The sequence below is a fragment of the Hippoglossus stenolepis genome, chromosome 15, assembly GCF_022539355.2.
Source record: "Hippoglossus stenolepis isolate QCI-W04-F060 chromosome 15, HSTE1.2, whole genome shotgun sequence".
In the NCBI taxonomy this organism is placed as follows: Eukaryota; Metazoa; Chordata; class Actinopteri; order Pleuronectiformes; family Pleuronectidae; genus Hippoglossus; species Hippoglossus stenolepis.
In genome coordinates, this window is record NC_061497.1 from 7,938,233 (window position 1) to 8,082,411 (window position 144,179).

The 144,179-nt window shown below is 41.5% G+C and overlaps 1 protein-coding gene across 1 annotated transcript; it reads left to right on the forward strand.

Annotated features, from left to right (window-relative positions):
- The first annotated feature begins 12,491 nt into the window (after positions 1–12,491).
- On the forward strand, positions 12,492–99,582 carry pcdh1a (protocadherin 1a). Its single transcript, XM_035177801.2, has 5 exons — positions 12,492–13,075; positions 20,606–21,420; positions 22,299–24,485; positions 76,112–76,331; positions 96,515–99,582. Exons 2-5 carry the CDS (start codon positions 20,626–20,628, stop codon positions 96,886–96,888), a joined length of 3,576 nt encoding a protein of 1,191 aa, XP_035033692.2. The 5' UTR covers positions 12,492–13,075; positions 20,606–20,625; the 3' UTR covers positions 96,889–99,582.
- The last annotated feature ends 44,597 nt before the right edge of the window (positions 99,583–144,179 follow it).

Consider the following 144,179-nt stretch of genomic DNA (forward strand, 5'->3'; position numbering starts at 1 on the left):
GTTCGGCTCATTTCAGAATTAGCAAACCAATGCCGTTTGAACTCATGGGTGAGTATTTTCCAAGCAACAGTTTTAGGCCACAATCTGTTACCTGTGGTTGGCCTGGCTGTGTGTCTTTCAGAAAACGCACAATAAGAGAAGAGGTACAGATACTCACACAAAGTACAAAGTGTTCTTGTTAAAGTTCTTGAGAGAACTGATAGAGGATACTGAGAAGTACATAGAGATGGTGTTCATCTATTTTCTTTTGAATATCAAAACTTAGAATAATAACGCCGAGAAAGTGTAAAATAAGAGACCTTGAGGCACACTCATATAACCAGTTCCTAAAGTTTTAAGTCTTTCAGCACCCGCAGGGAACAGAGAAAATAAGATGTTTGTTACCGTGTGTCAAAGCTCAAGTCAGCAGAAAAATAGCTCACAGGACTTTGCATTACAGAGCTGCATATCAAGCCCGAATAATGGAAAAGGCTTATCAAATACTCCCCCTTTCAATAAATAAAGGTATGAGCTACTCGAGCTTATGCAAAGGCACGGATGACCAGTCCTGAAATACAAAGTCAAATTGTGACTGCTCAAACAATGCTTGAGGAAAGATTAATGCCCCAAACTTTGCACCCGTTTAGAGCAGCGAGGCGGCAGTTTCCCCCTCCCTGTGTGACGTAAACTCTCTCCAGGGTACTTTCAATAGATAAGAGAGCATTTTCTGCTTCAGTGCCGGTTGCACATCAATTGAACCAGTCTAATTTGAGCATATAAAACCTCAAATCAAACAAACAAACTGACAAAATAACTTTGCTTGTTTACAGTGTAGCTTCAGACACTGCGATCATGCCCTAAATCCAAGTCGTAGTCTGTGGTTCTGGTACAAAGACGCACTCAAGTCCTCGCAGCATCATTTATTATAGCATGCTGAGATCTTTGGAATTGCTATTTTAGGCTCTTCTGACAGTCAAATTATAAATGAATATGAATTCCCAAAATAAATGGCACTCCACTTTAAGCGGCTATCTTATATATACATATTTAATTATTTATTTTTCCGCATCATGTTGTCAACAATTCCTCAAGGAAATGAAAAGAAAAAAAAAACCCAGTATGTAAAATGAAAGAAATCCCAATGGTAAATCTAATTAGAAATTTGAGGCCAGATGTTCTGCTTTCTCTCTTTCCCCAAAGTATTCTATTGGCAGCCTCCAGCCTCTGTATTTTTCAAGAAGCTATTTGGATGCACAATAAAGCAAGAAAAAAAATCTTTCATTTTCAGCCAGTGGCTATTCCTTTATAGATGTCATTTGCTGAATGCTTTTCATCCAAAACGCCTTGTAAGACCACGAGGGTGTGCGCCGTTAAAGGCCTGCTCTCGTGTTACTTTCCTTCTGACCAATATGGTCAACTCCAGTGGAAACACTTGATTTGTGCCTCCTCCTTTGGATAACTGCCATATTGGCTTCTACTGAGAAGAGGAAAACAATCATTTCTTTGGTATATGACTATTACTGACACCAGGCAGCACACCAAGGCTTTTGTTCGCTGAGCAGTGAGATTTAGTAGACGGAGCTATTATTTATGACTTTTTTCGCTTTTATAAACCCATGATAATGCTCATCACATTAAGTTTGAGCAGGAAAACCACCCACAGTATACTTACCAGCCTCTTACCGGTCTCTCTAGCTTTAGTTGTTGATGAAATAGTTCCCTCTTCAGACTCTAAACATCCACCTAAATGATGCAAGAGTGAATATACCTTTATTTACAGTTGTTTTTCCATGAAAATAATAGATTTTGCCAGAGGCAAAATGTAAACCCATTGCTTCTACCACAGGTTTTTCTTACCACCCTCAAAACACTTTATGTACAGGTTATGGACAGAATAATAGAAATGCCTTATAAAACATAAAAATTATATACTACATTACTACAAACAACAGCCCCACAGTATAAGCTCAAGCAAAATAGGTTTTTTTTGCGAGGCAATTTTTAAGAGAACGTCCACAACTACCTTGTTTGTTCTAGACTTTTGGACTTTGGACAAAATACCAGATTTTTAGGAAGCTGCTCTTCAGGATTGCTTGTGTTCATTTGGCAAATTCATTGTCAGGTACAGCGCCGAAAGTTGGTGATGCTGGTGGTAATATCATAATAATTACAGTAGCAAGGAAATGAACCGGTTTATTAAGTTTTACCATTAAAAAACGAAAGACTACTACCCGCCCCCCCCAAAAAAAACAACACAGCATTTACAAACCAATCCCTGTAAAGTAAAGTTAGATTCAGCCCATGTAGGTGATGATGAAGCGACGCGCTTATGTTGTACAAAAGTCTTTAGGCTGCTCGTAAATTGCAACGTAAAATCCAATCTAACAAGATCAAATGTATAAACCTTGCAAAGACATGAACCTTGGGTAAGACTTTGCACTTTCAGGTTTGAAAATGCCTTAAATCACGTAGCTGTTTGGAAGTTTGTGCTGTGACTCAGCCCCTCACAGTTTGCACCAGGTTGTAACACGGAACAAGCAGAGCTACAGAATTGCAGCGCAGATTAACTTAATACACCAAATTAGACCACAGTGGTGTTTTTCCTCTGCAAGGAGTTCCATTCAAATTTAATTTGAATTGCACAGAAAAAATGTAATAAAAGAAAATCAACTCATTGGAATGTACCACAGGACTTTGAAGCTTGAATAACATTGCAAATTGCTGAGGACTTAACCCAAATGGCCTCAGAATACTTTATTCAGTAGTCTCACCAGGACTGACACATGAAAAACTGTAGGGCATGCACCTCTTGAACTCGTGTCTGTATATTCACAATAAGGTGCAGATAATGATTACTTGCGCGTTGCTTTGTCTGGAACCAACCCAAGCAGCACGGGTATTGAATGGGAGAAATAAGTCGTAAATATAACTGAATTGGTATTATCAAAGGCATGGATTTTCAACTTAGAACAGATTGATGTAGAACAGGTCGGAAGGTGAGTCGTTCCTCTGGGACCTTGGTGCTACATGGATGAGACAAACAAAGACAAAAGGGTATTAAAGGTGGAGATAGTGAAAATGGGCAACAATAATAATAATAACATTCAATATATTATTTCTATAAAATAATAATACCATGAACCGCTCCACCAGCGGTGTGAGTGGCTGGCTGCTGTCTGCTCTGAGAACCTTGCATGCTGCTGTGTTGTCGCGGCAGCACGGAGCCAACTCCTGGTGGTCTCTCCACCAGTGAGACAGCTCACTGTTCATGCGGGTCTTTACCTTTAAATATTTTCTTATTTTAATTAGGTTAGCTGTATCCTGTGGTGCTTCAGCTCCAAACAGTTGGACCGCTCCTTTGAAAATGATTGTCGGTATAACATCCTGTGAGATAGCAGCGTTAGCCTTTCCAGCTGCTAACAGTAGTTGTTCTGAAAACAGTAGTGGTGGTGTGCGTTATCTGAGGCCCTCATTAGCAGATGGCAGAGGAATGATTGCATTATCTCGGTTTAAAGTCACAGGTGATGGATCAGTGTACCTTTAGGATGTACTGTTTATGACTGTATCTCTTGTGCACGAATACCCTTGTTGCTGATTGGCTGGAGCAGTCTTGTGGTGTTCAGGTAATCTAGCAATCATTCTTTCCCAAATACAGAGCCAGGGCTGTGTAATTAAAATATAATTTGACATACACACAAAACACACAGCCAGCGGACCACTAGGAGATATTAGCACAATTTGACAAAAAGTGTACTGAATTAAAATGGCTCACTCTCCATTTAAGGGTAAGAGCGGTAAAATAAACAGGGTCCAACCCTGACATATTGGCAGCATTTTGGTTGTGTGTGCATGACTGAAATCACCAGCAGAGATGGGAAATATGCAGAGGTGTGTTGCTGTTTGGTTCTCAGGGGTCTGCCTCGACTATAACCACAGAACTCTCCCTCATTTCCTTATAGATATGAACACAGTCCAATGGCACACCAGACAGTGACGATTCCCTGGCATCTCGGTAGCGAGTAAGCGCATCCAACTCGACGGCCCTGCCTGGACTGTCGCTGTGTAGGCACATTTCATTGAAAACAAAGATGCTGCAGTTCTTCATTTTATGCCGGGTAGTCCATCGAACTCCCTCTGCCAATCTCCACAAGATCTTGGCAGCTGTAGCTGAGTTGTGCCGCGTTAAAAAGGTGCTCTTGAGAGTTGAAGACCTGTAAAATGACAAAGCCACTGAAATATGTGGTCCGTGAGAGGCTGCCACGTCTACACACACTGACACACTGCCTTGGCAAGCAGCCTTTTAGATGCTAATGCAACTCTAAAATTGCGGGTAAAAGAATTAGGAGGAAATGAAATATTTTACATTGTGTGTAGGCATGCTGTCTGTGGGAATGATGTACTCCGATTGCACTGCTCTTTGTATGGTTAATTAGCTACAGGCTGTTTGAATGTGTCGGATGTCATATGAGTGACTAACTGTTCTCATCTCTACAATAGACTTAGTTGGAGATTTCAAGTAAGTCTAAAAGAGATGTAGATCTAAACTAAACCAAATGATGGTTTAGTGCTGTGGCAGTTCATATAGTGTGTGCTACTAAAGATAAGGGCACTCAAAGAGTCCATACCTCCACCAAGGCCCCCTAGTCCCATAATGAAACCACATTTAAACCCCACCGGATCTGCACCAAATTGTACACACTCACACACATCAGCTCCATACAAGATTGGTGAATTATCTTTTGCGAAATCAACAAAAATGGTTAAAAACGAACCCATTTCGCAATGTTGAATAAAGCAAAAAAATGTATTAAAAAAAGATCCACTGCCTGATCCGGATTCCACTGAATTTTGCAGTAATCTGTCCAGTAGTTTTTGGTTAATCCTGCTATCTAACGGACAAACACAGACGAAAACGTAACCTCTTTAGCAGAGGTAACTAGATGGTCGCTCTGAGAGTGCATACCTCCAAGACTAAGACTATCCCACCATATTAATAAAACTGGATTGAATCGGCCCATTTATCAGGATCAGATCCAAGATGTAATAGAAATGGGTTTAGTGAGTTTTGAGTCACCCTGCTGAAAAACAAACTCCTTTTTGAAGGTAGTAATATCAACCATCAGACATGTATTCTCATTTCAGTCAATATCATATCAAAGCCTGATTTTATTTGTGTCCTTATTGCTGTTATCACAATGCTAAATGCTAGTTTGGAGTCGGAGCCTGTGAATGTTAAACTACTTTTACTGAAATGACGGCAACGTAGAAAAGCGAGGAGGTGTGAGAGGAGATGATGTGTATGACCACTGAACTGGTGGAGGTAGACAGAGAGTGGATTGTTCCCGAGCTGACCAATCACAGTTGGCCGACAGTGGTCTACGTCACCAGGCTGTGACGTATATTCTGCACCTATGCCTTACCTACATATTTAATTCAACTTGATTCAATATAAATTGTAATGTAAAATAAACTCTATTACTGCTTCATAGCATGCGACGGGACTTGTGTGTCAGACTGACTGAAAAGGCACAAACAGACATACACTGCCATCTTGTTATTGTTATGCATCCACAAACATTGTTTTTTTTATTTTTATTATTTCATGTGCATTATAATTTGAAAATAATAAACAAAAGTGATATCCTGCTTTAGCCCTCGCCTTGATTTCTTCAGAGGCCTGAATCTGATTCTGAACATTATTAAAGTCATGAGATCTCATTTTGCTAACATCTAATAATGAAAATAACAATGCGGTTAATACAGAGGCAGCTATATCTGTCCGAAGTCATTCCCCTGGCAAACCCATGTATTTCCTCAAACACATCTTAAGTCTTATATTGGATTTGGTGCCGGGTCAAAATGAAAGCTTTAATATTAAAACCACATCAGTCATGATAATGCATTTAAAATGAAAATACTTTTGTATCTGAACATGTGGTGAAAAGGGGGCTTTTAGTTTAGTGTGCTCAGTTGCTTCAAACTTTGGAGCTGTTCAGAACCTGATCTGCAACCAAACTTGTCACAGGCGTCATAGAAAATAACAAGCAGGTCTTTTTATTAACTCTGTAGCTCAGCTTGGACTAAACACGTGTCATCTCGTGCATCACTATCAAGTTTTTACAATATTTAGTCCAAAATGTATCATTAAATCAATGAAAATGTTAAAATGCTTGATCCCAGCCAGTTATCTATTATGTTAATATTTCATTAGCTACTTTGCTAATTTGGGTTTGGACATGAGTATGAGCAAACAAAAAGCAGATGGCCATCTCCATGCTTTTTGTTTTCCATTCCAGATGTAACCCAGTGAGAGTTTAGCCAAGTGGATGATACCGTGCCCATATTAAAGCTCGTGGCTAAGAGCTTACAGAACTGTGCTATTTTCCTGCAATTACTTCAACTCGAGCATAACAATCCTAAAACCCTCCCAGCCCCATTAGAGCGAGAGTGTAATCAGCTGAATTGTTTGGCACAATACACAGTAAATAATAATAACAAATTAAAATTAAAAAAGAGAAGTTTGGAAAATAAAGCAAAAATAATTCCATCCACCACCCAATTAGTTGATCCCCTAATTCAGCCTGCTAAACTAGATGAATGCTATTGGCTAACCTATTCCAATCTGCATTATTTATGCATGAATTTGTACATAAATTAATCTTTTTTCAAAAGCATAAGACCAAAACAGTATGCATCTTAATTTGCTCCCTCCCTCCTTCTCTCACCCCCTCTCTCTCCCTCTCTTTCTTTAGGGTTAGGAGTCGAGCCCGTGCGGCAAATGAGTGCAGGAGTGCTTAAAGCCCTCTGTTCGACTATCTGAAATGTTATTGTTGCTGCCATTGCATGCCTGACTGTCAGAATCATGGGGTTATAATCCCAGCCCAGTGGCAAACATAAACAATGAGCGAGGGGAAGCAAATGCAAAGTAGTGTGGCTCCTGGCGTGGTTAGACACACTGCCGCAGCAGCACCCCCAATCCCCCTCAGCCCCCTATAAGAGACACAAACTGACATCCAACCCTGCTACATGGAACCTGGAATATACGCACGGAACAAGATAACGGGAGGCTAAGACAGAGACGTATTTACATGACAGTAACAGGATTACTCATCCCTACAGTGCACAGTAAACTCATTGCGCACACTGTTGTAGGAAAATTAATTTGAACTCATTCTCATAGGTTTCTAGTTTGGAAGTCCGTGCTTTGTGAACAATGGAGAGAGCTGTTTCCAGAAAGCCCCTTCGTTTTTCTCAAATTCACACATTGCCTTTTTTTCCTACAGGAGAGAGGGGAGTGATGCAGATCCTTCCCCCTCTTAATACTCTCCGCTTGATAGAGAGCCCATTCTGTTAATTAACCAAACCACACGGGGCCAAACATAAGTCCAAATGCTCTCGCTTGTTTTGATTTAAGTTCACGGTATATTCTCCCAGTAAATAATAGCTACGAGAGACAGAGGCTGCGCGTGGAATTTCTGTGAACCTCCACCGGCGTGTTTGATGCTATGAGGGAAGCCGAGGGTCAGATCTCACTCAGGAAGAAGAAAGGGACTGGGTGTTAGTACGGTGTTAACCCATGACCATCACCAGCCTTATCTCTCTACTCATACAAGGTTTAGCACAACCCCTAACCCTAACCCTTTATCTTTATTTATTCTATCTGAACAAAAGTACCTGCCTTGTGCCTCCTTACACACACACACACACACACACACACACAGTGAAGGCTAAATCCTGACAGGACAGACAGTGAGTTGTTAATGTGGTGCTGACAGCTTTGTAAACACCTCTTTTAAATCTCCTTAAAAATGCCAGTGTGGCATTAAGAAATCAGTTGTCAACACGTTTCAGTTGAAAGATTACACCTGCCCTCAGAAAAATATTCTTCCTCTCTTTCTTTCTCTTGACAAGAGATTTGTGATATAATCTACAAAATTCAACTGGGGTGTACAGGGGGCTGACACATCCCGCACGAGAATCAATGGAAAACATGAAAGGGCCACAACAACACAAATGCAATAGTGACAACGTGACTCCAAAAGCCACAAAAGCAATACAACAATGTTGACAATGAGCGGAGTTACTTACTGCTGTCAAGTATTTTTCTTTTTCTTTTTCTTTTTTCTGCGATCATGTGCGCTGCAGTTCTGGAAACCCTGGACAAGTCAGTCCAATTTGATGCGTGTCTATTTAAGGGGATACAGGTGCTTGGAGCACCCACAAAGGAAGAACACATTTGTACCGTATATAAATATACAAGCATCCCATTTTAAGCGTTGACTGGCTTGTCCAGGTTTTCACAAACCAGGGCTAGACCACAGCAAGGAACTCTACCCGTTTCCATTGTGTAGCTTTTTCATTTGTGTTTTCCATAATACACTTGTGTGAGATGTCTCTGCCACCGTATACGTGAGAACAAAAACATGGGTGTATTTTCAAGTTTCGTCTCGCCCTGTTTAAGACTGAATGGCACTGTATTGTATCTTTACAGAGGTGTTAAGATTTCTACAGTGATATATCAACATGTTCAGCACAAACTGAAACTCCATTCATACTGTTAATAATCCTCACTTCATATTCCTTTCATAAATTTTCAGGTGCAAAGTTGCATAATGAATTGGAGATACAAAAAAAATTCCGTCCTATTGTAATATTACAAAAAAAACATTTCCTCAGCTTATTGGACCATGCACGATTATGTTATTACATCATTTGAGCGGCAGAATATCAAACCAAAGCAGAAATTAGTCATGTAGGAAATTTTTACTGGAATTGGGCCGGCTACAGAAGAGACTTGCTTTTATGATCAAACTGTTACAGCTGAAGAAGTACTAATTAAACAAGGAATTAAAAGTGAAGAAGATGAATGGATGTGCATACCCCATTACGGAATGAAAGGCCTAGGTTTGGAGATATTCCATAATTATATATATATATATATAAATATTATTTTGTATGTATTAATTCACAAATAACTGTAAAACTTACTTCAGTTAGGATGAACACATTTTGTAAATCAGATTTACGGCACTTTATTGATCCCCCCCCCGCTAAAATGATGACTCTGTATTGCCGGGCTTTCAGTCTCTGCTGAACTGTTCAAGAATCATAAAGTTCCTTTTCGCATCGCTGCTCCTTCAATCCCTCGGTCAACCCATCTGTGACTGCTCCCGCTCCACAAGTGGATGTGCTACAAATCCGAATCCAACACGTCCTTTTACCCGCTGTCTGCCTGAGTAGAGAAAAGAAAATGTGAGGCAGGTAAAGGATGTTTCTCTCCATAGCTGAGGATGAAATATCCCCCCTGACTGGATTCTTTCTCTTTTTCTTTTTTTTTGTGGTGACATTTAAAGAGTAAATCCACACCGAATCACATTATGGTGGAAAACTGCTGCTGTGCCGGTGCCTGTGGGCTTAAAACGTCTAGCCTCGCTTCCCCATGATGTTTTCAATCACCTGTCAGAGGCACAACATCTGCATCGGGCATCGCTGACTGATGTGACCAGAGGGTACAGCATCCTTGACTATTTGTATCTATAGAGAGCAGATCAGCAGTGGCAGATATTTGCCCATTCTCATTCAGCGTGGATTTAGCCTTCACATTCTGCTGCAGCTTTTATTTTACCTATTTTTGTCTCTGTTTACATATATATTTGCATTATATACTTGGATTTGCATCAGTCTGTTGTAAAGTCTATTTGTCTTTTCTCCGTATACACCTCCTGCAAAAATGTGTGTATGTTTGTGGGTTGATAGGTGTGTGCGTGAATGTAGGGTGGTGTGTGTTATGTGTGCACGCAAGGGGTGGGGTGGGGGGGCTCCTCCTCCAGGTGTGGTATGTGATAAGAGAAAAGATGTAAATGTATACAGATCACATTCACACACTGTGTTACTGCGCACCGCAATGGCATTCAAACCCTGATCCTGGAATCCTGCCATTCTGTCTGCCTCTTTTCGAGAGCACTGAGCTTCAAAGTTTCCGGCATCGCTCGACGGAAATGCAGATGTGTCTCAAAAAAACACTTAAGGGATGATTATATTTGTTTGTATGACTAAGTCAGATTTGTAAAACAAAAAAAAGGCAGAGCTTGGTGTGGACGATGTGCTGGCCAGCGTCTTGCATGGTGGGCAGACTCTTCCGGGGATTCAGGGAGAGTTTGGAGGCATTCTCTCTCTCTCTCTCCTTTTGTCCCTGATGCACAGATTCCCCTCGCCTTGTCCTTGGTTTACCTCTCTCATACTCAAATATGGCCACCGGGAAGCAGGTGAGAGGGAAACAAACAGACGTTCTTTAAGGTGACAAATAAAGGCATCACGTGACGTAGGATCTCCAGACACTCTTATATACCTGAAATGGACAAAGCTATTGTGTGGTTGAAGAAATGCGATCACTTAAATAAATACCACATACAGATTAAAGGTCTTTGCAAACCAAGTCTGTATTTTTTCATCCTCACGCTGTGTTTATCGATTTTCACACAGATTATGAAACTTGTGTTTGTCATTTAAGGTTTCGTACAAGTTTCGATTTGCTGTGATTGTTGCATCTGTCAGCGGAGTTTCAGGGAGTTGTCTGAGCTGTTCGGGATCAATTGGATCACAGAAATGTTTTTTTTTTCTTTCTTGGAGCCTCAGTTCCGGTTAGCGAATCAAACTGGACTACTGACATCCTGAAATAGACTTGGAAGTGGAATTTTGCAGCTCCTGATCAGAAGATGAAATTCTTCTTGTTCCTCCTGACGGCTTCTCTAGATCGAATAGTGTCCCAGTGTTTCTTCTTCTTTTTTCAAGAAGGCAGAGGATCAAAAAAACCATCCTCCTTCCTCATTTTATCTCCTTCCGTGACTTTTTGGAACAAATGGAATAATGATGCTCCTCTGACTCAGTGTGAAAGGTTTATTGGATGACGGATTGTAAAACACATACGGGAAGTATAGGGATTTGGTTTGCAAAGGCCTGAAGTGTGATTATATTAAACCATTGCCTTGGATTCTCATTTTCTTTAATGTGATTAGTTGCCAAAAACGCACGGCTGAACAGTTTGAGAGAGAATATTCAATTAAGCAGCCGAAGATCGCCAAACTCAATTTCTGCTAACTGAAAAGATGATGAATTTAAATTGTTTGCAATCACATAACCGACTATTTCTAAATGAGGCTTTTGAACATGTTGATGTGAAATGTAATTATTTGACGGCTGGTCACTCAGCACTGGAACGCCCTGTTTGTTTTACTCCTCTAAACGGTAACGTCTGTTGATGTGTTTCCTCACCACCACCACCTCTCTATCTGCCCTCTTCTTCCTAGACTTATGGGCCACCTGTGAAAATACTGAAACGTTATTAGTACGGCGGGTGAAGAGCAGCATAGCATAGCAGTGCGTGGGCGGGAGCTCTCACATGATTGGCTCAGGGACACCGGGAGCCTGAGTGGCAGCTCTTAATGGGAGCCCTGGAGAGGTAACCCAACAGCTGTGTGTTTGCAGCTAATGAGAGATGGGGGAGGAGTAAAGGATCACAGACTGGAAACACTCTGATAAACTCCTTGCCGGGGAATGGCTGGGGAAGATAGGAAATCAAGTTTTCTCCAGAGGACATTGCTTAAGGCTTTCCTTTGTGACAAAACCCGTGTTTGACTCATTGTTGCCGGCTCGGTGCTTAAAGCAGTTATGCTCACATGGCATCAGTGTTTGGGGAGAAAGGGGAGAGAGCAACCGTGGCGTGGGATGGATTTCACCCCTTGCTGAGCCACACTGATTCATAACCCTGAGCAAGTGCATTTTTTTTAATTTTTTTTTTTAAGTTGGTAATTACCCTGCTGCAGTTTTAATAGATGATGCCAGACATAACGAGTTTATTCCACACACCGAGAGCAATGCCTCTTTCTTTTCCTGTGCAATTGATATGGGGGCTGTCTCCACTTAACATTTACCATGCGCATCACTCCAACACCAAGCAGTGTTAAGATCCCATTCCCCTAAATCCCCAGCTAATGCAAAAGGCTGTGATACTTCCCCTCTCTTTATTATAACCGCCTGAGGGTGGCGCCAAATGAATAAATAGTGGCCGGGGCTGCTTCCATTTTAGGCCCTCTCGTGTGGCTACATGGAATGCATATCAACAAGTAAACTGTCAGTGGCGGCTACCTGTTACATCACATTTGGACAAGTTTAACATTTTTGACATAAACGCGATGGTTATTCGGAGCAGGCGTAAAAGTCAAGGATGCGCACTGTGATTACACGAGACGCTCATTTGAAGGAGAAAAAATAAAAATAAAAAAAAAGAAGAAGCATCGTCCTCCCCTCGTGTTTATGCTGACCCAGTTTGATGAGATCTCCGTAAAGCTGTAGGAATCGCAGCGTTTCCCTGGTAAGCAGCGGTGTTGGAGGGTGAAGTTAGTGTGTGCTGCGGTGGATGGGAGCCCCACCTCCTCCCACGCTCTGATGAGTACAGAGGGAGAGAGAGAGAGAGAGGGGGAGGGAGGGAGAGAGCTAGAGAGAGAGAGGGGGAGAGTAACTAACAGCATCTCACCACTTGCTCTCTGGAAAAAGCCTCAGATGGGCTTCTTCTTTAGGACCGCTCAGCTCTTTGCAAAATAAAACAAAAATGCCATTTGCGTTGCCATCGCTCAGACACCCGGTGCGTCCGAGGAGTGCGCTCTGAGGCATCTGGGAGGGGGGGGTGAAAGCGCTTGGAGAAACTTGGGACCAAAGGGATGCGCCAACGCGTGCGTTATTATTATCTTGGCGGGGATCAACTGGAGGACTGAATGAAGGATGACACACGGTGGGCTCTCCTTATGGAATGAGACTGCTCGTTTCCCAGCCCTGTCTTAAAGAGAACCACGCAAACCCCCGCTCAGAACTTACGGACAGACCGATACCGACGTTTCCACAGGACGACTAAAACACGGGGAATCCTTACATTTTTTTCCCGACGCGTAAAGTTCATGGATTTTTGGAAGTGATTTTTCGCTGCCAGCGCTGTGATGGAGGTTTGAGGGTTATAGACACCTGCCTCTGGGAGCACCGGCGGCGGACGCGTCAGCTGCGGACGGTTACGCGACAAGCGCACAACGAGAACTCTCTGGATCAGGTACTGAAACGATAAAACGCCGAATGCCCGGAGAAAGTTGGTCCCATTCTGTGGGGAGAATGTGTGTCGCGATGTGAATGAAGTTTCTTTCGAAAACGCCTCTGACTTGTGAATGGAGTGATTGCGCAGACCGTGCATGGTCCTGAGGGACTGTTATTACAACAAGTTGTCCGCGGTGCACTTTGCGAGGAGAGACGCCGACACATGCAGCAGCTGCTCGGTGTTACAGGTTGATGCGGGAGGCAACAGTCCAGATGTGTCACACGCGATAATGACTCGCCTTTCGATTGTTAAAAAAAAACACACACACACACACACACAAAAAAACGATCCGGCGCAATTAAAACGCATCCGACTGGACCGGAGGTCGAGCCACCGTGCGTAATGGCATTAAGTCTGCGTACCGTTGCACTTCAGCTACAGTATGAATGCACGCTCTGCAATGTGATCCGGACCGGCGTCCAGACGCATTTTGTTTTTTATATTTTTACCTCTGTGATTCTGTGGAGCAGATAATCTGATCCATTCGTATCCAACCCCCTCCACCTCGCCCCCATCTCCTTTTTTATACTTACTGCAAACATCATCATACTAATTGCCTGCATCAGTGGATCTTTATTTGGAGCCCTGTTTACTCACGAGTAACGATTTCTGCGCAAATAGCCCTAATTTTGAAGTATAGTCTGCCGGCGTTAATATCCAATCGACAGCTTTCCTATGGAGGGGATTGGTGCATATAATTGGAGAAGGAATAGAATAGGAAAAAAAGAAGAAGAAATCTTTGATCAGCGCATCCGCACGGGTAATCTCCTCTCTCCTTCCAGTGAGGGTCTGGGGTGTTGTTTCTTGCCACTCCACCGACCACCAGGCACATTATAATGGTGTGCTCTACATAGAGATGTCGGAAGTTCCCCCACACACTGTAGACCGTCACAACAGAGCGGATCAAAACAGGCCTGTGACCCACTAGTAGCCCATATATGACAAACTGTCTGCGAGACATGGAGCCGATGAATGGGATGACCTGAGCTCTATCAATCTATCTGTCTGTCTAACTGTCTGTCTGTCTGTGTGTCTGTCTGTCTGTCTGTCTGTCTGTCTGTCTGTCTGTCTATCCATCCATCTTTCTATTCATCCAGCTATCTATCCATCTAGTGTCATGTAATGGGCTAACTGTTTGCCATTTGGTAAAGATCCTATCACAGAAAGGGCTTGAATGGTTTTTTTTCCTGACACCACTGCCCTGACAGCTACTTGAGAGCACCGGCCTTTACAGACTAACACCAAAGCAGCCAAATAACCCCGTGAGGAAATCTAACCAAACCTCTGCTTTTTAGTAACATGCACAAAGCAACAAAAAAAAAATCCAAAGTGTATGACCTGTCGGTGAGTTCATATCTCCCTTTTTAAACACGCCGGGCAATGCAGCCTTTTTGATAGCGGTGCATTCAATGGGTGTTTTTATGTGGTACTAGTGACCCTCCATCAGCGGTTCTGTGTGTGGAGAAACCTACACGAATAGCTAAATCAACTACCCATACCCATAACAAGTGTTTCCAACCAAAGGCCATTACTTTCTCATTACCAATAGCCGGGGTTTACAGCCACTCGAAGTGTGCAGGGTAACATTTTGCAGTAAATTCTATTGGTAGATTAGCTGCAAGAAGACCCAGAGCTGTGATACCTCCCGTCATAAATCAAGCTAGTGGGAGGGAAATGGATTTCACCTGTTATACTAGCTAAAGGCGCAGAGTCAGCCAATACATCAAATCACATCAGTTGAGAAAATCATTAAATTATCCGTTATCTTTCCACACTGTGGCGGAGCCGACGAGAGCACATCCCTCAGCAGAAATTCTCGGGCTTGATTTGTACCAGGTAACAGGTGAAAGCTCTGGTCCTGCAGAGGAGGCAGCCGACTGCTCGTGCTCCTGAGTCACAGGCTCCCCTGCAGTCACTGCCAAACAAAAACAAGCAATTTGCAAGAAACAAGCCATTTATTTCATTTACCTGAAATTGTTTCTCTTGGAGCTACAACCCACATTGACACATCGGTAATTTCACAATTATGCCTCGGTTAATTCTATGCTTGCGTCATTTCTTCTGGACCCGTGCAGCGGCCAACTTAAAGAGCAAATGTCACCCAGTCGGTCCCTGAGTTGACTCAGTAGATAGTCTGTCTCTATGGTAACCAGGACAGGGGCTCATGCTCAGCAACACAATTATATTGTTCATGTTCTAAATACCTGACTTTTTGAAACACGTGACAGTTTTCTTAATTATGTGTTATAACGGCACATACGCAGCCACAAACCTCCACATGTTTTTCTACTTCCTCTACTTAAAGCCAAAAACTGACATTTTACATCTAAAAAAGCATCAACAAATCTCCTTCAATACCTTCTAAGGAAATACTGATGATAGATTGATTGCTGCTTTTATAGATGTCATATTTTTTCATATAAATCTCCTATTCAGATTTACGCTTTATTTTCCTCAATAATAATTAACATTAGCACATTGTATACTATCCAAACTGGTCCGAGCTACCAATTTATGTGTATTTTTTGATAAGCACTGAAACTGCAGTAAGAGTCAATTAATACAGATGCCTTGTGCCCAACATTAACATTACAATGCACCAATTAACCTTATACTTCCCATTCCTCCAGTCTATTAAATGTCAACATTGCTGCAGACAGTTTGACAACTGCCTGCGGTGGAAAGGAAACACACCAAAGCACTGGTAGTTGCCGTTTTAGAAGACCGGCTGAATGAACAGGGTCTTAGCATGGGGTTGAGGACCCCTGCCATCATTAAAGCAGGGGATTGTATCCCTCTCGGGAACGAGGCCAACTGCGCACAGTTTGACACAGGAAGGGATGCTAATTGTAGACTTGTATAAGTTTAAATGTTCTCTTGAACAATGGGGTCAGCTGGGTGATGCAGTATGTGAGGGCTCCGGGCAAGTCTCAATCAGACCTTGCAGTTTGACTGATGCTTAGCTGCCACTGGAGTGTTTCACCTTCAGCACTGGCACTGGGTTTGGAGCCTTTAGGGGAGATGGGAGGCTAAAGGATTTTCAGCAGTTGCTAGGAAGAATTTGGGTGTCCACTGTCATTCAAAATGGCACTGGAGGAAATTGGCAGTCTCGTGAGATAAGGAAGAGATCAGAAGGAGCAGGAAAGTAGGCTTAATGTGAGGAGACATCCGCCTACCCGTTATTACAATTCAGGTCTTCTACCTTTTCTTTTTGAGGTTTTTGCATATCTTTATTTTGATTTCTAAAAAAATCGAATGCACTTTTTCAGTTTTTATAGTGTATGATAATATCTATCTATCTATCTATCTATCTATCTATCTATTATCTATCTATCTATCTATGTATATGCTGTTTATTTGCAAGTCTATATTTAACAGTAGAGAGTAGAACATCCATGCGGTCCTTCATCAATCAAATCCCTCCTGCATTTGACTGAATCGCCGACCCTCAGTGACGAGACACTCTGAGGTGACAGGGTGGGCAGGAGTGAGACTCACTGTCTCTTAGGGACACTCTTATCTGAAGAGGTCATTGGCAGGTGAAGAGGTATGCTTGGGTGAGCTTCTCCTGCCGCTTGCGAGTGTGTGGACTGACGGCCACGCTGAGCATGAGTCATTAAACACCGACTCTCCAGTCCAGTGCTGTTGCACTTGCACTTGGCGCCCCTCATGGTCTTAATCAGCTGGGTTTCGGTCCCGCAGTGGCAGGCGGACTTCTGTGATGTTTTTTTAAAAGCCTCAATTTCCACTGCTGAACAATTTTGCCTTGACTGCATTCCTTCGCTTGCAAAGTCAAACATTTCTTTGCATGAGATGTAGATAACACAGGACCCAGTTTTAGTCTTTGAAGGTCCACTACCATACTGTGGTACAGGCTGCCTTCACTTTTTTTTCTCTGTGCTGGAACCATCTGGACTATTGCACGATCACAGCGTGAGCCTATGTGCTGCATGCTTTTTCACTGGTGGAATTTATGTCCTCTCTTCACTCAGACAGTGAAACGCTTTGATTCTATTTGGAAAGATATTTCTTCGGAATATTATTTGTTGCTCCAGAGCACCTCCGTAAGTGTCTGACTGAGTGTGCTCGTCTGTTTAAGCAGGATGTTTCTTGCAGCATACAGTGCATACGGAAATTACACCAGGAGCTCTGTAAGGTCTGTAGAACTAAAATAGCTCTGCATGAAGGAGGTAGAGTGTAGGCTACCCTCATAAAACCTGTAGTACAGTTGGGGTCACCCAAGAATTAGTCCGGTCCAAGTTGTCCTGAGGTGAAGTGACCACAGAGCACTGTACTGTAGCTTGCAATTTTCTAGTTATAATCTGTAATCACTGCTTAAAGTGAGCTACAGTGTTCGGGAGTTATCAGGGCGACTTTTCATAGCCAAAAGGATTTCAATTTCTCAGCCTCACACGTCCCGAAGATTTGTGTTGCAATGCCGTATCCAGTTTGTAATATATGCCTCACTTGTTGGCACTCTTATTGTACAATTCAGTCCTAACAGACGCCAAAACCTTAATCCTGGACACAACATAAAAAAAAAAAAAGTTTTATTAAGAGTGGTTGGCCAGGACTCTAATATGACACATACTAATATAGTGGAAAACTAACCTCTTGTTCCTCCCTTGGTTTTTATGCTGAGTTATGTATCACAATCTCCCTGCATCAGCGTGAAGTCTTGTGGGTCTACCACACCATCTGGGATGGCAGATGATAACCAAGTTTTTCAGAGAAAAAGCGCTGAGTTGCAGGAAACGTCACTCCTAGTTGTGTTCAGCAGTTTTAATTCACCCATTTTTTGCTGCTCAGGTAGTGAACTTTGGTGAAATGCGTAGCTGCTTAAGGAGACTCACATCCTCCAGTGGCGAAATAATCCCCTTTGTCAGAGATGAGAAAGAAAACTAAAACCATCCTGACAAGCTTTTGATGGAAAAAAATTGTGAGATAACTGAGAAATGTGAGATAAAAAAACCTATAGGCATGGTGTCAATAATATTTAGGCGATAAGAGATCTGCACTGAGTGATGGCAAAACCCATATTTTATGAACAACATGAATTTTAATGTAAACGCAAACAAAGAAAAAAGGAACACCAATTCGCTGTGGCTGCCAGGCACAGTGCCATCTGGAAGACAGGCATTAGGCCAACTGGAAGACATTAAGTCATGAGTGTCACCAACCATAACAATCATGTCACTATCAAAGGATGCCTATTCATTCTAGAGGCGGCTGTAATAGCGGAGGAATACTTATATCTAAACTAATTAATTACAGTCCGACTGCCGGATCGTCTCTTTACTTGTAACCTAAAATACACAGTGAATATTGAGGGGGGGGGGATGCAAAGTGATGCAGGTGTTAAATATGATTACGTACATGTGACCATATCATACAATAAATTGTTTTTTAAATTTTTTATTAGATTCTTCAGATCTCAATACGACGCATGTCAATTTGAGTGACTCCGAATCTAAATGTCTGTATTTAATAGACATGTCTGCATGCTGATCTTTAAGCCGGGATAGCAGTGTTGAAGATTTTACAGTTTCATGTAGAACTCCCTCCTCGCACTTCTTAACTGACATCACGACTGATGATGTTTGGCTGTGAAGCGTCAGTTAGGTATAAGAAACGTTTCTTCACGTGAACCCTCTGATCTCGTTTTTTGCTCCCGTTTGCCTTTTCCCCCTCCGTTTGCAACACATGTACCAAGAGAAAACACACCGGCTGTTCACGCCACATCGACTAGATGGCTCCCCTGAAAATGCAAAGAGGGACACAATCGATATCTGCGCAATTAGTACATCAATAACCTGCACTTCCAATTTTAATGTATTCAAAGGGAATTGGATTTCTCATCGGATTTCTGTATGTTTGTGTTTTGCTGTCTGGCTTAATACACATTTACTTTGCCCCTCTCTGGATTATCTTTTCACGTAAGGACATGCAGAATGCAAAATTCAGATTTGAACTCTGAATAACACTAGCTGCTCATACTCATGTATATTTCTATCTCTCTCAAACCCACACAAAGTAAGGATACACTGATCCCACTGCTTACTCTCCAATCCCTACACTTACGGTTTTGGCCAGTACTAGACCCAGTGCCTGTGCATTATTTTATTTTTCAGTTTTCTGTGTTAAAGTGAGTCGATCATTTGCTACTTGCTAAAATAAAAGCCAAGACGTTAGTACCCCAATGTTCTTTGAAGGCTTATGGAAATCTTATCATTCAAGAAAGTTGAGTAAATTGTATTGTTGCAATTTTGTTAAGACTGCGACAAAGGAACATTATTTAATAGGGACTGCTCTGGGCAGCAGTGGACACACGCACAGGAGTGAACTCTACATGATTAGTGAGCAGGCACTCACAGATGCGGCACACACACTAAACTGGTAAAATGCTGCCACCACTAAGTTTTGCAGAGCACTGGACCTTGATACTTAACCTCATGACTGCTCCCATTTCAATTACCAAATAGAACACCACACACACACACACACACACACACACACACATACATTGGAAATAATTATAGTCTAAAATCACTGCAGCATGAAAAAAAGCCAGAATTCTTTAGCTGGAGGGAATACAGATCAAAGAAGACACTAAAATAATGGGTCGTAATTACATAGTTGAAAAGTTCAAAATCAAACAATGATTGCAGTGTTTGAGCTCGCCAGTAGCAAAGGAGCATTGGGGGGATTTCTTGCATTGTGCATTGTTGCAAGCCACATGTGAAGCTAATGGCCAAGTTGCATAATCTGCATGAGGAGAATTGATCTCCCTGCCTCTGTGACCCTTAGTGTGCAAAACCATGTTGTTAGAGGCCTGACTGGTAATGAACTAGATGGAGCAGTTTAGCTTTGTCAATAGACAACATCGCATTGCAAGTTCATGAGGACTTATTTCTGAGGGTGGTTTATACTGTTTGAGCTACATTGCTTCAACTCTAATTATCATGAAGTGTTATACTGAAATAATTATCATCTTAGGCTGTGTTGAATCTCTGAGAGTTTGCATTTTTTTTTTTTATTTGATTACAAATCTGAAATAATCCGCCCTGGCCCTCAAGTTTGTTTTGCGTGTAGCTCACCAAATAAATATCTTCTTTTTTCCCCTACATTAGCTTCTTCATGAAATACATAAAGTTGAGTACTTTTTTGAAGCAATTGAAGGAAACATGTTTGAATATAGTTATGATTGCATTCGAAAAATCCTTATTCTCTCTTTGTTGCGGTCTGATGATTATATTGTGCTTGCAGGCGTGTTGTTGTTTCAGTTCAACATGTTGACAATATAATAGAAAGAACAATACAATGATGTTTGTTTTGTTTCTGTTCTGTTTTGTTGATGTGGCTTCTGTTCAAATTACAGTTAAGTTACTAGCCTATAGAGCTTTTTTTACAGGTCGCATATGTTGGTCTAAATGTATGAATGTGTCTTCCAGATAACATTTTGACACCTGCTCTCTTTGTCGTTTACAGGCCCTTCTTCTGATGACCTAATGGAACTGAATTCACACGTAGTGCTTTTTTGGGTCCTGGTGCTGTGCTGTGGCTCTGCTAACGGCAGTATCCTGTACCGCGTCCAGGAGGAGCAGCCTCCCAACACCCTTATTGGTAGCCTGGCAGCCGACCAGGGACTGCCTGACTCGGGTCACCTCTACAAGCTAGAGGTGGGTGCCCCTTACCTCCGTGTCGATGGAAAGACGGGGGACATTTTCACCACAGAGATCCCCATAGACAGAGAGACCCTGAGGGACTGTCGCACGCTGACGAAGGGTAAACCCTGCTACCTGGAATTTGAAGTATCAGTCACAGATCTGATACAAAATCAAAGCCCACGACTTATTGAAGGACGTATCGAGGTACAGGACATCAATGACAATACCCCACAGTTCCCCTCTTCTGTGCTCACCATCTCTGTCCCCGAGAACACGATCATGGGGGCGCTGTTCTCCATACCCTTGGCCACAGACAGGGACTCAGACAGGAATGGGGTAGCCGACTACGCGCTGACTGCCGGGCCAGATGCAGCAACCCTGTTTGGTTTGCAAGTGGCTGACGACAGGGGAGGGAAGCTCCCACAGCTGATTGTCCTGGGCAACCTCGATCGTGAGTTAAAGGATGCCTATGATCTCACCATCAAGGCAGTGGACGGAGGAAACCCTCAGCGCTACAGCAGTGCTTTGCTTAGAGTCGTGGTCACTGATGCCAATGACAACGCCCCCAAGTTTGAAAAGTCCACGTATGAGGCCGAGGTTTCTGAAAATAGCCCAGTGGGGCACTCTGTATTGCAGGTAAGATCTGTTAAATAACAAATTTTGAGTCATAATTTCCATCTGAAGTGCACAGTTGAGCTGCAACCAAAATTATTCAAAGAACCTTGACGTACTGCTGTGAATTTTATGTTCAGCTGCTCAGAGACAAAGCAAATGTCTTCCAATTTATCAAGATGATGTAGAAAAAAATCATTTTGCACTGTGTTTATTCCCTCGATATAGCTTTAATGTATGAAAACAAACCAAATACATTTTACTCTTGTGTTGTTTTAAAAAGAAGTCTCTATTCAAAATATAACCACTAATGCAGGATTCTTGGAAAACAAGGCCCTGGTTAGTTATTGTTGAATCACATGTCTTCTTATGTGTAAATTGTATCCCCTCCAATTGCTCTAATGTGCATTTTGAATATGAGCATTAGGACATTATGCCTGTACAGGTAATTAAGCCGCGTATTGCATTTATTTTGCTACTCTACTTGCAGATATAGAGCTAGAGATAGACAATGCCAGAGTGTGGGAGTAAGATGCTCTTTGTAGGATTTGCTCTGCCTGCTGCTGTGACATTGCACTGACTGTCATGAAAGAAAAAGCAGCCCTAATATTTCATCATGTTTCCATTTGCACATTTTCTCTGGGCCATAAAAGAAACAAGAACAGGAGAAAAAAGCTCAGTGACATAACCATCTGAAGCAGATGGGAAGAGAAATAATGAAATATACCTAAATAAAGATGTGAACATGCAATGCAATTAAAGGATCAAGGTTCATTGATTAATGTATTTATTCACTGGTCAATCATTAGTAGAGAAACTCTTTCTCTGGCTTCCCTTTAATTATAACACTAAATTGTTGCACATTATTCATGCCTTTAACCATGGAATTCCTTTAATTGCAGGTCAGAGCAAATGACTCGGACATGGGCCCTAATGGAGAAATTGAGTACACCCTTCATCAGGCGGTAGACCCAGTGCCGAAACTCCTGCGAATTGATCGGTCCACTGGCGTTATCTATGTCAAAGGGCCACTGGACAGGGAGGAAATCAGCAGCCTGTCCTTCTATGTGATGGCAAAGGATAAGGGTCCTCAACCTAAAAGCTCAAAGACATTTGTGACCATTGAGGTGACAGACCAAAATGACAACGCACCAGCCGTGGAGATCCGTGGCATTGGTCTCGTGACACACAGCGAGGGAGTGGCGAACATTTCCGAAGACATGCCAGTGGGAACAGCCGTGGCTTTGGTGCAAGTGTCTGACAGGGATGAGGGAGAGAATGCCGTGGTAACTTGTGTGGTTGCGGGAGATGTGCCCTTCCAGCTTCGCCCTGCCAGTGACTCATCCAGTGACAACAAGAGGAAGTATTTTCTACAGACCACCACTCCTCTTGACTACGAAAGGGTTAGGGATTACCGAGTCGAGATTGTGGCCGTGGACTCTGGGAATCCAGCACTCTCAAGTACAAATTCATTGAAGGTGCAGGTGACTGACGTGAACGACAACTCTCCAATATTCTCCCCAACCTTGTTTGAGGTGGATTTTGCGGAAGAAAACCAACCAGGGGAAAAGGTACTGGATGTTACAGCGTCGGATGCTGACAGCGGCACGAATGCTGAACTCCTCTATAATATAGTGGCAGACTCATCCATCAAAGGTCTCTTTGAGATTGACCCAAATACAGGTGAAGTCAGAGCCCGAAGCCCACTTGATCGTGAACATAAAGAAAGATATGAGTTCCGTGTCACAGCAGCAGATAAAGGTTCACCTGTTCATAAAGGATCAGCGACTGTTGTGATAAACGTCCTTGACCGCAACGACAATGACCCCAAGTTCATGCTCAGCGGCTACAGCTTTTCAGTTTTGGAAAACATGCCTCCCCTCAGTCCAGTTGGTATGGTAACAGTCTTGGATGTGGATAAAGGTGAGAATGCTCATGTTAAACTCTCTGTAGAGCCTGATGGAGGGAAGTTTGTCGTTCAAAATGGAACAGGCACCATTCTCTCAAGCATCTCATTCGACAGGGAGAAAGAGAGCAGCTACACCTTCCGTCTAAAAGCAGTGGACAGAGGAGAGCCACCCAGGTCTTCATATGTGGCTGTTAATATCAATGTACTGGATGAAAATGACAATGACCCTGTGGTTACTAAGCCCTCCAATTCCTCCTTCAGGCGTTTGTCTCCTCTAGCTTCCCCGGACAGCCATGTGGAGATAGTGGAAGCTGAAGATCTGGACAGTGGGCCTAACGCAGAACTGGTCTTCAGTATCTCTGGTGGAAACCCTTACCAGCTATTTCGCATCTCCCCTTCCAGTGGGGAGATCACTCTCGCAAAGGAGATGACCAGCAAACACGGTGGACTGCATCGCCTAGTGGTGCGAGTGAGCGATAGGGGTAAGCCTGCTCGTCACGCAACTGCCCTGGTCCACATCTATGTCAATGAAACCATTTCAAACGTCAGCTTAGTGGAGGCCCTAGTAGGACACAGTCTTTACACTCCACTGGACAGGGACATTGCTGGGGATCCTGACAGTGGCTTTGCAGCACAGCGTAGTAACATTTTATTTGGAAGCCTTGCCGGTGTGGCAGGTGTCGTCATGTTGATCTTGGTGGTGGTGTTCATTCGACACCGCATCCAGAGAGAAACTAAAAGTGGGTATCAGGCTGGCAAAAAAGAAACAAAGGACTTATACGCACCCAAACAGGCACCAAAGAATACCAAAGGCAAACGAGGGAGGAAAGGAAAACCCCAAAAGTCCCCGAAACCACTTGGAGAAGACGAGGAAGTCAGCCTCCAAAAGAGTCTCAAGTTCAACCTCGATGGAGTCAATGATAGCCCCAGGATACACCTGCCCTTGACCTATTCACCAGGAAGCCCAGATATAGGCAGGCACTACCGCTCCAACTCCCCCTTACCTTCCATCCAGCTGCAGGCCCAATCGCCCTCTGCCTCACAGAAGCATCAGGCTGTCCAGGACCTTCCCGCTGCCAACACCTTTGTAGGAACGGGAGGAGACGACAACTCGACCGGATCAGACCAGTACTCAGATTACAGCTACAAGACCAGCCAACCGAAGTACAACAACAAACAGGTAAAGTCATGCCTTCCATAATCTAACTGCTGCCTGAATGGTCTGTCAGAGGAGTGGATGGTTGATTTGTCACGTTGTTTCAGGGCATTGAAGAAGGACAGTTTAATTTTAGATCCCCTAATAGGTGGTATTCTTATTGAGCTCTCATGTAGGACTGTGTTTTCAGCTCCAGTAGTAGTGTCATAACATACCTAAAAGACAGTAGTTTAATACCAAATTAAAAGAAAACGTGAATGGCTTGAGTTATTATTGTGCCTTCAGTCCAGATTGTAAAAACACGAAAGGATACTTAAACATTTAATGTGATGAGATGATGCAATAAGAAGAGACAAGATGTCTTTCATCTCCCAAGTTATTTTAACTTTAGAAAAATTGCATTCCCTTCCTTTTTTATTGCTATCGTCACATTGACAACACAAATGTGCTCTGGGAATAATGTAAGGACTCATAGATATATTACAGTATCAATTAATCACTTTAACGCAGTGACTTGCTGTCTTAGTATTTGATTAGCTTCCACTCTGGAGGGTGAAATTGGATACACAAAAATGTTCCTCCAGGTATGTAATTCAAACCCAGATGGCCCTTTTTTTTTGTGAGATTGGTAGTGGAGTTGAGCAAAGTCCATTTCTCAGTGACTTATTTCAGCTCTTCTGCCTGACCTCTGGTGCTCTGATCTCTGCGGGTCACTTGGTCTTATCTCCCCACTCCTTATGCTCTTATCTCCTGTTATCTTAAGAACATTTGGCAAGGGTTTGAATCGCCATGGAAACAGAAACATTAATAGACACACAGGGGATTACGAGCAGAAAAATTGTCCAGGGACAGGAAAGTAGTGTGTCTCTAGGTTTCTGTGTCATCTGCAAGTGTGTGAATGTGCGTCTTGGACTAAACAAATGTACATGTGTATTTTTGTGTGAGCAGGAGGATCAAGCAGACTACGATAATCCTTAAATAGTGTAACATTCCGTATAGTATTACGATCCCATCAATTTATCAAGACAGATATACACAGTCTATTTCGATGCATCTCTTTTTTCAAAGTGATGACTCGACTTATTCAATGTGAAAGAAAAAAAGGCCTAGTATCCGTAGGAAGCAAAAACAATACAACTCAATTTCTAAGTACCCCCAAATCCAAAGACTGCCTCCTACAGGGAAATACCCTCTCAAACAAACACAGTACATCAATGATCAGCAGCATAACTTAACTGAACAGTGACCATAACTACGACACATATTTGTAAATCACACAAATAAGAACCAGCTCTATAAATGCAATATTCATGATGCTACACTTGTATTCAAACAATATATCATAGATAGTCTGTACTGAAAATATGACATTGATGCATACAATTTATTTTAATGCACGACAGGTTGACATGGGCTTTCCAGATGCTCCCATAACTTGCATTGCAGTGCCATCCAAACAAAAGAGTTTGACAGTTTCTCTGCAGATGCATTGTGCCACACAAAAATTAGCCAAAGTAAACGTGGAAAAAAAAAAGACGCCGCCGAGTTCTGAACGAGAGCAGGTGACACATTTTCTGTGGAGACAACTTCAGAGCCAGTCACACAGTTGGCTGGTTGGTAGTTTCAACAGATGCTCGCTGACAGCTGAGGTGATCACGAGCCTTTGTGGGTGGAGTCAGTTTGGAGAACAGTCACCACTGTCTCCTTGATGGACAACATAAGGGACAGAAATGACTACAAGCCACAGGGTGTGTCTGGGTATTTGTGTGTGTGTGTCGTGCCAATCTCTGTATATGAGCGTAGATTTGCAGCTTATTGTGAGAGTGTTAATTGTAACTGCGGCACAGATGTAGGCTCTCAGCGCTTGACATTGTTGTCGGCTCCTCAATATGAAAACATAAATGTGTATGAGACATGACTCGAATGATTGACAGGCCTTGTAAAAACATGGACAGATGCCGAAGCTCATGTGACATACCTCAGCAGATGTTGTCTCATGTATGGCATCCCCTCTCACATCAGGAAGAACAGATTGACCAAAATATATAATTAAAGTAACTGCCAAGTGATGTGACAGATGTAGAGTGGTGCCCTTGCTTTAATTAACTGTGCTACTCACAACAATGGCTTTTCAGTGGGAATGTGGTCAGGTGTCTGGATTTGTGCGAAACTTCTGTATATTACGTCTGAAATTCAATTCTGCTCCGAAACAGATTGTGAGCCTATGAATGGTAATGAGCTTCATTTAGTTAAACTGATATTACAACACTGTTTCGAAAGGATTTGAAGAGTCGCTCCACAAACAGAATTTAGCTCTGTAACGATATGCAGTATTATCAGCCTTCTTCTCCAGAGCCCTTTGGGCTTTAATTAAACACAGTTCACTTATGAACACCAATCTACTGTTGGGTGAAGTCTGTGTCACTGTTCGATAAACTAAAGCAAGCTGATCTAGAAACTGTAACGGGACCACTTTGAGTTTTAGATATATTTCAGGTGAGGGCATGTCTAAAACATGATGATATTTTTTACAGTTTTACAGAGTTTTTACATCTTTCTTTTGCATCTTTTACACCAAAATTAGCGGGTATATACCAGTAAAAGACAACTTCTTTCCCATTGCCACGAGAGGAGTTTGCTCTTCTCTCGTTTCCCCCGGTGCGTCATGTTCTCCGTCACAAATGCAACGAAAACTGAGGCGCTCTCTCACCTCGCTGTCTTGCCAAAGTCACACGTTCACCCGGGTGTCTGATTTCCATCATCATGCCAATTGGAGCTGGAGCTGATAAAAAAAACGGTGTCTATCTCAGAGTCATTTGACCCAGGAGGGAAGACCGATTGAATCCATTCCCATTGCAGACAAAAGACCAATGTCGGTGGATGTTGGTAAGTTTTTTGACCAGTGGAAAAGGAACTTAAAGGCTCAGTGTGTGAGATTTAGGTGAAAGGAATCTACAGGCAGATACTGAGTATAAAATAATACTAGTGTTCTAATCAATGCTGCAAATACCCTTATCTTGATGATGTTCTCCTTTACACATGGCATCTATTGCACTTGTGTCCGTCCTGGGAGAGGGATCCCTCACATGTGGCTCTCTCTGAGGTTTCTACGTTCTTTTTACCCTATTAAAAGGTTTTTTTGAGTAGTTTTTCCTTACTCCTGTTGAGGGTTAAGGGCAGAGGATGTCACCTTGTTAAAGCCCTATGAGACAAATTGTGATTTGTGAATATGGGCTATAAATAAAAATCAAATAAAATTTGATTGATTGATTGATAGTGATGTTTTCACGAGTGTGTTTCATCTAAATTGTACAAATTGTTGTTTTCTTTACCCTTGAATGGGCCCTTTATATTTAAATACTTTATATTTGGGATATTCAGGAGCGGGTCCTCTCTACAGAGGCCGCCATGTTTTTTACAGTAGCCCAAACTGAAACTACCACAGGTTCTCCTTCATGTTTGGAAGGGGTGGGTGAGGTATTCAGCTTCAACATGCAACTTCACCACTGGATTTCACTACATTCTGAACACTGAAACTTTAAGGGTTAAGGTTGCAAGTAGTTTTAGATTATGGTTGGAGTTTGATGTCTCGTCATGAGGGCTCAGTTAGCGCCTCAGGACTAGTGAAAGCATCATTCCAGGGCTCACAAAATCCATAAGGAGGCCATACATGATGACATGTTTGCAGTAGATTGGGTAATCAGTCAGGGGTGTATAAAGAATATATTTCAACATAAACAAGAGAGCAGTCTTACACATGCATCATTATGGGTGGGGCACAGAGCTCTAATATTTATTTGGATTTAGCCCTGTTTGCTGCACCACCTTGACTCTGGACTTACTTTACAGACATCGGTTGATTTGTCTGTTAGAATTTTATGTTTGATTCAAAGTATACATTTACATTTTATAGAAAAGTCTACATTTATTAATGTTAGCCTTGAGAACAGCTCGGGGGTGGATAGTGGAAGGTTTAAATGCTCTTTACTGAAGAGTGGCTTGTTGAGGATGCCAAACCCCGACAGATGTTTTAGATGTCCTAATTAGATCGCAGTGTTATCTAAGCACTTGCCAGCTATATGTGTGAAGCCATATTTGTTTTGTTTTCTACACAAGGAGATAGCGCTGTTATCAATTCAGAGACGTTTTCATCTTCTCCCAAGACTCAGAAGAGAAATTTGCAGCCCTCTAATTGCTTTAGATTAACCCACTTTGGCACAGAATTCCTGAAATGCAGTTTCTGGGATATTGCATATTATGGAGTCTAAACACAGTTGGGCAAAAAATATCCATTGCTTCACATCAAATTCTAAATAATACTATAATGTTTGTTTTTTTTGCAATATAAAATAGAAATAATGCCAGAAACAGACTTGGACATCCAAATCCTGAACCACAGTTGTAACCAAGGCTTGTCATATACAGTGTGTGTCTTGAACCAATGAAATTCAGAACCATGGACAGAGCTTTTTTGCTGCCAACTGTTCCACAGCCTCTGTGCAGATGGAGAAAGATGATAGGCCCGAGCGAGGCTGATATAAACGGACTCCTTTTCATTCTGGTCCTTTGTTAACACCCTTTAAATGATACCACAAACACAATTTAAACGTGTCAAATGCGTTTAAAATTAAATTCAATTAAATTCAATTAGATTTATAAAGAGCCATATTAACTGGTAGTTTGTCACTTGTGTTCTTCTATTTCCGATAAGATAAACATTTTTGGCAAGAAATAATAAGCCTTAGCAAGTGCAAATGTATTATCGAACAAAGCCAAAAATATTTCTATAATAGATTTAAACAAACCCGATGAGCCCGCTGGTGATAAGAGGGCTTTAGCATCCATGTGCTGAATTGAAGTCCTTACAATTGCTTTCACACTGCTTGCACCTGTTTGGGTAGTATTGTAATTAAAGTGGGGACATTGGGAATTGTCCTCAGGGTCTTGGCAAGTGACACTATCCTCTGGTGTATGTCACAATTTTGTTGTTGAGCCTGGGTAGGCAATTACAAGCAGCAAAATGTGCATATTTCAAAGGAATTATTGTCAATGTGGCAATAGCCTGCACAGTTAAAATGCATGATGCACAGCATGTCATGTGCAGTGTGGAGAATCTGAGTTGACATTGCAGATGTTGTTCCTGAATTATGATTGAAAAATAACTCTATATTATAATATATTTATATAAACTAAAAACACACACACACACATTTACTCATTCAAAATTTGTGTGATGGAGTCATTGTAGAAATAAATGAGTGATTTGTTCATTTAAACTTGTATGTTGTTTAGTTAAATCATAGATACAGTCCTAATCCTCATTGAAGATTCATGTCTTACCACATTGTCAAGCTGCTGCTGCTGCACAGTTGTGTCTAGAAATGATATAGTGAGCTTTACTTATCTCAAACCAGAAAGGTGGAGGTCTGTGTACCCTTCCAACATTATCCTCCTAGTTTTTTTCCTTGTTTTACTTCCCCTCCCTTGTCACCTTTGAATGTGTGATATTTTCATGATGGTTGCTGGAGAAACCAGTGACTTACATAAGCCATTAGAGCTGTTAATTAGCCCTTTTGGGTTTAAGAGCTGGCACCTTTCTTTCACACCTCACTTCCTCAGAATCTTACATTTGATGGAAACAAAGAGCGAGGCGGCGAGGACCACTCCTGTGTTACACAGAAATTACGACTTGAAAGACTTGTGCATCCACACTTGTAAAATCCATTTTTTAATCCAAAATGTTTTCCCCCGTGGGCTGTTTGTTTATCGCCCTTCCTGTGCGCGGTTACCTAAAAGCAGTCCGGTGGATTCTCCGAGCAGGAAAGTGGGAATCGTGAGTCAGTGCTAGACTTAATTAACCTGCTTCTTTGTTAAGCAAGGCCCACACTTTGTGAACTTTAGGCATCCCTTTGAGCTGGGATTAACCCAATTTAGCCCAATACTGCTGTTTGAACTCAGTAGAGGTGCATTACAGACGAGGCCGGAGGCATAATTTGCATTTGTTCTACAAGACTGTGACACATTATTCTCTGTTATTTGTACTCACGACCGGCAAATCCTCAAAAAAATAATCAAAAATATGTCATCTGCATTTCAGCGGATAGTTCAGAGAGTAAGGAGTGCAGTCGACTTATTCCCCCTATCTTTTCCCATCTCAGTTTCCAATCTGCCTTCTAGTATTTTTTACAAACAGGCGCGACACACACAGACATGCACAACTCTTTGTGCACCACCTATTTGCCCTGGTTGATTACCCAGAAAGAGAAGGCTGGGGAGGAGAGTGAGGTGAAAGGATTTGTTGATGCAGGAATAATGTGTTTTTACTTGTACCACATGTTTTTCGCACTATTTTATGGAAGAAAAACATGATTTAATCATGACTTATTTTCATCATATGGTAAAACTAGTACTCAATTTGTTTGTATAAATAAAACATCATGTTTATTTGTGAGCTCCAAATTATCATCTTATTTAAGCTACAGTACATAACATCTTTTTTTATTTTTTTGGGGTGGAAATACACATAGGCTCACGGCTGTCAATGCTTATGTGAACATGGTTCTGTTTTTCCTTGTTCTCGCACAAAGGCTTCAGGCTATCTGCTGGAGGAGACCACTCCGGCTGGGTCAGGGGCTAGCAACATCCAGATTGCTGCATTAGTCCAGACCAAAAGGATGGACGCAAAGGGCTAGTCAGAGTGGAACAGAGGAGAAGGAGGGTGGGGTTGGAGGAGTGGATTGGTTAGCATTCAAGTCTCTTTTTAGTTTATCGAGTATATTTTAAGAGTTCATGTATCAAATCCTCCCAGACAAAATGCAGTTTTATGACAAAATAGTTTGAAGATTCATTGCACGAGTCACGTAATTTAGTTTTTGATCACGTTGGAGGAAAAGGATAATATTTTGGCTTTGATGAGGTGACCATTCTGACCCAGAAACAAGCACTGAAAGGCTGCTGAAGCCTGAAAGAGCACAAGCCAGGGATGAATGTATGGTACTTTGATCCAGACCTGATTGAACCAAGCCATGGCCGGATCAAACAAAGCCATAAAGATGACAAGAGTAGATTCTCGGCAGGAAAAGCTCTCGTAGGTTTGAGTAAATATTCATTTGAATTCATGCACTATAGCAGAAAGCACAGCGGGTGTAAAATAATGTGCACAGAGGACATTATAGCGCTCCATACTTCATCTCCCTTTTTTTACCCTCTTTCAAGGTAAATTCTGGGTCGGCTATAGGAGTGTAGTGAGGCCAGATCACGCTGTCACGTTCAGGTAATCGAAAGTTGGACTCAAATACAGACAACAATGAGTAAAGTAATTTCATTACCTGCAACAGCAAGAGCGGGTCAGTCAAACAAGAGCAGAACTGGCAGACAGGCAGGATATCAATAACTGGTAGTCGGGCAAGTTGCACGAGTAAAGGGCAGATCATGGAGATTTTAGGAAGGTACCGCGTCAGACAGATGTATAACAAGAGGAGCGGCTGGAATGCAGAAGCAGAAGAGGAACCTGGCAGTGAGCAGTCCTACAAATACTCGGACTAATAGCTGATGAGCTCAGTCGACAGGTGACAGGATGAGGTGAGGCAAACAGCGGACAGAGGAGAAAGGAGAGAGGCAGTAATATTCCTGAAAACATGAGACAAGACGAAGCTGAGGCTGTGTCTGGGATATGACTGTGTGACGCTGCAGGGAAAAGGGAAAAAGGCTGCGAGGAAGGCGCTGGGACGCTTGCTACTCTCCCGCCTTTAAATACTGAGTGCTTCTAATTTAATTTTGTTTAGGATGGCTGAACAGCAATAGCGAACTGGCAATTTCCCCTTCTCTTCCTCGGGACAATAAATGAATTACAGCATAATGAAGTATTCGTTCACATCCTGAAATGATTCTTTACATAGAAGTATGATCAGGAAGTTTCACACAAGACAGATGCAAAAAGAATCTGAAAAGGTTGAACAATCTATCAAAAGACGAGACACTAAAAGCAGCTGCTCTCCTCTGACAAGCGACTCCCTCTTGTTGTTCATCATGACAACTAACTGATACTAAATTTGGGCATTATCGACAGACTACAAACATTTTTTTAATCACCGGCAATCAGATATTTACTAAAATAAAATGACCACATGCCGGCATTCGACGACACCCATGTTATTCGCGAGGCTTTCAAAATGATGTATCTGTCATTTGTTCAGAAATCTCAGGTCTCGCTGATATCAAGAGGGAAAAGGGAGAAAATCTCTTGACACGCAACTACGCTGGATACCTGTTTTGATTAGGTGTCAACCTGTCAATAGCAACTATTCCACCGCAGTGTTGGCTTCAGGAAGAAGCGTAACAGGAAAGACAAAGAGACCCTGGAAGTGAACACAGTAATAGAACAGTGTCAAGTGTATTTTCTTTCATTGTCGGCTTTATCGTATCACCCAGGAAGACAGCTGAGATGGGTTTGGATATTTTTTAAATCTCAAAATCAAGATCAGGTGGGTCTTAAAGACTTACTAAGAGGTACTGATTGTAATACGAGTAATATTCTCAAATTTTGTGATTGTATTTGGGTGTTACCTGCAGACAAATACCTCCGAAATCTGTGAGTTTTGTTTCACACAGTTTGCCACACAGAGCAACCAACGCTAATGTGCAACATTTATTGAGGATGTCAAATATACTCTCTGTCTTTAATAATGAAGGCTTTGTCCCTGGCTCATTTGTTGGAACTGGTGTTACAGCTCCAGAAGCTGAACAGGCAGGCATGTGTGGTGGACACTTTACGGACAGAATTCCCCAAAGCCTGTTCGGTGTGGATTTCAAATAGGGTTCGGTTGGTGGAATATTTTAAGTGCTTTGCACTGTTACCTGCTCCTTTAAGGAGAAGCAGGGTTACTATGGTAACAGGAGTACCGGGAGGGGTTAGAAGCAGATGTTTCGATAACACCAAGTAGTTCTGCTGCGAGTTAGGCTCTCAGAGGTGTGAGGCAAACGAGAAGGTTCCTAAATAGTTCATTACTCTGACTCCCAAAGTGGTGATCTTGGCATTTCCAGAGACGGACATTGTGACAAACCCAGTTTCGATTAAGCTCCCTGAGTTTCTGGTGACGTAAGCGTCAGTCTGGTTTTCTCAGACAGACTTGCAGTTTGTGCTCATGCATTGTGTGGCCTCGCAGCCCTCGGTAGCTCTAGAACGGGCAGAATGATGAGAGTGGTGATATATATACTGTATATAGATGTTAATATTCATTTTATATTCATAGCCACTAACCAGTATAATAGCAAAACAACTTTTTTTTATTGCAAGGGCACCATTTCCTTGCATGAGAGATACTGGGTGTAAAATTGTAAAATAGTTCCGCGTAAAACCTGAGACAAGAGATAACACTGCAACAGACACAAAGTGGGTGGTATCTAAACCGCCTAATTCAAGCTAATGAATTTTATAAAACCATTAAATACTGATCGGGCTTTTTTTATTATCATTTTATTGACTGTAGATGTCTAGTAAGCTATAGTCCTAAAAAATCCTTAAACTCCACTCCTTCATATCTTCTGTGGTGCGTCTGCTCATTGCCCATTAAAAACCTGAACTAGGCAGGTGGAGATAAAGAGGCCAAAAATATTCGCATGACATCCCTAGACATCCTTTGAAGTATCTTGCCAGGGTGGAGAGGATGTGTGTTACCTTGAGTTACAGTCGACTGAGACGGATGTCAGACGCGCGATCTGGCGCCGCACGATATAAAAGATGGCACAGCTCAATAATCAAGGCTTATGCGGGAAACGCTGGATGCACACGTCGCCTGCTACACTCAGCACATTCACAGTGTCCTGGCACCTTCCACGTAGCCCCTCTGATGCTGTCTTGTTTCATGTTCACTGGACCGCAGACATATCAGGAAACATCCTAATTATTCTGAAGCCAGTCGACACAGATTCTTTAAGTAAAATCCCATTTAATGCATGCGATGCTCATTAGTATGAAGTTTTCTGGCTCCGGAACAGCAGACCAATGGAAGTGCCAGACTTATTGGCAGGCTCCAGGTAGCTGAGGAGGAGAGGATTAAATATTGACTGAGCCAAAAGTCAGAATGCGTGGATCAAGTCATGAAGTTGGACATGCTTGGTTTTTTTTACGTATTCAGCACCTCAAGTGCACATCTGGCAGGGGGCTGCTTCACACAGGGCCAAAGTGAACAACTTTTAATTGGTCTTGCATGCAAAAGTTATCCAATTACTTCACAATTTACGAATAATAGATTCAAATTACCATAGGAACAACATATGCCACTGATTGACACAAATTACTGCACTGAAAAGCATATACGGTATATATATACATTATAATATTAGGTCTTACTTACTTTGTTCCCATATGTATTTTCTTTTATTTTGTCCGATTTATTTGAGAAACTATAATATGTACTGTATATACATTTACTAAACTTACATACATTGGTTGGAATGTGTGTTGAAGAGAAATATATTATTATCACCTTAGTGCACAGTTAATATTAAAATGTTACCTACTATAGGTACCAGAGGGGTATTGAGTCAAAATGTCCCAATAAAGGAGCCTTAAACCGGAGGAATGATCAACATGGTGAGGCCAACAGAGACGGCACAGAGGCAAATGACTTCAATTAGCAGACTTGGCCTAATGAGCGAAGCGTTCTTTGAACTAGGACACAGGGATTGATTTCATTTGCACCTCACTCTCAGACTGAACGATCAGAGCTGGCCCTCTGAGACATGGTTTGTCCAATCTCATGTCTTGGTGTGGCTGGGCTGACGCATGTAGATAATGGGATAAGACCGTGTGCAGGAAGGAGTAGTGACCCTTTCAATATGTAATGTAACATATATATATATATATATTTATTTGTCCACTGTGATCTCAGCTTTTTTCCCGGTAAAAGGTTTAAAATTGTCCTCTGCAGAGACCAGGGTAATTTGTCTTTCTTTGATTTTTGCAAGACATCAAAAAAATCTTAGTAAATGTACCAGCAAAGTGTGACACCAGTGGACTTGCTGTTGAAGTTGGTGCATGGGGACATTAACATAGTGTGAAACACTTTATATTGGTATTAAACTCCATTAGTATGCCAACAACTCAGCAGCAGGCTGATAGCGACTGTCTCCAAGATTTTAAAACGGATAATGACCACTTTTCATGAATACCGCCCGATTCATCATATTCACTTTTAATTTAATAGTTATACATGAAACTTATTTTAATAATGTGATCATGTATTGATCTAATCGCAAAGAAGGACCCAAGCCGAAAGTCCTCCTGATGAATGGCGAGAAGTTTCTGCGCGGCTCGCCCTGACTGCCAGCCACGGGTCCTCTTGATGTCATCAAAATGCCCAGCAATGCTGACTGGCGCTTTGATGTAGAGGGAAAATAATTAAAGTGTTGCTAGTGATCTATATACGTATTAAAAAGTGATGGTCTCTGCCTATCGATCAAGTCTGATGAAATGTCTGATGAAAAGCCCGCGGTTCACAATGATCCGCTCTCATTTTTTTTTCCTAGGGCTCATATGTATGCGTTTGGCACATGGTCAGATACCGTTTTTTTATATAAAAAATAAAATAAAATGAGTAACTCCTTAAAGTAAAGCTGTGTCGAGGCTCAGCTCCATGATGGCATTGCCTTTAGCTGAGATATTATATCTCCACACATCCCAGCCTTCTTACCTTCTGCCAGGCAGATTAGTGCTTTTATCAATAAGCAGCTTAGCACCAAAGTGTCCCTCAATAATATGCCATGGTATTTTTTTTTTTTTTTTCTCCCGCCTGCTTTAACTCCTGGGCTTCTCTCTTCCTGTCTTTTGCTCTTACACATTCCCATAACCTCACATTTCCCTATTTCCACTCACTGAAATTCTCCACTTTCTTTAATTATATTAACCTCTGACTTGGAGAAACACTGATACGTTATGCATTCTCCTCCTCGGGTCAATTCAGGAACCTAGACACGGCCCAGGAGGACCAGGGAGCACTATCCCCTTTAGACATACTACCCCATTAGAATCCGGCAGTGCACCATAAAACCCATTAAGGTCCATTAGGGAAGTGCTCTGGCCCACAAACACCTTTGAAATCAGCAAGCAACAAAGGTGCACTGTTACAGATGGTGTAAAACTTATTTGATTGGTCACTGAATTGCCATTCCTTTCCCTGGGGACGTTCGTTCAGAGCTCTTTGGCGGATATTATTACAGAGCAAGCAGTTGTTCAAGCGTTTCTGCCTCATATTTTCGGACATGTAATCGCGATAAGTCACATGTTACTAAACCGTATTCATCCCTGACAGCTGTTTTACAAATACAGCACAGTCCTTCCATAATTTTTTTCTGCTCAGCAGACCGACGCATAATGCACATTACCCCAATAAATATAAATTAACATGAGCATTATTGAGCTAAAACAGGTCCCCGCTGAGATTGTACTCAGTCTGCCTGAACAGGCTCTTTCGCCCTCCCTCGGTCGGAACAATCGCATACAGCTGTGCGGCTTCAGCACACTGCTTCTCGTGTGATTAGAGCGCCGCTTATTACGCTTGATGAGCCTGACCCAAATCTTCCCGAGGCAGACACATTTCTCACAGCGAGTTTGAAATTCTAAATCCTAGATCAAGTCAAAGGTGAATCCCTGACTTGGCCGTAAATTGCTATTTCTGGTGCGTTTCAGCGGGGAGCATCCACCAGTGTTGGTCTTTTGGAGGATTTTTCGTGACATTTAATAAACATTGTTAAAAAAACGGCTACCAGTGTATGTGTATGGTGAGTTGTAAGGCAGTATGATGTGTCGCATTCTCTTATTAAACTAAAAGTTTGCCTCGCTCTGTTTTGGAGCACTGCCGAATGAATGGCATTTAATTAGCATCTCTTTGTGGCAAACGGTTGTGGGGCTATGATTAATTTCATGTATTCCATTTTTCTACAACAAACACACTCGCAATCCACATTTTATTTTCTTTAGTCATACTGTTGAAACACAATTCTTTCAAAAGGACTAGAGTATATATTTTTTTAAATGATACTTTATATACACATTATAAGACTATATAACTTATTCTTCTGCAATGGAAATGCAATTCACTTCAAGTGCTTCAGTTTTCCTTTGCATGACTGCTGCTCTGAAGAGAGCTGTGAACTTGTCCTGTAGGACTACGCTCTATGTGCTGCAGGGACAAAGACATTTAATATTTTCTAATGTTTGCCCCTAAAGGGTTACATGGCACAAAGATCCATTCATAATCCTGTAACAGAAAGAAAATTTAGTCTAAGTGTGAGAAATCGAATGTATTCAGTCTTCAAATGAAAAAAAAGAAAGAAAAAGAGGTGAACTTTGGAAGAATGGAAACCACTTGAAACACGTTGCCTTAAGTGTTCCACTCTGCAATTTACTCTTTCACATCGCAAGTGGTTGTGCTCTCTTCAATCCTCTGGTATGTTTTTATTATTTTATATCTGTCTCCTCTTTACACACAGTAATGTCTCTTACCGTGTCATCTGCAGACAGATATTGTCACATGTGAACCTTTTAATTGCTTGAATATCTCAGTGAAGGAAAAAAAAAAAATGATGTAATTGAATGTGCAACATTGCATTTCTGGGAATTCACAAAAGACATTTGTATGCGTCTTGTAGCTGGAACTACATCAGTCAGTTATGAGCAAAAAAGAAAAAAGACAAATCAATCAGCTTGTAGAGCAAAAAAGAAACCGTGATATGGTCCTGGCCCTAGCAAGTTTGGCCTTGGCAATCAAAGTAAGATGTTGGAACAGAATAAAATTGAAGAATTGTTCTGTTTTACGGGTGATGAGCAGTTTGACTTTGTACCAATATCCAACCCAAACAGACAAGTGTTTTTTTGCCCTCAATGAGCTGTTGAAATGCATTGTAAAACCAGTGAAAGTCAGATGAGAGTGGCAAAGACCACAGTAATGTAACCCCGCCATTTACACTCCTGAGTAGAGACCTCACTGCAGACGTCTTAACAAAAAGGGAGAAAAAGATAGAGGAAGAAAAAGCAGATTGTCACAAGGAAATAATCTCATCAATTTTGACGCTCTTAACATTTTAAATGTTGCATCCGAGTAGTTTCAACAGAATCTCTCACTTTATTAGTGGCAGTGCTGAGATTTGTATTAGCAGCCGTGACATTGTAAGACTATTACTGTTCTGTCAAATTTCCATTTAACTGCAGAATGTTGTGACATGGCCGGCTCTTTCAACAGCTATTCAGCAATTAGGCTCAGTTCATTTTACATTTAGATACAACTGCACTATCCTTGAATAAATTGTAGTACTCTTCAACTTGTAAAATGTGCCAGAGCTGTTTGTGTTTCGATGATTACATGATAACAGAATACTCACCTGTAAAAAACCTGTTTTTATCAGCTATTTTCCGAGGAGTTAATCCGACAGAGAACACCTAGTTGATAATTTGATGTATTAGTGACTGGCTTGCATGCAGCTAACAAATATAAAATATTAATAAGAAAGTTTTGTAGTCTGTGGGTAGATATAACTTTATGTTTTAGCTCTTTCCCCTATAGCTCCAGCTAAGCTAGGCTAAGCTACCAAAGATTATTTTTGTTTTACTTAGCTAAACATTAGGCTATTTAGCCGAACTGCAACACAGTCCACCTTCCATCTAATTTGCTTGCAACCTTAGAACCCAACCTGGTGTGTCGCACATATAAAGGTGAGAACATTTGTATTTTTCTCGTTTAAGTGTGTTTTGTTTCAGGTTCCTGAGGGCGACAGAAAAAGAGTCCTGTGGCTCCACATGACCCTGCAGCGCCGTCTTGTGAGGCAGGGTGTGAGAGTCTTCAACTGGCTTATAGGCCTGTTCTGTCTGGGCTGCTGGTTTATCCTTTGATGTTGGCGCTTCAGGTTCCCTTCCTTTTGGGATTTCCTCGGCATGACAGCTGAACACCTCCACCGTTACCCAGCTGACATCTCCCAGATGTGTTGCATCAGTATCTAATAACAAGAAGGGGTATTTTGCTTGGTTTGTTGAGGGCTTAGGTGCTGTCTGGGTTCCCGGGGGTTGGTGGTGGGTGAAGGTTAAGGGATTTTATGTTATTTTTGTGGAATATGTGGAAAGATGTGGAAATACACACGGTGTGTAATTATTCTCTGTTGATAGAAGTTAAACTTCTCAGGAAAAACTGACCAGCAGTTTCTTTTGACAGCTGACTAATCACAAGAGGACCAACAACACCTCTCATGTCCTATAGCAAAATTTAAATTGGATAGGATGGGGGAAATTAATGAATGATGTTTGAATCAGAGCAGAGTGAAATATATGGCATACTTTAATTTGGTGTTTGGATTTATTTTGGTCGGTAGCAAAACTAGTCTGTTACCTAACAGTACTTTTTGGTTACTGTATGTGAGAGAAACAAAGGATACCCTCAAGTGCATTTTGAAGTTAGCTACGTTAGCAATTTCTTGTAACATAGGCTACGCTAGCTGTTTTCCCTCTCTCTGCCAGCTGCCAAGAATTATTCCTAAATAAAAGTTTGTGCTTGATTTATTGTTTGTTGGGCGTCAGCTTCCTGAGGGCTTGCAAATTGCTCATCCGAGTCAATGGTTACAACTACCATCTTGAGATGACAAAACAGAGAAATGTCCAATCAGCTGTTTGATTAGCTTGGCGATGAGCATCTGTCACACAAGCACTTGTCCAATGATTGTTGATTAGCACTCTATTCCCTTTGCCAGCTTTCCTTTTTTCCGTTCTAAATCAAACCACCTCTCAGTTTTTTTTCTCCAGCACAAAGAACTCTCACCATTATTTGTACCCTCCCCATTCAGCGTACAGGGCCTCAACAAAAACACTTATGCATAGCACAATGCCCTCTGACAAATTTGAGTAAACCCCTGCGTTTCTGTTATACTGTGGCTGCAGCAATCTCAGCCTATTCTATACTTGTAAAATATACGTAGCAATGTGGTTTGGGTAGAAAATAAAAGATAATGAGAGATGAATGAATCATCCATCAACTATGTGGATGCACGATGAAAAGAAGTCAACACAACAAATAAAGGAAATGGGGGGGGATAATATGCTGAGGGAAAGAAAATAATTAACAATCCAGCTGTCGTGAGGCGAACTGGCTTGGCAGGGAAAATAGTTGCAGACAATGAGAAGAAAGACTTGAAAGTAAGAAATAGCATCCGCACGGAAACCATTCTTAACGTTGGGGAAACTTGCTTGTCAGATAACTGCAAAAGCAGCAGAAACATCTCGCAGTTCGGTGCAGTAATTGCAGACTTACCTACGCACAGCGCACAGACAATTCAGGTTTATTACGCCCGGTGAAGGATGCGCCGACACATTACCCTCAAGGGACTCAACATGCAATACGGTTGCCAACTACTCCACACATCCTGAGCCAAGGAACGTGTTCTTTAACCTCCAACTGATAGATGTTTTTAGTGAGGAAGCACCACCACGGTAGTCATTACGGGGCCCACGTTTTGGGTAGACACTGAGCCAATAAAAGTTAGTTGAATTCTGCCTGTGATGCATCCAGGAGTGCTGTATCAGCATGCTGCCTCTGTTTCTTTGCAGGAGGTACATATAGAGAAGAAAGAGGAGCCATGGTCCAGCTGAGCTATAGGCAACTATTATGTGTTTGTATAGTGAGTAGAAGTCAAACCTTCAATCTTCTAGTTTGAACCCAAGCTTTGTAAATGCTACAATTGCGCGGATACACTTTCCCGCTTATAAATTTAGCCTCTGGACAAAATGCTAATATCATTCAGACATCTATCCAAAGGAGATGATTTTACTGCAGGCTATAAGCTGCTACTGTTACTGGGCCATACATTCGATTAAGTTCAGTGAGCATGTCCATGCAGGCAGACGAAATTGTGTGTGCGGAGAGTGCACCGCGGCTCGGGTTGCATCCTCATCTCCGGCGTTAGGGGAGAGGGCAGGTGCTAGCAGAGGTTGGAGGATAGATGGTGATGGGTGGTTGGCTTAAGAATGGGGAGGATCGGGGGCTGGGTTGTGGGCCAAATCTCGTCCTCGCAGTTATGAAGGAGAGGCAAACTGATCTGACAGTGACAAATGAAGCATCTCCGCTTCCCCAACTGCCAGTGTTCTTCCTCTCAAACTCCTTCCTCACCCTCTGTCTCTTCCCCTATTCCCCACCATTTTCTTCCTGAGCGCCCTCCACCCCTATCTCCTTCATTCTAACCTAGCAAGCTCTTTTTACAGTCTCACTTTCCCTTGTCCTACATTTTTTAGCTTTTCCTTTTGTTCTTCCTGCAATGCCCTCTACTTCTCTGCCTCCCACCATTAGCTTCCCAATTCTCTTTTTTCTTCTGTTGCTTTAGAAGTATTGCTGGTGTTTTGCATCTGAAGAGGTTCCTGCTGCATTTTCTAATATAGTTATTACAGTCGATCAGTTAGTCCATTTCTGATTCTAGTGGACAATAATTACTTCTCTGCTTCTGTGTCATGTCACCGATGTGACTAACATGGCATTTAAATGCTATAAATTGCCTCGGATGTATCAAAACTTTATCGCGTTTGAGTGGACTTGTCATAGCCGGGTGCCATTAAGCAGCAGACACTGAAGTAGCACAGAGGATGAAGGCATAGCTCAGCAGTGATTATTGTTGAGGTTTAATGACTGCCTTGCTCCTGTAAAATACCTTCTGGGGTGCTGAAATGAGATGCCAAGTAGAGAACACAATTAATTGCTTGGCTTGCTTTTGTCCCTGCCCCATCCCCCTGTGTATTTGACTGAAACCTGATAAGATAAGGGCTGAGGGCCACCCTAATACCTTAAGAGACATGTCTATGACTATGTTTCATTTATTGTGGGGTGCTTCATTTGCTTTAAGTTTCCATGTGTTGGTATTTGCCATGCCCGAGGAAACTTCTAATGCCTCGCAGGTAGATTTGCAGGGGTATTATGATTTCACTGTATACGATATGACAGGTTTAAGGTTATTATTTCATACGTGTTTGCCAATCGGTAGTGGGTAAAAAAGGCAACAGGAGATCTGTGCGTGTGCATCTCGTTACCTCCTCAACTACCTGTCAGCACCGCGCACACACACCTGCAGCAGAGGACATGGCAGAGAGAGGAAATCACCAATCTTTATTCCATGAAAAATAAATTAAAACCAGCAATGTGGGATTATTTTGGATATCCCCAAAGAAATGGTTGTCCCTGCCGGACGGATATCCGGTTTGCAAAAAGTGCAGTGACTGCCAAAGGAGGACAGGCATTAGATATAACTTTCATCTCTGAGGAAAAACAACATTTAGTCAGTCACTTAATGCATTATTGCATTATTTTCCACGTTACAGCTCCTGGCGTCATGTACAGTGTGTGTCCGTCACCTCTGACGCACAGACAGACCCACACTGACCCCGGTCTGACCTCATAAAGAAACACTGGAAACTCCGCGGACTCAGGGGGTTGAGATAAGTGAGAATGTTTGTGAGTTGAAAGGTTCAGACAGGGTCCATTTGTCACTATTTTCAGAATTAATACAAACCAGACAAACAATCAATGAATAGAGGAAATAATCCACAATTTAATCCATATTAAAAATAACTATTAGTTGCAGTTGGATACTAAAGACACTCAAGCAACGTAAGCAGTAAACTCCTTAGCATGAGTTATAATAATATAATAGTGTGACAGTCACAAAAGCTACAGTGCCACTTGCTGTTTTTTTTCAGATAGACAGAATGGCCGAGAGCACAACAGACACTAAATGCAAATAGCAGGACTATGTGCGTGTGCACAGTCCTGTAACAATACTATTATAATATGACTGGTTGGGTTGTGTGTTGTTTTTTTTCTGCTTTTCTTCTCAGCGGCCAGCATAAATTTGATTTTATGTATGTTGATGTCGGAAGGAGCGTGCAAAATAATAGCAGGATAAATGTATGATATATGCTGTGTCCTTGTGCAGCCTTCGGTGACAGATTATTTATCTGTGGATAATCAAAAGGAACACATAGGCCAATTTGTCCACATCTAAAACATGCCCAAGTGCCGTATTGACATGCATCATTCAGTAAAAATTCAGTCAGTGATGTCTGAGAAATCGTTTGGGATGCTTGGAGGAATGAATGAATGAATAGGGCAGCGCTCTGCCTTAAGCTAATCAGTGTAATTTTTAAAAAACACGAAAAGCCAGCAGAGACCTGCATAATTCCCTGAGGTTTTGTCAATAGCCGATCAGCATTAAAGCAGCAGGTCTTCTACACTACGATAAGACTCGCACTATCAATTAGGAATTTCTCCCACAGGCGAGCTGATACTACACCCAGAACACAGCTGCCCCACGTCTATGACAGTAAGTCAGTATGATTTTCATGCTGCAGCTGACCGCCGAGGCTCAAATCCTGGCTAAGTGTCCATCTGGGTTTCTGCTTAGACACATTTTCATCATGATTACAGCAGACGCAAATTCATACCAAGGAGCTGCTGGAAATGTCACGACCATATACACAGTTAAATGGTGGAGTAAACAAATTCTGTGAAGAAAAGCCACAGCACACACTCTTGTTTATGAGCATTAAAAATGCATTGGTGTTCTAAATCATTATAATGCAAATTCTGAGTCTGTTAAGCAGCAGTACACTGCACACATTAGATGAGTGCAAATCCATCAGGCAGGGCAGAAAAAAAACTGTGTACCGAATGTAATTGGAATAACAAATAGTGGGCTATATTATTCAACATATGGTCAATACCATACAGATTGGAGTCAGGGTAGAAAAAAGCCAAATGTGCATGTTTGCGACACCATTTCCTTTGGGTAGGCACAATGTGCAGTGCCATTAAGAGAGCAGCTCACCACGGGTAATGGGAAGTGTGATGAATAATAGAAGCTCAAATAAATACTGTTAATCAGTTAGAGGTAAAGATTAAGAGTAAACAAGGCGGTCCTTATTGCCTCCATACAATTTCAATATTTATTCTTACATATTGATATGATATTTGCATATTTTACAAAACAAAAAAAATCCCCGCAGACGGCGTCGATTTAAAAAACTTGATATCCATCTCGTCTCGCTCTCCGTCGAGTGTCAGTACAAACAAAGCACTTAGAGTGAAGACTAAAGCATCGCAGTTTTGAATTTCAGCTCTCAACATAATGACTCTCAGAGGCTGCGGCAGCTCATATGGGGAGGGATTGTTTCTGGTTCGCAGTCATACGAAATGTCATCTGGAATTTGACAAGATATGAAGAAGCAATCCCCTCTGAGGGCTCCACTGAACCGCACATTTTCTTATATTGTTCTCTTGTTATAATCAAGCCCTCGCGGATGACCCATGTCATTGTGCGATAAAACTAATTATTTGCCACAAGAATTATTGCGGGCTCGGGCTGTCTCGAGGTCAGAATAACTGGCAGCCTTTATATACTATTAAACTGATTATGCTGTGTCACTGGCCAGGAATTTGCAAACTGTTGAAACAGAATTGATATCACTTAGCCGAGCAGATGCCATTATTGTTATTGTTAAGCTCTGCGTTGTCATGTAAAGATATTAACCAACGTTTGGGTGTGTATTTGTGTATTTCCCCTCTGGTGTGATGATAAACACAAATAATTAACATGACTTTAATAACATTTTGCCAAAATAGCAATTAATTAAACAAATTTTATTTATTTTAATGGGGCTGTATAAAAAAAACGAATAATAATAACATTAATAAAAAAACATCTACAGTTTCCTTGTTACATTAACTTCCACTCTCAACCTCTTCACAAGAGAAAACAGATTAGTATCTTTTTTCATTTCTGAGTTTATTAGCCCCTTTGTAACTGGGTGTTCGCTGTCGCAGTTCAAATTAATTAGTTTGCTCGCAATCATAAAGCTAAAAGGCTCCTTTTCCTTTTTCTCACAGTTGCTCTTTACAAATGGGTATGAAAAAAGTGGCCTGATCACAATGAACTTATCAGCTAATGATAAAACGCGTTATATTCTAAATGCATGTTAGCGCATAGACGGAAAATCAACTGGAGATCTAGTTTTTTTCTTTCTTACTTTTTTTGTTTGTTTGTTTTTTCATCCAAAATGTACAGCTCAAGACTTGAGTTATTGTGGCTCTTCTGAAGAAAACCCTGTTCTCATACAGCAGCGGGTGTTGCCATGACACGGGCCTGCCAAGAGTCCATGTTTTGTGTTCCAGCTGCCGAGAGGTTCGGCGGCACAGCTGGAGTGGGGTTTGCAACTAAGGCATCTATTTTCCTCGGCACGTTGATATTTCCACGGCCGCACAGTTTCAGCTCCAGGGCATCCTACAGTAGGACAATTGTCCAGCTTCCACTTCAGTTCAAACAATATGCATCCACTGCAGCTGCATCCACCGCCGCGTAGTCGACCACTCGTGAATAATTCCACTATAATCAGTGGAATTTGCATCTCATATTGTCAACCTGAGATTCCCCTCGCATTTCGGGCCTATGTGTTTATTGTGTGTTTGAGTATGTGTGTGTGTCAAGTGTCTAACATGGTAAGCACACTGTTTCTGTTTTTAACTTCAGAAGACGAGCCAGATGTATTCACGATCAGAGAGCATCCTACATCCCAGACACTTGAGGTGAATGGAAGTAGGAAAAAGGAAAAATACATTTTAAGAAGCAGTTTGCTGCTTCTTTTCTTAACATGCTGCAATAAAAGGTTGCTTTAAACCCACGTTGTTCATGAAGTGAAGTGAAAAGCCTGAAACACTTACCACATTTTTAAAACCTAGTATAGAAAAACAGCAGAGGGAAACAGATCTGCTACACTTATGGATAGATGTGTTAATTCTTTTCACATTGCAACAGTACCTTTGGCATTTAATGTTCCGTCTCCTACAGTTTTGAGTTACATTTGCCTGACTTGTTGTCTTATAGTTTCAGCACATGCATATTTTGCGGTCAAATCACATTTTGGTTTTAAAATGCTTCGCGTTTTGCTTGCCAACCAAAGGACTCTAGGGTTTCAAGCTCCACAATGAGATTTTTGGAGACACCGCTGGTCCTTTTTCAATTTGTTCACTCTAGGGTTGTGTTTTAGTCCGGACAGGCAGAGACGGACACTTTTGGAAATGATTAGACAGAAGCCCACATCCTTATTTGGTCTTATCAGCAGTGAATGTAAAATGGGTTCCAAATTAAAATCTTTGCTTACCCTTACTTTCAGCAACAATTCCACCTTTTCATAATGAAGAATGTTTCGTATACTCCTTAGTGCACATGGGTTGCACAATTTTGAGAAATAATAGGTCTGTGGCCTCCTTTATGCACTTAAAACACATTGACAGTTTGGTAATGGAGTGGAGAGTGATAAGTACCTTCCTTTATTGTTCAAAAATGTGCAGTGCCAAATTCTCACATCCTGCTGAGAGAATACGGTGCCAGAGGCAGATGATGTATCTGTTTAAGATGGATTCACACTTGTGGACATATACTGAACGCTCGTAGTCACCATGGTTTTCATGTGTGATGATTCACTGCGTGTGGGCTGACGGTAACTCGGTTGGTAGAGCAGGTCAGCACCTTGCATGGCAGATCCATCAGCATAAATGTATGTGAATGCATTTGTTTGAGTGCAATGTAGAAAAAATCCGGGCCACTCTACCTAAAATTACCACATTGGCTGATACAATATATAAAAATAGACACCAAATATCATTAATTTTGTAATTAAATGTAATTGGTGGTCGCAAAGATCAAATTTTAAAAGTAGTTTCTAATGTCGTTCAAGTTATTTTCCTTTTTTTGGTAAAACACAACAGTAACAATTTCTTACACATGACCCACATTTTGCCTCGTCTAAAAAAGTTATTTACGGATAATTAACGGATATTTCCCTTTTTTAACGGTTTCCAGTGACACAATATTTAAATATCACCAACACAGGTAGATTTACAACCAAGGCTTGTGTTTTAAAATCTGCTACAGTTCAACTTCTGCAGTAAAAACAGTTTTGTTTCAGGGAGTACATCCATTGGAAATTGACAACAGAACATGACATTCACAATTTAGGAAGTGTTAAAAGAAAATTTACATATAACACTGGAAGCCAATTACTCATTTTATCTTTTACAGCTATGTAATCATTCATTTTTGCAGGTATCTCCAGCTGTTAGGTTACAGTGCCCCACCAGGGGCAGTTTCATGAAATTGATGATTACAAAAAGTTATTATAAGGTTCCACTATCTGGAGGAGAAAACATAAGCAGCTATTGCCCTTCTCCCCCTGTGGCTTGTTGAAACCAGAAATGCTTACCTAGGATATGTAGTAAGTAATCTACTTTTGAGCTGCTGAACAAAAAAAAAGGAAAAGAAAACTGATTACTTGATTCGCAGAAGTGATATGCCCTTGTCAAGAATACACCCCCGCCACAGTATATTGGTAATCTGAAAGAAGCTTCTTATATCCTCTCTCTCAGTTATGTTGCTTCCTTTGACTATTTCCACCTTGTTAACTGAGCAGCAGACGGCCTGCAGAGATGGATAAGCGCAAAATATCGCTAAAACCCGAACATTCCGGAGCCTGTTTGTGAAAGCCCCGACCCACGAATATGTTAGAAGGAGTCTACGCATGTTTCTGTATGTACTTGATAAGCATATGTCCTAAATCAATATGCTGCAAATGTGTGATAAGCCTTACTTTTGACTGTAGCCCCTCCACAAAGCCCATGTCTTTGATCTCGTGGTCTCAGTGAATTGAACAGGAATGCTAACACTTCTTGATCCGAAGTCTTTGTAAATGTTTTAGGCTTACGGATTGTTCGGCGAGAACTGAGTATCTCATTGCACGACTTCTGTTCGTGCTGAGCAGGAACTTGGTATCAATTGGAAAGTAGGATTTTGGTTTTGTACGCCAGAGAATTTGTATTCCCTATACCACATTGTATCGGTGCAAAGAGTACTCCTGAAGCAGGCAAGTGATACCAGTATATATAATATGTGACTTGTGAGTCATCTTTATTTGAAAAAAATAAAATAAAGATTTCGCATTTGAGCCCCACCCTTAGCTTAGCTTTGAAAACTGTACATTTTATTCCCTCACAAGAAGAGCTAGTGGTTACACTATTAACTGTTTGTTTATTTATTGTTATTGTTATTTGCCTTTGTATATTTGTTTTTAAGACAATGCATAACCTAATGGATGAATTACCTCCAAACTTGGTGGAAGGATGCGATGTGGATAAGGAAAGAACCCATCACATTTTGGTTTGGATCCAGATCAGATGGCAGGAATTTCTTATCACTTTCTTTAACATGGCAATATTCCTTTTAATATTTTTAGTGTTTTAGACATTTTTATTGATTCGGGAGGGTATGCACTTTCCCTGAGTGCCATTCTAGTTGTTCAAGTACCCATATCTTTTAAAGCCAAAATTTCAACTTAATTCACAGAGTGAAGGACGGTGCGATTTCACTGGAATTTGATATCACCTTTTCTTGACCATGGAACTTGGGGCAATATCTTTTCAGATTTTAAAATGCAGTTGTATCCATTATCTCCTTCAGTCTTCAGTCAGCATATTGGGAACCATGGGCCGAAGACATCAGGGATCTGTTTCGAGAACTCAAGTGTACTGATGTGGCTCTCATTCGTAGACTCAGTATAGTTTTGATATGACTCTTAACTTGGTGTTAAAAGACTTCATGTAATCTATTCGTGTCACAGAACTGGCCCCTGTCTTAGGTACTAGCTCCTTGTTTTGTCTCGACTGGTCCTTCCTCTGTTTGGCATTATTCCAAACTGTGTCAAGTTCACTGTCCTCCGTGTTTGTTTGTGTTGCCTTCATGCAAATTTCCTGCCTGCATCTGTTGTGAGTGGATGAAAACAAAGCAAAGTCAAAAGGACCGCCGTTACAATTTGATTTGTGATTTGTGGTACAACATGATGGAGCATAATATCATCACATGATATTGTTAGATTGCACAGCAATATCATGACCAAACAGGTTACACACTTGAATGTTTTTAGCACTGTCAGAATACCGTATGTATTAGATTATTTGCAATAACTCATTTCTGTGAATTTTTGCATGTATCTCTCCAGTTAGAAACTTGTTTGTGTCTTTCAGCTTTTCTGCATCCCTGCCGGAAAAAAAGCCATTGACTCAGAAACAATTACCCTTATGACTTGAAAATAATTCAATTAATTTCCTTCATTTCACAACTAATAATGCAGAACAGAGTTCCTTTTTCCTAATTCCTATGAAAGACGTAAGGTTTTCACTGGAGAACGCCATCGCTGTTGGCTTCTATTTTCTCTGCTTTCTTGGAGACGCCGTTCCATGAAAGTCCTTAATCTTCTCCACTCATTTGGGATGATTTATGAGTTTGCAATGAGACCTCACGTTGTTCATCAAATTGTCCAGTGGACAGCGGGGCAGAAAAATAAGCACGCTCTAAACGTTTGCATGTGTTCATCTGTGTTTTTCTTCTGCCAGTCACAATAGTGATGATTGAATGGGTTTATGAAAGAGAAGGTGCCTCACACATTTAGTTCAGATTTGACATGTATTCAATAAGTGCCACAACCCCGCTCCCGACAACTTGACACCTCTAATCTAGATCTTGATGACATTTGCTGTTATGTCAAGAATCCCTTACCAACAGAATATTTTTAAGGAGCGGCGCTTTGATGGAATGCAAAAAATTCCATGGGCAGAGTCTCTCACCTCCTTGAAATCTGTCTCCTCTTCTTATCAAATGGTCCTTCGGTATGTTATTTTCTCCAGGAGAAGATAAGAGGTTAGATGATATCACTGCAGTGACCTCGCACCTTTCACAGTTATGGTAATAACAGTTTCCTTATTGCAAAAAGAACTCTGCAAAGTCTTAATTGTTCCGCTGCCTTGAGCCTTTCAGCGCGGATTCCAGTCCTTCCTTGGGCTTTCTCTTTGACAATTAAGGGTTCGTGTAATGTTTTCAGCAGTTAGGTCAAAGCTTATACCCAGAGCTCCAGGAGATAGAGGGATCTCAGAGAAGCATATGGGTCAAGAAATAATAACCTGAAAAGTGATCTCCCTCCATTTCTGTTGGCTGTTGAGCACAAATATATATATATATAAACATATCATATCATAATAGAATAGAACATGAAGATCTAGATGTGCATCATTTTTAATTAGGCCATATACTGTCGGTCCTTTACACATTACTATTTTCACTTTGTCTTTCTTTTCCACAGAACATAAAGTGCACTCTCTTGAGCTCTTGTCCACTCAATATGAAGAATCTCCTATCAACCAGTATTTTCCCACCTTTTTCCACCATCTCATTTAAGGATAAGGCGAATAAGAATCAAAGAAAGGATTGCAATGTTAAACCTGTTAAAGTGAGAGTTTACTTAAGTGAAATCACTGTGGGGTGAAGCCCACTATACCACACTGCACTGAATGTGTCAGAGTGGAAACAGCGTCTAAATCCAGACTATGCAGTTTACTTATCACACACGGTTAAAGGAAAGACAGAGTCAAACAGAGGAGCATCGGTGTTTGTGTTTATTATTTAATTTATGTCGCTACAGGAAAGAAAAAAAAAAAGCGCAGCAATGAGTGGGTTGGGGTGAAGGTGAAGAAAAACTCCAGCAGGAGATAGGCGGTGGCTGCTCACCTGGGGATTGGGTCAGGTGCAGATAGCAGAGACAGAGGGCAAGGGAGAAGTACGTGGGCTTGGCGAGTAGGAAGATGTGTGAACGCTCCTGTATCGTTTGAAATGGAGGGGGGTTGCTAGGATACAAGGGAAGAGATCAGATGCTTGTGGAGAGCGCACACACACACACAATTTGTCGACTGGATTTGGCCGCACGGAAATTAGAGCCAAGGATTATTACTTCTTCAAGAAAACTAACAAGCATTTAGCAATTTTGTGAAGGACCACTGCGAAATCAGCAGATAACCACCCCAAAAACATGTACTGTAAATTACAAAGCCTGACGAATTTGACTCTCCTTATACTTAAAATGGATTAAATGGTTGCCTACAACTTTGAAGCTACAACACTTGTGGAAAAAAGGGCTGAATAGATATAAAAAAATGAAACAAATACGTTATGTCCTCTCGCTCTCTCTCTTCGAAGAGTCAAGTCTGACCCAGCAGACCACTCTGCAACATGTCAAAAGGAGAAATCACTACACACAACCTTATCAGCTCTGTGTATGCATAATTTAAAGGGGAGATGTTCGGTAATTGGCAAGGTTTAAATATCTTGAGCTATGGTAATTGAATAGTCTCCCCACTAATGGAAATGTGTCAGACATGCTCTTACACCCAGCAGACCGCAGACTGTGAGTGACGGAGCACCGGGGCAACAGAGTGAGACACGGGAAGGAAAAGAAAGGAAATTCTGTCTTATTATTTGCTTGGCTGTAGAGAAGAAGATGTCATGATGAGAAAGAGTGGTCGGGTCATGTTGTTCTGCTGCCGTCAAGCTACTTGGAATTATTCCATCTCTTTCTTCTAATATTTATCTTGTGATAAACCCACTGTTACCTCCAGGGCTATCAGAGTCCTGTTGGGTTTGTTCTCATCATTACCCTCCTGGCTATTTAGTTAGGTCTGACTGCAGAACTGAGGGAAACTGTTCTATTCTTTCCGGTGGGAGTTATCTTTTCAAAAATCGAGAAGACTTTTAGAGATTTGCAGTTCATCTGACATTCATTTTAGCAGAGCTGCAATAGTTACATGTCAGTCAATATCTGAGGAAACCACAACAATATACAATGCACTTTTATAAAATGGAAAAAAGTCAAGTCAAAATCTTGGCATTGATCCCAGTTCATGGTAATGATGCCAATTCCTACGTAGAAAATGTGCTCAGGGCTAAAATATATATTTTTAAATAATAATAACAATAATGGTAGTGATAAAACATTATTATGCCACTGGCTGTCTAGACACCCAAGGACACTATATATACTAAATGAAAAAAATAAAGTACAACAAAATGTGAGACTTAAACACCTATCAATACAACATATATAATACAAGACAAGTTATAAATTAAATCAAGGTTAAAATTGGATTAAGAGGCAATCTCTATTTCATTAAATAATACGACAAGGACAACAGGACATATACAGGTGATCTCTTCTGCATTATAACCACTAATCACCAGTCACAAGAATTACATCTAATCAAAGATAGAAACTTTTGGCAACTACATATATAAAGTCCATAAATACTATAAAGTATCTTTGTCTGTTTGTCTGCAATATTGTCTATTGAAGTTGTCCAGACACAGACTATTGCTCTGTGGTTTTGTGTCACAGTGAAAATTGAACCTGTCCCATCAAATATTTCTGTGTGATGAAGAAATGATCACAAGGTCAAGTGGTCAAGCCACAGTGCTGTTTCTGGTGAAAAGGGTATTTATGTTGCGTAAAATGGCAAAAGCCACCATGCAGGGGCGTATCCAGGGATGGAGGTGGGAGGGGCAATGGCCCCTGCTGAAATCTGATTGGCCCCTGAAGTGTACCTGTCCTCTTAATAGTCCATTTTTAAATAAACTAGTCACAATAGTAACAATACTATCAATAAATAAGACAGTGTTAAGCACACAATGTGCTTTAACAAGGACCGGTTTTCAAAATATATCAATGTTGTGTGGCTTTGCTCAAAGTTATAGAGCTAACAGTAAACAAGGAAAGGCATAAATATTCATCTTACTGAATCAGGAATTGTGCATGTATATATAAGTGGCCCCTCTGTGTAAATAATACCCCCTTATTTAAAAAAATCCTAGATCTTTTGTTTTCACCCTGATAACATCAGAAAACAAAACACATGTGTTTCTTTGTTAGCTCCAGCTTCCTCTACACCAGAAGTGTATCTTGTAACATTGACAGTGTCAGAGATGTGTGTCCCAAAATTTCCAGGACATTTTCCAAGGACATTTCCAGGAAATTTCGGAACATTGTTTGAAAGGATAACGTGAAGCTGAGCTGCACTGCTTTGATCTGCTGAAATTTTGCGATAGTCTCACGATATGTCATGCTCACGAGTCAAAATAGAGATTTTCCACAATGACTGCCGAACTAAGAGAGAACAGATTATACTCAGAAATAGGATTAGAAAGCAAAGGATGTGTACAGATCTGCATCTGTTTTCTCAAGGATCAAAGCTACACTGTGGCACTAAATGGGTTTCTGTGGGTGCTCACAGCGCTTCTCTGCAGCTATTCTTTACAATCCTGAGTAATTGCTAAATTCAATACATCTTGTTCTTTATAAATCAAATTAACACATTGATCAGCCAGGAAGCTATCTAATAACAACCGAGAGAGCGATTAGAAAATAGCACCACCGGTCTTTGGAAGTCTGCAGCACTTGCTTCTTTATTACAGTGGTTAATGCAAATGCATTTTTTGGCCCTTTGGAAATAATTGTTCTGCTGGAGATCTTTGATTGATTCCAGCACATATTTCACATCAGATACCTGTAGGGTAAAGTTAGAGCAATCTTGTTCTATTACGTATGACAGGTTAAATTCCAAACAAACAAATGAAGTGGTGTTGCACAGACCCACTGTACTTTCTAAATAGGTCAAAATCCCCTCTGTTTGTAACAGAGATACACAAACACAACCTTTGTTACTGAATTTGATGCGCTGAATACCATTAGTATGATGAAGGAATTCTAGCTGGAGGTCTTTGTTGAACAATTTGTCTTTGGTGAGGTGAAATGCAAAATGTCAGCAATCTCTCCTGCCAGACAGCAGGAGTCGCTTCAGAATCGATGTCGCGAGGACGGCTGAAACTATTTCCGTTGTGATTGACTGGCACGTCAGCAGCCAAGCAACCATCAACAGCTGCAGAAGTAACCCCGCATGGGGTTAACGCTGTTTGTTCTATGGTTTGATTTTTGTGGGTCAGGATGCAGAAGGCACATTACTTAGAAAGGAATATTTAACAATCTGCCAAACTGCATATCTGGGGACGCATACTGTTGAAACCAGGACATATTCATCTATTTCAAAAGATTCCTCTGGACACCTACTGTGTCACTGAAACCGGAGACTCAAGCTACATTTCAAGTTAACTGCCTAACAGCTCCAACTGTGACGGGACGGGGCATGATTTTCGTCATGTCAGCCAATCAAACGGGGGTTGGCATTCCCAATTCGATCATCGGGACCATGAAGTTTAATCAATATGCAAGGAAATACCCAGATCCTGCCATGGCCAGGATGTCAGCTGAAGAAGCAATGTTTCGCTCCCTCCTCGAACTTTCCATCGCGTCACCACGCAGGCTAATAGGCCCATTTTACATTCTGCTTGGTTCCAATATACAAGCAATGAATCCCTGTATGTGCTTAGAGAACAAGCCCGGATTCGACTGGTGGTGTCTAAATCATTACCACCAACAACAACATAATATATACTACAGTATATCCGAGGGTTGCTCTATCGTAATATTCAGGCCATTTGTCAGCCAGTAGACAAATAATTGTGCTTCACACTATTAAACTAAGAAATGGGAAAGTCATTGTAGATAGAGAGCAAGAGAGATGGATTTGATGGGGGCTGGGAATAACAGTCTGACACAGAAGAAATTAATCCTCAATATCCACTGCTCCCAGTGCACCTCTACAATTGCAGGCTCCGTCTGTCTAGTCCATTCATGAATCACTGGGCGTACGAGACACGCAGGAGAAAACCACCAGCGCTCATAAATAAAGCAAGAACCTACTACTGTAGTGCCAATGAGTCATCCAGGTCTGTTCTCATTCAGTTTTGGAAAGGGGTGGAAAAACCATGACAAACCACTTTCGACTCTGGCGAAACAAATCTGCCGTGGGTGTATTTACTGCAAAATGGAACTTGCCTGCCTCCAACAGCCCCAGGAGCCGGCGTGAAAGCTTAAGTTATGACAGACACCTCGTGAAAATTAGATAAAGAAACACATTTAATTTCCTCATATTGATTTAACGCGGTCACCTGGACTTTAGATTTAGAAATCGATCCGAGACAGATTACACTAGGTGGTTATAAGGCACGGGATGTTTTATTTTTTTTTATTTGAACATGTATAGACTAGATTTCCTGCCCAACTCACCGGAGACGCATCACATCAAAATGTCACTGAAATGCCAACAGGGAAATAGAGCTATTTTTTTTTCTCATACGCCTCTAATGTCTGCTAGTAGAAAACACAGCTGAATTCCTCGAGTGGTTGTTCATTATCTCCATCAAATAACACGGCTATCAAGCTGAGTCTATCTCATGATCCACAGTCTTGAATTTCAAAGGCAATAAATGAGTGCGGATTGAAACTAAGGAAAACTGAAGCTTTACTGTCAGTGTCACGGAAGATTTATATAACCCACAGAAGTTATGTTGTTGTGTCCCACTGTGGCGGCTCTTGCAATCAATAGCAGCAAGTCAAAACATAATTATTAACACTGAACATCAGGGGTTCATGTTAATAGGCTCGTCATCTAGAGGTGAAGGAATCCAACTTGAGTTTTAAAGGACAAGCTGCAAAAGCAGGCTCGTAAAAGGCAATTTTTCCACTGGTCAAAAAACACACTAATACCCACTGACATCTGGCTTTTGGCTGCAATGGGAATGGAAGCAATCTGCATTGACTCCGGGTCAAATGACTCTGCAGTAGACACGGGTTTCATTTGGCAGCGTTGCAAACGAGACACCAGGTAAACGTGTTCATTTGGCTAGACAACCAGATGAGGGAGCGTTTCAGTTTTCGGTGCTTTAGTGACGATCATGACCCACCGGGGGAAAAAAAACAACAATAACAGAAAGGCAGGTTTCTCTCCTGGCATTGAGAAAGGAGTCGTGAAATAAGATATATTGGTCGACACTGTTTATTGAGAAAAACACCGAAATTGGAAGCAAGATTGCAAAAAACGTACTCACAAGGATTCCATTAACAACCATCAAGTGTTAATGAATTATTCAGGAAAGCAATTTTAATAATTGTTTGGTTCTTTCTAGCATTGGGATAGTTGTGAAAGTGGATTATTTCAAACACCCTCTGCCACAATCAAAGCGATTTAAGACTCCTATAGAATCAGCAGTCAGCAGGTCGCTACATGCTACACAGATTTTGGATGGCAAGTCGATGCGACCTCATTATTCGCACGTTCTCAAGACATTAAGCACAACAACTTTCATTGACTCCGCAATGCTAAACCTACTGTATCTCTAAATGTTTTTTTTCAGCCACTGCTTGTGCTCAGTGACACGGTGAAACCTCCCAGGGTTTTTCTGGCTCAGTTACACAAGGAATTTTCTCAATTCGGGCGGATCGATACGTGCAACTCTTTACTACAGAGTTCACAAAAGGCTCACTCCTCGGACCAGTTAAACGCTTATTTAGCACTGAAGCATAATTACACAGCTCCTCCTAGAATTTAATGTCGCTAACTTTTTGTTACTGTGATTGTAATCTGTTAATAGCATGCATTAGGTACTGTAACAGTTTGCTACAGTACGGACAGGAGTTGCAAACTCTAGCATGTAAATGCTACAGTGCGTGACACTGTTCTGTTCAGTGAATTTTCTATTCTGTGTATCTGTCACATAGAAGAGATAAATAAACATGAGACGTCAACTCATGTATGATGTTTTCCCGTCCACTTTAATAATTTAATTCCCACCTGAAAAGCTAATGTCAGTCTCTGTGATAAGAAGCTGTTTCCTCGTATGGAAAGAACTCAAAAGTGTGTCCTGTCGTCAGGCCAGTTATTTTGAAAAAGACTTTGAGATACAAATCAGATTAATGTGCATAATGGACATTTAAACAGAAAGGAGACAATGCACAGTCTTCCATTGCACGGAGACAATAATATGCCCAATTAATGTCACTTCAAGGCTGATAAAGCACAAATTCACCCTTAACAATCACTTCCATATCCATTAATTACATTCATTAAGATGAGAGAGCATTATCGCTCCAAGAAAGCAGAACTATGAATTGTGAATTGCAGCTGTTTACTTTGAGAAAACCCATTGCAGGGTTGAATATCAATACATTTAATTGATCATCTTCTGCCAGATATTATTGAACGGCAGGTTTTTCTTTCTTCCTGTGTAAAGAATCAGCTAATCTACCCAGTTGTTCTCTTGTTTGTATTATTAACTTAGAAGCCCGTCGTGACACATTGATCGAATAAAGGTCACAGGTTTCATATTACCTTAGGAATGCCTCGGAAACATACCATGAGTTATTGGCTTCTGCAGCAACAATATGCCCATGGCTAGAGGAGCAAGATCCGTGCCTGTGCTGCCATCGGATTCCTGTAATCCTGGGAAGTTAATACCTCGAAGGTAGTTCTGAAAATGTCTAGCAGATGGTGATCAGCATTGACATTTAAGGTTGTTGTCGAATCTTATGAGCGAACAAATATGGCACGCTGGTTTTTAGGGAGCCTATCGATCAGCGTGACACACAACGCGTTGGACAACAAACTCTGCATTCTGGCTTTTTCAAAGACTGAGAGCATGTTTTCATTTATAGATCAAATAAAAGGTCAAATAACTGAGCAAAAATCTAGAAAATTGAGAAGTCATTTTTGACTTGCCCCCCACCCCAGTTGCTCCCTGGGCCTCACAAACCGGCGCTATTATTTCGGGTTATTGGAGTGAAGCCCTCTATCTGTTAGCGACAAAGGTTGGTTTGTGACTCTATAGTGCAGCAGCCACAAGGCTTTCAATGCGCTGATGGACAGGGTCAAATACCATGATCTGTATTTATCAGCGGGATGCTGCTCTTGTGCTGTAAATGTGATTTTAAAGCTTCTTTATCCTCTTTTTGAGGATTTGCAGTATTGCAGATCACATGTGGGTCTCCGTGCACTTAAGCTACACTATCAGCAGCCCAGTAGGCTACCCATAACACATACACACATACAGACACACTCACACACACGCACACACACACACACACATACACAACCTCTTTTCAGTTTTTTTGCCATATCATTCAAAATCATGAGACAATCTGCTAAGTGCCTTTACGTTACTACTTTAGACCAGGGGAAGTATTGTGGAAGAGTGCTTCATCTGTCTTTGGTGCCAAAGAAGCTCATTCGTAAATCACTTGCTCGCTCTAATATAAGATTAGATCATGTAAGGAACCACACCATGTTGCAGATAAGAGCATGGTGTGGATTGTATGGGAGTAACACAAGTATATTGGGCAATGAATTGCATATCCTTTTCAGATATTTTAGAGCTGCTGTGGTGTTTTTTTAACAATACACGGTTTTATGAAAACAGATGGAGACTACAGGGAACAGTATGTTTATTAATTTGATGCTGAAAGCATCAATAAAACTTACAGTTTGTTGGTAGCATTAGGGGAGGGATACTACGACTAATACTTCCTTTGTGGTTGAGTGTAATTACAGAAAAGTCAGAGATTCTTGTCTACTAATTTATGTGAAGACCAAAGCTTGGATCTCTAAAGTCAAGTTCAAATCAATATCCCACTGAAAGCACAGTCAAATCAAATGGAGATCAATCGAGATCATATGCAGGATTGCGTTGTAAGGTTACAGGCCTCTCATGGTAATTTACAAATCACTTTATGCCAAACATATACTAATGAATATCCATTTTATTAGACCGCGATCCAATAAGCCTCCTGCTCTCTTCGTGCACGGAGGACTCATTGATGTTGTAGTATGACTGCCCCCTGGTACAAAAAGTGGCGGCTGGAAATGCGTGGATATAAATATCAGCTGATGTCAGAAGAATATGGAAATCTAATAAAATAAAGAGTTTGTTGATCAGGGCTTGCGGTGACTATTGTTGCATCCCCCCCCGAGCCTCCAAAGCCCCGGCAGTGTCATCTTATTGTAGAGATGGCTTTCTAACATGACATTATACAAGCGTACAAAAAGCAAAGGTAATACGTAAGTGAATCTATTTTGGCAGCATGTTCTGTAACCACCCAAACAGACTTCATAGGGAATAAGGAAAAGTGGGGAAGCTGGAGGGGGAGGCAGACGGCAAGGAATCATGGGCTGTCAGAACCGTGTCTGTCTAAGCTTCAGGAATCCAGGAAGCTAATGCTGCTTGATGTATTAACCATGATGGAGGGGGGCAGCGTCTGTGTGTTCATGGGCAAGTCCTGCAAGGATTTGGGTACATTTTGTGAGTGCACGTGTGTGTTTGTGTGTGTGTGTGGGTACAGTCACATTATGGGGACTTCCTTGTGGCGAATCGTTTAATTTTAAGGAGACTTGTTTTAAGGTAAGCGAAAGGTTTATGGTTTTGCAAGTAGTAGTCACAATTAACGTTAGATTTATGCTCCAGGAAATGGATGTAAATCCATGTAATGTCCTCTGAAGTCAGGGAGACACAACGCTGTGTGTGTGTGTGTGTGTGTGTGTGTGTGTGTGTGTGTGTGTGTGTGTGTGTGTGTGTGTGTGTGTGTGTGTGTGTGTGTGTGTGTGTGTGTGTGTGTGTGTGTGTGTGCGTCTGCTCTCATTGACGAGTGGAAGAGCAGGGAGAATTGATGTTGTTTGATGTATTAATCATGCATATGTGGGATTGAGTGGAGCTGTGATGGGTTGCTTGGGCACTGATTCTATCTGCAATCAGAGGCTCATTCGAGTCCCTTTGTGTAAATGCTTAACATTGTTTAGCAGAAACCAAGAAGTCCACTCATAAAACAGTTTATTTATTACCGAGTGTGTGCGGCATCTGAGACAGAGGGGGCGGGCTACTTGCATCTCGTCCGTACGTAAAGCACACGAGAAGCATCGTCTTCCACAAGCCAAGTTTTTTTTTTTACGATTTTAGAGTCGAAACGCAAAGACGGGGGGGTGTTTTCAAACGGCATCACTGCGTGTGTGTTCATCAATAATTCAGAGGACAAAAGGTATGACACTGATGTACCGTGCGCTACGATGATTTATCATCCTCTTGTCCACCCTCGTGATATTTCATAGATATCAGCTGGGGGCAGATGAATAACTGCATCCGTTTAGACAGCCCATTTATAAACGTGCGCAGTTAATTAGTTGTGCTTATTCTGTGCTCATTCAACCATCCATATTCAGGTACGAGCCGCCGCTCTGAAAGTTACTAAGGCGCAGGGGAAATTGTTTGCCTTTCTTCCAATTCACTTTGCCCACCTTTGCTATTGAAATCTTGTCCAAGAGGCACTCCTACTGTCTCAAATTTAATCCATGTTGCCCGTGGATTACAAATGTATTTCATTTGACACTTTAATTCACTGCCGAGCTCTCGCTCCGTTGCCAGGCAACTCTGTTAAGGTGCACACAAAGGATCATTATAGATTTCTCGGGTGCAACTTTTAACTTCTTTAAAAATATATTGTGCCACTCTGTATCCAGATAAGGCCAATATTTGTTGTGTTTTCCAATGGCATCCAGTATCTCTCTCCCTCATGCATTCCCTATAATATAAAGCAGTCGATTTTTTTTATTCAAATAAATAGGCCGCCTCGCAAAAAAAAAAAAATCACTCCTGCCAGTAAATTCACCGACTCTGGGCTCAAGCCTCTCTGCGGCACTATGCAAGAATCAAGCTGAGTGCCTCTTCTTATGCATCCATCAGACATATGTTACTAACAGGAGATGACAGCATGGCCCACAGTATTTAAATGGTTCATGGTGCTTGTACTCTGATGGCTACGATATGACATGATGAGCCATAAATATGTCAGATATGACTCAAATGAGCTCTGAAAGGAGATGGCAATAGACGTTTCATACGAGATATTCTGCTTTTGGGCTCTGTCTAAAGCCCATTGTGGGGCGCTCCACCAAAAATTGCATCATTGGACTAATCAAATCTGTCATCAATATCATACCGTATCTGTATCAACTGTGTCTGCTGTGTTCCCCCCCCCACAGTAAAAACCAAAGCTGCAGAGAGACTGTGACAAACACAAATCTGCTCATATTCCCGATGTTTTTATAGTTGCGGCGGTTTAATTAAGATTTCTTAATAACTCTCTTTTTAGCGATATGGAATTTCCAATGCGATGCGCTGCAGATGCATGTACATCATGTACCTTGAAATTTGTTGTAAACAACCGTGCACTCCCCTTTGCCTGGAAATGGCAGATCAGTATGTTCTGGCTTTATCAGCAGGGAATCTATTTTTTTTGTTTTTCCTTCTGGATGGGAGTTGTAAGTCATCTTTTGTTTGAAGCCTGCAGGAAGATCATTGCTCAGTTGCAGACTGCGGTTGCAGGAGGGAGGGAGCAGGGGTAGCGGGATTCAAATGGGAGATACCACCGGAGGTAGGAGCAAGAGATGCAGTAGGATTACGCGCGCATGTTTGGCAAATGGGCGATGGCGCGGAGGGCAGGACTCGATACTTGTGTGTGAGTTTGTTTGCACTATCATTGAGATGCAGTAGGTGGATTATAGAGCTCTCCTCGCAAAAAAACAAAAAAAACACGCTAACTCTTAAAGGCCTCAAACACACAGAGCAGCTCACTCAAACAGAGTAATCTCTTCATCTGATGATTTTTGATATGTTGTTTTTCTGCCTCGTTTCACTGCGCCGGCCTCTCCTCAATCCCCGGGTCTGCAGAAAGATCAATGTCGAGAACACATCTTCCCTCGGCAGTGGCTGGGCACTTGTAGCCAGAGATGAAAAAGGTCACTGCGAATCTAATTAAGCATGATTTTTTTTTCAGTTCCTTGATAAGATGGAGGAGCATGAGAGCTCCCCATCCACTTGCATCCACTGGATTACTTTGGTCGCAACAATGAGATGCAAACACATTTCTGAAATTGCTTAGCTCTTGGGAATCTATTGGCAATCGGTACATCTCGGACGCGGGGTAACAAATCGAGACAAGCAAGACCGTGAAAGATGCTATTAATAGCGAGCGCACACATGAGCACGCACACTGAAACACAGGATTGCACGCTCTCATGCACACACTAGAGGACAGCCAGGAGAAGGAAAAAAAAAAAAAGTTTTAAGTAGGGTTGAAGGCTTTTTCATCCCTCTCCCCAATCCAATTATGCTCCAGTTCAAACAAATGGAAGTATATGCATGCTTCTCAGCCAGATGCTGCAGCAATAGAGATATTAACTCTGAAGATGGGAAGTTTGAGAGGCAATAAGGTACCCAGCAGGGAGTGGATATTGAGGATTAATTTCTCTCATGTCTGATTCTTTACTTCCCCCATCCACCCATCTTCCCCTCTGTCTATCTTTTCCCGTCTGGTGTTATTAACTCCTGATACGTCTTTCAGGGAGACAGTTTGGAAGATGCTTATGTTACAGTATATCATAAGGAACGGAGAATGAAAATGCATTGAAGACGCGAGCTGACAATCTGCAATGAATATACACTTCATGGAGTATCAGAGCATCTGAGTGGGTACTTGACATAAACCTTGCTCAATTGAGCTTACCTTTCTTTGCTGACATGACTACACTGACAAAGTGTATACTGGCCCACAGACAGCTATTAAGGTGTGGTGACTGTGCAACTTCTGCTCTGGGCTTAAAAACACTAAATATTGATTGGTTTTCACAGATCTCGAAGCAGCTGCAACCTCGCAAGCAAGAACAAGTAGAGACGGTGTTGTAAACTGCAGCCTTAATCCATGTGAGACAAGGCTGACAATTGATACCAAAAAAGTATTTTAGGGCTAAAAAAAAAAAACGACATTTATTTCAGAGATAAGTGTGTTGTGGGACCTCTCTCGCCCCACCATCAGCATTGTTTGAAATCGCACCATTGACTTTATTCTTTTTCATGCATTTCCTTTAAATTTGTTCTGCCTTTAAACTGCGCTCGCATTTAATTCAGTTTTGTTTAGCACCACGGCTCTCGGTGATTGAATTGGAAACTCGCCCTCGGGACTTTATTGAGGTATAAAAAAAAATACATAGCTGCAGTTGACCATTAGTGGGCTTTGAACCCATACGCCAAACATACACAGATATCGCAATTTGCAAAGCTGCCAAAGCGTCTGCTCAGCAGATGTGATCTGACTAACTTTGGGGCCCATTCCAGACATTTATGTAAAAATTTGGTTTCCCTCGCTTTTGGCATAGAACATTAGGGCCTCTCAACTTCAAGCCCGGATTCTGGCACAGGTTGAGAGTGTTGGATCATTTGGGTATGTGCAACAAAATAATGTCTTTTTTAAATTTTTTACCTGCAGCACAGTAATAGAGGTCTGATTCATGTAAATTATATGTCACAGTTAACGCAGCTCCTCCTGCTGTAACCAGTGTATTCTCTCCACCCACCAGTGAAGCACTGACTGTCTCTCACCAGATGAACTTCACCAAAGAGGGAGTGTTTGTAGGATGTTCTCGTTTCAGAGGTGCCAAGTCACAAAGTGCAAATATATGCCACCGAAAATATCCTGCCGAGATCGGATGTATCAGTTTATAAGCTGAAGCCAAATTTCTGTAAGTATTAGAGTCACTGTCACCATGTTTTTATGTGATCAAGAGTTACAGTGGGAGGCGATGAGTCTTAAAAACACACATATAGACGTTACTGCAGTAGTTCCAATGTGCAAGCAGTTTGCATGTTGCTGTATATAACAGGTGGTCGTGAATACAATATTGTATGCAGTATATATGAAAGTGAAACAAGATTGAAAAATGAAAGATACTTCTAGTTCCCTTGAGCTGCTTCTCACTTACCCTGCATCCTCCTGGCCCGGGTCCAAGATGCAATGTAGTCACTCTAATTCACAACACTTCTCTTCCAAATGTAACCGTTGTTGTGGTTGCTTGGAAAATCCGGCTGAAAATTGTTCTTTGGCCTCCGAGGGAGTGTTAATGTTAGGGCAGAGGATTAAGCAAAAGAAACCAGAGTTTCCACAGAGTTTAATCACTCAAAGAGAGAAAGATGAAACTTTGAATGGGAACGGGTCAGCCTGAGCTTGGACCCTTTTACTGTGGGGAAAATGAAACATATTAAAAAAAAAAAAGATTAAAATGCAACAGTATTTCAATAATTACCGAGAAGATATTTAAGCTCAAATAACTATTTAAAGCTTGATGCTGAATGGATGAAAATGGTAGAATTAAACAGGTATTCAACCAACTGTCACTCTCCGGCTGTTTTCACTTGTTTATTTGGGAGTCTTCACCTTTCTTTGTCACTATCTTTTCTACCAAAAAGTGGTTTCCTCCCCGATATTGTATCCTCCATTTCTCATGTCTGCTTCTTGTTTTCCTCTTGTTCGGTACACTGGTTTCTTCCCAGAGTGCCACTCTGCTTGCAAACCCCAAACTCTAAAGATCGTGTTCATCCTTTAAGGTTTCTTTTGGTCCTGTGAGCTCATTCATATTAGCATATTTAGTCCCCTCAGCTTAAGACAATGAGAGTGTCTGTAGAGACACAACTATCTAAACCCTAAACCAATCAAAGTTTTAATCCTGTGCCCTTCCCAATTAAATTCTACCACTGATCCTTTCTCTGGCTTCTCTAAAGCTCATCCCCCCCCCCTCTCCAAATTTCTCTTGACACCAAAGAAAATTGCATTTGTGTTTTTCCCCCGTTCCATCATTTTGTTTCATTATTTTAGAAAAATGCTAATAGCTACGGCTGTAACGATACGTCATGGTAAACCATCATAGTATACTGACATTGCGGTATAGCCTGAAGATTGATGAACGCAATGTGAAGCCAAACTTCACAACAGCAACACCTTAAAGGGATAGTTCCCTGAAATTTTGAATTCACTCAGTATCTACTCAACGCAATGCCGATGGATGGGTGGGTCAAGCGATTCAAAATCGACTCGAAACAGCATCATTTACATCATGTTTTGAGCCTAAAAGTTTGCTACCGGAAGTATTGATGCTAACGGAATTAACGATGCTACCATACACCCCGTGCGTAACCCTTGGGTAAGAGCTTGTGTGCAGTGTGTTCTCCAGAGGAGGATTTCAGCTGGCATTTAGGCAAAAAACATCGGGTAAATGACGCCATTTCTAATCGATTTTGAATCGCTCCACCCATCGCTCCATCGGAATGGTCAAACGGAATTTGAGAGTCGGGGCTTGCGGACACTTGGATGACACCACAGGAGCCAGTATGGAGGCATTTCTGTTTTTTTTTCCTGTTGTTTTTATACGTTTGAAGAATCAATCCACAGTTACTTCAATTGTATTGTATTTGGCTGCAACGCTGTTTACCCCCGAAACTCCAGAAGTGATTTGTGAACTCAAACACTTCCTTCATCGGCATAGTGGTAAGTAGATAATGAGTACATTTAAATTTTTCTGTGAACTATCCCTTTAAGCTTGGAGCTGGGTTAGCAACATGCCATGCTAAGCCTAGCTCAAGCTGTAGTGAGTGCAGAGGAGATGTGTGTGCTTCTTTCAAGTCAGCTGTGTGGGAAAATTTGGGGTTCCCAGTAAAGTTAGACTACAAAAGATTATTAAGACCATGTTGAAGAAAATAATTCTGAAAAAAAAAAAATATATATATATTACAATTTCAAGAATAAGGTCCTGATATTATGAAAATAAAAAACATTAAAACATTTCTTTAGGAAATAAGCAGCGAGGAGAACCTGTGCTTATCGTTTGACCAAAGCCAAACATTTCCTCCTCCACAAAAGAGAACACCCCCTTCAAGTCTGTGTGGTTCCTTCTTCAGAATAGACAGTTTCTTATCTTTTCAAAATCCTGATACTTGCGATAGTCTAATGTGGTGCTGATGCGCCAACATTTTTAGTCCATTCTTTTTTAAACCAATACTAAAGAACAACAAGATGCTCAATCCTCATTCAAACGCAGGCGACAGGCTGATCTTCTGATTTCCCCCTATAAATTATGATTTTATTCTCATAATCTCAACATGATTTCCGACAGCAAAGGAGAGGGAGCGGTGGATCAGATGTGGACGATGTGTCAACCAGATTTGCCAATCACCAGGGCTAGGCAGAAAAACGTTTATAATGTTAGATGGAACAAACATTAACTTCTATTAGTGTCTGCTAAAAAGAAATGAGAGGACACCGAGCCATATGTATTTGGAATTTTTCCTGCTTATTCCCTATAATTAACCAATCATCATCATGTCACCAATTATCATCTGTTCCTATCAATCAGATCAATCATCTCTGACCTGATATATATTATTGACATCCTTTCAAAGTCAAGGAAAGTATTTTTTTGTAAATGAATGAATTAATTGTAATTCAACTGAGGGTCAGACACACAACAACCATTTGATCATTAGATATTAAGCAAGCAAGCTGTGAGAATAAGAGTGTTGTGTGCCTTTTCTGTACTTACAAAATGTATTATTGTGTCAGTTACAATAAGCTGTGGCTTTGAAAAAGCAGTCAAGTCATTTTTTCCGGTTTTCTTTCCGTTAATGTGGTTTGGGGTTTTGTCTATTTCCCTGTCCTTGCGTGCTTTCACTAACCGATGCCATTAAAATAACACGGAAAAGAGTTCAACAATTTATGCAGCATAGACACAACTCTCCACTGCCTGTGTCAGAACAAATGAAGTCATGGCATGCCCCGGTATTACCAAACTGGTGCAGGCAGCGGGGACACTTTAGTCCACACAAATACCCACCTTTCACAATAAGAGCTGTGCAGATCCAAGATTGCTTTTTCGGACTTTTGATTTATATTTTTTGTTGTTGTGTGTTTGCCGCGCTTCCCACTCTCATCAGACGCTAAATGAGTGCAGCTTAGGTCAAACCAGTTGGGTGGGAGGTGTACGTGTGGCACCTGTGGGAGTGGCACAGCTGGATGATGCCCCGCAGCCAACAGCGGACCACAAGCAGTTTCATATACTCTCTTGTAATGAAAAAAAAAAAATGAAAAAAGGAGACATCAATAGCTCATTGTGGGACAGAGGGGCTGACGGAGAGATTTTTGTCAGAGGGTGATGCATTCACACCAGCACTCCCACATCCTGTCTTATGGAATGGCGTGAACGGTCAGATTTGTCATTAGATGTGGCAGCTATATTCACACATGGCGGGTCCTGCTGCAGTAATACTCGGTTTTACTGTGACAACGTATTTCAGGGCCTGTGCTCCCAATGAAATGAAAATTCCCCCGCGCAGGAAACCTCCACAATGTGCGGCAAGAATGCAAATCCATTCTCGCCCATCAAGACCATTAAGGGGCTGTGTGATTGTTTTTTTCATGCATTTGCTCCAGCCTCTTTCTCTCTCTCTCTCTCTCTCCATTAACAGGACGTGAACAAAAGGGACTCCTGGTCTTTATCCACCCCTCTCGCCCCCCGCCACCCCTCCCCTGTCTGATCACTTCATCCTCCACCCAAACCCATGCTGACTCCTCTGCACTCTCTCCCCCTCCCCGCCTCTCGCTTATGTTCTTCCCTCCCCCTCTCCAGCGTGTCCCCTAGTTTTCTGGTAGCTGTGTCTCTTTGATAATCCAAGACTCTTTGAAGACTCCAATTCCACACTGCTTGCCTTGGAGCTATTGCACCTACAAAAACAACTGTGTGTGTGGGTGTGGGTGTGTGTGTGTGTGTGCGTGTAGAGAGAGACACAGAGAGAGCGAGAGAGCAGGGGATGGGATAAGAATGGAGGACATAATAGAGGAATGGAAAATAAAAATCAGTTCCATATGCATTTCCTTTGCGACTGCCTTAGTCTGTATGGTTTTATGCTTGCTGCATACACTGAGAGGTGCACTTCTTCATTGTCATATTTGTTGGTGCAGCTCATTTTTTCTGTGCCTTCAGAGGCAGCAGTTCATTGATTCCTGCATACACGCCCAAAATGCCAGAGACAGGATGTACTTGCAAGCGCTGTAACTAAATGGAAATTCTAGGTCCCACACTGGGGGAATTCTCGGGGCTGTCAAAGATGCTCATTTTGTAACTAACGCTGCAATTTGAATAACAGAAGATGCATATACTATAGATCTGCCATCTACCATCCAGCAGGTTGAGGACCGATCGACTAAAATCGGCACTTTGTCCTGTTGGATTTCAATGAGAAAAAGATTTTTTGTCCTGCTTCTGTCAGACACTGCGGTGAGGTAATTAGAGAAAATTAGTTGGCCGTACTTAAAATGCCACCATGATCAAAATAATCATTACTAAAACATTTTTCTTCCATCTGCTTCCCCTCCACTTTGTATCACCGTCTCCTCCTCTTACCTTTCAGCATGTCTAGCCGACTCTCTCTATTTTCCCCCCAGTGTTTCAGTCTCAATCTTTACTCGCTCTTCTTCCATCTTGGTCTCGAGCCCTCCCTCCTCGTCTCCGTCACTCCGCCGCTCTTTGGCAGAGGAGCTTGCCACTGGGATTTAGAAGAAATTGAATTGAATTATGAAGGAATTTCTCCGCAGTACGATTGGCATCATTTCCTCCACACAATAGAACATCATTCTCATATCTCTCAGTGTGGGGGAATGAAAATAGGCCGTGCACCATTCTTTCTCTCATCCTTTTAAATTGAATTTTTCATATCACAGGGGCACTGAGACATCAGCCGTTTCCTTTAACATGGGCAGAAAACCCATTTCATAATATCGGAGAGACACATAACTGTGATTCAATAGGAAAAAGTCTGGCTTCCAGCTCCAGTACACATACGATATACCTCGGCTCAAAGATTGATAAACAGGGCCACATAGGATTTCCCGCTGCTTTAAAAGTTGGGGGCACTCCCACAGAGTAGTTTGGCTTCCCATCCGGTTCAAAACACTCCCTCGTAAACTAAATAAAAAGCAGCTCGGGTTTGATTCCTTCGAGATTCCTTTGTCTCCACTCGTCTGTGTCAAACATACACGCTTTATCCTTCCCCTTTCTGCAGCCTCACATTTCACCACTTTATAGTCATTAGAAGAGAAGATAGGCCACCCTGCCTGCACCCCCAGCTCATCCTATTTCATCCCCCATTCATGTGTCTTCTTCAAAGTTGTGACACCCAGCCGTCGTGCTTTGCTAACCCGACAGAATTTTTCTGAATATTCAGCATGTTTCGCCCGGCCACAGTGACTCAGCTTAAACAATACCTCTGTGTAATAAAAGATTTAAGTAAAACCATTTGGCTACAAACTAACTGTGACAAATTGCTTGTTACCCACTGGAAAACAAAATGAAATATAACTTAGATGCAGCGCGAGGGTACTTGCTGATTATTTCAGCTTTGGGAAAAATTACATTTTAACATAACAATGAAATAGAGTGGAGATTAGTTTTAGATTAGTTTTAGAAGTAGCACATCATCTATTTTTTACCGCTCTGCACTGATCTACCACATGTCTGTATTTGTCATCAGAAGAAAATGGGTAAGTGGATTGATTAAAAGGGATTATTTAGTGATTAATTCATAAAAAACGATGCAGTTTGACTTTGACCCAGATATATTTTAGCAAGCTGTCAGGGTAGCATAACCGGAGACGCAAACAGATTGGCAGAAATATGGAACCACTCGTTTTAGTTTGAAGTTGAGAGGTGATAAATAATGTAGTGTTCTTTAAAATTCATATCAAATAGAGGGGAGAGTAGAATAACCACTTTTATTATTATTTTTATTATTATTATTATTATAAGCAGTAGTAGTAGCCTGTACTAACTGGCAGTAGTATTACTATTATTGGAATGTTATGAGTAGTAGAAGTATACTAATAATAATAGAATCATCCTCTGAGTTAGATTTGTAGAATGTGCTATATTATTGTTATTATTATTATTATTAGTAGTAGTAGTAGCAGTAGTAGCGGTAGAAGTAATATAATTATCTTCTGAGGTATATTTTAAAAAATATGCTTGAAGCAGGAGGCAGAAATTCAAATACCAAATCTTACTCGCCTGCGACTCTGCTAGAAGTGGGCTCAGAAAGTGGCAGAGGAGATGGAAAAGCTTTCCCATCTGCATAAGTACCAGCAGCCGTGTGCACTGGCAATCAGTGAGGCTTGGCTTGATGACAGGGCACCTGACGGCAGAGTGGTGTCAGGTAGCCCCGGGGCTTTCACAATGGACCGGGGGGAAGTCTGGTTGCTGCGGGAGGCGTAGCGCGGGGTTCGCCGTCCCATCAGGAGTCAGCGATGCAAATCAGCAGAGGCAACAGAGACGCTCCACGGTCACCGAAAACGCTCTCCCCTTGTTGCTTCTGCACAGCTCTCCGCCCCGGGAACCCCTCTTTATTCCTTCATTCAAGCTTCAGGCAAATGCATTATTTTCTGATTTCAAATCCAATCTTTAGGACAGACTGTCCACACCGTTATCCGAAAGTGATTAGATATAACCGTTAACAATAACCCATCTGTGTCAGTTGCTGTGGAAACGACAAATTCCCATATTTTCCAATACAGACACAAAGCGGCGAGTCGCGGGCCTGGGTGAATAATGGAGATGTATCCTCGTACTCCTCACACCATAGCAATATCTAGTCTGGGTGCAGAAGTCCTCCATCACAGCAGACAACATTAGTGACAGAGGTGGTTGAAACATGTTTTTCTGCAGCAGCAGCAGCAGCAGCAGCCAGCTAACGGGGCCAACAGCTCTCTGGACATGACTTTAACCAAATATGTCAGCTTCCAATTGATGTAAAGGGCAGTGCGGAAGCCAATTTCTTTTTTAAATCTGATATAAAACCCACCCACGAATGTTTTTTTTTTTCTTCTTCTCCTTTTTAATCTGATTTGATAAATGAAATATTCACTCTGATGTCTCAGTATAGGCCAAAAATCTGATAGGGGCCTTCAGTATCTACATAACCTAAAATGCACTCTTAAGTTCACACCAGCAGGCGTCTCTCTCTCTTTTTTCCCCCTCATGCCTTAAACTTAATTCACTCAGATCGTCACTTCTGATTATCTCCTTATCACTTTAACCATAACCAGTTGTTAGCCTTAGCTTCTCTGTTGTTTCGATATCTGATGTGGCACCTCTCAAGGAGGAACTAGCAACTGCAGTGCGTTTTATACTTCACCCCCCCCTGCATGTGCACTGTATGCGTGCGCCTATATTTTATGTTGACTTGTAGAAATCAATTGAAGGATGAGAGGGTGAGAAGGTCCAGTTCTTATGAAGTCAAATGTCTTTTATTTTTATATTACATCAATGGCGCCGTTAATTAACAAAGACTCCCCTCATCTTACATAACGGCCTCAAATGCGAGCACATCAAAAGGCTTTTAACGCGCCGTTATTTTCCCTTTCCTCCTCGCTGTGCCTAAGAGTGCCTAAAGAATATTTGTTTTCCGTGACGGCTTTTTAATTTCATGTTTTGTCACCTAAAAATGCAGAAGAGGCGACAGCACTAATCGGGCGGAATTTAAGGGTATGTATGCAAGTGGCTGTGTCCACACGTAGAAGGAAATATCTATCACAACCAACCCTTTGATCTCTTTTCTTTTATCCATGAAAAAAATAATATCCACTTCATCCGTATATTGTAAAGTACAAATACAGGAAATGAGATGAACTTGCTTTTGTGCAGACGGCTCATGTAATTACAATGTTGACTAGTTCAGATACTGACCCAAGGTTTTTGAAGTATCACAATTGCGAGTTCGCAGACGGGGGGGAATAAAGGCAGAGGACTCACGTTCAGTGTAGGTGTACAGTACGTGTGCTATTTTTTTCAAGTGCATTATGTTCAAGGGAGTAAAAGCAGCACAATCCGAGCTCTAAGGGGACGCGGCTATTTTTAATAACTTAATGCAGTGGAGGATAGATGGTTTGCTGTTGTATAAAAGGGGACACAATTGACCCAATTCGTATTACAGTCAACTTGATTACTTTTCATATTACACTTGACCATGAGATGCTCTTCATACAGTAGATAGAGTTATTAATTGCAACAAAAAAAAAAAAAGACCACCATTTAAAATTGGTAGCTGCTCTTTCTGGCTTTTTTTTGTTGCTACAATCGATTGAAATATTCAGCTCTCAGCATGTGCAGCTGGAGTTTTATTTCTCCGGGAGTCCGAGAGAAAATCCGGATTCCAAAGTGCTGCGGGAACTTTAGGTGGGCAGTGGATGATTGCAATTTTTTTTGACTCTGTTAAAATGTGTCTTGGTCCCATTGTGAAGACAGAATCCGGCTGTATCTGCTTTAGCGTTGCAATATTAGACGTATAAATTAGGCCACTTTTGCCCGATCTAAATGGGGTTGTGAATTCAGATGTCACCATAATTGTCCCCCTCTTTCGTTCCTCGCCCCGTAGCTTCTTACTCCTACCCACAATGCCCAAACAATCCCGCTCTCCCCGCCTCCAGTCTCCCAGAATCTAATCCTTCTGCTTGTCCCCTGCAGCCAAAGCGTCGTCCGTGTCTGCCTGACCAACTCCCCACTCCTCGCTCAGCTTCCCCTTTCCCAACCGTCCGTCTTGCCGCATCTCTGCAGCCCCCCCAAGGCCTGGCAAAGGATTTGTGCTCCGACTAAAAGGAGAATCTATTTCCCATCTCTGCAGCCCCAGCTAGTTATCATACCCAGGAAACATGCTGACTCTCTGGAGTGATGCCTTGAGGAGAAGTTTAAGCAAGAATCCATATTTAAACAACTAAATCCCCCACCCTCACATTGAAATAGTGGTGGAGTCTCAGAAGCCTGCGATCATGTATTTAATAATGCACCATTGAAGTATCCAGCCGCATGAGTCAACAGCAACTTTATTGAAACAACACGGAAGCGACTGAGCGACAACTCATAGTCTGTTTTATTTCCTCTTGATGGAGGAGTTGCTCAGAGTTTATCTTAGACTGTCACACTTGGTCTAACTTTGTACTGCAGTTTGAAATAGATCAATTAGTGTGATATAAATCCTTGAATGAAAGATAAATGCTTAGTTATTATTTAGTATTTTCAGCTAAGCACGGAGCTGATAAACACATTCCCACTGTAACTGAGTCTAGATGCACCAGTCAAAGAGCATATTTCATACTAAAAAAACTCTCCTTCCTTTTTCTTATTTTAGTGGAAACCATTGTAGCAGCTAAAGTTAATATGCAGCCCGTGTTTGTAATTGTTCATTTCCGGCAGCAGATATTGGTTTTCTTTCTTTGACTTATGGGTAACGTTAGAAGGGATGGGGATTCTCTTTTCCAAGTCAACGTCTTTAAATCCAATCCAATATGAAGAGTGGAAACAGTTCAAATATTCCAAGATTCAAATTAAACCAAATGAGAATTCCATCTGTTCCATGTTGTGAGCGCTGCTTTATTTCCATTCACTAAAAGGTAGCAAGTATTTCCCATGAAAAAGAAAACGATGCAGCTAAGCAGGCTCCTTCCTGTGATGCAAACAAGGATTTGTAAGTCCAAGATGCTTTCCGTTGCTTTTATTAATACTCATATTTAGACTTAAAATACTTAAACTTAAACTAAAATGTGACCATCAGCATTCAAATCAGAGATATTTGAAAACATGGCCTTCACCGATTTGTCAGTTTTCCTATCACATGACCCACTTCCAGCAGAAAACAGCCGCCATTAGCCTGAGCTACCAGTGTAGAACATGGATAATCTTTTTAAAGCATTGCTGACGCTGTTGTGTAGTATTAACATGATACATGCTTTGGATGTGAGCTGTTATTCGAGCAACCTGCAGCAATTGCCGTGTCCAACAGGAGTGGGATGCGCTCGTCGAACTTTGGATACAAGTTCCTCTAAATCTTAAAGTTTCTAAGAAACCCAAGACAGTTTTTTATTATGACTAATGTAGAATCACAGCGGGGAGAAAAAAACACATGAAGCAGCCCAGATCTTAAGATTTCATTATTTAGATGAAAGTCCCAGAAATGCATCTTTCCTGTGAGGAAGAAAAAGGAAAAAAGAAACACGACTTAGCTGATGGAGAGATGAATGGGTTTCTGGAGCCATTTTGAAGCCTATTAATGGTATTGAGACCACGGTGTTGATAGCTCTTACCCATAGAGCTCTGACCTAAGCTCTAAAAGCATTTCTCAATATCTGGTGTGTCTGTACTAAAAGGCCGATGGTTCCAATGATTTCTAGCATGGATTTGTTTGCCAGAAAAAGTGGTTGAACGGTAGAAAGCACGGACCCGCGGTATTGATCTGGGTGGGCTCGTGCAGCAGAGGCAGGCCCCCCATTCTGCTGTATCAGTGCTTTCCTGACTTTTACAAGAGGTTGCTCACGTGCGGGGGTGGCGGGGCGAGGGGAGAGTGCAATCGCATGTGCACCGCGAGGAGTCTTCTTTCTGTTGTGGATCGGTGGTAAGTAGCCATTAGTAAACTGATCTTCGGAAGAGGAAATTTAATGGTCTCCTAACTGTATTTACAAGCCATTCAATTTGATAAAGGGTGCGATCTTGAATGATTTATTATAATGCCGCTCTGTTTCTTGGTCTTCAAGCTATCAGATTCTGGATTTCATCAGTGCTTCTATTCATTCATTTGCCCTTTCATTCTTTCATCAGATCTCATCAGTGTGCAACAGCGAAAGCAGATCCAATGATATATTCTAATGTTTGCAAAACAGTGACTGTCACAAACCATGATTCCAGCGCTCTGTTTTTTTGGCCTTCCTCCTCTCTTCTTTCAGTTACCCTTATTTAGATCTCCTTGGGATTCGTTCATAGTTAAATTGCATAAACATTGTCTGGCTTTCTGCTCGGTTAAACATCAAAAGCTGTGGAAAAGGGGAAATATTAAAATATGGAGATAGGAAGTAGCTCAGTGGGGCAACTGATTAGTGTACCAATCATTGTCATCAGAATTCATTTGGCAGTGGCGGATTTAGGAAATGAAACTTTTGTCTGTATAATCATGGTAATAACAGCAAGAAAAGTGGTTTTTAACAACACTGTAAGACTCCCTTCGATATGTACCTATAGTGTTTACTTCCACGTCTGCACACATGCATTTATGCATTGCCTCGGGAGATAGAAATCTGTTTATACATCTATATACAGACTCTGGCTCTATCCAAACAAATGTTATTGAGGAAATTACTGAAAATAGTGGTGTTATTTTTTTCAAATACATTATCTACGCCACTTCCATCTGGAGCTCATGATAAGATAGAAAATGAATAACATAAATACACGTCTTTGCGTTCTGTGCCGTGGATCAACACCTGCTAATTTAGTATCTTAGATAATGTATCAACGTGCCAGGATTCAGATTAATGTCCTTACAAAAATATCCATTTTAGTAAAGAAATTAATCTATAAACATGCAGTGCACAGTGTTTATTTTTTGCACAATGCATACAAATAATAAAATACAAATTGGAACCATTCTTTACACATGCAGGACAGAATCATACAGAATATTCAAACACATGCCCCATTTTGAGATATTTACATTGTGGTATATTAACTTTTAATTGTGTGCGTGTGTGCGTGTGTTTTGTCTCAATTTATTCAATTTCTGCTGCGGATAATTTGCGCACTCCTATTATTGGAGTCCACAACCTCGCTCTGTTCATATAGTTCCACCTTATATAATCTTCAGAATAATGATAGTGCAAAAGGGCTATTTAATATTTAAGAGTGTTGAATATTTAATAGTGTTTTCTAACTTTAAAGAGTGAACTTCTGGAGGCCAGCGCATGTTCAGACGGTAGCTTTAAATTGTGGACTTCTGAGGTGTACCTGTTGCCACACAACCCACGGTGAAACCATCAATCAATAAAACGAATAAAGACAGAAAGTGTAGTTGAAAAAAAACACTTCCCTCGTTCTAAAGACATTAATATGTTGCCACATCTCGTTCTTTCTGTTCAGCATCCCCATCGGCGAGTGACCTTCTCCACCGCCAACCCCGTGCAGGACCTGCAGGATGCCTCCCAGCACAGCTACTATGACAGCGGCTTGGAGGAATCCGAGACTCCCAGCAGCAAGTCGTCGTCTGGTCCCCGCATCGGACCCCTGACCCTGCCCGAGGACCACTACGAGAGAACCACTCCAGATGGCAGCATCGGAGAGACCGAACACCCGGAAAACGGTACGACGACAATTCCTGCCTTTCTGCCGTGTTCTCCATGAATATGTATTTAAGCGTCAATGGCTTTTAATTGGCTGTCGTCGTGTTGTGTGTCCGCGGCGGTGCTGTTGTTGTGCGATGCCTCTGTGAGGTTTGTTTGTGCTCTGTATTTTGGAGTGGAAGCCTGTGACGTTGCCTCTCTGTGTTTGTTGATGACTGTGCGAGATGCTATTGGTTTTTAAGCAGACCTGTGCTTGGCTAGGTGCTTTGTGTGGGCATGTGTGTAGGTGCATGTGTGTGTGTGTGTGTGGTATCAAGGGCTAGCAGGAATTAGCAGTGCCTTCATCCTCCTCATCAGCAGGTCCTCTGTCAGACATCCTTAATGACCCTCCCTCACAAGTGTGCTAATTAAAAAGCCCAACTAATGGAGCGTTTGCCCTCTAAATAAATCTGAGCCATGACATCTGTGCAGACAACGCTGTGTTTACTCAAAGCATCGCCTCGCCTCCAGTTGGACCCGAGTTGTTCTGCAGCTTAGGTGTGCAGGAGCCATCAATCCACAGGGGGAACCACTGATGGTCTCAGCACAGGTCCATATTAGGGTGAGAAAGAAAAAAAAAGAGGAAAAATTCATAGCCAACGCCGTAGCTGCCAGGCAACTGCCAGCCATTCCTGCTGCCTTAAGCTGCCAAACATAATTCATTACCTGCCTTGTAACACACTATGATAAGTGATTCACATGGTGCATTTCCAGTTATTATAGTATTTTTTTGCATTGCCCCGCTCTGTGGATTAGACACTTTTACATGGTGATGTTTCGCTGCTCACCTTGACTGTCTCATCTTTCTTCCTATATTTGTCTAGTGTGTTAGTTTGCTCTATTAACGCATACTCTTGCTTTTTCCCCGAGCATAGGGTATGGATTTTAGAGGTGCGTAACAAGGCGCTCACTGCCCCTGTACAAAACGGGGCATGTATCAGCATGGACTTGATAGAGCTGTTGATCAACACTGACAGTTACTTTGTCACTGTCCGAGTGAAAAAGACACAGATTTATCTTTTGTCAATGGGACCGTACGTTCCAAGTGCGGAAAGATTTTCTTGGCTTTTTTTTTATTTTTAAAGTGACGAGAGAAGGGGAAACAAAATCCTATTTCAGTCTCAAGCACTCCCAGTAGCAAAGTGTTGCGGTATCAAAGGCTAAAATGTGTCACTGTCACGCCAAAACAGCAGACGACAAAGTTCTATTATTAGTAGTGTCTTGCATTGTGATGCATTGCCTCTTCCCTCGACAAGTGTGCTGGGTCTCATTAGCTGCCTTATTCATCTCTATTGCAAATGTTTACTGTTTATTCGCGGATGTCAATTAGCGACACCATATTTCAAATGCAGGCGGGGACGGTGGGTGTGTAGGTCCTGTCAATGTTCCCTCCGGCTCTGCAGAGGTCAGAGATTTCTTAACATCCCATTTAATGAATAGTTTCATGTTTATAGCCCCAGAAGCCAGCTGTCGACCGCATTTCTTCCCCTACAACGTGTGTCAGATATGCATTTTCTTCTTTTCCCCCCCACGTTTCTATTGTTGTAAGTGTTTATTGTGTTTTCTTGCTATCTGCCGAACACAGGTTTCTGTCAGACGAGGTGATCTTTGTTGTCAGCAGCACGAGAGCAAGATTGTGAGTGAAGATGGAGCAGTTAGAGGATGAAAAGATGGCACAAGATGGGGGAGATGTTAGATTGCGAGAGCGAGCGGGGACTAAGAGACTCCGACAAGGAGGCAAAGCCCATAGGATGAGCACGTAGGGCAGGGAGATGCATAAGATGAACCACTAACTGAAGGTAAACCTAATTAAAATGTGATGCCGACATCAGGGAGATAACAGAGAGCCTGCATAAAATGAAGGATTAGGCAGAAAAATCAAACCCAACAGAGGAATCCCTCCCCCCGGCTCCACCTGAATAGTGACGTGACGTCTTTTTTTTTTTTTTAAGGGTTTGAGTGACAGGGTGACAGGATGTACTGGTGCGTTGCTTTATTCATTGCAGTTGCAGATGAGTGACAGGCGGAAAAATGGGGAGGTGAGCACGATGTGTCATTCCGTTTAAGTTGGATAAAACTCAATATATGAACCTCAGACTGTCAGTCTTTGCATCACTTGGCCCCAGAAATATTGACGTGGACGTGTGTTTTGTTGTGGGTTGACAGCGCTGAATCTACATGTTGAGTGAGTGTCAATGGCCTACAGCAGGGCGTGATGTATAGATTGTGATCCATTTTTACTTTCGTCGTTTGGTGAAAATATGGCATCAGTCAGACCTTCATTGTCTGCAAAGAAGGTCAACTGCTGGGCATGAGTCTGGAACTCCCACTGGAAGGGCATCCCATTATATGCAATGTCTTTTTTCAAGATATTCCAATTTTAAAGTTGTAAACTAGTATATATGAAATGTTCTTGGTTCCAGTTCCCCCCACAGTCCAAAGACAGATTCTGACTCTTAAAGTATAAACAGTATAGATAATAGAGGGATTTATTGATTTATATACAGTATATATTCCTTAATATACTTTTTGCTGAAAGAAGTGTGTGTTGCCTCTATCAGACTTTCCGGTCCACTGAAGTAGACATCAACGTTGTTCCCTTATGGTGGTTGGCTTTGGAATTAAGAGAAGTTTCAAACCACCGTAATGAAATTTCGAATATATGGCATGTATGCTGCCTGATCTGCAGCAATTAATTTCTGGACTTCCTTTTTTCCCGTACGCCTGAGTGGCTGCTTTCCCCACCCTCTGCTTTTTTTTATTTTAATTCTTATCTTCGGGCTGTGTTAGAGTGCACTCCATTTCAGTATCCCCATGTGTATTTTCCACTCTCATGTTCACGCGTGTTGCATTGCTCAACTGTTGGTTCATCTCATCGGTAATGTTTATTCATCGGGGGCACGTGCATGTGTTTATGTGCGTTTGTGTGTGCGCGCGTGTGTGTGTGTGCTTACATCATGTGCTTCCGTGATTGTGTGTGTGGTCTGCGTATTACTAATGTTGTGGGGACCTAAATCTGTTCGTACACTCACGTTATTGGGACTTGTGTGGGTGTCCTTAATGAAAAGAGGTTTAGGTTAATTGTGGTTAAGCAAGTAGTAGTTATGGTTAATGTTAGATTAATCTCTAAGAAATGAACTTAAGTCAATAATGTCCTTTGAAAACATGGACATGACTCTGTGTGTGTGTGTGTGTGTGCGTGCGTGAGTGAGTGCGTGCATTTATGCTCGTGCTTATGCGTGCGTTCATGCGTGCATGTATGTCTTCCTATTGGTTGGTGTTGCACCGCACCCCGAATCGCTAAATCATTTTGATTACAGTGCTATTTTACTTTAATAGACTCTCATCATAATCACTGAGCTCTGTAATTCTCTTTAAATTGATTGCTGTAGACAGCATGAAAACTGCTTATCTTGTATGTCTGCTCGCCGTCAAGATGCATGATTAGTCGTCCACAGTGAAATCAGAAGGAGGCTGGTTTGTCCAATCTGTCCATCCTCTGTGTCTCAGACTTTGCTGATCAGATTGCAAATAGTGGCCGTGTCAAAGTAATTTAGAGTGTTTGTCACTAGTCACATTCATGGCTATTAAATTAACAAAACACTTTTTATAGAAGCTGTATCCAGCATTTATATATTTATATTTATCCAGCAAATAACTTATTGTGGCACCGGTTATTGGGCTGTCCCGATTAATTGCCGTTTAATAAAATAAAACAATGTTAATTGTGGTACTAACCTGTCCTTTACTACAGTGCACTCACCTTTAATACCTTACCTGTAATCTCTATAAACAGATTCTGCATATGGATATGAGGAATCTGCACGTGAGGGACAGGAATTTGGAGCCGGAAGCCTTCAGGTTCCCATTTCTATTTTGACCAATCACGTTTGAGCAGGCTTTGGTTGCCAGCAAACACTTTGTGTGGAGAGAAAAAGAGGCACAACACATTGACTGAAATGCATCAGTTATCGGCTTTTGAATTGATCTGCATTCATATGCAGATAGCTGTTGACGAAGATCAGCCAAAATGTTGTCTGGACCAAAAACACCCATAGCAAGTACAGCTGTTTTGGTTTTGTGTGGAGAAACGTTTGACGAGTGTGATAAACAAAACGACTCTGGATATTTGCTGTCTGCACCAGAAGCCCCAAAATATTTGCTGTTTTACAGTCACACGACAGCCAATAGACTGATATTTAAAAGTGTGACTTTTTTCTTTCTGCAGTGTTTGCAGGGCTTCATCAGGCTGCAGGTATATTTCTACCAATCAGAGGGTAGGGAAGAAGGGATGTCGCCTGAGAGGTGAAACATAAGTATGAAACTTAGGAGAAGCTTAATTTAAAGAAACTATTGTTATTCAATCGATGCTATCAATCAATATTTCACAACAACTGATAAAAACATATATTTCACATACTTTTGAATCAATATTAGCCCAAGCCGCTGTGTGTATTTTGAGCCCCGGCACTCAGAAACGGTCTAACCTCCAGCTGCCCCAGAACCCTGGGTATGATTCATCCGGGACCTATCATAGGCCTCCCCCTCTTTTCTTCGGACACAAGTTTGACCGGCAATCCTGTCATGTCCAGTCCAACCCACATAATAATCACTCTTCTGGGGATCAGTGGTTAGGCATCTTGGCTGTGATATGAGGGCCAGCTCTGATAGGACACAGGTGGATTGAAGACAGGTACCAGCGTGCAAACACAGACACACACACATTCCCACACACACACACACTCAACTGGCCACAGATGGAGGAATTTTGATGTGGCCGGTTGCCCAGTGTGAGGTCTCCCTGCGTCTCCCTCTGCACGGACTCGCCGCCATATGGGCTGCAGAGAAGGCTGCGATAAAATTGAATAAATGTGCATTTAAATTATAATGAAGTTCTTGAGTAATGCTTGCATGTCCGGCCTTCGATCTTCTTGACGATGTAGTGTTGTGTATTTATTCTTTGGAGCTGAAGTCAAGGGTTCTCCTCTGCTTTCAGCGTGTGCCATATCGCTATCCAACCTGGCACCACCATTTTTAGCCATCACTGCTATAATATAATGAGGTTCCAGTGAGAGAAATATTTCAAACAAAGAAAAAGATGTGAGGAAAAGCGGTTGCAGAAACTGAGAGTCGTAGCATCAGCCTAATGGGGCTTGTTTGTCCCATGAGTGGCGGCTTGGGCCCCTGCCCGGGCACCAATACAGTGTGCTGATGCAAGGGTGTGGGTTTCCTCAAGCAGATGTCAATGTGGCCTGTCAGAGTCCCTGTCTGTTTGTACTTTTGAGTGGAGCCGACCATGCCAGTCCCGTACCAGCAGACCGGCCTATATGCCAGATACTGCTGGAACCGCCGCCACCCGTAAAAGGCAAAGGTCAAGGGACTGGCAGTTTTGTGGACGCCTCTGTGGGAAAGAGTCCCAACAAGTGGTCCCCCGAGGCGAGTTGTCATGAGTAATCCGCCTATATCCCGAGCTTATTGTAGCACACGCATTATGCTCCGCTAACATCAGCTGCCGTTGTTTGCCTCCCCATCACTGAGATTGTTTGTAATTTTATTTTGAAGCAAATAGGTCAATGGACGAGCCTTACTGGAGCAGAATTAAACTCTCTAACCTGAATAAGGCTTTCACACCATGAACAATGGTTTACTATAGCAGTGGTGGCTTTGTAGGACAATGCAGCTGAATCCCAAAATGGAACTGATGATGTGTCAACTTGTCACAGTTTTTAACGTGCATGGATTTCCCATCACCCAATGTGAATCTGAAAATGTGCTTTCGCTTGTGTGATCACTAACAATACGACCCGACATCCCAAAACTTTGGGTGCACACATTACGGCTTTTGTCAAAGGATCTCAGCTGGGCCGGACATTTGAACAGGGCTAAATGAAAGAAAGGACATGGTATCACAGCTCAGACCATTAACCACAGCAAAGAAAGGAGTTTGCTTATTGTCTCTTATTGCGCGGCCTCATGTGAAATCTGGATGGAGCCAGAGCAGAAATCCCATTATCTCCATGAATCCACTTCTTACATTCAATTCAATATCACGGCCTTTTACACATAAAGGTGATTTCTCTGTACTTTCATCATTGTGACCATCTGAGTAGAAATCTTCACTGGTAATAGCAGGATTTGATCAGGACCTGCTATGCTATTGAGCTTGGGTACCTGCCGTGTTAATATATGGTTTACATTTGGGTATTTTATATTATAGAAAAAAAAGTTCCAATGTTTAATATTAAAAGAGATATTTTAATGTCCAAAGAATTTTAGCAAAAGAGAAAAGCAAAAATCATAAGAGATTTAGTGAAACATTTCTTTAACATTTCCTCAGGACAGATTCCCTTGTGCTCTCCACTCTAATTGAGGTCTACAAAATCCCATCCGCTCAATTTGCACGTACGAAAAAACCCATATGAGTGTTCTGAATTTTGCCCAGAAAGTAAAGCACACACATATAAGCGCACATTAGGTTCCATAAATAGTGCTTTTAACGCCATTGCCGCCACAATCTCCAGTTTTAGCACTAAGCTTGTAAAATGAATCAGCGAGCCAGTGTGCCTAAGCCAGTATCCCTAAGCTTTAGATGTGCTCATGTATTACTCTAACAAACGTGGATGGCTCTCTGTACTTAGGCAAAAAATTGGATAGTACACTGCCTTCTCTTGCCACGCCAGCGAGTCTGGGCAACAGCATGCTGAAGCAGCAGGTTTGGAGGTGGTAATGTGAGAAACTCCGGCTTGAAAGTACAAGTTTATAAAGACGGCGGAGAAGAAAGATTTCTTAATTAGCCCGGTGTCACTCGCAGCCATAAAAGACACTCCTTTTAACAGTGTCCACTCGTAAAGGTCCACAAGATCCCGGGCTGAAACTTTAATGGAGGCAGAAATAGAAAGTGGCGGTGGGGCTCTGTCGCTCTCAGTGGGTCTTACCCAGTCTCACCCCAGATGTGATTCGTAGAGCAGGTAGAGCGATGTGCAGTGGGCAGGGGATGCTGGCTGGGGGCCAGATCCACTTCAGCCTCAGTTGGTCGGGCAGCTGAAGCCGGCATCAGAGAAAGGCCCCGGGGGTCATCTCTCCATCATAGTGTGATGGGGACCGAGAGCCGCTGAACCTCCCTCTAACTAGTGTTCTGCCCTTCAATGATGGATGGCACTTGAGGGACTGGAATTGTACTGTATGGGTCTGACATGCATTTCCTTATTTCCAGTGAGTCACAGAGGAATGGAGCCGCTCTAGCTTTAAGGCTTTCTCACAGTCAGTTGAGGATATCTTAGAATTCGCTGCCGTTTAAGGACTTTACAAACTCAGTGAGGAATACATCCTGTTAAAGTGGAAATTACCTCCCTACACCAAATAGAGTGCAGCGATACGTTTGTGTTTGTTTGCTTGTGTTTGCATTTTTCCCCGTTTGTTTAGAAATGAAAATATCCTCCTGGTGAGAGGATCAATTCTTAATTTGCAATTTTGTGTTAACATGGTATATCATGCAGTCAATATCCTTCATGCCTTCAGCGAAGAGAAAATCACTGGAATTTGTCATGCTTAACCTCACGGCCAAGTGTTACTCATTTTAGGTGACAGAACAGGATTTTTTTCTTCACTTTTACACAAAGACATCAACACATTTTTTTACAAGGACATGACAGGTTTTTTCTTTCTTTTAAAACCACATCTTGATAATTATTTCCCAACTTCTAAAAAAATTCCTGGCTTCCCACACTCACTTTTAAACCTACTTTCTGGTGCGAGGCGTCTCCAAAGAGCCCTTGTTCTCAAGCCAAAAGGAGAGGAATTCTGACAGAATACTGCATGATGATGTGGCTTGTTTCTGCATTTGTGCTCTAATTAGAGAGCGCGCTTGACTCCATTGTGAGAATGTAACTTTCGTTTTTTGAGATTTCTTTGTCACTTTGAGGATACAGGGCTGTAACAACAGACATCAATCATCGTGCGTATCCTTGGTCACCGTTTTACTTAAAGCAATCATATGTTTTTTTCATCTTTTCCCTTCACCTTTGGGTTACTCTGTCTCAGATGGTCATGTTGCAAGGCCCCAGCACTTGTCACTCATCCTGATGAAGTGTCCACTTTGATGTGTACCTCATCTTCAGGCTAGATACTGTTCCAAACATGCAGCCACCGAAGGCCCTGAAAAAACAGATGGCGCGAGCAGCCACTTTCATATAAAAAAAAAAAAAGTGACAGCAATGTTTACTCTTGATGTGCATTTGCTGTATTTATTTTTTTCTCTCCATCTCTTACTGCTTCCCCACTTTGTTGTTGTTATTGCGATGGCTCCCTTGCACTTGATTGCCCCGATGTAGCTCATCAGCAGCCACATTTACACGGCACAAAAGCACAGTGAATATACCCAATTTGTTAAAAAAGAAAATCGCTGAAAGGTCTGTTTTTTGCCAAACATGCACATCCAGGGTCGCCGACAAGCCCAGACTGCTCCGCTGTGTGCATGACCTCATTTAGCCATCAGTTCATTAAATTTTCATTTTATTATCTGATAATGCTGTATATGTCCCGTCCATTGATGTTATTTTAAAGTGATAAAACATTTATATTGCCATTTTATGCCCCTTTAATACACTAGACGGCACTTAAGTGCAGGTGTGGTCCTCATTCAATCAACCAAAATAGGCGGCCTCCCAGATATGCCAAAGTGCCCCCTCCCCCACACGCACTCACACATCCTAACAGATATCAGGTCAGAGGTGTTATTGTGCTGGATGATTATTCCTGTCGGTGGGTTTCGACAACTTCAAAGAACAAGAATGTTGATTCTTTTTACATCAAGCCAAAGCCTCTAAAAGTCAATCAGATACAAGCGGCTGAAAGCAATACATCAGTGAGGAACAACAGGGGACGGCGGACTCACGCTGGCCTCAGAAGCCGACATGATGACCCCCTGCTGCCTTCTGTGCTTTGCATTCCTCTTTAAGTCGGTATTTAAATACGGAAAATTTGCAATTTCCCTTAATAATTATACCGTACATTAAATCATACTCTTGATTCCATGTGATATTTTCTGCCCTTCCTTTAATCAAAAGTCTTGTCAGAACAGCTATTGCCTGGCACAGGATATATATGGGTAGAGCGGCATGGGCAGATTGCCACGGTTGCCTCCCTGCTACACAAATGGCAATTTTCATTATTCATCATGTTGTGTATTTGAATTGTCCTGCTCCAAATGCATAGCTGTATTGTTCGGGGCATTGTGGGAAGAGAGCTTTTTTCCATCTGACTGCTTTAGTATGCTGACTCTACCAGAGAATTGTCAGTCATGCAGCAACTCTATCTACAGACGACGGTCAAATAAAGCTCTGCCTCTGCAGGGTCATGATTTAGCCGCTGCATGGACTGCTTACATGATTCTAAAGATCGGATTTTGTGAGATTACATTGGTGTTTGGCCACACTTGGCAGTAAAATCATGCACCTCCTGTGACTGTATTATTTAAATCTCCGTGTATTACCTTTTGCATCAGTTATCTCTTCATATCACTTGTGGTTATATACGAGCATGTATTTCGCCTGGAATGCATCCATACTGCACAGCTCTGTTTAAAGATACAATGTATGATCAAATGATAAGTTGTGCTAGAACAAACACGGCCGTAGGCAAGGCTGTGTAGCCCACAAGACAGGGAATGTTGTCAATACAGAGTAGAGGAACTCTCTGAAGCCGTGTTGATCATTTCAAGTTTCTGTTTGGACGTCTATGCAGGTATAAGATAATTAGCAGCTAATGTTCGTTAACCAGGCCTCACACTGCAGCCTGTGAAGATCAAAGGCAGAATTAGCGAAGAGCTAACGTCTTGATCGCAAGGGGAGAAAGAACAACAAATAGATCATGGAAGACACCCGTTCTACATGTCGATAAGATCAATGAGATAGTGAGCATGAAAGTGGTGCATTGGAATGAAGTCTAGGACAATAAAGAGAGGAAAATAATTCCTTCTGTTTAGCATATGCAGTTTAAAAGACACCTTTTTTTTTTTTACTATGTACATACAATTAGTCACTGTTACTAAAAAATAAATCCAAATCAATCAGGTTAGACTTTTAGATAAGAATGAGTAAATTAGACTAACATCTTATTTATCATGAGCAAGAGGAATAGACTTTGGTGCTGAGGCCCAAGCAGGAAGTAGAACATCATAGTAGCAATGCTATGAATTAGATGTTTCAGATACATAGGAGACTTCCCACCAGAGCCGGAACCCCGATGGTGATAATGTGGAATGGAGCAGGAAGTTGGGAAGTCTCATGAAGGTTTCTGGTTGGACAGTTTAAAGGGAAATGCCTGGGTATTCAGAGTTGAGCGGGTGCAGGGGTAAAGGGTGGGTCACTCATTGATCGTTGTACTGAACTGACAGCTGAACGACAGGAGAGAGAGCAGAACGTTTTAAAGTTTGACAGCTTACAAGTGACTGACTCAGGGCGAGTGTGTCAGGCTGTGATTGGATGAAAAGAGAGGATAAGTTTGTAGAACTAAGAGTTTTCAGGGAACTGTGCATGACTTAAGGAGGCATAGGGAAGAAGACATTATTCCTTACTGAACCTTCGCTAAGCTTCATTAACGTCCGGTCCAAATGTCAGTTCCCTATAAATTCATTCATCCGTCTTCGTTGTGAAAACAAAAAGAAAAAGCATTTTATACTTGAATCGATCAATTCTGCAGTGGCTTGAATGGAGGCAGGATGTGGCCGAGTAACGAAGATAAAAACTGTAACATTCTCTTAGTGTAAGGAATTAAACAGCTTAAAATACAATGAACATGAACAGTGGGACCGTTTCTGCTGTTACAAAAGAAAACATCTCCTTTGTGCTCATGTAGTAGATAGAAGGTTTGGGTGTGAGACGAGAATAGACCGGTGACTCCTCAAGTAAATGTCATGCAGTAATCAGAGAAGGGCTGGCTGATAAAACAAGCTGTTTAATTATCGAGACAACATTTACCAATAAATTGGTCACAGACTTGACAAAAAACATATTTGCCGTTCAATTTTTATTCACAGCTCCATCCTCATTTCTAACATCAGAGCTGTCACCAGTTCTTAAACGTTTTTTTTCCTTTAGATGTACGGAATTTATAATGGAGTAACAATGGAGTCCAAAAAAAAAAAAGATTAATTGAGCGACCACACACAACTCAACATGACAGGATTTAAGTTTATATTTCCTGGAGCCTTTCTACACACAATGAATGCTTTGTTGGCCGAGTATGTTTGTGCCTAGAAGGAATCTGTTTCCAGTGGCTCTCAACGTAATTACACAGTACATTATACAGATAATAATGTAAAGGGAGATACACTTTGACACGCAGTAAGAACAAGAACAACAAAGCTGAGCAAAGGCAAATACACACAAACACATGGCAATTATCTAGAAACCAGTACAACCAACCATGGACACAACATACAATCAACACATCAAGCAGTAGGAAACGGTGATATAAGGTGTGAGAAAGTGCTGAAATAGATATAAAGTGGAAAGTGTAATAAGTTACTCTATAGGTGCTTATGTGCATCCTACATGTGCATGTCCACGTACAATAAATAGACTGTATTTCTATTTAAGTGCTAATTAAGTGATAACAACTAAATAAATGCTTTTGCACACTGTGAGTTTAAAGTTAATTGCATAAGTGAATGTTTTAGTAATACCGGGTTATTGTTTCTGATATGATGTGTTTATATATAACTGTTTATCTGAGTGACTGTCCTTTTGTCTGGCCGTATTGTTGTTCACCGATCTGCAGCACCTAGCACGCAGTAGGAGTCAGAACGGGTTGTATCCAAGGCGTGAGAATCCTGCAGCGGTGCTTCCCCTGGACACTTCTGATTCTGGGGGTGCACAAGTACTAGATGGGGGGCAGGTCAGCACTAATGGCATTTTCTGCAGCGCTAACTGTCCGTAGCCTGTCTGTAGCCTTTACTTGTCTTGTTTAGTGGCCCAGGCAAACCAGACAGCAATGGAAGCACAGCGAACCTACTAAGTGACTGCAGTGTAGGACGGCAGCAATGGTGCAAGTACATCACTTAATAATAATTTTGGAGTATTTTGGATCCCAGGTACCTGATAAATTCCACAGACAACAAAGTGCTCCATAGTCATCTAACTGGTTTTAAAAAGCATTTCCAAACGCCATGTTGTTGTGACCATGTCAGAGGTCCAGCTCCCTCACTTCCTGTCCGTATGCAGACTCTGTCACTGGGGGGGTGGGGGGGGAGGCACCTGGTGCAGACTGTCCAGCTTCGGGATGTGATTTTCCCCAGTCTCACCTGCTGCGTCCTGTCAGGAGGCTGCTGATCCACTGACAGGTAGAGGCTAGCACCGTGAGCTGGGGGAGTTTGGAGAGGAGGATTTCTGTGATGATAGTTTTGAACACTGAACTGTAATCTGCCTGATAATTCCTAGTTTGTCTGGAACATACCAAAGTGTAGAGCGGGGTCTGTATTGTTTTCATTTCTACTCCTTCTTCGTCTTTTTAATTTCTGACAGTCTAGGCATGGCGAGTTAATTCCTGCCTTCACTGGTTAAAAGCAGCACTGCATTTGGTCCTTGCAAATGGAAATGATGTGTTTATTTGCATATAGAGTGGGGGAAGAAATCCAAGATCGGATCACAAGTTGTCAGTCAAGACACATGTGGAGATGCATTCTAATGCTACATGTGAACTGGTGTAGGAAGACCTGTCCACTTGTGATTGGATGCTGGGACCCAAGAAGCATTTTAATGCCTGGTGTGAACAGAGTCTCTGTGTTTCTGGCCTCCTTTTAAATCACTTCTTGTCAGGAAACCTACTTATTAATTCCGGTTCACCATTGTTCTTTTAATAGGTCCTATCTGTTTCACTTTACTATAAATCACAAATTATTGTTGATATTGTTATATTTGGTCTTAATTTTTTATTATTTACTGATTTTATTTGCCTCTATTCTGTCATATTTTATTGTGTTATAACTGTGTAAAGCACTTTGTAACTTCGTTTTGAAAAGTGCAGGATTAATAAAGTTCATTATTATTTTTAGTTGTACTGGATCCTGTCCCCACTTCTGTCGGCCTCCTCAGTGACTTACCTGCATGCGTTTAGCTGTAAGCTGGAGTGTGAGTGAGTCAACGCAGGCCTGTAGCTCCTGCTTCGCCTTGTTGATCCATCTCCTCACAGTCTCTACCGCAGGATTTGCTGATTTGATTCTCTGTGTGTGAGTCAGGAGAACATGAATGAAAAATAGATTGGAGTCCCAAATAAGAACAGAGTCCTTTAATATGGTACGGCACTGGTCCAGTTTTGTTTTTTTTCCCCCTGTGGTGTAATGAAGTCACCTGAAATAATCTGGGGGGAGTCTGTTTATGTCCCATGCTGGTTATCAGGTCAGCCAAGCGTTGCACAGCCTCACTCACACAGGCCCAAGTGTGTTTGATGTAAACACCCGCAGGAACCGTGGAGGATAAGACGGTTTACAGTTCATGATGAGAGTTTCTAAGTTTGGATTCCCTCGTTTTTTATTTTCTCGACATAGTTACATCTCTACACCGACCTTTATTAATGTAAAAGCAGATCCCACCTATAGTCGTTTCCACCTATTGCTCTGTTATGCAGTCCGCTCAGTGGAGATGAGAACCGGGCAGCTGTAATGAGCTGTCGGGGCTGGACTCGCCGAGGCAGCTTTCAGTGAAGCACAAGGCAGCCGAGCGTGAAAAGTCAGAGTTTGTCCTGATGAGCACCAGTTCCTCCAGTTTGTTGACTAGAGGACGGAGATTGGCCAGGTGAATGGACGCGAGCGGCGCTCAAACTTAACGCTGTCTAAACTTCCCTATGGCAGTTTCCACACCTGAGTCTTTACCTCCACAAAACGATCGAATGTTCTCCTCTGGAAATAAGTTAGATCAATTACATGTTGGTATAGTACAAATTATAATTATGTTTTCATGGCATATGATAAATTATTGATATTGCACTGTACAATATGACCATATACATCTTAATAGACACATATACATCGAGTACTAGCTGTACTAATACCACATTTAAATTCTGCTTGGTAGATTTCATTCTGGATCAATTGTGGCCTGGCCCAAAATAAAGATTTAAATGAGCAGCATTAATAAAATACCTGTACTGGCCCAAGGAACAAATGCAAATTTCTAAATTTAGGTACTGATGTCTGACTAATGCGTTTTAGACTCAACATGCACATTCTACTGAGGGAGTCCCCGAAGCCCTCTCTGCATGAATATGAGATTGAACACAGCATATAGAGAAATGCTGTTTGTTATCCAAGCTGACTCTTCTGATTAAAGATTTAGGTAAAGATGATGTGGCCATCTATTCTTCTCAAGGCAAAGTTAACTTTAACAATAGACCTATGGACAGGTAGGCCGGGTGGATAGGTTGTTAATTAGTTTTTACAACATTATTAGTATTCATAACACATTTAGTGTATTTGGTGTTTCCCTGCAGCTCCCATTTTGTTAATTGCAAATACAAAAACATTTTTTTTGTTTACATGATAATCATAAACCTCAGTCTCTTATGTTCATGATTCATATTTTTTGTATTATTGCATCTGCAGCGGATCAATATTCTGTTGTAAAGTTCAAAATGCAATTTCCAGTCAGTAATTGGCCAGCAACCCTGACATATTGCTGTGGGCAGAGGCATGAAGCCGTTCTCCACACAAGCTTTTCACAAACACCTCCGCGCACCAGCAGAGAAACAATTATGTTACTTACAAAAGTGACTATGTTATCATTTAGCCCCGTTTCCTCGCATTCCTCAGCCAGGTTTTTCCCGAATCTATTTGATCCTACAAGCACCTCGCGTGTGTCACAGTTTGACAAAGCCTTAGAATTGGTTGACATATCACACCGCATATCAACTTCTCAATTGGAGGAGCTGGTGCATGGTGTGATCTGTCAGCAGGTGCTAAGGCTTTGTCAAATGCAGTGATGCAAAAGGCAGTCTTCAAATAAAGGAACTCCGAGACAAAATGGTGAGATAACTGACAGGAGGTGTACCATCACCCACTGAACCATCTACAGCGGCTCCTCCTGACGGGCCTCTGGCCGACATGTCCACTCATCAGCCGTTGTCAGCGAGAGGGCTCGCCTGCTGGAGAAGAAGCCAGGAATTCGGGCCTTCACCAAATCTGTGAAGGAGACGTTGAAACATGTCTCAAACTTCAACATCAATTCTCGCCCGGGCATCACGTCCTGTCGACAGTTTAACTCCGTGATTAACTTGTTTCTGCCACCCGATTAACAAGTTCGGAATTATCAACGTGCCTTTTCGTTTTGGCACACAATGAAAAAACATGGCAATATCCATTAGCAATGCATTTATGATAGGATTATAAATAACCTCATCCAAGGGAGGCAGGTGAACTGTGGTCCACAGAACATGCTTTGGAATAAATGCATATCAATTACCTGCAGAATAACACCGCACTATTGTAACTGTGGTTAACTGCAGCTTTATCTCACATCCCACTTTCCTGCAAAGGGAAAGTGACAAAGCCTTCAAGCCTACACATTGTAATTTTGCTGGTGAGATGTGAAAGTGCATGTCTAAGGTTTGTATTCCATTACGACGAGCAAGGAAAAATGTGCATGTCAACACTGTGTTTGTGTGCTCGTGGCAAGTTTTACCCTTAAAAAAAAAAGCACCTCCGGATAAAAAAAGGATTGTTTTTTGGATGCTTCTGCTTACTGTGAGAAAGAGCTCTGAGCTCTTGAATAACAAGACTTGACATGTCGTAGCTAAAGAAATACAAAGCCCTGGTTTCTTGTTGTTTTTCCTCATGGAGGATGACAACCACAGAATGCATTCGCACAATTATTATACTGATAGCCAGCACCAGACTCTAATGTGTGCAGAGATGTGGGGTATATCTTTTTATTTCCTTTAGTTTCCCTGAACTTTTAAGTCATTTACAACATAAACTGTTTGCAGGGACCACAAATACACCATTAATATCGCTCATGCACTCCCCAACGATAGTCTCTGCTTTTCCCTGTTATCCCTCCACGAGCTGTGGGTCTCTCATATTTGTTCGCCATCGATCATAGCAGTGTGGCGCGCACACTGGAAAGCAGCCGGTGGGGAGAGGCTGCAATCAAACAGAGAGGAGCAGTGTGAAATCTCAGGAAGAGGCAGCTTCCCCCATGCCCGTGGGCAGGGGATCAGACGATGAGGAAGCCTGCCTCAGACACTCAGCACCTCCCATTGGCACCCTGATGCAAGCTGCATGCAAACCCACCCCTCACATGTATCTGCCAGCCGGGGGGTTAAGCTCTATGTGTACCTCCACTCTGTAAGTGCACTGTGGAGTGCATGCTATGCTACTGCTATTGGAGGTGCTTTGAGAAGCTTCTCTAAGCTTCACCGAGAGCTACTGATGTGGTACCGAAGGTGGTAGAAGGTGGAAATTACTATTTTGCTTTTTTATATATATTTTTTTCATGATATTGCTTTCAGCAAGCAGATGGAACCGACTCAGTATATAAGGAGAAAGCTGCAGGTGCAATCTTTCCCCCCAAGACTGGAGGAAAAGAAATGTGGTGTGCAGAGAGGAAGTGGACATGTCATTGAGTCATTGCTCTTCAAAACCAAATCACAAGCTCTCTAAATCCAGTCAACCTGTTCCAGCCACTGGCATAATAGTGCTGTGGTTTGCCCATCTGTTCTCCACTGTCCACCTTAGCCCTCCATCCATGACATGCAAGACTATAAACTCTAAAGGAGTTTTTTTTTCCAGAGTGCGAGCAGATTTATTTCAGGTCCTAGGTACAGCAGAAAACAGCTTTGAGAGGGCGAGAAAATACCAATTTTCCCAGTGTGCCTCTGGCTCCTCCTTCACCTCACGGTTGACTCATTTGCTTTGCCCGTGTCCATCAAATATTCAAGCGGCGATTGTTGCAGTGAGGCGTGAGCGTGTTTTTTTTTTCTCAGACAGTATTCTGCTCCACTGTACATGGGCACTGCAGCTACAGTTGGCTAATGGCCACAGCGAGAGGCAGACACAAAAGTGCAATAATCAGTATTGAGTATTTCTTTGTAGAGATGGATTTGAGCGTGACAGAAAGGTCAGTGCATGCAAATGAACAAACTGGACTCTTATCATAGCATGCTGTCGTAACATAGATAAACTTTACTATAATTACATGTAGATAACTGTTGATCTGACCTGCGTGATCGGAAGATATATGCATTATTATGCTAATGACAGCGTGTAGCGACAATTACTCTGATGTGACAGGTTACAGTTGAATCCAGGCCTCGCGTTTGTAACATTTCCTGGTAGGAATAGATAAAATGCCAAAGGTAGTTCATAAATAAAAGCTCATGAAATTTAGATGAAACATTAACAGACAAGGTAATGGCCTACTAAAATAGCTGGCATGAGAGCGTCTATGTTCTTTCTCTCGATGACGCGCGGATATGTGCGTTGGCGGCGCTGGAAGAAAATGGCAGACTTTGGCAGGCCAGACGACGCATTTAGCTGTCAATGCTGATTTTCTGGCCCTTGATGATGATGAGCGCGGCTCAGAATGTGCTTTAAGTCCTGTCACCAGTGCTTGGTATCATGTTACATTGCATGTTTTCTTTCGCCTGGCATTCCATTAAATAAGTCCAATTACGATTTCTAAAAAAACACAGTCGCCCCCAAAGTAAATTAGCAACCTAACTGACAGCGAAGATGTGGCAATCAGTGTTAACCTTTATGTCTTTTTATCTCCTGTCTGCAAGCCTGAATGAGTCTATGCATGCATTACGCGTTAAATAGGCAAATGTGAACATTTGTGAATTTATGTGGATAACTGGGAGTTTTCTCTGCATGTGTTCACACCGAAACCCTACGACATGCACACACTTAATGGCCATTTCTATTTCATAGAGAATGAAATAGGCCCCGTTGTGACATGTGAAGCGTTTTAGAAAACCTGTGTAAGCGTACTTTTTTGTTTGTTTTGTTTCCGACACACTGGTTTTTATTTGTGTAGCCCACGCCAAATTTTTTTTACACGAGGCCCGCTTGGTGTGGCGTAAACCTCCTGGAAGCTGTGGAGAGGTTTTAATCAAGTGTGAAATCCTGTCGGAGTAGATGCCTCCACGACTGTGCTTGTGCTGAGGAGCGCACTCCTCAAACCGCTCTCCCCGACTCTTCCCCCCGTGAACATGTTTGGTAGCGAGAGTCCATTTCACCGCAGTGATGCATACAGACAATGCTCTTAGCGGAGCTGAGAAAATGAAACTCCAGTTATTGTGCATCAGGCAGTGCACTCTCACACACACACACACACAGAAACACACACACACACACACACACACTTGACTCGGTTGCCCGTCGTTTCATAGAGCTCAAAATTCAGTTTCTTCTCCCTTAATCAGGCGTAAAAATGTAGTTCATTCATCGACCTCGTAAACAGAGAGAAGATTTTGCCACTTAAGCATAATGAAATAATTAAGCATGAATAAGGCAGAACATTGCTCAATTGTGAAGTAAATGTATTAAATAGCCTAAACATCTAGCTATTTAGGATTACAGGAACAATGAGATTAACTGCAACAATAGATCACGCAGTGCATTCTTCTTTTCCAATTATTATTATTTATAGAAACAATGGGACAGTTGTGTAGGGGATTATCCAGGGGAAATTAATATTTTAGACATAAAGAAGAATAAAGAAACCTCCATTCATTTTCATTAAGTAGTTTAATATCTTGACTCGCGCCGAGCACACACACACGAGCTGTCTCACTTTGCCTTCTGATAGATTGAAGCCTTGGTGGGCCAGATGCAGGTTTTTTTCTTTTTCCTTTCTCCAGCCTCAGAGGTCTGACATTTTGTGGGATAATTATCTTGCCAGTGGTCATGAGCACAATACTGATGGTACATCTCATAGGCTTACTGTCAAGCTGGCATTTCTCTGTTAGCTGCGAACTCTCAGCCGCCACCACCTCTGATACGTCATCTCGTGCGGTTGCATCATTCGCATGCAGCAGCGTCTTTGTGCTCGTCTCATGTGCAGCAGTGAATACATTTGCTCTCGCTCGGACTCTCATCCTGCAGCTGCGAGGACGAGACGCGGAGCATTCCGTGATGGACGCGTTCTTTCATTGTGACACTACAGTTTATCAGAGGAATCAAAACTTTACACGTCGGGCACATCAAAGATCTCAGTCGTCTGTTCCCCTCTTCACAGACATAGAATTGTCTGCCGCAGTCTGAGACTGAAGGCATGAGAAAGATGAAGTGACTGCTGGTATTCCCATTTAATCTTGGCTTTATGTTTAGATTGTCAACAGGTGGGCCGCTTAACAAGTCCATTGTTTGACAGCTTTACGTTTCTGGAAAACAAATAATGCTGGGTTCCTCTGGCACAACTTTACTTTCAGACACAGTGTGATGCACTTGAGTGATGGTTGGAGCAAACTTATTTTGGAGCTTTACCAGATTGTACATTAAAATGAGGTCACTGGGTCGTGGACCCATTTATTTAATTAGGAGCCGCTGAATAAAAAATGGATGATAATCAAGGGCAGGGAACTCATTTCAGCTCTGTCAATCAATAACTCATTCAGCAATGGTTTTGCCCAAAGGGACTAAGCCATTCTCTTTGTAACCAAATTGTGCATGTCTGCAGTGTGTGTATGTGTGCGCGTGTGTGTGCGGTGTTTGGTCTATTCCTGCAGTCATTATTTCACGTTGACACATGTTCCGTGCACCATCCACTGCTGACAAATCACATATAATATAAATCCATATGTTGCTGCTGAACACATTAACAATACAGAGGTATACTTTATATAAAAACAGCAGACAAAGTGCTGTTAGATACTTGTAAATGACATAGACACAGCATGCTATCTCCTGAATGTATCACATCAGCTAGTGGACTACACACACACACACAGTAGTGCTCATTACACAGTGCATAGCAACAGCTACATAGCAACTGCTGCTGACTGCTTAGCAACAGCTGCAAAGACCTCAAGGAGGGGGGTGGGTTTCATGGGGTGTTTTAGATGACACCATTTCTGTTCACAAATGCCTTTTTTATGAATTCTTCTTTCATGAATGTTGCTCAGACTTTTACCGCGACGAGGCTCGCCCTGACGGTGCTGTTTTCTCACGCAGATATCCGCTCCCTCCCCGACGTGGCGATGACCGGAAACTGCACGCCGGAGTGCAGCGAGCTGGGCCACTCAGACGCCTGCTGGATGCCCGGGCATCCCTCCCCCGTACGCAAGACCAGGAACCCCCCGAAACTCTCCACCTTCGTGCCTTACCAGGAGAGAGGGAGCCTGGGTCGCCTGGCGAACGGGAGTGCCAGGCTGGTTGGCGAGGAGCAGCACCGGTCGCGCCTTCCGCCCTCCCGCAGTGCCTATTCCAACAGTGGTCACGACGCCAGTCAGGACTGCCCCTTAGAGGAGATGCCCCTGAGCGCGGCCTCTGAGTTCCCAACCCCCTCCCCGTCTGCCCACACTCCGAAAAGAGAAATTTACCTGTGAGAATTATCATCGTCTGATTGGTGCACAAATGAGGAAAGATACGCCCACTATCAGAAGGAGAAACAGGCTGTCCACTAAAGCCAATGCCCGTTTTTGTAGGAAACTATAGTCTGTGACTCATTCAATCACTGGCATGAACACCTGTTTTTGTCATTTTCCTCCTTAAATTATTAATTTATTAGCATATTTATTAAGAAATCCACAAAGTTAATTGATGCACTCACTCACTCACTCACTCATTTATTTATACAAAATCTTGAAGGGTACAATTCAAACAGATCTACAGGAAGTGCAGATGGTGATTGCTACTTTAGTACTAAGTGGTTATTGTTGTAGTTAGCCAATTCCCATTCTGTGAAGTGATCTCTTTAAATCTGAAAGTTGTGATCAGTGCTCTTGTGCCATTATTAGCTATTATTTCATAGACAGCCAGTCAGGCCCTGACGAAAGGCACGACTTAACAATCAAATGAAACGGTCTCTCTTAATGTACAGTGCTGTAAATACATTTGAATGGTGTGTTCTACATATATTTTTGTCCGGCTTAAAAAAAAAAAAAGAAAAAAGATTTGCCTCAGAATTCTAGCATATTTAAGCTTTTCTTTGCTGCTGCTGTTTAAACTTGATGGAAACCATCTCCTGAGGTGGAGCTCGAGATTGTGGAAGGCATTTATCCGCTCCCCGCAATCACACACACCTTCGACCCCTAATCATAGCAGAATGGCCTTTACCTCTGCTCCCCGCAGCGCTCTGCCACTGGTGGAGAAAGCTATGTGGAAACATTCAAGCTGACATTGTGTTCCCACTGACTCTCAGCACTGTGACCTATCGTTCGTCATGAGAAACGGTTGACTTGGCCACAGCACCCCCGGAGTCGCAATGACCAAACGCAGGGTGCTCACCAGACACGTTCTGATTGGTGTTTCTCATAAAAGCTTGTGACTCACCCCGTCGATTTAAATCATGACAGTGTGTCAGTTCCGGAGCGCTTTCCTCCACTGTGACAATCAGACGGGCTCCACGTGCCGGCTCGCGGCCCTTCCCTCTCGAGCTCGAAAGTCCTCTCCCCTCGTGATCTATAAGTGCATCAGTAGATCTGATGAATGCATGAGTTATTTACATGAAAGGGCACTTGAGTGTTGAGAGCCACTGGAGAGACGGAGTACTTCTAAAAGTTGATATCACGCTGGTGTAACCTAGACGAGTGCTCTGCATTCGGAGTACGTCTTTGTTTTTCAAAGTGTAATTTCTCACGATATATATATATATATATACAATCTATACTTCTTCAGAGGTGAATTCAATACACAATGCACTCACAGGAACAATTGGATTAGCCGATAATGTGCTTTTTTTTTTATCAATAGAAGGTTTTAAGAACTTTTTTAGAATTAATGTCAATAAGGTGATGGATTTCAAAATAAATATTTGTTTAGTGTCAGTAAATATTATCGGCAAGAGTAGACAATTGTTGAGTCCAAACTTAGCTTTGGAAAACAGGAGTGAGGCCAGATTTACCTCAACTCCAGTTAATGGTAATTATCCTTGTATTGAGGACAACATGCTTAATAAGTTATTAGGCATTTTTTTCTCCTCTGGCTACTGAACACAGAATAAGAAAATAGGGCACGCCCGTGGGCTTCCTTCCTTTACAAAGATTTTCCAAGCGCATGTGAAGGATGTGTCTGAAGGACACTATATATTAGTCAGTAATTGGATGTTAATGATGACTACACTAGGCTGCCGTACAACATCGCGATGCCAGCCACCGTCTTTGAATTAAACATTGATTTGATTAGATTTGTAGATACCTTTCACCTCTGCGGAGTGTTTCCACAGTGAGATTGCGTCTCTGAGTGAGGCTGGAAGAGCCCAAAATGGACATTTTCCTAATTAGGGTGAGTAATGAGTCCTGAGCTGGGGCATGTGTGAGCGCACCCCCAGGACAAGGCACCCACCAGATAATGCAAATCCACCCGCAGAGCTACAATCAGTTAAAAGGGGTATTTTTATCAGCACTTACCTCATCACGCCACCATTGAAAACTGCATTTCGAATAATTAAAGGGAAAACATATGGAAATTACTAGACACGGCCATGATTAAATAAGGTGGGCGATTATCCTGCCTTGAGGGGGAGAAAGCACATTATGCCGTTTTCAAAGCCATTTAGCGACTGAAATAAAATTCAAACAACAGCCATGATACACTGTGATTAAACCCCCCACAGCTCCCCCGAGCGCCCCTCTCAGTGCTGAGAATAGCCGCTTCCCAAGCTGAGAGCACCGGGTAGGACCGCTGACCTGGAATTAATGACAAGTGAGAAAGATAGCACCGAGTGATAAAAACCAATGTCACGTAGCCGCAATCATAACTTTATCTATTTAAAGGCTTTTGACTCCATTCAGATTCACGACCGCTCTCGCAATCCGGGTTTATCTCCGGCGTTAAGTCTCAACCTGATTCCAGCCTGTGCGCGCTTTATCGTGTTAGTGAATCTGGAATGCATCTTCAGATTTGTCTTTTTGATCACCAGTTCATTAATTAAAACGAGCTGCGCCCCCTCGGCAGATAAGTCATAATCGTCGGTTTGTTGCACCAAACGGAATGACGGGAGTCTGATTTAAGTCCGCTGCAAAACAAAAACAAGCCTGAGCCTATTCCCCACCACCACCCCCCCCCCTGCCTCCCTCCCTGCCCCCACTCTCTCTTGATGAGTCGGACTCTTTCACTCCGGCCCGGTAACGACCTCCCGCTACTCACCCCTGGAACAATATATCACCAGGTCTGACCTTTCTTTCGAACTCATGCTGAATGAACTGTGTTTACTTCTCTCTCTCTCTCGAACACAGATCGGTCCTTCTTGACCGAAACCAGGAGGACGTCATGAAGCACCTAAAACACACTCAAAAAGTATGTTGAATAATGTTTAATTTGTACTTAACATTGATTTAATGTTGAATTCACTTGAGTATATTTTCCCTCTCTGTGGTGTGTATTGTACGGTGATCCTTTCTGTGGACAGATGGACAAATTACTATCGTGAAATTGGCAAGGGATTTTTTTTTCTGTTGATTTTCCCGTACCGATCAAAGACTCTTAGCAAACTGGTTGTGTGAAAAAATAAAGAAATCCGTCGGTGGTGTAGTGTACATAGATCTCCACAACCATGCGTCTGCTGTCAGGCAGGCGATGATTTTAGCATGAATTCCAAAGATAATTGGTAGAAACTGTTTACTCTTCTGTTTTTTTCCCCCCCCGTTTTTAATTTCACTCTCTGAAATGTCAGTGCTGGTTCATATTCAAAAAGCCCTCTCCCAAACGAACTGAAAAATTAACTGAACATTTCATCTTTTTTCACTGTTCATCTAGAACAAAGACAATTGCCTTGAAAATATGTCTTTGCAAGAGAGAAATCTAGTTGTTATCCTAATTGTTGGTATATTTATATAGGATAAAAATGCTTGTGATGCCATGTTTTTGTACAGTTTTATGTACATACAAGTGAAGCTTTCTAAAAGTTCTGAGAAAAGCCGATGGCATATAAAAATTGTAACATGTTTTTCTTGAGATGTGCACATCTTGCCTTGGTTGGATTGACCTTTGCTGAGTCAGTGTGAATGTGGCCGTTCTATGCCTGCACTGTAGTCATTCACCGGCTCCCACCTCCTGAGGACTTAATCAGTTTTTATGTTTATCGTGAACAGTGGATCGTCTTATCTTACCAGTTTGTTAAACTCCTGTGTTCTGCTTCGTTCTGTTTTCGCATGTTGACAAATTCTCTTGTAATACTGTAAGTCCTCATGAACTTTGTAATAAAAATCACTTCAGGGAAAAAAAAAAAAAAAAACGAAGGCTGTCAGTGTTTTCTTTGCTTTCTATTACTATTCATCACTTTTCAGCGTTAAACAAGGTTTGGGTTGTTACATTTTCATAAGAGGCTTTGCAGCCTTGGAGCTACACGGTGTAAAATGTGTCTCAGTCTAGGACCCAGGCTCATTAAGAGGACCTAGGATTCTTGTCATGTGGGGCAACAGCGCTTCATTTCTTAGTCAGGGAGCTCCAGAATATTGAGAGGGCGGCATTCCAGGCCTTGAAGTAGTAGAGTCCCAGGACCTGTGTTCACTACTTCAACTCAGAAAAACAATGTGCCAGAAGTACACAGTCCCCATCATGCACTTAAGCTTAATACGGAACACTTTTTTAAAGCATTGATGAGCTGCCCGTTGCTACACATTTAGCGCGTAGCCTACAAGAATGTTGTGTTGTGATGTTAATTTTGATACGTCTAAGTGCCTCTGCTCAAAGTCAGAGAATGGAAATTGTGCACTGGACAATGAGCTTCGCTTGAAAGCCTTTCGATGAAAGAGGGGAACTCTTTCTACGTCTCCATGTTCACACTCCTTGCATATTTACTGCGTTTCATCATTAGCACATAAGCTGTGGGTTTAATTGACTTAATCATTGTTGCACAGATACCATATTATTTAACAATCTGTGAACTGCAGTTATATAACGAGTGATGAATTTTCAGCCTATTTCATAAACATTATCTAATTCACTCATTAGTATCGTAGCCCTACTAGATAGTATCTCACATGATGAGAGAGAATATAAGACTTCATGCTAATAAGCCTTGAACGCTTTTTTCTAAATAAAGAAATTCCAAAGAATTTTAAGGGCAAGAAAAATATGTCTTCTATAATCTAGCCATGCTATCATCTATGACGATATACTTTTATTTTTATTTTAGAAAGGTGATGAAATAAAAGTAGTAACTGGCCTGGGTAATGTGTCAGAATAAAAGTCTTTGGTATCTACATGGGAGAGGTTTATCATGTTGTGGGCATACAAGTGTGAATGAAATGTGCATCGCGGTATGAGTTGATTTGAAAATGCTGTTAGCAGAAAGGTCGACATGTTCAGTCACGTGTGAGATCTTATTATTCTATCATATGGAGGGTAAGCAAAGATGCAAAACGAGCTAAATAAATGTTATATATATATATATATATATATATGTATATGTATGATACTGATTGTTCACACATTAGTGTTTTCAGCAATGTTTATCACTCATCTTACTTTTGCATATTAGAGCACGGTATTTGCTAATTAGCACAAAGCACAAAATAGAACTTAGTCTGATGGAAATGTCAAAGACCTTCAAGGTAATTGCTCATAAACTTCATATAATCTGCATTTATCTTCACCAAACCCTACGGTTTAGTACTGACTTCAACATTTTTAATTTAGATGCATCCTCTGGACACAATGAATGTCCATAGTAAGTTGTTGAGACGTTTCAAAGTGGCAGACCGATTGACTGACATTGCCATCTCTTCATTCAAGCCAAAAACTGAAAATTCAATAGTATAGTAAAGCCGTAATTTTGACTTTTGAAATTGTTAACATCTTTTCCAAACCGCGTGGTAGTGCGTCCAAAACTGACTTTGTTAGAATTACATTACCATCTCTTCAACCATGCTGCTAGCAGGTCTAAAAACAGATAATACAACAGTGTATAGTACAGCCAGCATTTTGACTTTTAGAATTGCCTTTCGCCTAGTACCAGTGGACCAGCTTACTGTACCTATATTACATTTGCTGCAGAGATCAAACATGTGCAATGCGCACCCTGAGACTGCTGAGCAACAGAACTGGAGGAATTAACTCGTCTGGAAATAGATAAAGGCAACAATCTCCCTTGTATAAGCCGGTTAATCTACAGTCATTAGTCACATCGTCCTCTGTCATAGCTGGCAGTGAGCATTATGGTTTAGACTTCAGTCAATGTATGACAGTGTTATATAAAGAGTTGAGCAGTCAGTAATATTATGCTTGTTTTTCACACATTATCTCATGGATATGGGTATTGTGCTCGGCCTCTTGCTCCTGCCGGCCCCGCTGGTAGTTCTTAGTACGGGCTGAGGCAGATTAATGTAATAGAGTTCAAGCTAGACCTTCAGAGAAATCCAGAGACACCTGGCATTTAAAAGCAAAGAGCCCTTACACAAGCCTGTGAAATGCAAACGCCCAGCCCCTCCACCAGCTCCTCTGACAGCATGGCAGAGAGCTGCTGCAATGTGGTGCATCTGCTGAATGACTGTCATGATTCTGTCCCTGTTTAGAACTATTGATGGATTTATCTTTGTGAAACGTTGTGTTGGACTCATTTTGGATTTATTGCCTTAGTGACCTCTTTGCTATCTGTCTTTGGTTTTTTGGCTTATGCAATCTCCTTGAATGTGTATATTTGGATTCACTTTAACTTCCTGTTTTTTGTCCTGTTTCCTGCTCCTGTGACTTAGTGCGCCTGCCCTCAAGTGTCACACCCGTGCCCAGTAACCTCAACGTTTCCCTCTGTCTTCGTCACTTTGTCCGTTCAGTTTGCACATTTAGTTCCAGTTTAGCTCATACTTGATTTCCTATGTTAAAGAGTTTCCGCCTATGTTTTTACTGCCAAAGTTATTTTTGGTGTACTTTGGTTACCTTGATTTTTCATGCCCGTCAACTTGCCTCCAACATCTGTAAACTGGTCCATAATAGACATCCTGTTGTACCTACCTGCATTTAGGTCCTGCGACTTACAAACGTAACAAGTGCAAGGCACATTGCATGATCAGTTTTTGCCCCTGTGTGATGGAGCTTGGTCCATGAAAAGCTTGAGGACCATGTTGGTACTGGGATAACTCTCCATACGTATGAAGGATTGCTTCTGCCTCATCATGGCACAGCTCTGGTCCATTCTCTCACCTTCTGGACCGATTCTTGTGAATCAGCTGCAACAAGATATCTTTTTTAAATAATTTCAACACCATTTAGAATATTTGGGCATACAGGGTTTGCAGTGGAGTCCCCTTAACAGCAGAGTACTCAAAGAGCGGATACCTCTGTCCCCTAATGAAACCTTAAATTCAGTAGATCCTGATTTTTATGTGGATCTGCAACAAATTGCACACACTCATAAATATCAGTCCTCTAAACAGGCCAGATGTTTTTCATCAAGTCGCCCACAATGTCAAAGAATGCTAAAAAAATCCCGGATTCGCTCACTGATCCGAAACCATTACAAAAATGAAGGTTTTCTTCCCTGATCCATACCACATATGTCCACCAAGTTTTGTGGTAATCTGCCTAGTACTTTTTTGCATAATCCTGCTGAAGAAAATTGAAGCAAATGCAGACCAAAATCTAAAGAAAATACATTTGACTGCACAGGTGTAATAACCTGATTCCTCATACATCTGCTGCATTACTCACACAATTGCACCTTTTAATTTTGAAGCACTAACACAACTAGAGGCATCTGTACGGAGGTGCAAGAGCTAAAGAGACACAGCTGTCTGCCTCGGGAGTTCATTACTCCCCTCGGTACTTGCAGGAGTAACTTTACTGACTTTATCAGCTCCGATGCCATGCTTAACTTGTTGCTAATTTTAGCCTGCCCTGCTTCCTGGTGAGTGAGAGAAAGCCAATATTATCAATAACATGTAACCTTAAAGGCGGACTGGAAGCAGCCAGCTTGCTGTGCACAGAGCACCATCTACTCCGGTGATAGAAACAGGGGAATAAGTTCATGCTATGAACTGTGGAACATTGGCTATTAGAGTGCTGAAGCTGTTCCATATCTTCCACAAACCAATTATACCCAGTTTTGAAATAACAAGATATTACAGAATGTGCTACTAACTATTTGCCTGAATACAAACCTGTTACTTTAACTAAGTTTTGCCTTGGTCTGAAGGTAGTGGTTTTCCTATTTGTTATTTTTGTGATTTGTTAGTAACACTGGCGAAATATCAACTGAGATTTTACATTATTTCTGGTCGCCACAGAATTTTAACTCAGGGCAAGGGGGCTCCATTTTGTAATTTATTAGTCTATTAGATCCACTCGGCATTTCACTTCACTGTTGTAGTGAAAGATGACATAACTGGCACCTTCAAGACCTATTTGCTGCTGGAAATTTCTCCTGTGGCAGCCACTGGCCTTCTCAGAATTGCCATGTAGTGCTGGCTTTCTGTCTATCAATTATTAATTTGTCTATGTTCTGCCGGATACCCTCTTACTTGAGGGATGTGCTGTCTCAGTATTATGGTTATTATCTGCCTTTTGACTCATGGAAGTGTTCCTCTATTCAGGGGAGTCGCCCACAGTTTGGCGAGAGAGACCCGAGACCATTTGGTAATTGACAACGCAATAAAGATGAGGCCAGGAGGATGATAAATTGAAGATGTTAAATTGAGTCAATAACTCCATACATATCTCATGAGCAGCCTGACTTATAATTCAGTTTTAGAGATCATATTATTTTACTCTGTAGCAGGCTGCCATCAACCCTGGTATCATTTAAGCTTGTTTTAAAAAGTGTAAAAAATGTGCGACTAACTGAGGCATTTCGATATAACCAAAAAGAAAGTCGGCCTTAAGGGTTTGAACTAAAATCAAGTCAGTTTTCCACCACTCAAAAAACTCATTAACATCTATTGTCTGCAATGAGAATGGATACAATCAGCATTCACTCAAAGGCCTCTGCAGTAGAAACCAGTTTGTATTAGCTCCAGCTCCGATAGGCAGTGAGGGAAACATGACACCCAGGTTTATGCGCTTTTTTCTTCTTCTTTATTTTAGTGGTCGAAATGCTGACTCTGCACCTTAACCAGCATGATGTCATTCAATGTCTTTCATTGAGCTTTTGGTCGTTGGGGTGTTAATAGCCATGGATGTTTGTGTACACTTTTTTTTGTACATCTCAGGAACAACATGCAACACCAAGATCTTGTGCAAGGTGCAACTCTGGCAAGACAGTGTTGGTTTCTGGTGGGGGCTGAAATCCTCTACTGGCAATGGCAATTCCCTCTTTTATTAAGGTTTACCCATGTTCAAAAAAGCAGCTTGTACCCCCTAAAAGAGGTGTAGGAGTGAGGGAGAACCCTCTAAGACTGGAGACTGACCTGACATTATAGTTTATCAATAATAACTAATATCTAATCTAGGAACAACCAAAACGATGTAAAACTAAAACACAGCAAACAGCAATGTCTTAAATTTGCCAATGCCCAAATACAGTACGTTACATAAACGTAACTAAAATAACACAAATTGCAGCTCGAAGTGACACACGACATCAAACAATACTATCTGATGATAATAGACCATCTTTCCGTCATCTCCCCCTCAGATAAACAAATTGCTTATTGTTTGTTCAAACCACTTTAAAGGCCAGCGCATATGATCAGTGACAAACCAGGAAGAAATGCGAGGCGTGTTGTTTGAGGGACCAGACAGGAAGGTATGCCGGTAAAAGTCTTACATAACATATATAATTGAAATAAGTGTTTTTGAGCTACAGCAGCTAGTTGACCGCTTTGCTGCTGGCGGAGGAGGCAGAACCAAATGTCAGTCATGAGTGGGCAGGTAGGATCGCTCAGTATTAAATACGTTCAGACGACTTTTCCAGGGATGGGAGTGTACAATTACATTTTTCAATTTGATTTAGTGCTTCAGAGACCACTGCACTGCTCAGGTAGTCATTAATGTTACACTCGTGCGCAGGGAGGAAGATGGTGTCCTTAGAAAGTTATCCCATGAATAACAAAGGTGCAGAGAATGCTGCAACACTTTCATATTTATTCATGTTAGAGGTGGTATATCTTTGATAGTTCAGTCATTTGCACTGGAAATAGATTTTAATGATCCACACAAACACATTGTGAGGTGGTAGAGGAGACTGTAATACATATCAGTCCTTAAAACTACACTTATCTGCTCTGAGAGGCAATAATGATGTTCTATAAAAATGCATTGAGAATAACAAGGCTGCAGAGAATCATGCACTGAAGCAGATGTGCACAGTAAACAGACCTTGTAAATAAATGATCTAAATTGATTGTATATAAACAGAGTTTCTCGCAGACAGGAATGAAATTGACCTCGTAGATGTTGGATTGGTGGGGGAGTGTACAAAGCCCCTGCTATACGCCAAATGAGAGTAAAAATATACATTGGCAAATAGAAATAATAGCTCATTGGCTGGTTGCTGAAATAGTCCGACCTCATTGCAAACGTTCATCACTGCAACACATACGAGTTAAGTTGATTCTCAGACTCTGTGATTAAACTGCTGCTATAGCTTGACGTCAGAGGCATGATGATGTCATTTCCGTTGCTGGGGACAACTGCCAAGAGTCTGCAACTATATGGAGGCAAGTAAACGGCATCTTATCACTGTTTACGCTGGTTACATTTAGTACCATGGGGAATGATGACAAGAATAATAATGATAATAACACTACTACTACTACTACTACTACTACTACTAATACTAATAATTATATTAATATTAATAATAATACAACAATAACAATAATAATCATGATAATAATAAGACTGATAAGAATAATAATTACAAAAATCAAAGCAGTTGAAAACAAATGACTGTAGATATATAGTACACATCACAATCATAGATTGAAATATAAGACACTCGCCATAATTGAACATTGACAAATCTCTCTGTAATCTTAAGAGGCTCTCACACCCTCCTTGTTTGGTCCTGACCTTTCAGTTTAGTCCGAAACCAAAATAACATGTGTGAAAGGTGCCTTGGAAACAGTGGACCAAAATTTAGTCCAACCAAATGTGGTGGTCTCTGTCCGGATCGCACTGAACCGTGATTTGATTTGTTTGCATTGTGAACACAAGTTTGAGCTTTTGGACCAAATGCAGAAGGTTGAGACAGCAATAAACAATAGAAGAAGAAAATCAGCAGCTTGCAGGATTGCTCTCATTCTTGGCCTCTGAGGAAACAACAAAGTCGTTCCTTTTTGCTGGCAGTAAAGCCATAATGACTTTACAGTGGCAACGTACTTAACAAAATGAGCTGGTCCATTCATTTTCTCCATTCAAACTGAAAGACTACTTTTTTTTCTATTTCTATCTTTACTATTGCACTTTGATCTTAAAAGTGAGCAAATACAGCAGCAGGATTGACAACTCGCCAATGTCAGACGCACGCACGTCTACAAACCAATCGATGTCGAGTACACACATCCCAAAACTGACCAGATGTAAACAACGTAGCAAAGACAGGACCAAGTTCTCCTCTCTTCCCTTTCAGTCTACCCCTCACATCAACCCTAACCCTGACTAAAGTGACGTGGCCGCTGCTTACGGCGTAAACTTTTCTGTGGCCATGACAACGAGCTGCTTGGGAACAAACTCTTCGTCACCGTCACCTACTCAGGTGCTGTTTGGCTGCTGTTAAAGAGCTGGAGACGGGCAAACTGCCTCTGAAAAATAACCAGCCTATATTAATTCATGTATTATTAAGTGTTTGTTTACCTCCATAGACAGAGACGCAACACGGATCAGGGATGGACGATAAAGCTCAGGGAGGGACAGAGGAGGAGAGAGAAGGAGAAGAGAGCAGCGGAGGAGAAGGCAGAGGAAAGAGAAAGATGAACCAAGAGAGAGAGAGAGAGAGAGAGAGAGAGAGAAAATCCAAACATACTAATAATTCGAAATTCATGGCCTGGTTCCACCACACTTCAAATGGTAAATACAAAATATAAAATGACTGCGTTAAATATATAAATAAAAATATTCTTTATTAATCTATCCATCACTGAGTTGTCCCCTCAGCCCCTGCACGGTCACATTGGCCCCATGGCAAAGCTTTTGATCGATAGGAAACACGTATTTATGCAAAGTGATGGTCGGTTGAAATATATCTAGGCAGGCAATTTTTTTTCACTTTAAGTTTAAGTTTAATTCTCCAAACTTTAAAATTATAGTTAATTATGTTATACGACTTGCTAAAGCTTATCAGCCAAATGACATGGTGTGCTTCAGCATTATGGAAATGCCTTTAAATAGATTTTAGTCCCTAATAACATGGGAATTTATATAGATATAGACTCATATAGTCACCTGGGGAAAATAACTTTCTTCCAGCTTGGCAAAGTATATTTACAGATGTTTTTTTATTTGTAAAATGTCAACTTTTCTATTGTGTGTTAATGTTCCTCCATTTCTTTTCGTTATCAAACAAAGACACCAGATGAGGAGCCAGCAACAGTTTTTTTCCATATCTTATTGTGCATTCAGTTGATCTTTTGAATGGGCCCAGTTTTCTGTTGACGCAGGTTGTTTTATCAGGGTATAGAAACCATCTTGCATGTGTATTGCAGTGTGTGGTTTTAGTCACCTTAGCTTGCTGTAAATGAGCAAATATTAGTGTTGAAGAATAGTTTTAAATAGTTTTACATCGTTTTGTTCAAGATTTGAGCGTGCCCTACACATTTTGACACTTTCACCTTTTTCTTACAACTCTACTCCAGCCTTCCTGGTGGTGCAGTGTGGCCCTACACTGTTGTGGGGATTTGCTCATTCATAATGACATAACAATATATTGTGTTTTGAGCAATTTGCCCCATCCCTCCTGTATTGTGTTCTGCCTTTAGGGCCTGCTATTACTGTTATAATTGAATGGAGCATTTTATTTCATGCATTGTAAAAAATATATATATATATATATATATATGCAGCACTCTCTGGTTCCAATTTATTTTGGGTCTTGTAAGTTGACTATCACCAACGAGTCACAAAAAGCAAATTCAAACTTTTTTATCAATGGTCAAAATAGACAAATTATAAATAGACGAATGAAATAATTTCTGTTTAATTAATGCTTAATCTTTTACATTACATTACATTTCATTTAGCTGACGCTTTTACCCAAAGCGACTTACAATAAGTGCATTCAACCATGAGGGTACAAACCCAGAACAAAGAGAATCCAGTAAGTACAATTTGCTTCAAAACAGCCAAACTACAAAGTGCTACATGTAAGTGCCATATAAGTGCAACATTTTTGTATCCAAGGTGTAGTCGGAAGAGATGTGTCTTTTGTCTGCGGCGGAAGATGTGTAGACTTTCTGCTGTCCTGATGTCAATGGGGAGCTCGTTCCACCCGTTAGGAGCCAGGACAGCAAACAGTCGTGATTATGTTGAGTGGCTAGGTGTCCCTCGCAGTGAGGGAGCAGCGAGCCGATTGGCCGACGCACAGCGGAGTGGACGGGCTGAGGTGTAAGGTTTTACATCTGAAACCTGCATGCACAATTGGAAAGGCACACTGTTGCCTAAATAGTAAAACTAGTACAGAGTCTATTCTGCACTTTTTTCTTGTCCTGCGTTAATACTCAATAATTATCCCTTGTTATTAGTGAGGTTGTGGGCAGAGCTTTTCATTAACAGTCTATGGTGCAGAGTGAAAGTGGAGAACTTTGTGTTCAGGTTTATCTGCAGTGAATATTTTATAGTCAATGTTTTTCATAAAATGAGAGTGAATATTTCTGTTTACGTGTGTGGTTTATACACAGGTTTGACTGATTGACTCAACTGGTGTTATGTTTCCATACAGTGCATGCCGGCTGCTTCTGGGGTCTGTTAACAAATCGACAGAATCTTCAACCCAATTTCGCAACTTTTCAGTTCTAATTCTGCTCAGTATGAAGCACTGCAGCAGCAAATCGAACATTGTGCTTGAAATGTGTCTAAAATGGAACTTAAAGGTTGTTTTATTGAATCAATTAAACAAATGAGGTAATTTGTTAAATGTTGCTGTGGGAGGTCTGATAACAAATTCTTGCTGTTGTATTTTCCCAGTTCTTGCTGTAGATCACAGCTTGTTTAAAGTCTGCACGTCTTTCCCAGCTGAACTTGACACATCTATTTACCCACATAATCTTGGATCACACAAGATTGTACCTACTATCGTTCCTTGAATAATTGGGGATTTTGAGACTTCCCCTGCATCAAGTTTATTTTATTTATTTCTTTTCCTTCACTGTATCCATTACTAAGTGTAAGGCAAATACAACGCATTAGCTGCGCTCGGCCTGTCTTTCTCCTTTCCTGCTGGGCGTAGTGTGTCCTACTTGAAACACACGCCACATGTGGATTCAGACCATTGGCGAAAAAAAAGGGGCAATTTCTTTGTAATGATATCTTACAAAAAAAATAAAAAACCCTGAACACATCCCCAGGCTGAAAACCCACAGACCTGTTATATGTGATACTTTTCTGGGGCCACCGGGCTTGGTTTATTGTGTAGTGCACAGTAATGATGATCCATCACGGGCATCTGTGGTGGAAACAGTGCAAATGGACCCCTTCTGGATTCAAAGAAGTTGCACTGGAATGTGTAAAATGCTGTAAGATAAGGCCGGACTAAATATATATTTTCTTTGTTCCAACCGGAACGACAGAAGGCTTCAGAGCTCTCTCACTGGTGAATGTAAGAAGTACACACGTCTGGTCCTGAGGTTTCTAGGAAAACCGTTCATCCGGTTGGTTTGCACTGACCTTACTCTACAGGTTTGCGTGCGTTTTCCCCCGCTCTGCAACGTTTTCCCCGAGTATATATCTATTAGTGTATAGCTATTCATTGTAGAGCTGCAGGAAGCACTGCGGGGAAACACTGCTCTCTTGTAGCCTTTTCCTCAAGATGAAAACACTACTCGGCTACCGCTGCTGTTGCCTTGGAAACCTGGTCACTCTCACTCTTTTACCCACACTCTTCACAGCTCGCTTCATTAAGTGCATTGCTGCCGGCAATTAGAATAAAACCAGCGGCGGGGCTGGCTGTCTTGAAATGCAGTCTCCAATTAAATACTTTCAAATAGCAATGCTTCTTGGAGCTACATCTGCTCTCTATATAATAAAGCATGCACCTGGGAGCTATGCTTCTAAAAGCCTGCACTGTACGCTGCTGTACCGATGAATGGCTTCAAAAATCCATGTCTTTTAGCACCTTGAATACGAATCTAACACGGATCAGAACGCCGCCTTGTCGCTCGTGGTGCTTGTTCAAGCCTCTGTGCTCAAATAAGCAAAAAAGAAACAACTATATCCCAGACATTGTCGCGGTTCGTTCTCAGGAGGGGGGGGAAGAAAATGGCAGAGTGATCAATTCAAATCTGCATCCTTGTGCGTGCTGCACTGTTTCAAGTACTCGTGAGAGGGGGGGGCAGAGGCACAGAGCGATTGTTGTGCTCATCCATTCATTCAAGGCCATTCCTATATAAATGAGTGATAACAGGAATGCAGGTGGAACAAATGGCAGTCAGAAGCCTTTAAGTCTGATCACACTCAGCGATTTATATAACCCCAGGTTTTTGACTTTGATTAACCGAGGATATTATTGCCACATTAAAAGTGATGAAGTCAATGTAAGTGAATCATCATCACAGGACATTTGCTTTAAGTGAATAAGTACTCTCGAGGAATGCACTCGGCATATTGCACGTGCAGCGTCACCGCTACTTTGATCTTTTTCCGACGGTGCCTCGCACACATAAACAAAGGGGGGTACTGTATGTGTATCAGGCTGCACTTAAAGCAGCCAGGGCAACCTCTCCCCACTCAGCTGTGCCAGTGAATCGTTGCATCACTCATTTAACACTCTATTACCTCCCACCTGAGCACCCGCTCAGTCATTACTGAATTACCTACAAGCCATCCATTTGCATTGACAGACCCTCAGTAATCGAGCAACAAGCTCCGCAAAAAACACTCCACATCTATCTCAAAGACAATTTACCCAAACCCGTCTTTTGGGGTTATTTCTCTCATTTGAGCAACTGCAGCTATAGATAAACGGAATCAATCCATCACATAACAGCACACGCGCTCGCTCTCTGCCAAATCTACCTTACAAATATAAACCCTGTTCCACGTCCACAGTGCCAAATTTGGCTGTCACTCTCAGCTCCGCTAAACAAAAATACTAGAAAACACATTCCCCCGTTCATATCTTCACTTCAGTAAATCTTTGTCTAAATAGAGGCCACCGGCAGAGTGTTTTAAAATTAATTCAAGCGACGAGGCGTGCTGCCATCAAGATCAAGGACTTGATGATGCCACAAAAGTGAGACTGGATTTTAGGGCTGTAATTATTTGCGAGGTTAAAGAAGAGAGGGTTTAGTTTAATCAAGTATATCAATATAAAAACAAAAAACATCTCTCTGGTGCACTGTGGCTACGTTTAATCGCGTCAAAAAATAACTCGTCAGATAACAGGTCAGAAATCCTCCTGTGCAAGTTCTCAGCTGGAAAAACTGAGCGTCTTATTTTCTTCCCAGGCATGTTGCTCTCCCCGAGGACTCCGGTGGGAATTGCTCTCTGACTCTCGCTCCATGTTAGTTGAAAGTGGTTCGTAATATAAAGAGAACAGACTGCTCTTCCTGAAGACTTTCTCCTGACAAAACAATCCCATCAATACACAAAACCACGCGGCAGACTGATTTATATGTCTGATCCCACAAAACCATCCCTTTCTTTGTTTAAAATACAAATGTGCAAAATCTGCAAATACATTAAAGCTGCCTGTGTCTTTTGACAGCGTCACTTCTGTTTTATACACATAAAAACCTTTCAGCTTTTTAAATTGCACACTCGTGAAAATACGGAAATACATAATTTGGCAATAACATCTAATAATGTGATATTTGTTACAGTGACGGGATGAAACTCGCCACATCATTGGAAGGCAGCATCTATTACGTTAATGGGAACTGTGTTATGCTCCAATTATGATTATTATTACACCATAAGCTGTAAAGTCCTATTTCATGCACGGTTTATGATTTTAATGTGAAATGTAAAACATTAACAGTCCTGTTCTGCAAATGCATTTGCCCAGGCACGTCGTTTTAAAGCAGGTAGCTCCATTGTTCAGTAACAAATCTACAATTTCCACAAAGGGACAACAAAAGTCTATGCCACAGTCGACTAACGAAACAAATCTCCTTTCCCTTTGACACGAGCCAGGCCTTGTCCACGGGTACCAGCGAGCCTCTGCTCCTCTCCCTCACCCACCTGCTGTCCTCCAGGGTTCGGGGGCCGCCGGCTAGTTAATGCGGCTCAGGTGTTGTAACTGAAGATTGCCACCAGCTGGTCACGGTGTAGCTTGGCAGGGGCCAGAGCAGAGAGGAGTTGGCCATCAGGAACGAACAGGTGAGCGGGCGCGTCGGCGCTCGCTGGCCCCACGTTCATAACAAGCCCCTTGTTCACGGAGGGCCACTCATGTCTCCGGGCGCCGCATTCACACGAAAGCTCATGACAACTGTACAATAAAAAACGAAAGGAACGTGCGCTTCATTCAGTATTAATTTGAACGTGAAGACACTTTGAAATTTAAACCAACTAACCTCATTAGAATTATCTGGTTGAGCCGCCGGAGTAGGCAGGGAGCGGTGCCAAAAAATCAAACAGTATTTCATTGTCCAAATACTTTCTGGGCCGAGTGGAGCACCAAATATTCATTTAGTTTAATGTAAACCACCCACATCCTCAAAGGCTTGTGGGCAAGTAACGATCTGTATTAGATTAAATCAGCCACAAATTCTGTTCCAGAACTCTGCACAAGCTCTCAGTTCGGCAGGGAACGCTGGCTTTCTACCTCTTTGTGTCCTTAAAGGATATGTTTAATGCTCTCCATTTACATGTCTAAACCTGATAAACATGACATTTAAGCTGTAATCTAATAAGCAGCCACTACAAGGTCCAAATGGATTAACACAGTGTGCATTTGCATAAGATATATCCGGCGTATACATAGATGTCTTCAGATGTCTGCGCTGCATTCGCACTTTCTCCCCTTCTCTCGTTTCCATTAGACGCCTAAGCTGCACATTTACAATATCTGCTGCTCTCCGCGACAACTAATAAAGGCTCCTCACTTCAGAGGTCACGGTGGCATTTCAACCCACTCTTCACGGCGGCTCTTGAAATGGTCGCGGAAATTTAATGAATTTGTTCAGATACACGGACACAAAGTTTCCCTTTTTCCGAGACAGCAGGCACAACTTATTTATATATTGTGTTTCAACTGAAAAGGGCCACATTCAGTCGAGTCATGCAGGAGCTGTTTGATGGATGGTGGGCATAGAAAGGACATCGTTTGGAGTCGAATATGAATGTTGGGGCTTGTGGACACTTGGATGACACCACACGAGCAGTATGTTTTTTTTATTATGTCTGAAGAAGCATTGACTTCAATTGTATTGGATTAAGCTGTAACGCTGTTTACCCCTGAAACTCCAGAAGTGTTTTGTGGACTCAAACACTTCACCCGCCTCTCCATCGGCATAGTGGTGAGTGGATAATGATTGAAATTTCATTTTTCTGTGAACTATCCCAAGTGCTCTAAGAGATTAAACATAGCCATATAGAATGGCACCTAGTAGAGTGCATATCTCTGTGAAGGCCCAACAGTCCCCTTAAATTCAATCCAGCTGCAGAAAGGTTCTCACACTGTTTGATTTTTTTCATCAAACTCCCTTGGAAATCAATGAGAATATAAAATAAATTAAATAGAAAATGTTGTGTTATCTTGCTTACAAACAAACCAACCAACCAACAAACTAGAATGTCTCTCAGGAAAGCACATTCCACCATCAAGGCCCAACGGTCCCCACCAGGCCCCAAAATTTGATTGTGTTTTCCATCACGATGCAGGAATTATTCCCTGTGAAATCAGTGAAAATGTCAAAAAATGCCCCATCTCGAAATGTTAAAGAACAGATCCCTGGATCCGGTCCAAAATTAAATGCATCTTTTTAAACAGTTGTTTAATCCTGCATAAAAAAAAACAACCAAACCGACCAACCAACAAATGGACAAGGGTGAAAACATAAACAAAAAATCTATATTTATCTCTCCTGCAAAAAAAACAGAAGGTAAATTTGTTAAATCAATACATTCAATTTGGTGACTATTTCATGAACTGCATTGTGTGTCGTGCATTTTCCCATTTTCCAGTAAGATGTTAGAACTCCAGCTAATTATGTTACAAACAAACGTACATGATTATAAAATTCATGGGGTTTTGTTCAAATTTGGGTGAAAACTTTCTACGAAACATTGATAAGCACAAGTTAACTAATCTGCAGTAGGCAGGCTCACAAGACCACACGCTGCACACGCTTACAAACACAAATACACATTTTCTTCATCTTTTTTTTCTCTGCCTTTTGTAGCTGCTGTTGCCAGAGGGACTGAGAATATGTGAGCAATGCAGAGTGAAAAGTATCTTGCCCGGTGCGATGCTGCGGGGAGAGGAGTTTAAATTTCCGTGGCTATATGGGAAAGCTTGGGGGAACCACCACCAGCATTCCTCGCAGCTCCCACCAAATTTGAAATCGATCATGGCGTTTACACACTCTGCTACCTGGGTGGGTGTGAGCCAGAACCTCGTGCCTCTTGAGCAGCGACGGTGGCACTGCACCCTGAGGAGCAGCGCCGCTCCGCAGGAGGACGAGTCAATAAACATTTACTTGGGCCAATGGTTTGTTTGTCAAGTGCAATTACCAACAAAAAAGAACGTTTTTGAGAGTGATGTCACCCCCAGTTCAGTCCAGGTAGCGATTTGAATGAGCTGCTGCCAAGAATCACAAAAGCAGAGGATGAAGGAAGTCCTGAGAAAAAAAACAAAAACAAGATATCAATAAAGATACAAAATAGGTAAATAAATATATATTATCCATATGATTTGAATTAAGGGTCTTAGGCTCGCTTCCTTATTGCTCAAAAAACAGAAGAAGAAAAATCCCATATAGGTCATGGTATCAGACTGTAATTATTCATTATGATTCAACATTCACGGGCGAGCGAAATAGCATGACACATCTACAACCATCTGTAAGAACAGGGGAAATCTCACAGCAAATGAAATGTTAAACAAGAGCGATGTGTAGAACACTGTAATGCCTGAGGACATTACAGTCTGTTGTTGGGAGATAGTCCTGGCTTATTATCTTTTACAGGCCGTGATTTGTAATTAAATATTAAGTCTAATTAGCGGAATCTTCCTCGGTGAAGAAGTCGCCGCGTCTCAGAGTAAAGCCCGTTGTGCTCGGATGTGTTTTATTGTAAAGAGAAAAAAAAAAGAAAAAGTAAAATTTACTGTCAAAATAAAGGTATAGCACTTATTCTGTTCTCTGTGGCATCATCATGCCTGGTGCAGCAACTGCAAAAGTGTAAAAAAAAGACTTTCCAGTGTTTGACAGAGGAAGCTGTTCCAACATTTGAAGTGGTTCATTATATATATTTAAACTACAAGGAAAAAAAAGAAAAGTAAGCGAAAGCTTGTTAGGGGAGTTTTTGAGGAATATTAGCCTTCCTTCAATTAGTGTGTGTAACAATTCTTAAAGTGCAGAGTTCACAGCCCAATCATCTGACACTTAAAACTAATCACCTGCCTCATACAATTCGTCAACCTTTTATAGAGGCCTCTGGGTGATAGAATAATTGGTTGTGGTTCACTTTCTACCGGGAGGGAGATGTTGTAGTTCGCTCTCTGCTTTATGCTTCCTCTTTTTCTCGGGGGGTATTTAGGTCTTAAGCGGCGGCAGAATCTCATGCAGGATAGAGGCACCTGCCGAGACGTTACGCAGCCAGCGAGTTAACTTCGCCGAGCCGTGAGTGCCAACTGTCACTTTAGCAGATCCAAATAATTGATTGGCTCATTATCCTAACGGCATATTTTCTCTGTGTAACACTTGACGTTGTTTGGTTGCGGCTGCCTATTATTTCACCGGGGGTTTTATTGCTGAATTAATCTGTGAGTGCTCACCGATCTCATAAATAACACGCTGACTGCAATGTTTAAATACGGCTGATTTTCTTCGACATAAGTCCGAACTTGAACGTTAAGCAATGATTATTCGGGGCTGTGTAAGTCCTGGAGGCTCCGGGTTTTTACACTTTCTGAACATTTTTATCAACAAAGTCCACCATTTATCGACTGGTACTTTCTGTGCTGAGCAGCTCTTTCAGTATGGATCAATACAAGACACTGGTAAAGTGTAGATTATCAGTTTATTCAGATGATATTTGCACACTTAATGCAGTACAGTTTCACCCTAAAGAAAAATATTGATGCTGTTTCTATCATGAATAAGCATATTACAGGGTTGCATATATTTTTTAAGTATTTCCACTTTTAAAAGTTCCCAATACAAACTTTTTTATTTGCCTATCTCGCTCTCTCTCTCTCTCTCCCTCTGAGAAATCTCTACACACACACACACACACACACACAGACACGCGCACACACACACACATCTACTATACAGTAATCACTAGCTGGTTGTAGTCCTTGTGAACGTCTGACCCTCTTCCCTGAAGTGACAGAGCGTAACCTTTAGGAGGAACCCACCCGTCTCCTCGGGGACAGTCAATGCAGACAGCAGATTCACGGAGACCAAGTCTTTTAAGAGGCAGCTGAAAGGGCACTGGCTTTTGCGGGGTGGGGGAGGGGAGGCGCACGCACACACAGAGACATGTCAAACCCTCAGAGCTTTGCCTGCTCACTGCTTGATAATTGGTCATCCATCTACTCTCCTGTGATCACCAGTTTAGTTCCACCTCCGTGGGTCGGTCATTTGTTTCTGGTCTCATTGCTGCCTGTTTGTTTCCAGCTGTGTAGTCAGCTGTTTACTTCTGGTCCCGTGATCAGAAATGTATTTCTGGTGCTGCAGTCAGTGGTTTACGACTGGTTTCAAGGACACCGGGGTGGATTTGCGGCATTTTCCGCCCGACTTTATTAATTGGCTTTGGGCTCTTTTAATGCGAGGGGAACATCGTCTTGGTCGTAAATACCAAACAGAGCGCGAAACGGTGTTTGTGCTAAATATTTGGGCGTCATCCTAGAGTGTAAATGAACATCTGTGCATCACCTCATGCCAGCAACTGGGCCTGCGTCGTCCCATAAATGTGCGAGGGCCTTCAAGTGCCTTCGGTTGAGCCTGTGAAATGGAAACCGAAAAAGCAGAGAGAAGTTCTGCTGCAGAGAGTGAGCTGTGGTTGTAAAATGAGGTTGAGTAGGACACCCTCATGCAATTATTGAATGGTGCCATGGGAGCGGAGTGGGATCATGGCAGGATGAGTCAGCTCTGTAAATGCAGAGAGAGAAGTAAACAGTTGCTTACATATTGATTGGAGATGGGGTTGACGTCTCTGGTGGGAAAGATATGAGATCTATATGGCAGCAATACCTTGACGCCCTCGGAGGAACTCTGTCAAGAATACAAAACGCTGGTTAATCAGCAATGGCGGTATCTACAGATTTACTAAATTGAAGTACATTTGGGTAAATGTTGCTCCGGCGTGAGGAGAAAATATTGATCAGCTTGATATTGCTCTCCTATTGTGAGCAATTGTATTAAACAAATTGCTTTAAAATCACTACGGGGGGAAGATTTCAATGTTTCAATTACAGATAATAATTGCTTCGACTTATAAGAATTCCAAAATGGTTTCAAGGGAGATAAAGACGACTCTCAGTCACTTTGAAATCGTTAGCCACTTCTGTTGGACTCCTTCAAAACTATTTAGACTTCATTTCAGAGAGGATCCAGAGCGAGGAGGGCACTCAAGGGCCTTGAATTCAAGATTTGAGAAGACGGTAGGTGAAAAATATCCATATCCATAGTGTCTCTGTGTCAGGAAATCCATCCTGTCAAAGCTCTCCCTCCACAGGAGACAGCACAGGTCAGAGTGCCATTATGATCAGCTGGATATGAGTTTAACGTGGCTATAATCAGTAACAATAGATCAAATGCCATAGTAATGTCAAAGGGGTCGCTTGTGGTGATGAAACCACAGGGAATTATCACGTGACTGCAGTTTCCCCCGGCTCCGTAGAGCTTCTAAAAGCTAAAAGCTGTCTAAGCTCATTGGTTTCATTTTTGATCAACTTACTGTTTTGCTTCATTCTCACTACTTGGTGTTTGTGTTTGCAGCAGGCAGCTGATTTGGGGAAGGATCTCTAAAAAAAAAAAACATTGTACACAATGTGCAAAACAGCAAATGGCAGACAGACCAACTAGCTAGTGGACATAAGGGAGCATTTAGCAGCTTAAGAGCCAGATTGTTCCCCCGAGAGCTGGTGGAGACCAAAAAAAAGCAGAAAAAGAGGCTCAGTATTGGACTTAAGATCGTCAGGAAGCTAGAGAAATGCCTCAAATAAAAGGTAATGTTGTTCCTAAAATAAATCGCCAAATCAATTTAAATTAGAGTCTCCCTGTGGATTTCGAGTTCACAAATTGTGTCAGCTGCCTCAAAGTGGCCAAAGACATAATGTGCTGCCTGTTTCAATCTTCTATATCAACCCAAGTGCATAGCATGGCCTTGGATGAGTCCTGCCCCTTAGCTGGTAACATCCATTCAAATAAATGGTGTGTTTCTTATTGTACCTTTAGGAGAACCCTTTTTTTTTATCATAATGGGTTCATTTTCTCCCTTTAATGTATAAATATATATGTAAATATTATATATTATGTATATATATATAATATAATATTTGTTTAATATTATTTGATTTAGCAAGTAAATAATAATGAATTAAAATACAAAAGTTTTTTTGTTTTTTTTACATATTAGCCCATAATAACCACTTGAGTGGAGGACAGTGTCCTTGCCGTTGTTGTCCTGTTATTCCTCTTTGCAAACATACTTGAACTCGTCCAGGATGTAGAGCTCCTCTCACGTGGACCGCTGTGTTTTTGTTCCTATTAATGTTACATATGTCAAAATGTACATTAAATGCAAACCATGGCAGTGATTAAATGACATTACTTTGTTTAAAATGGATGCAAATTTACTAATGGCAATAGTTGGTTAATTGCTAATATAAAATGATAAAGAGCCTGATGCAGCACCAGACTATTTCATTTTTGGGCCATATTCACTGTTTACCTCATGGGCCACTTCAGGTTCACATCCAGATTACAACTTGCCCAGAGCGCCACATGTTTGCCAAAAGTGACCCATGAATATTTAGGCCATATTTGCTATTTTACAAGTGGGCAATTTTAGACTCACATTTATTTTGCCCGGGCCACAAGAAGGCCAGATGTGCCGCATCATTGCCTGAAGTGGCCCAAATCCGTATGTAATGTGGGGAGAACTTTATTTTTAACAGTTTGGGAGATTACATAATATTATCACCCTGCCAGCTGCAACCTTCCTATGTGGAGTTTCCATTTTCTCTCTGTGTCTGAGTGGGTTTTCTCTGGGCACCCTGACTTCCTCCCACAGTCAAAATACAAGCAGGAGACACGGAGACTCTAAATTGCCTAAAGATGTGAATTTGAGCGTGAATGGATGTTTGTCTCTATATGTCAGCCCCACAATATTCCAGCGACCTGTCCAGGGTGTATCGTAGCTCTCGCCCGATATCACCTGGGATTGGCTCCATGCAGCTCCCCGGCAACCCTATAGGGATAATGAAAGGATGGATGGATGAACATAACATTATTCTAACAGTGTAAAACATGTTTGACGTTTGAGTGAATATGGCAGCTATTTGGAGAATTTGTACAGAAATAGCTGAAAAGTCGATTTCCACATCATCGTGTTATGCTGCGCCGTCCCCAGCTTCAGCCGAAGAAACGGCACAAAATGGAAGCCATTGTGCCGAGACGCCGGGGTGCAGTGCCAAATTGCCCAATTTGTATTGACACTTTCTTTTAATGTGCGCCCCCCGCATATTTTGTTACTGCTAATGTCACGGCGGACCATGGAATTATACCAAAGGGGGCAGGAAAAAATACCTGCTTGTGTCCAAAGAGGATTGTCACTTTACAACGTCACTGAGCTTGATCTGCTTTGGTACCAAATTAGGGCCGCTCAGTATCACGGAAGTCAGATTGACGGGACATTTTCCGCTAATGAAACAGACAAAAGAGCTTATCATTTGTTATCTGAAATGTTGCCCACAGCGAATCAAAAAAACCCCCCATAATATATACACACCATCCCTCTCTCGCTCTCTCTGCTTCTTTTCAGCTCTAATGAAGTCTCTCATCCAGTTGAGTGATCTCACTTTCAAAACCCCCTTCTTTTTCTTTTTTTCCAAACATACCTAATTAGACTTCCCAACCTCTCACTGTCGATCTTGTCTAATTAAAGTCTCTCATTCTTCCCCTCACCTCATGTGTCTGGTACTCGTCAAATAAAGGTCTCACTCTCTCCCTTTTCCATCTGCTCCCAACTAAATAAACTCACCTCCTCTTCTCTCCCTCCACATTCATGTCTTTAGTGAATTAGAAAATCAGTAATTGAATATCACTGTCTCCGTGCCTGGGCTTTCAGTGCTCTTTCTGCTCCTTCAGCCCACCTCTCACCTCAGTTCCCCGCTAATAGGGCTCTCTCGCTTGTTTGCTTCCTTCCTTCCTGCGACTCCGAAGCGTTTTTTGTTTTAATCATGCCTATATTCCTTCAGATGTTTAAGATCTCAACATCTCGTCTATTCCGTCGCCTCGTTGCTGCAGACGTCCCTGGTTGCCTCTCAGGAGTCCTCTCTTTAGTTGGTTGAGACATATGGGACACAAATGTGCCTGGTGAGGAAAAATCTAGTATCACATCATATTTTCTCCATAGTTATTGAGAATACCACGAACATTGGAGGTATCCTGTCTCAAAGGGATGCTGAAACACTATTTGTTACCTCCAGACTGGACCACCGTTATTATTAGGATGTCCAATAACCCCCCAATGTCCCCCTATCTTCCCCATTTCTCTCCTTTCAACTCACCCAGAGTCTGTTACATATATATCATAAAACTCTGGACATTACTCTGCAAGTGTAATGAGATAACATATTTTGTGATGTGCGATATGTGAACTGAATAGTGTATAGCCTGCAAAAATAGATGAATTAATTTTTGTTTCAATATTACATAACCTGAAATTAGGTCATTGTAATTATGGCACTGAGGTAATTTATGCTTGTTATATATATAGACTGCAGTAGTAATATATATGTAACTTTATTAGAAAGTGGAGAGATATTACATTTCTGTATTACTTGAACGAATGTAAAATTGAACTGTAGTGTAATATATATATATATATACATATTTTGTGTCTGTGAACTATATTTCATATTAATAACAACAAGTTTAATAATGCTATGATCATTATTGAGGAAAATCCCTCTCAACTTCCCCTTCTTTTCTTACCTGATCCACTACTTCCTCCTGTAGCTCCACCTCCAGAAGCTGTACAGGAAGCCAGGCTCATCACTCCTTCCTGAACCAGGAGACCAGGCTGGCCGCATGGTGGAGGCCTCATCCTCATCCTGGGCTGTGTAATATGACCAAGGTGAGTTTGCCTTGTTTGATGTTTCCATAGTGAACAACATAGTGACTCGATTTGTAGTTTTTTTAATTGTGTTAAGAAATAATTGAAAATATTCCCAATTCAAATAATGGATTACAAATTTAAGGCCATACTCATCTGTCCTAACTGACTCAGCACTTAGTTTATGGTTCCTGGAACTAGAATATTAAAGCACTCATCCTAAAGGAAACAGTTACATTACTTACTGCATTTGGCAGAACACAAATACGCTGTCTGCGAACATTTTACCTTCATTCGGTATCTTGTGACTTGCCAAATATGTAAATGAACACCTTATCCTTGTAACAATAAATTTAATCTGATCATCATTTAGTATTTGGTGTTGCGGTTTATTAACTCCTTTATTTAGGAGACAGGGCTGCCAAAAAACGGAAAATACAGAATAAGATATCAAATATTAATGTCAAGAGATTACCATTATATGTGAATTACATACTCAAAGATTAGGTGCTACTATTACTGCAACACGATTGCTGAACAATTGCAGTTAGCACTTTCTTGTTCATGTTGTGAAATTGTACAAGGCAGGAGCGTTTCAAGGGTCTTTGGGGGCCCAGGCAGAGGGGATATGGGGGGCCTTGCATCGAACCAACATATGACAACAAACTTCATCATATGAATAAAGTTCATACTGTGCATACACAATAATTATAATAGCTCAGTAAATTTAAAGTGCGAACTCCCACCACCATCCCAGGGTCTTCATACACACACATTTAGATGTTCTAGTCTTCAAGCAAACCTCTGCTGTTATGAAGCTTTTAGCAGAAAGCTAGCGTGGGGCCTTGTCAGAAGGTTCCTGACCTGGTGTCATCTCGTCTCATGTGCAGCCACCTGTACACAGTCAATCATCCAATTTAAGGGGGCTCTAACTAAATTGTTGTTGGTGTAGATTAATATAATCAGCCGTTCGTGGGCGCCCCAGCTCAGCTTGGGGCCCCTGGTACTTGCCTGCCTTGCCTACCCTGTTGCAATGCCCCTAGTCCAAGGTTATAAGACACTTAATATTTGGTCCATATTTGACATTTGATAAGGTTTCTACAGTTCAGACTGTCTGGTGAGGACACTGTCTGGTATTTAACCTCCTGGTTGTCGTCCTCAAGGCCGTTGGTGTCACTTATTTCGTTACTGACTTTTTTGGAGTCACATTTTGGAGAGTCAACATGTGGCTAAATCTCCTGGGAGGCAACGGAAGGACATTATTGCAGGTGGGGCACACTTTAACTTGTTTATTTGAGAGATGACATCAATCCCTTGAGGTATGTTCTTCATGTTGTGCACGTGTAGAGGGCACATTAGTGGGTGGCTGTGGCTACAGTGGATGGAGGATGTAAGGTTAAGCACCTGCTCACATTCTCTAGCGCGGCTGTTTATCTCCCACTGAGCCAGAAGCATCTCTGAGAGGTGATGTAGTCTAACAGCGAAAAAAATTTAACTTTACTTTACCTCCCACAGGATTTATGGAACCTTGAGGACGTCTTTATTCTGCGCTGCCTAATGAGCCTGAGTTAAGTTGCTGCTTAGTGTGTATTTGTGCCCCCTATTTCACCAAGGATAACTAGGTGCAATGGAACGATCGTCTAAAAACAGTTGGTGGCACAGTCGGCGGCTGTGGTTCGATACCAGTCTTCTCCATTCCGTGTGTCCAAGTGTCCTTGAGCAAAATACTGAATCCCAAAATTGCCCCTTCTCACATAGATGCACTGTGCGAATGTGTGTTTGAAGAGGGTGAATGGAGAAACTGTATTTTCAGTGGCCATCAAGACTAGAGAAGTGCGACATAAATACAGAACATTTACCATTTATGGATTGTCTGAAGACATAGCCACATAAAAAAAGTGATTTGAAATACAGTTCTGTAATTTGAACAGTTGGTGGACACTGTTTGCCAAACACTGAATGGCAGCAGCTTATCAGTTTAGTGAAAATAGGGACTTGGTCGATGACAGATATTTCTAGGAATGCAGACCATAATTTTGAAGTTGTGTGTCTCTGTGTGTGTGTGTGTGTGTTTGCTTGGCAACAGTGCAGCAAGTGATGATAACTCATTACGCAGCATTACGGACCAAATACCTGGTGTTGTTTACCGGGATTACAGCTCGTTTTCTGGAATCACTTGTCTCCTTATCCAGCCTGAAGGTTTGTGAGATAAGTAAAATGTTTTTTTGTTTTCTATTAAATGCAAACACATGCTCAGTGCACAATACAGAGAAAGATATGTCCCCACACTGAGGTACATACATGTGGAGGAGCTGCATTTAGACATTAATGATTAATGATTAATGATGTTGCAGTACAGACACAGGTAAACACTGGAAATTGTATTTTATCAGTAGTATTTTCGATTTATTATTGTCAGTGATTTCTGTTAAATTAGTTTTTATTTCAAATTTCATACTTGTTTCTCGCAGGACTCATTATTGGCAGGAACTCCAGTGTTTCTGGATGTATTTCAGTGGATCGTACATTGAACATGCCAGAACACATAACGCCCTTTTAGAAAGAAACTTCACCTACCACTGCCTCTATATAGAATATGCAACAGCAGGCTTTGTGTTTGTTTGTCTTCTACCTATTAATTCCACAACGTCTCTCTATCTGTCTCTATGTGAAACGCATTTATCGCAAACTTTCCATCTGATCAGCTTCACACTTGGCATGTATATTGTAAATTGGCCCAGTGTCGAGTTTGGTGTGATTTGGACACGTGAAATGTTTAATATAAATAAAAGTAGAACTGGCGCCCTGTGCTCTGTAGCAGTCAGTGGGGGTGGGGCAGTTTGACGTTAGTCTGTGGACCGAGTTGATCATGTCTTCGGTCGACAACTGGGTTAAACCGAGGTCAGAATCACTGCCCGATTTGATTATTTTTATTTCACTGTATCTCCCCAAATATCCCAGGTGCTGATTTCCATCATGGCAACAACAATCACCCTAACCCTAACCCACTTCCTTTTTGGCAATTTTTCTTTAAAGTATAAGCACATAGTTCAGTTTGTTGCTGCAATGCTTTATATTGAGCAGAATTGCCAAGCTTTTATTTTGAAAAGTTGTGAGCTTGGGTCTGAAGAGTGTGACCTCTGAAATAGCCGACATACATTGTATGAAAAAATAACAACAGTTGAGTCAATCATTCAAACATGTATGTAAAACACACACATGATCAGTCATAGAGAAAATTCAGTCACATTTTATGAAAAACATTGACTATAAAATCATTGCAGATAAACAAGGTAGGATGAATACACTTTCTTTTTTTCTAACTTCACTCTGCACCATAGACTTTTTATAAAAAGAAAAAACAACCTATAGCACACAAACAATAACAAGTGACTGTTTGAGGAGGACTCGCTAATGACAAGGAGTAATTCTGAAGTAGCTTCAGAGCGTTAACACAGGACAACATGTAGGTTTAGAACGGCCGCTGCACTAGATTTATTTATTTTTTGAAAAACGTTATTCTTAGTAATGGTGGCATTTTTTGCACTGCACCTCTGCAGTATCACTTGAAAACCCAATCTTGCTTTCCACCTTGGGGAATACATTTTTATATTTTTGTGTAGGTTATTTCTCTCATTGCTCCTCATTATTTTCCAATTTAAATCATTTTGTGAGTAAAAAAGAAAAAAAAGAACTAATGTGGCCTACCGCAGATGATTTATCTGCACAGATCATACTCTTTTATGGTCTTATCTCCAACTGGTATGTTCACTTATTCTGCAGCCGCTGGTGCATAAATCAGACCTCGTGGTGTGCACGCCACATGACACGTTGCCAATCTTTTTTTTTTTATCAAATGCTAATTTTCTCACTGCATGTGTTCATGACAAATCAATGTACCCTTAACATAAAGTGTAACCATAATATCAACTGTTATGTGATATTTGCAACAGCAGGTGTTTAGTACATCGAGTATCGCACATATTAAATCTCTCATTACTTAGAAGGCCAATATACGTGATGGAGAGTTAGAAAAATGAACGCACAGAAGCACGTAAACCGGTGCCCAGGTCCTCTCGGATAATTAGTGATTGAGAGAGTTTACCGTTTGGAAGCTGCCAATATAAGATATTTCACTTTCATAATGAGATGTTCTTTCACACTTGACTAAACCTGTATTTCCCCCTTACTGCTCTGACATTTTCGCCCTCTTAGGCCATCACAGTAACAGTCAGGAAGATTTGACAAGCATGGCAGGTTTCTCCTCCTCAGCCCTGGAAACGGAGGACAAGAAAGCTACAACTCCTGAAGCCAATTACTTAAGTTTTGCCGGTTTTCCTTCTTTCTCCCCTCACGAAGAAGGATTGAATGAGGGCTTCCCACAGTCCTCGGATCATATGGTAATAATGCACAATGGGCTGTATGGTTTTTAGGAGGCACGTCATCCCACATCATTTATCCTCTTTATTTTTGTGGTGCGTTCTAATCTTCCCCTCTCTCTCAAAAAAATAAATAAAAAAACATACTTAGAAGGTCCTTTTTTGCAGAATTTGAGTTCTCTATTGCTGCTGAAGTGTGCCAGCGGGGGGGACATTCACTCAGAGATCCTTTGCTGTGTTTAAATGAGACTTTGGACGCCGGTGACAAATCAAATGCATTTCTGTGGGAGTGTGAGAGGACGGCGATACAGCCAATCATGCAAAGCTGCGCTGCCTCTCTGCCAAAATGAGATTCACATCGGGAGTGAATAGCCGCTTTCTTAAAAAAAAAAGACCAGCACTGAATAGTACAAAAATATCCACTAAAATGTTGAAGAACATATATTCATGCCAAATAACTGCTCGATATATAAAACAACAAGAGAACAGAAATAAAAGAAATGCTCAATTTAAATGGGAAAAGTGACACCTACTCCTGCAGCTCCCACTCCTTTATTTAACATTAAATTCAAAAAGTGTATTTAGTACAAGAGTATAATTTTTCGGCGATATTACTAACCTGTAGCCATGGATAATAATTATGATTCATGTATTTAAGCTGATTTAAGTCACCGCACAGTGGGAATAACTAACATTACTGTGTTTTACACAATAGTTTAATATTTTTCACCTGTAGTTTAAAGAAGAAATAAGATGTTTGTAGCTTCATAAGGAAATTTTTCTACTTTACTTTCTGAAGGTATTATGGTCCCAGCCCCATTCTCTTGTGTTGGCATGTTGTGTGAGTAGCCAGAGGGGATGCAGTGAAGGAATGGCGGAGGCACAGCCGGCTGCATCTCATCTGTCTGTGTCCTCCATTGTAACAAAAGGTCTCTCGTGGTTCTGTGAGAGTAGTTATGAAAATTATAGCCCTGCCTCAAACAAATCACTTGCGTCAAAAAGCTCCCGGGATGAAAGTATGTTTGGAAATTGTGTTTCTGATCGGCACCAAGCATACTTGATGGAAGAAAAAACGGAATCCTCTAAGAAAACTGATTTCTCTATCATTTTTTTTATAGATGTTGCTCAAGTGGCAAATAAAAAGGAATATGAAGGTTTGCAGAAAATCTATTTTATCATGTTTGTCTATAGTCCTTGATTACTTCTTTAAATATTAAGGCTGACATTATAAATGTGTATTTTCCGTTTATTTGAGACATGTCTAGTATCCTATTAAAGGAGATCTGATTTAAAAAACTGGCCGTTCATTAGCACAAATTTAATAATCACATGGAAATGACGGAGGCTTGAATCCTGCAGTTATTGATACTGCTGCACAATGTTTGACGCAATGCTTCCAGCTTTAAATAGATATAGCGAAAGGTATAGACATGTTTACAAAACAAGGAGGTAACATGTCTCACTGGGACCAACCTTACAGAAGGGATTGAGATAACAATAAAGATGCTCTGAAAGAAAAAGAAAAAAAAATCAATGGTACATACAAGTGGAAATAAACAGAACAAAATTAAAACACATGTCAAATGTGTTGCAATATCTGCAGCATTTTCTATTCCTCCACCAAATCTATTATCTTTCCTTGTATTTGGCGCAGTGTCTATGAACTGTAATTATAATAATAGGATGAGCTCTTTGTGTGGAGACGAGCCAGTTGACATGTATCGGCCATAACAGCCCACAGAACATACTCTGTGCTCTTGGTTTGATCCCCAACTCTCACACTTGACAAATCTTTGATGTCTAACCAACGTTGTCACCCGCAACCTACGTGTTCAGAGTATATAATGTCATCCGTTATATTTATATATAACATATTTTACATTATTCAGATTGTCTTCTAGCAACCCCCGTGACCCTGAAGAGGAAAAAAAGCAGTGCAGATAATGGATGGGTGGGACGGATGAATGTTTCATGGTAAAGAGTTTCTGTGGCTCTTCTTTTTTCCGTATCTGTCTTATGCTCATCACGTGGTACTCATTACATAACCAAAATGTTATTCAACATAACCCAGAACCCTTTCATAAATTATTCGGCAAACTAGTGAGAGTGCAAAAAAGATATGTAAAAGGAAGAAAGGCACACGGCAGAACTGTATAAAAATAGTTGAGTATGTAATGTATGGTGGCCAAACATTTGTGGGCTTAATGTAATGTTACTGTATGGTGAAAAAAAACCTGTGTGGACGTGCTAGTTCTCAGGGCCATATGCCAAACTCAGTCATTATAAGACAGTGTAGCGTTGCATGTGATGGACATAACTCCCACATACATGTAAACACAGACTTGTTCATATTGTTTTATTTCCATGTCATTGATATTCGCCACTAAAGGGCAGAAACGCATCTATGACATATTTGTGCTAGCAAAGAAATGGCTGAAAAAAACATTAGTTTTTCAATTTAGTTCTGTCATAATATATTGTGATATATTGTCAAATCACTGATATAAATATTGTGAAGAAGTACAATGCAATTATAAAAAAAACAAGAAATGCCAAAGTACGTCATAGAACCGTCTCATTAATGTGTTAATGCAAATATTATGTCACATCATATTGCTACAAGGACTGGTCTGTATGCTAAGATCATGCAAGGGAACAATACGCATCAATAGGGACCATGGGACAACTGAAGTCGAATGTGTAACATGTTAAAGGGATAGTTCATCCAAAAATGTTTTAAGTCCACAGAACACCATAGGAGTTCAATTGAAGTCAATGGTAAGTCCTTCTTCAGACGTAAAAAAACAACAGAAAAAAACCATAACATGCCTCCATACTGCTCCTGTGGCGTCATCCAAGCGTCCGCAAGCCCCGACAGTCGTATTCGACTCGAAATGAGGTCATTTACACCGTGTTTTAAGCCTAAATGTCAGCTGATATCTTCCGACGAGGTGCAATCAGGGACCATCAGAAATGCTAATGTGCGCTAGCTTAGCCACTTCCGGTGGAATTTTAGACCTTCAATTGTATTGGATTCGGCTGCTCCCCCCCGAGACTCCAAAAGTGTTTGTGGACTCAAACACTTCACCTACCTCCCATCGGCATGTAGATAATGAGTGAACTATCCCTTTAAAGTTTGACCACCTACCCCATTGATTTTGGATGTACCCCCCTCCTTTATCCTACAGCACGGTTCCCTTTATTAGTTAATAAATGAGACGCTCTGCTGAGACCGATCTAGGCGTCATGTACATGAGAGAATCCAGCCGCATATACGTTGCTCGATGAATCGTCAAACTAAGACCGATGATGACTGTTTTCTCATAAAGATGCCAATAAAAGTTTGCTGAAACCGATTGATGGTTGGCACTAATAAAGTTACTAATAAAGTCTATTCTCTTTTTTCGATCAGACTGTCACACAACGTGTCAATTTTCAGTTTTAAAGCTGGCCTGTCAAAGTTGATGACGGCGTATAGCAAAGTCATCCGAAACCATAGAGGAGGTGATCACTGAAGTTGTAAGGCCTCTGCCTCTTCAGATCAACATTGTAGACTTTGTTCTTTTTATATTTCAGATACACAAACACAGTGTCCGTTCTAAACCTGCCCTGTTTGGAATGGGATGTTTGCTTGGCCTGTGTTAATGCTCCGGGGCTATTCCTTGTCATAAGTGAATCCTCCTTACACAGTTTTAAAATATATTGTCACTTGTGATTGTTTGTGTGCTGCAGAGTGAAGTTTGAAAACTGCATTCATCCTACCTGGTTCATCTGCAGTGAAGATTGTATAGCCAGTGCTTTTTCTTAAATTGAATATATTAAACTAAATTTGCTGTATTACTCTTCATGTGTATGGTTTATAAATAAGTTTGGATTATTCTCTGAACTTCTGTTATTTTTTCACACATTACATCTTGGCTATTTCAACGGTCTGTTAAACAACTAAAACAATCTTAAGTTCACAATATTTCAAAACAAGAGCTCTGTAATTCAACTTAATATAAAGCATTGCAGCAGCAAAAGGAACGTTGTGCTTTCCCTTTGAAGACAAACTGCCAAACAGGAAGTGATTCTACGAATGTTGTTGCCATGACCGAGATCAGCACCCGCTCATGTCTGAGTCAGTATGACATGGTTGTTGTTTAAACTTTACTAATATCGAAGATATTGTTTGACCAAAATCACACCAAAATCGAAACTGGTCTCCCCTGGGCCATTAACAATACAAAGGCAAAGTCTAAAGCCGGCAGGATGAACGGTTTGCAGACGGAAAGATGTTTGTGGAATAAGTAGCTATAAAAATATATATGATATGAAAGAGGTTGTGGGAACAAAGCCCACTACAGCTGTCCACCTAACTTTAATGTATATGTAAATACATTTGTCACCAGTAACCTATGAGAGAATGAAAGAGGTAAAAACATTGTCAGGGAGAAGGATTATTTAAATATGCACTCTATACTTAGTTTGTTTTTTACATTAAGATCAGACTTTATGTCATGAACTAGATAGTCTGAGAGTAACTATATTCTGCTGCTGTCTCTTTGCATTTTAACTCCAAAAATAATGGTTTGTGAATCTCAAAGTGCTGAAGTCATTTGTCAAGTCAACTGACAATTTTCTTTTTCTCCCTTAGACTTGTTTCATGACTCACAAGCTTTTTTTCCCCACCTGCTGTTTTCTTTTTTTATGCATTCGGCTCCTTTCTTTTTCTCTGTGCTTGACGTTTGCTCGGTCCTTTTAATTATCTTCTCGTCTCTGTGCTTGTTTCCTCTTATCTGTTGTGAGTTCTCGGAGACATTATTCTGAGCATGTTTGTCAGACTTGCCGCTGACAGTCAGGCACTCCAGACCAACAATATTCAAGCTGAAACACACCGAGTTCGCACATATCGGCAACTTAACGAAAAACTATTCTGTGGCGATGTGCAAAATACTTTTTCACTAATTTGATTATCACAGTGTGCACATGTTCAAGCTCAGTGGCTAATACAACCTTTTTGTGATCGTTTTGTATGTTTCTCCAAATGGTCCTGTTGTCTTGTTATAGAATGACAACACGTTAATACTTTGACACATTAAACCCAAATCATGGTTTCGCCATAACCCCTCATTTCACACATCCCTCACATGGTCAAGATCTAGTTTAATTTGCATGGTTTCATGTTTTTCTTTGTAAATGAGCCTTTTCATGCTGCACTGCATTATCAGAGTAATTCAGACAAACTGTCTGCCTTTTGTGATTTGATTCCAGTTTTGTGTTTGATGCTACTCATTGTATCCACTGCCCTTCCGGTTTGATTGCGTCGACTTGACTGCGATCATTCGATTGGAAACAAAAGCAGTGAAGATGTGAATGCTGTTAGTTGTTGAAATAATACGTTATAGTCAGACAACAGATTCTCTGCTCGTCTGTCAGGTGAACCTGCGGGCTGATTGTTGAACCTCATCACGGAGAACATTTGTTTGCGCAAGTAAATGCTTCCAAACATATTGGGCACACAGGCAGGCTCAAGGCAGAGTTGTGGCATTGTGTCTGAGATGAAAGAGGCAAACTTTTTTGCCTGCAGTGATTCAAACTTGGCCCCTCAGTGGGCTGTTCCGCCGCTGTGTCAGTATTTGAGAAAAAAAACAACCTCTCCACATATATCAGCTGCACTCGGTTATGTAAAAACTCTCAAAACTTTATGTGCATCAAGATTCATAAAACAACCTCCTTCCTAAATTTGTACCTTATTTCGGCTCTTCCGCTGAATTCTTTTTGTTTTTTTTTTGTTTGAATTGCCATTTACTTGCACATGCATATTCATGAGTTGCCTGGTTTGTGTCCTTTTAGTTTCACATTCAGGAGTTTGGGGCACCGCAATGCTCTGCTACTTCTCGCAGTAAAAGACAAGTCAACCCGGTTTTTCTTCCTCCAGCTTCACAACGTTTCTCTCGCTGGCCATGAAACTTTTAATCTCCTCGCACATCTCACAGAATTTCATTTCTACGTCTAAATCATCTTTCCATTTAGACATCCATAGCAACAACTGACCTTCTGTTTCTTGTTTTCTTATTCCGTGGTCTCCTGCTATTCCAATTCAGTGCCTTGAAAGTTTGTTGAGAGACCAGTGGTAAAAAAAAACTCCACTGCAGAAATCTGGGGCTAAATCGGCACTCTTGGTACCTGTGGCTTGATTGTGCCGGTGAACCTACGCGGGGAAACAAATCTGGGTTTATGTCTCTTGTGGTCAAATTTCACCTCAGAATGTGCGAGTAAATCAAAAACTCCTGATTTATGTGCTCGCAGTGTACAAACAAGACCTGGCTGCTCACACTGTGCGTTGCCATCGGCGCCTCCGGACCAGCTTCGCGGTTTTGTTTTTGTCAAAGAAGGAAAAGTCTGAAATCTTTTGCTAACAAAGGAGAAACATGCTGCTTTGATCCCATCTATCATCCTGAGTAAAACAAGTTGGAATATGGACACGCAGGTGGCCCTGGAAGACGTGGGCATTTGGGTTTGGACATTTTGCAAAGTTTCAGGTTACCAGAATCTAAATTGATCACCAGCTACACTCTGTTTACTGAACTTTTTCTCTCTCATTGTTTGTGCAATTTGCTTCAAGCCATAAACTACATTTCCCATTATTGTGTGTTGCCATTTCGCACACTGACACAGTGAGGGATAATGTATTGATATTGGGGGAATCGACTCGTGACGTCAACTGTGAGAGAGCCTGAGGACGGCCGAGGAAAATCTGATCAGTCCTTGAACCCTCCCGCACACTGCAGGATAAGCGACCCACTACGCAGATAACAGGTCAGAATCGGGGTCAAACTTGTAAGCCCAGATTTACACTTAGCTACTGGAAGACTAAGAACACATTAGCATATTTTAAGGTTTTATTGCATTTATTCTTTTTATTTGTTTGTATCTGCTTTTATTTGATCTTGTCTTTCTATTGTTCATATTCTCTCTAGCATTAAGTGTATAATAATAATGCTGATTACTGTGGCTGCCATGCATCCACACTGCTGTGTAGTGGCCTCACCAAACCGGAGAGGAAGAATAGTGCTGGGGGGGTGGCTGATGAGCTGGGGTGGTGGGGGGGTTAATGAAGTGCGTTGGGCTGTATGACAGCTCTGTCTGGTTTGTTTGCACAGTGCAATTATGTACTATGTGTGGCAACTGGGACGAGTATTCCGACGAGATGGGCCGCGAATGAACTGACAACACTGATTCTTGTCGTGCGCGTGCCGAATCAAAACGTGAGACGGGGCTGCATCTCACCTGGGCCTCTGGAACAATAACGGTCAGTCGAGGTTGACAGTGACGATAGCCACCAGACCAACTGAATGTAAAAATGAAATAAAAATACATTTGAGACAAAATACGATTTTGAAAAAGCGTAAAAAGGAGTGGTTACGTTCTGATTTTATGGATTTAATCCCAAATTTAAAATGGACACCTCCTAAATGATAAGGCTGCCACTATGTCTGTGCTGTCGTCCATGTGAGAGAGCTGCTGGGGTAACCTGATGCAAACGTGTATGTTTTGTTGGCAGGCAGGCTGCTCCTCCTCTAATGGTCCTGCGGTGTTGATTCTGGCACAGCGGCAGCACAAACATGTTGCGGTGGAAGAGGCTACTTCCTCCGTAATGTATTTACTGTCTAATTTGTGTCTCAGCGAGAGACCATATATCCTGTTTAGGGAGTGACACCTCGCCTCCTCCACTTTATGGAGCGGTGCAGGCATTTGATGGGGACTTGAACATGCTGCGCTGATGGATGAGCTTGTCAGGGGCGGCCCCATGATGCTCCGCTTCCCACAGAACGCACGGGGCTGGAGGAACTCAATCATACAGAAAGGCATCGCTTGAAACACGGTTAATAAGTCGTTCATAACACCTGAAAATAATCTTCTTAACAGTACATGCTTCCCCTGTGAGGATCGGTTTACAGTCAGCTTTTATATAACGTCGTTAAAAACATGACATTTGGCAAATAAAATGCTAATTTATTGCGTCGTGACAACTCGCTTTTTTTTTTGCGGCTGATAAACACGCCCAAGGTTGAGGTTGTACATATGTCAGCAAGCTATTTTTTGATTTTTTTTAAATCACACTGTTTGTTGTTCGCACTCTTCCTTTGCCTCGGCTCGTCTGCATCAGCTGCCAGTGGTACAATGTCGAACACTGTGCCTATAATGTCAGGAACTCAGCGTCGAGACTGAGAGTTTGATTCCCCGAGGCAGAAGTTCTGAATGGCTGACGGCTGTTTCAAAGTATTCAATTTGTGCATGTTCTAAAACAATTTCTTGAAACACTGCGCTTTAATACGTCCCTTTGAGTGACTTTCGGCACTATTTCTGTGACTCTATTTTTGCACTCTGTCTTTTTTTTGTAAATGCAAAAAAATTCCAATCAACAGCCTTCCTGACTGGTGCCCCAAGCTATTCTATGGGGCTGAATAACTAACAAGACACATTTCCAATTATAATAATTATAGCTTCAGCCTATTACAGTGCTGTGTGTAACTTGCATTGGCATTAACTATATCAGAATACACGTTACTGTTGGGGCTGTAGAGCGTCATGCTACACTTTAACCGTGCGCTGATGATGTGACCTGCATGACAAATCAACCTGAGGCAAACTGTATTACACTGAACTGTTATTCCTCCCAGTTGACTGCTGTAGACAAAGCTAATAGCCGTTAAATTTTTTTTCACCAACAAAGACTTGAGAATAAAACATTCAGATAGATGCTAAACCAACTGTGGAACTGGGGTAAACAGTTGCATGATCTTTGGGGGCTGAAGAAAAAGTTGCACTGTCAATTCCTTCCCAAAATTCCCTCCTGTTGGTGGACAATAGGTGAAATATTTCCGATTTCAGTATTCACCACATTTAATAAATGTATTTGAATAATAAAGCAAAATATAAGACTACATCCATACTACTACATTTTCAAACACCAGAAGGGGGTCATGTGATAGGAGCCTGGTGAATCAGCAAAGGCTATGTCCTAACCAAAAAGACTATATTAGTAAGCAGGTGTAAGTGTATCCATGAGCGTTTTCATACGTCCCACTTTCCGCCCTGTCGGGACTAAAACGCAGCCTTAGAATTTTCAAAGTAAAACGGGGCCAGCAGTGAGTCCAAACTCTAAAATTCCGGTGCAGCGTGGACGCCAGGTGTCTCCGTAGCAGGATTGTTGCATTTTCAAATGAAAATGTAGTAGTATGGAAGCAGCCTAAAACATAATGTCAAATCTGAGCTGTGTTTGAAAATTGAGTCTAATTTATTTGCTAGGATCCCGATTAGCTGTACCCTAAAACTATGCTTGTCTTTAAAACATACATAAAAACTCACAGAGATGTAAAAACAAAACGAGACATTTGTTTAGGAAAATACTCCATCTGCTCGACATTCTACTAATCTGATCGTCCGAGATGTTTCCTAATTTGCTTTTTAAATGTTAATTTCTTTGTTAATTCAGTCAGAAACGGTGTTTAATGATTCCATGTTTCCATTGCTCTATATACCACTTAAAGGAATTAGAGTTTGCCTTTGAGAGTGAAAAATAGTTACACATGAATCTACATATTTTGTCATATTGGAGCATGCACCATAACATCATATATAGTCTCTTATACATAACCTTGCACGTTAATGTTATTCATGTACGTTTTCTAAGTTGCCACAACAACAGCTTAAAGGTCCTGTAAACACATGCAATTAACATGTTTTTCTACATATAATACAGTTTCCCTACCAGCCTCAATAGACCTCAGCTGAAAGATGCATAATAACGTTGATTCAAGGCTAAAGTTCTGTGTGTGTGTGTGTGTGCTCACAGATGTCAAACATACAGTAGCTGCTTTAAAAAGTTGCAGGTTATAATAATAATAGCACTTGTCTAAACCAGGTTACAAAGTGCTTCAGACAAAAGTCCATGGCAAAGTTAAGATTTGATTGTAATAAGAGATATTCTGTTCGGTCCAATTTAAGAGCCAAATCATGATATAACAAGGTTAAGACCTTAAGTTTATAGAGAAAACCCAACAGTTCCCACAATGAGCAAGAACTTTGGCGACTGTGGAGAGAAAAAAACTCCCTTCATAACTGGGAGAAACCAAATCTGCCTCGACTGGTTGGGTTGAGCAGAGAAAAATGGGGAAGAGAGGTGGGTGGCAAAGAGGGAATAGAAAAGAGAGAGAGATGGGGGATCAGGAACATCACACTTGAACTCTATAAGACTGAGTGTTGTAATGGAAATATTTACAGCCTTGACCTAGGGACAGCCAACAGGGACAGGCTGGGTCCCTGTGCAGCTACTGTATGTACAAATGCAAAAAAAAATGCTTTTACATATTCTGAGTAAAGGCTTGGACCTTGGCCTGACACTGGTTATTTCCTGTCACGCTGATGCCGTACACACAGACGTTTTTTATTTATTTATTCACACTGTGAGCTGAGATATAACAGCAAACGGATCAGGGTATTCCCACATTAATTCTACTTCAACTGTGCAGTTTAAGTGATCGTATGTACAGCTACACATGTGTCGGAATAACAATACATAAAACATGCTTTATTTATTACTCAGTATAGGTTACGGTGCAAGAGATTGCTTCAAGTGAAATGTCAGCTGGCGTCAGTGAGAAAAAGTGGCACATGCATGTTTGCTGGCAGCCGCCCTGATGCCGACTAAAGCTCTGACAGCTGACAGGTAAATTGCGAAATATTACATGCTTCTGTCAAACAGCTTGTACCCGCCTCCTCTCTCTCTCCAAACATTGAGTGAACGTCGAGTGCGGTTTTCCTCGGTGAACCCATATAAGGTCTCTGGAATGCATAAAAGGAACATTTAAGGAATTACGCACACACCACAGACTTTCAAATTTGTACTTAGTGTGACTCCGTTCCTGCGCAATGATCAGCTGTATTTCAGCGTTTGATCAGTTAACGTTTTCCCAATGAAATCACAATAGAACGAACCTATTGATTTTTTTGTATTTTTTGTATTTTTTTAGACTTGTTCGTCGTGATGTGAGTGCACCCCCGCTCTCCTGCCAGACAACGGTGAGTGCTGTCACCCAAGAACACCTTGTTTCCTCTCAGCGATGCTTTTACCGAAGCATCTCTCGGCGCTATTTGAAAGGCTAGGATTACTTCCAGGGCACGTGAGGCTTTATGGCAGAAATACAAGTTTGAAAAAAAAGAAAAGTAAAAGATTTAGATTGCTCGACAAACACAAGTCTCACATCCATCAAATGCACAGTGGTGCTGATTCCCCCCCTCTTGGGTGAGCTGGCTCTAAAAGTAAAAAGAAAAATAACACACACACAGGGTTTTTCCCAGTGGCTGTGTGACCCTGACAGTATATCTGGGAGATTTTATGACACTCGCAAAAAAGATTTGCCACTTTTTGCTGACCGCATGTCTTACACTGCCAGTGGTGCATAACGGATTTCCCTATTCAAAATGGCTAATATATACCGTCTCCACACAGTTATCTCCACTCCGGCACGCTGTAAGGAGAAACAAATTCAGGAAGTGTAGCAGGGATGACACACCAGCAGCTGGTGTGGAATCAGATCGGGCAGCATCCCAGAAAAACACACTTTCTGATTGATTTATGTCTCCTGACATCGGGGGAAGAGTGTGTGTTTTAGTCTGAGTGTGTCCTTTTCCCCATTGTGGTCTTATGCTATTACTATTCTGGTGGCTAAATAATTCAGAAGCTTATACAGTTGTCAGACGAATACTAGCTCTTTTGGAGATATGCTTTTTGTTCTAACTGTGGAAAAATGTTTGCTAAGACGTAGGTAAATATGGTTTACAGCATTAGATTGACAATTGAATCACTTACTGCAACTTGGTGCTTTTACTCATTCTATTACTGACTAAGGACTAGGTTTGTAACGATGCTAAAATTCTACAAAAATTCGAAACAAAAATCACTGAAAACATAACAATATTTGTGATACTGTTCTTAAAATCCTGTTATTAGTATTTCAGGAATTTCTCAGTTTGAGATCAATAAAGTCTGTCCATCACAGAATGTCTGTCTCTGTCAGTGTGTGTGAACTAATGCCTCGAACTTCCTTTGCGTCCAAGTGTTCGACAAATATAATTGTAAGATTGAGTTACTTTATTCCGTTCACATTCACAGATGAGACGTAAAAAGTTTTACTACATCGACCCCTTACCCCAGACTTACAAACAGAATCACTGAGACTAGACTGAGCTAACGTTAGCTGTGATAAAAAGGTCACATTAATGATAGTTAAAGTAAAGAATATCTGCTAAAGTTACAGACGTTTGCTCAGCGGGAAAGTTTCTAAACTCGTCTGCATCTCATCATAGAATCATAATCAACTTGACTTTTTAAATTCCGTCAACACAACACTCTCTTTTTAAATTCCCTGAAATGATCGGAGTGTTCGTCCTTCAACCATCGAGCTAAATTTGTGGTCTTCCCTCCTGTGGTCGATGCTAATGTCTACAAATTTTACAAATCTGCTTGTTAGAGTGTCTCCTTTCCTTGAGAATCTGAATCATAGGTAAAAAAATCACCAAACAGTCCTTTGATAATTGTCCTTTTCAACACTGTTTGATTCTTCTTCAGGATTCGCCATGGTGGTCCACTCTTACTTACTTCACTGCAGCAACAGGTCGCCCACTGGCTGCTGACGTCCTGCTTTCTGCTTGTGCTTCAGCATGCACGTGATGGTTCGCCTCTGTGGGAATGACATCACCCCCCCAAGGTTGAGGATGGGTAGATTTTCTTCCTTGTCATTTCCTGTAATGCAGCCTTCTGTTGAAAATCTGATTGTAGATCTCCTTCGATTCTATTCTTTGATTCAATCAAAAGGGAAATAAACAGAAAATCTTTCATGTGAAACATTGAAAATCGATCTATCCTTTCCAGGACCCCACTAATGACAATGCTAAGAACAGAGTGAGGTGGTGTGTGGGATGCTCTTTGTTTGGTCAAGATGTACGGCTGCATAGTGAACCGCCACTGTTACAATAGTATCCCAGAAATCAAGGCAACACGGTGTCTCAGACTCATCCAGAACCAAAACTAAGAGCTCCCCTGATTTTAAGGAGTCCTCCTAAGTATCTCCATCAGCTCTGGTTTTATCATTTCCTTTATGCTCCCATCACTTGTACCACTAAGATCCTCGCCGTGCAGGTTTATGGCATCCACAGTCAAACTCGCTTGTTAAGAGTTGAAGGCAGTTGTAAAGTGAAGTGACTCCTCATCAAAAGAGTCTTTCAGCTCCTTAAACAAAAAAAAACCGTGTGTGAACTTTACAGGAGTCAGCCACTCCAAAGAGGACTAGCAAGTATTTATCGGCGGCATGTCCTCCGCCACGGAGAGCTGTACATATCTGCTGTAGGGTAAGAAACAGCACAATGACTCTTATTCTGCCTTTCACACCAATGTAGCCTCCAAAAATCTGCACTGGAAGGCCCTTAAAATGTGAACGACTCTCTCGCACAGACTCGAGTGGAATAGGCTGAAGACGCGTGCTCCACATCCAAATGGCAGACAATGGCAGAGCAAGGTACCTGGACACCTCCAGCCATTCAAACACGTTTTGGATCACTGTCTTGTTTTCGTATAACTGCAACCAATGGTCCAGCTCCGAATCCCCCGTGTTTTCACTCCGAGGCAAAGTTTTCTACACCGTGGCGTCGGCATGCTTGGATGCAGATGTCAGGATGACAAAATGTCCGTGCTTCAGTTTAAACATCTGACCACATGATTCATGAAAGTGCATCACTCAGTCAAAAACGGCAGAGCCGGAGAGCTACGGTTAACGAAAAGGACACGCTGCAGGCGGCGGGTCCAACACCAAAAACAGAAGCGCCATGATATAAGGATGTCCTTTTCCGCTGAAGATAGCGATTGTGCGTTTCTATGCAGCTCAGATAAGGAATATGCGACCTTTCCAAAAAAAAGGAGATAAAACTCAAGAAAGTTTTTATATACGTGTTGAGAAAGTCTGTGAGCTTGGTTTTTGACTCACACAAGATGGGTAAGAGGTAAATGGCTGCTCGCAACCGCAGGTGGGAATGATCAATAAAAAGCAGCGTTTAGCACATTTAGGCTAAACATCAACTAATTCTTCCTTATCAAACAATACAAATTGACCCATTCAGTTTGATCGGGGTGTGATAACACCAAACCTTGGCTTGGTCTGGGCCATGGTCCAGACTTTCAAGTGTGAGATTAGTTTTTTAGCTGTTGCATACGAGTAACAATAATATGATGATAATATTTAGAAATTGATGCACATTTCCACGCCGATGTCCAGCGTGGAAAAACAGAAGACAATGTACATACAATCAATATTTTCCAGACAAACCCTGGTTCACTGCATCTCGTTGCCATCTCTCTCTCTCTCTCTCTCTGCGCAGCGGTGTGTGTCCAGGAGAAGCTGGTTAGCCGGCAGGTAGAGGAGAGAAAACGCTTCTCTCCTGAACGGTAATTGGCAACATGTCAAATTTTTTTTTTTCTCCATTTTGTCTGCAGCATCAGATGTGTTTTCAACTCCACAAAATGCTCTAACTGCTTCTTCCCCCCCCCCCAAATAATACCTGCATTGATATTTCTTTAGCCATTAGGAGACTTCTGGATCTAACACATCAACACTTCGATATCGATCTGCACATTTTAACACTCTGGAGGGCTGGCACGTAGATATAGACCAATGTATTCACACTCATATTCACACCTGTGCTCAGCCTCCAGTTCAACAGTGGGTCTTGGGCGGATGGTGAGCGACTTACTGACGGAGAGAGAAAAGAAAACACACACACACCCACACAAACAACCACTGAGATTCCAACCTTTAGACTCATGCTGCTGTGAGGCGATAATGATAAGCAGCGAAAAACTCCGCCGCTAAACATAAACAGATATACACAGCGATGAGGCAAACAACAAATCCCTAATGTTTTTTTTTTTCTCCCCCATGCATTCAGTTGTAATTGTACAGTGTTGTGTGTCATTCACAAAGGAAACAGTCACACTTCAGCGCTGACCCTTACACGACGCTGACATGCCCTCTGGCTTCCAGTTTCTTTCCATGTCATTAGCGGCAGAATTTTTCCATCATCGTCCGTTATTCATCCCGCAGTTGCGTCTTCAATCGTTGCATAATTCCGCCCGCTTCGCTTCCCATTGCATAGCACATTTGTGAAAAGCAAAAAAAAATTTTTAAAAAAATAATAATCATTTCAGCCCATTCCTTACACCAGTGAGCGCAGAATAACAGGATCAGGAAACAACCAAGCCTAACTTGTCAGTAATTCAATGTCTCCATTAAAGGATCATGATCTGTTTTATGATTCATGATGGCCATGCAGGAGAGTCATGTAATTGGAATATATGAAAAGTGATGGCTCTCTCAACAGGATTTCAGCTCTGTTATCAGGGCGGTTACCCTTCCAGTGTCACTTCTCCTTTCCCTTTCTACTCGCACATCATATACACATCAAAGTCATATTCCAGCAGCGCACTGCGGTAATGAATGTCCTACATTTCTGCTGCTTTAATTTGATGATGTCCTGCTGAAGTCTTTTTCCTTTTCCACCTTTTTTTTTTTCCTTCTTCTTCATCTTCTAATTTCATCAGCTTTCCGACAATATACAGTGAGATTTATTAAATTAAAGCAAAAAAAAAAATTCCAGCATTGAAGTTGCATTGCACCTTATGATGGTAGTTCAGATTTGATTAAATGAAGGGCTTCTTTCTTTAGATTTATTTTATTTTTTTAATCAAGTTAGGATTTTTAAGAGAGTCACAGTTATTTACCTGAACTAGATTTCCCATGTCTAAAAACCTAGTGGAAGCATCTTTTTTTTTTTTTAATTGGCCCGTCCAGCAAAGTATACACCTTGTGTGCAATAAACAGTGACATAACACAACTCTCCCAAAAATGAGCCGATAGTATTTACACATTGTCGCCTAATTCCTGATGCAGATGCCGAATCCAGACCAAAAGAATACAGCGACGACATTGCTTTGCATTTTGAGTCCAAGACTCCTTCCTCCATCCACACATGGAAATGGGACAATTACTCTCTCATCTTGCAAGTAGTCTATGGAACAGCTGATTTGTGACTGATTTAGAATGATTACATAATGTTGCCACCATTATAAAACTAACATTGTTTGTCAAGGTGCAGATATTACTATGTACAATAACTATACTGCACGTTATTAACATAATTAACAAGGTTCTGCTCGTAACAATGCTCACTGTGGTTGATGTCTCCACTTGAAGTTGCAAAAGGCAGCATCTCTCTGACAGGGGTGGCGGAAGTTTGTGCTGAAATTTTTGTTAGGGTAATTTTCTTCATGTTTTAATTTCTTTAGAGACTGTATTTGGTTTTGTTTTTTTAAGTAGTTCAATTAACCAGGAGGTCAGGCAGAGGGCAGGAGATATTTTTCCCAGTTACCTACTATTACATTATGATGAGCGAGGACCCTGTTATGTATTTTGACTCAGTCCAACGTTCACCGCTGTGCTGCTGCAAACACTCACACAGGCGCCAAGTGTATTAATTAGGATCTACATGAAATTATTCACGAATGCACAATTTCCTCGAGTTTCATGTGCATATTCTAATGGAATAGTGCCCGGCTGTTTTAAGGAATTACTGAGGCTGGAGGCTGAGAGCCCGACAACAGGGTGAGAAAGTTGTGTTTCCTGACTTATTTTGTTGGTTTGTGGTCTTTTCATTGGGTTGTTGAC

Excerpts from the sequence above, each read along its gene's own strand:
- pcdh1a (XM_035177801.2), top strand. The coding sequence starts at position 20,626 with ATGGAACTGAATTCACACGTAGTGCTTTTTTGGGTCCTGGTGCTGTGC. Across the intron at positions 21,421-22,298 it reads TGGGGCACTCTGTATTGCAG|GTCAGAGCAAATGACTCGGA; the intron begins GTAAGATCTGTT and ends CTTTAATTGCAG. Across the intron at positions 76,332-96,514 it reads GACCGAACACCCGGAAAACG|ATATCCGCTCCCTCCCCGAC; the intron begins GTACGACGACAA and ends TTTCTCACGCAG.